The following is a 144,179-nucleotide window of genomic DNA, read 5'->3' as shown; positions in this document are numbered from 1 at the left end:
ATTGATTGAATAAGACGAATAATGGCTTAAAATGTGTGTTTACAATGTGTGTTTACAACACAACATTTATGGCCCAAGTATGTCAGTTATATGTATTTAGCAAAATGTTACCAGAATAGTGGTTAAAAATACGTAGAAAATGCTGTCTGTATTGTTGATTTTTGTATCCTTTTCAAATATATTGCATTAAAACAAAAAACTGCTAGAAACATTTACTGATGTATATTAATAAAAATGATATACAATTTGACTCTATAAATTGTGTTAACATCAAGGAATGTGATGTGAAACCTGGCCTGTACGTTGCACCCTATATGAAATCCCAAAGGAATGCATTATATGCAGCAGAGGTACAGAACCCTTTTCTCAAAAGGCCTTCATAATGAGTGTACTAAACTGTACATGAAGCTAGGAAAAGTCTAAACAATGATGCCCAGCTATTGCTGATTTAACCATAGGATACACATTTTCCAATATGTCTGTCAACAGGCTTGATTGGTTTTAAATGGATTGGTCTGACATTGCCAAAACTCTTTCAATAATAGGTGGAATATGCCTAATGGTAATTAAAAATATGTTATAGTTATGCAGATAACACACCCAATGTAGCAAGGTGAGCTAAATATCTCATATTTGTAAAACATTTCCTAAATTGTTCCAAAAATATACAAAAAACACTATTCATATAAACTGGTTTTGGTCAGTATTTGTATTGCAAATTTCTATATTTGATTTTCAATCAATTAAAAAGGTGGCCGTAATATTCCTAAAGGGATCTTTCACTGGTTTGTAGTGTTTACAATGATGTACAATATTATGCCATATTTTTTTTATACAAAATCTTTGTCTTGAATCCTGTCACATTCCCTGCATTCCAACATAACACTCTAACAAACCGCCTGATGATGAGGGCATCAACTTACATAGCTGGTGAAGCATTAAAGCCTTAGGTTTACAGCCGTTCTAGATCGTGTCTAGTTACACTATTTATGGAAAAATTGTATATAGTATATTGTATTATAGGGCCTACTGAAATATGTATTGGTTTGTGGTTGCTGAGGGTTGCTAAAAGGCTGTCATTTTTCCAATCACCAATTGCATAATTTCTATTATATTTGTGAACTAGCCACTGAACTAATCGCTACAGAATTATTAAGTAGCACATTAATAACATAAGGTTACAGAGCACAATTTTAAGTTGTTCAGGGACAGAAGAGTTTATAATCACCAAAGTTCCTTTTTAGAGGGAATTTGTGTTAAATTGCTGGGACAACTCAAGAAATTACAGAGCACACCTTTCATCTTAGCATGCTGAGTATTGCTATACAACAGACTATTACAGGTGGCAGGGGTACAACTTTCACTGGGGATGGGGGACTGGGGGATGGGAGACTTGCCTCACCCACATTCTGAAATTGCGTTTTTGTCCCCCACCCCCCAGTTTTATCATTGGAATGTGATACAAAATGAGGCAACGGTGTGCTTTAGGACCATGCGGAATGTCTCAGAATTCACCATGCACTATATTCGTTAATTCATAGACCAACAAGAAAGAGATTTCCAAATCTCTACCAATAACATCACATTTTCAGTTTTCCTCTCTCTACTCAAACCACTCCCAGACAGTGATAGCAACATTCATGCTTGAGAAATTGCTCTTTGCTAAGAAGCTGTTTTTTCTTTCTTCTTTTTGACCATTTTAATTGAAAACAACCACAGTAAGGTACTTAATTGTTACTCAGAAAAGATTTGATGTTTGGATACAAAATGGCTGCATTGGACCTTTAAGAATGATCCAGTATTAGTTTCTCTGAAGAGGTGGAAGAGTTTCTATCCATATGTCAAATCAATCAAACACGCACTGCAATAAATCTACCTCTGGGTAGTGGATATTAATAGTAGATCATTGGTACATAGTAAAATGTCTTTGTACAGAGCATCAAAAAACATTTATTCATTTCATCAAAGCTTCAGTCCACTTAGGAAAGCTGATTACTTCTCTTTTGATTATAATGAAGTAGGTCTTCACCACAGCTCAAACATTACACACTAAAACAGACCTTGTTCTTGTGTAAGATAGCTATGACCTCACATGAGCCAGGGCAGCTTTCATTCAGAGCACTTCAGCAGCTGGGTTTAACCTCTTGTACAGCATTGATCATTTCCAAAATGCCGTATTGACCACAGCATGTAGAGGAGTCGATTGCAGGGCGTTCGTTTATTTTTCATCTCCTGTGAACTATTGAAGGGAATCTGCAGTATAGCGGGATAGCAGGATTTGTGGACTGTATCAATAGCATGTTCGTATTTGAATGCTTTACAGGGATTGTTATTAAAAATAGTCTAATGTATTTTCCAGATGACACAGATCATTTTGATAAATTATCTCTTCGTTCCTTTTATCTTATCTCATGCTGTCAAGCCGTCCCAGTCCATTTTTCACTTACCCTCTGTGATGGCTCCTGTCCAAAGGGTTTCATTTTTCTTGATCTGTTGAGAGAGGGCGATCATCAATCAGGCTGAATCAGGCCTAACTATACAACCTGTTCGCAGAGCATTTCGTCTTATGATGTACGTACATCCGAGACACTCCATTTATACTGAACAAAAGTATAAACACAACATGTAAAGTGTTGGTCCCATATTTCATGAGCTGACAGAAACATGTTCTCTCAAAGTTGGTGCAAAAATGTGTTTACATCCATGATAGTGAGCATTTATTTATCCTTTGCCAAGATAATCCATCCATCCTGACATGTGTGGCTTATCAAGAAGCTGATTAAACAGCATGATCATTACACAGGTGCACCTTTTGCTGGGGACAATACAAGGCCACTCTAAAATGTGCAGTTTTGTCACACAACACAATGCCAGAGATGTCTCCAGTTTTGAGGGAGTACGTAATTGGCATGCTGACAGCAGGACTGTCCACCAGATCTGTTGCCAGAGAATTGAATGTTAATATCTCTACCATAAGTCGCCTCCTCCATCGTCTTAGAGAAGTTGGCAGTACATCCAACCGGGCTCACAACCGCTGACGACGTGTAACCACACCAGCCCAGGACCTCCTCAACCGCTGACGACGTGTAACCACGCCAGCCCAGGACCTCCTCAACAGCAGACCACGTGTAACCACGCCAGCCCAGGACCTCCTCAACAGCAGACCACGTGTAACCACGCCAGCCCAGGACCTCCTCAACAGCAGACCACGTGTAACCACGCCAGCCCAGGACCTCCTCAACAGCAGACCACGTGTAACCACGCCAGCCCAGGACCTCCTCAACAGCAGACCACGTGTAACCACGCCAGCCCAGGACCTCCACATCCAGCTTCTTCACCTGTGGGATCATCTGAGACCAGCCACCCGGACAGCTGATGAAACTGTGGAGTATTTCTGTCTATAATAACGCCCTTTTGTGGGGGATAAACTCATTCTAATTGGCTGGGCCTGGCTCCCCAGTGTGTGGGGCCAGCACCCCTGCGCAGTCATGTAAAATACATAGAATAGGGCCTAATGAATTGATTTCAATTGACTGATTTCCTTATATGAACTGTAATGTTTGGTATGGTTACATAAGACAGATTGTTACTTAAAACAAAAAACAAAAGCAGGGTGGTTGGCCGGGTGGATGGATGGATAGGCGTATAACACTAACGTCTAGCAATCCAAAGGTTGTGAGTTTGAATCTCATCACTGACAACGCTATCATTTTAACTAATTAGCAGCTTTTCAACTACTAACAACATTTGAGCTACTTTGCAACTACTTGGCATGTCAGATAACCCTAACCTTAACCCCTTTAGATAACCCTAACCTTAACCCTTTAACCTAACTCCTAACCTTAACCCTAACCCTTAACCCCACCCTAGCTAACGTTAGACCCCTAGTCACCTTGCTAGAATTCATAACATATCATACGTTTTGCAAATTTGTAACATATCATACAAATTGTAATTCGTAATATATCATACGAAATGGGTGATGGACATCCAAAAATATACATACCATACAAAAATGGAATAGCAGAGGTAATGTAATGTCCAGGGATGTGCACGGAACAAACTGTACATCCACATCAAGGATGTACAGTTTGTTCACTGCCTAAACAGTACATTAATTTACGCAATGTGCATGAGTCATCCCACCTGAATAATCAAGCCTGTTCCCATATAATGCATCTCTCCTTGAAACAAAAGTGCCACAGTGTTCTAACAATAACTGGAAAAGCAGCCCTGCGAAGAATAGACTTATTCACTGATTAACAACCTTCTGCATTGCACAACAATTTCAAATATGACATTCGAGTTTTGCTCCTGTTATTGACGGAAGCCTTGGAATTCGACCTTTGCACTACAAACCTTGCTGAAGGAAGTAGCAGCCTGCAGTACGTACAGTACATGCTGTATTGGCTGCAGCTTCTGCAACTACTGTCAAATAAAACTTTGTGTCAGATATGATCTAATTGTGTCAGGGTGGCTGCTCCGTTGTTGTTCACCTCTGGATCTTTTGCAGTGCCAATTCTGGATGCGGAGAGAGAGGGGTTCAACAATGGAGACCTTATTTTCTGGTTCAAACAAATGTGACGTATCTACACATTGTGCAGCCATTACTGGGTTTCTACAGCTGTTAAACATCACTCTGGACAGAGAGATTGCCACCAAATTTATATGAAATCCGCCTTCCATTATGAATGAGGGCCAGGTGTGCTTCATTGAAAGTGGGCCCGTTGTCAGGAGAACCTCCCACACACACACGCACACACATACACACACTATATCTGACAGACCTCCAGCCAATCGGGCTAGGTTTGGAATACGTGTGTGGTGCCCTTGAACTGCTAGTGACAGAAACTGGCAGCGAGAGGGCTCACTGGAATTCATAATGTAAAGTGTCACTGTTCTCATATTCCTTGAGAGTGAAGCAGCATTTTCAGGCAACAACAATTATTTATTGCTGTTACACTTTATGTTGCAATTTTTTATTTTTATGCTTGGAAGATATCACCATTAAATGTATTGTATGTTGACCTATATTATGTTAGCAACACGCCTGCCCCACCCACCTGAGGATCTGTCTTTTTCAGCCATCTTTTTCCTGTGTTTGAGGGGTGCAGAAAACACGTGTCACTTAAATCTTGCTGGATTGATTGCTTTCATTTTACTCCTGCGACTCTTTCCTACTCTTGCCTGTGCCTGTCGTTTCCCCCCGTTAATGTTACGACCGTTGAAATGTTTGTAATGACCTGTCAAACACCCCCCCCCCCCCAGTAATGGCTGAAATGGGCTCCGTGTAATGCACAGTTTTTCGTTTGCCTCTATAAGAACGCTAATTTAACGCATCGTCTCGACACTTACATCACAAGAAAGAGAAGAAATATACATTTATTTTGATGGGTGTTCATTTTTTTGTGAAATCAATTTTTAAAAATAATTTAGTACAGTTGAAATGTTTACAAATTGGATGCTCTGAAATCAAAGCAACTTCTGAAAATGAACACTCGGATTATAGTGATATTATGTCTGATCTCACAAACAATGTAAAGTATGTATAGATAGGTGTAATCTAGAGCCAAGCCTGTTGATTTTTAATCCGAGGATATCAAGCTATTGACACACTTGTTGAGTAATGCAACAGAACATGACCACAACAGTAATTAATGAGGCAGTCTAGACAGCGCATGTGAGTGCAGGTAGGCCTAGACCACAATCATTGGCCTAGACAGTTTTTGGTGGGTGCAGGCCTATGCCATCCCTTTATGTTAATGTATTAATATATGAAAATACACCCAGTGTATTTATGCACATTACTTGCATATTATTTTCTTTATTTGAACAAAAAATACCTGATACCATTAGGAAATGTATATATGAGTGCATTCCAAGAAAATATTTGAAATTTGACAAACGAAATACCTGAATTCCCACCAAAATACCTGAACATTAATTATCTGTCCGTGCCAGTATAATATTTAATGTGCTATAATTCAGTGATTAGCTGATGGATTTTAGATGGAAGTTTAGAGTATCCTCATCCATTGTCCAACATGTATTCTAATTGTTTATAAAAAAAAAACTTTACCAACCTTGCTAATTATATGTGGCACATGTTATCAATTCAATCCTTAAAGCAAGTGGTCATAATGGTTTTAGGATACAGATGAGTGGAATGCCACCATCACTATTTATTACTTTGCAGTGGATACAATTAAGGATATGTGAGCATGAGAAATATATAAGGCAAAAATGTTCAACTTCAAGCCTCCAACGAACTATCAAGTCTGACTATTTGCAAGCCCCTTCAATTTTTGCCGTTTCATTTTATGGCTGTCATAACTCTGTTGCATGGAGTGCAGCAGGACATATTGTAGATTGTATGTCCCTCCATCTGGAAGACCAAGTTTTGATTTCACTTCCGAGACCCGTAGAGATGGGGAGCCAGATGAGAGTGATTCAAAGCCCAGCCGGCTGACTCCACTGGAGCGATTGAGTGAGCCCCGGGAGGGTGTCTCTATAACTGTGGTCCTCCATCTGCTGTCCTGCAGGATCCACTTCACAGGACTGGCGGGTGCCCGCTGTACCTAGTCCCAGTCCGGCTGATTCTTCCTCCCTGGGCCCGTCCGAAGTTCTAACCTGACCCCTCTCTGGAGCTGTGCCAGTGGGCTCTGCTGGGAGCCGGGCTGAAAATAACCCACCAATTCATCATGGAGAATAGCAGCCGGGTGCTGCCGCCTGTGCTGCCTAGGCGCTTCTCTCAACTTCTGTAACTATTTCAGACTGACCGAGGGGACCATTCACAACTTCAATGCGTTCATTATACAAAAGCCTCTGCTTTGTCGCCTTTGTGTACCCCCATCAGATCAGTCGTCCTCCGGCGTGGTCTGTGGAAATGATCAAACATCTCACCTAAAGTTCCATCATATGATGCTTTTGGCATGCATTTAGTCAGTTACTGCTTTACACTGAGACCAAGGCATCACAGTGATTGGCTTACAGAATATCACTGGCTGTTATGCAAAGAAAGGTAATGGTCTTCCCCACTTTGACTTTGCTTTTGATTGACCGCAATGCTCCTGAGACATGTCCATGGTTAGCAATGGCTAGCAATTTTTCATATTAGCCTGTCCATCTCATCTTCATCAATCTATGAGGGTTTCACCAAGATTATCTAAACTTGTTGTTCTTACGGGGTGCAGGCAAGCTGAGTTATAGTAAGATGGTAGGATACTAAACAGCTTTCAGAAATATAATGTTTAATCTCTAACAGGAAACGAGGGAAATAGATGAATAGTAAAATAGCCACTTCCTCACCATTTTGAAAAGCAAGATATATTTTATTTACTGTATCTCAGAACTTGCATGAGGTCTATCTACAACACAGGCAGCACAATACAATCAAATACAATCAAACACAATCAAAAATGACTTTAACTTCAACTCACTCTACACAAATGACTGCACCACCAACGACGCATTCGTCAAACTACTCAAACTGCTGATGACACAACCCTGGTCTCCGACAGCGATGACTCCATGTGCCGAGGAGAGGTTGACCGACTGGTGGCTTGATGCAGTCGCAACAACCTGGAACTCAACACAGTCAAAACCATAAAGATGGTAATAGACAAATAGGAAACGTCCCCCTCGAAGTAAATGGCTTAGCTGCTAGCACAGCTGAATCATTCAAATTCCTCGGGACCATCGGCTCCAACAACCTCAAGTGAGACGACAACATAACAGCAGTCACCAAGAAGGCTTACCAGAGGTGTAGTACATACGTCAGCCGAAGAGAATCAAACTCTCTGCAACTGCCCGCTCCAAGGGAAAACTGCAATGCATTGTCCGGTCTGCAGAGAGGATCATCGGCTCTTGCCCTCCATCGAGGACTTGCACGACTCCAGGACAAGTAAGAGTTTAGGAAAGATCATCTCCAACCCCGTCCACCCTGGACACCCCACCTTCCAAAAACTCCCCTCTGGCAAACGGTTCAGGTCAATCATGACCAAAACCACCCAACACCTGAACAGTTTCTTCCCCTGTGCTGTGGCCCTCACCAACCAACCATTGGGCTCATAGGGATTATAAGACATAGCACTCTGTGCCAAACACTGCACCAGATCATCATTGACCTTTCCTGATCTTGAAAAGAACAAGTCACTCAAAGTACAGTAGCTCATATACAGAGAAGAGGTATTTGAGTCAATTGAGTGACAGCTACTTTGAGCTTATTACTGAGGCAGCAAACCAAAGGTACTGGACTAGGAAGGGCTGTGAAATCTAGAACAATCATCCATTTAGGATGAGCAGACAAACCCTGCCTGTTGCGCCACAAACACGTGTGATACAGCCTCTTGTGCCTCTTCCAAGAAAAACATGCACTAGCATGTCATACCTAAAATAATATATCCCATTTTCAGCAAGTCACAGTGAGAAAAAGAGCCATCATCATCAACATTCGCATGTCCTACTAATACAAGCAATAGGCTGGCAATTTTTCATATTAGCCTGTCCATCTCTCATCTTCATAAATCTATGAGGGTTTCACCAAGATTATCTAAACTTGTTGTTCTTACGGAGTGCAGGCAAGCTGAGTTATAGTAAGATGGTAGGATACTAAACAGCTTTCAGAAATATAATGTTTAATCTCTAACAGGAAACGGGGGAAATAGATTAATAGGAAAATAGCCACTTCCTCACCCTTTTGAAAAGCAAGATATATTTTATTTACTGTATCTCAGAACTCACATGAGGTCTATCTACAACACAGGCAGCACAATACAATCAAACACAATCAAAATGACTTTAACTTTAACTCACAAGATCATCTCCAACCCCGTCCACCCTGGACACCCCACCTTCCAAAAACTCCCCTCTGGCAAACGGTTCAGGTCAATCATGACCAAAACCACCCATCACCTGAACAGTTTCTTCCCCTGTGCTGTGGACCTCACCAACCAACCATTGGGCTCATAGGGATTATAAGACATAGCACTCTGTGCCAAACACTGCACCAGATCATCATTGACCTTTCCTGACCTTGAAAAGAACAAGTCACTCAAAGTACAGTAGCTCATATACAGAGAGAGGTATTTGAGTCAATGAGTGACAGCTACTTTGAGCTTATTACTGAGGCAGCAAACCAAAGGTACTGTATGCCTTGTTTATCCCATTTCAAGTCTAAATATGAACAACCAAGAAGTGTGATTATACCCCAAACTGAGTTATGTTTAAGTATAAAATCATATGCGAAGATTGAGCTTACCTTAAGGACCTGGATTGATTTACTTTAAAAGGATTTCTGGTTGGATCTCAAATATGTCAGGCTTCATCACTCAATCCATATCATATTTTCAAAACGACATTGCTATAGTACTTCCTAGTCCTTAGTGTTGCATATTCCATGCCCCTTTACTTCATCATTTCAACATCTCATTGATTTCCTGATATTTAAAGCTTGTGAGTGGGCCAGCCCAAACCCTTTAGCCAAGAAAGATCTTAATCAGCGAGATTGAAGATTGGAATCAGATTTTCTCTTCCCTCTCTGTCCTCTACTGTTTTTTACAAAATATGGTAGCATGGTAGTAATCTGCCTCACTATGTATTGAGTATTGTATACACCTCATACAGTGATTGGTATAATCATGAAATGTGATTGTCAAGTCACATATACAAGATGTGATGTCAAATGACTCCATCACTCTAACCCACCTTTGTGGAAATACGATACAATAATCTGTATTTAAACATAAGCTCATGTAGTCAGATGTAATAGTACACGCAATAAAGAACATGGTGCAAAGAGTATTAAAAAGCAAGAGGGTTTCTTTATGCTCCATCTTGCCTGGTCTGCCTAGTATTTTATAACATGCAAGGGGAATCGACTGCCACAATTAATCACCATCTCCTGGCCCGTAATTATGACCTTTTACTCTCACTGGGATCACTGGGATTTTCAATCTGCAATTTATCCTCATCGGGCTTTTTCAGCTGTTGTCATTCCATATAATAGACTGCTTTTGAAAGACAAGTGAACAGAACACGCAGAATGTCAGCTTAATTAGTGTGCTTTCTGCCCACATGGCTCGCTGCTAGTCTGCTGCAAATGAGTTCCAGGGAGCACAGCTCAAGGACAAAGGGCTTGACACTTTGATATGTTTACAAAACGGAGATCACTTACTGAACAGACATGCAAGCAGTCTGCTGAAATCTGTTCTGAAAGACCACAATTGTTCACCTTCTACTATGATAAGTCATAAACACACTGTGGGAAGGTAGTCAATTGTGAACTAACCCACATTGAAAAAATACTATAGTAGCCTATACTATGGGATAAATTCTATAGCATTCACTGTAGTGTTTTTGCACTCAACTGTAGCATGTACTGTAGTATACTCCAGTATTTACAGTTAACTATAGTATAAATACTGAAGTAAAAGAACTGTGGTATAGACTAAAGTATTGAATTTAGTGTTTTTGTGGATTGTAGTATTCCTTAGTATTTACTGTAGTGTTTTTGTGGACATTCTTTTTAATTATCTTTGACATGGAAGTGGAGGCTTTCTGCTTGAGGAAACCTACTGAAGAAATACTTCGTACATTTTCCATAACCTGTAGGTAGGTAGGTAGGTAGGAAGGAAGGATTGTGGTCTGAACAAATAGTTCAGAGCTTCCACTCTTTTCTGTAACCTCTAGGAAACACAATGTATGGTCTATACTTGGCATCTATTTTTCACACTTATTGGTGGCAGAAATTACGATATGGGGGAGGGGAATGGATAGGGTGTATGCAAATGGCATAGTGTAGTATTTACTACAGTCAAAAAAGTTTTATGTTTTTGCGGTCTGTAGTGTTTTTGTGGACATTACTGTAGTATTTACTATAGTATTCTACAGTATACTACAACATTCTATATTAAGTACTATACAAGATCGAGGGACACTACATTGTGTAGTATAATATTCTACAGTATACTAGTTCACTATATAATTCTATAGTAAATACTGTAGTATTATATAGTAAACCGTAGTATTTTTCATGTGGAATAATGGCTATGCAAATGTTTGTGCTATTTTGAATATGAGCAATATTCTGACTGAGTGCAATATTTGTTTGGTGTACTCTATCCATAGGCAAACAAGAGCATTCTTGTGAGTCTTTAATAATAGCAACAATGGAACTTTTTGCAGAACAAAATAAATGCAGAATGAGTGTAGTTGTAGGCCTATGTGAGGCATCTGATTGAGTGGAATTCTCTTTTTCAGTGCTTTTTCAGATAACAGACCTCCATTTTTTTCCGTTCTACTGCACTACAGTACAGTGGAGTCCTGTTGGTGCAGTTTTACCCTCAACACCTTGACTTTGACAACTGGACCTGAAAAGGCTTCAAATACTTCAAACATCAATGGGCAGCGCTGTATCTCCAGGATCCCCCACTTGTATATTCTGTTTGTGTTTCTAGAGCTGATGAATCGGGAGCAGGGAGCTGGAAACTCCTGGACTAGGAAGGGCTGTGAAATCTAGAACAATCATCCATCTAGGATGAGCAGACAAACCTTGCCTGTTGCGCCTCAAACACGTGTGATACAGCCTCTTGTGCCTCTTCCAAGAAAAACATGCACTAGCATGTCATACCTAAAATAATATATCCCATTTTCCCATTTATATCCCAATATATCCCAAGTCACTGTGAAAAAAAGAGCCATCATCTTCAAAGATTAGCATGTCCTACTAATGCAAGCAATAGCCACATGTATGAGAGCACCCTTCGAGTCTTGAATTTGATTGTTTTCAAAGAACATGGAGGTATATTCTATATTTCTGGTGTATCAGGTATTTATTTCTGTTGGACAGCGGATGCCAGGTATTGGCGTAACACAGTAGTAGTGAATGCACACTAGAGTGAATGCACACCTTATTGAATAAAACAACACACACATTTCTGGGGATAAATTCAATTTAAATGTATAGCTGTGATTCAGAATGGGGCATCTGTATTGTGAGATCAAGAGTCCTCCAGAGATGATAAGATGGGGACTTGACAGATGTGAATTTGTTGTGATGTGCAGGCGGAGGATAGAGAAGGGCAGAGAAGAGCTGTGTACAGTAGCTACTACAACCCCTCTCCATGCTAGCGGCTGATAATTGCCTTTTGCGTTACACTCACATTGCACCTGGATCCCGTTGGCGAGAGACGTGGCACTTTTATCAGGGTGCTTCTCGGGACAGAGGAGAGCTGTAAATAGTAGAATGTTTCTCCACAGGGAACCAGTGAAGCATTGTTGTATTTACACTCGCAATCTGGGGGCATCACAACACCATTGCTTACTAGACAAAATGTACGCCTGTCCAGTACTCTCTTCGTTTAACAGTATGTTTAATCTGGCGACAGGTTATTCAGTGGTGATGTGTGTTTTTTTCATGTGGAGGTGTATTCATTTGTTTTGAAGCACCAAACACTAAGGTCGTGGGGTACTGTTGGACAGTGCATATTTGTAGAGAGGTTGGCTCACGGTTGGCCTATTTTATTGAAGCCTCCAATAAACAACAAGTACACAGCAAGCTCCCACTTTCCCAATGCCCTCCTGGCCACGACTCATGAGCCAGAAATGTTATTGCTCTGTTACAATTTGCTCTCATTTTTGCTTTGCTCAGGGGTGTCACCAGGGCACCCCCTCTCCTGCCCAGCTCTGGAGTGGCAGAGAAGCCTGACAGTGTTAGGCTGTTGCTATCTGTTATGTTCAGACTCTATTCATAATCATTGGGACCCGGCTCCATGCATTGTCTACACTGCCTTTCCCAACCAACACTAACACCATTAAGCTCAATACATGACACATACTGTAAGCTCTCAGCTCATCTCCCTTGAATAACGATGTGTCACTTTTTGACAGGTGAGAAGGACACATACTGTAAAAGCACAGGAGCAGGATTGAAATCTGTATATAATAGTCAAAGGTTTCAACAAACAAGTGCTCCATCTCAGATCACACACCAAAAACTAAAGTGGAGGACGGAAAAGTACAAAAAACAATAAATAAATAAGTTAGTGTAGACATTTACTATAGGATGTTGGACTGAGGCTGTGGAGAGATAATTAATGTCAAAACAGTGCACTGGTACAAAAAGGCTCTGGGTCTCCTCCTAGGCTGATATGGCCGCAATGCACCAGCAGGCTTTACAGGCCTTCAAGTGCTTCAGTGGAGACACATTCCACCAGAATGCACTGCAAAGCCTTTGACTGCCCCTCTAATGAGGTGGAGGACTGTCCGCAGCCTGCAGTCCCCAGCCAGGCTCTCCCTAGCTCCCCCTCGCTCCCTACTCACAGCCCCTGCTCCCTCTGGGCCTGTCAGCCTCCCTCCCGCCTCTCACTGACTGACTGGGCAGATGAATAAAAACAAGCTCTTTTGCAGATCGCTTGTGCCTTTTTAAAGACCGGAACCCTGGCAAGTCGTCCTGATGGTCTCTATAATCCTGTTTGGCCCTGTTAACTGGGCTAAAGTGGGACGCCACGGCAAGCGCTCAGATGTTGCCTTGAAAGATGTGTTTGTGGGCGTCTGAGACACTGGTCATGTTTTGTCAGCACATCAAGGTCCTGGTGACTGTTGTATGTTGTGCATTTATGTCTTTGAAAAGGCTGCAACAGTGGCACTGACGTGCAACATGGTATAATTACTGCCCTCATTCCCATCACGCTCTATGTACTGTATGTAATGTATGTTGTTTTTGAAAAAACAACAAAATATGCTCTACACGGATGATGGACTCCACCCAAACCATCAAGGAGCCTGGACCCTCTCCTTTTAGGACCACGTTAAGATATTGACTCAGACAGACCAAGCCCCGCTCAGGTAATACCTCACATCCTCTCTAAGTGTTATCAGCGTAGTGTTGTCTATACCTCCAAGGGTGTTGTCAGTTGTAATCTTCTACCCATTCGTTTTAACTCTGCTCTTAGTTCTGCTATTGTTAGCTCAAGTGAGGAGCCCCCTGTGGACTGCTCACCCAGTGCATTAAGTTCAAATTTAAATTCCATAAACTTGAATACCCCCTCGGTTTTCAAATCACGTAGAGGACTTAGGCTGTTGCACGATAGCAACCAAAGCCCATGTAAGTCCGTTTAATATTCCATTATTGGTTACTCTGAGAGTTCCTCATATTGACTTTGGCTGCGGCCTCAGGCCCTATAGTTTTAACCTTGGATGAAACATTCCAATTTCTTCTCCTTCCTCTATTTCTAATAGGGATAGAGAAAACGTTGCAGTTCTACGCAATCTAATAGCCATACAAATGACATAAATATCAACCATCAGACAGGGCCTGTAACCATCTACTGAGCAGAGCTTGTTTGAGTTGGAGCTTCCATGTGACTTGGGTTGATGTATCAGAACATCAGGAGCTTACTTCCTTATCTGGATTACATAAAGATCTAGGCTATGCAGACGAATCCAAACATTCTGGTCCTGACTGAAACCTGAATCTCTGATATTAATATTGAGGGTTATCTAATGTTCAGAGCTGACAGACAGAGGTGAGGGAGTGGCCATTTTTCTTGAAAAGAAATTCTCTGTCCTTACTGAAATCCATTTCCCTTGTCCAATTTTTCTTTTAGCGACTGTCTTTCGTAACTGTTATTGTGGTCGACCGTCCTCCCTTTGATAACCTTTGTGTACTCAAGGAGTTAACTAGTTTGTTGTCTTCTTTTACTAAATCAGAAGTTGTTATCCTGGGTGACCTAAATTATGATTGGGAAATGTACGCTTCTGACGATATAAAAAAAACATGTGTAATGATCTAAGCCTAACCCAGCCGGTGACTAAGGCTGCACGGCCCAACACCTAGAGATCCTTCAAAGTCCTCTCTGATTGATCTTATTTTAACGAATACACCAGAGAAATATGTTTGTCTTCGCCCAATGCATTAGTGAACATTGCCCAGCTGTTTGTTTTAGAGATGTGAGAACACAAAAATCTAATTCTCGTGTCAACACAAAGAGTAACTTTTCAAAGCGTCAACGTTCTTAATAATGATGGCCCAATTTCATTTTTTTTTTTTTGTCTAGTTAAGATACCCCTATCCTTGCTAAAAATGTACAAGTTTTCTCTTTTTTATCTGAGAAAATGATTTTTGAATGTCCACCAATCAGAGTTTCGGCCTGGGCATAGCAGTATTACAGCAACCACTTCAGTTGTTAATGATCTTGTCATTGCTTTAGACACTAAAATGACATGTGCTGCGTTGTTTGTGGACCTGTCAAAAGATTTTGATACTGTTGATCGTAGTATTTTATTGAATATGTTGTCCTCGATAGGCCTGAGCTTTGACACCTGTTCTTGGTTTCATGACTATGTTAATGACAGAACTCAATCAATCAAATGTACTTATAAAGCCCTTCTTACATCAGCCGATGTCACAAAGTGAGCACGGTGGCAAGGAAAACTCCCTAGAAAGGCCAGAACCTAGGAAGAAACCTAGAGAGGAACCGCGCTATGAGGGGTGGCCAGTCCTCTTCTGGCTGTGCCGGGTGGAGATTATAACAGAACATGGACAAGATGTTCATAGATGACCAGCATGGTCAAATAATAATAATCACAGTGATTGTAGAGGGTGCAACAGGTCAGCACCTCAGGAGTAAATGTCAGTTGGCTTTTCATAGCCGATCATTCAGAATATCTCTACCGCTCCTGCTGTCTCTAGAGAGTTGAAAACAACAGGTCTGGGACAGGTAGCAAGTCTGGTGAACAGGTCAGTGTTCCATAGTCGCAGGCAGAAGAGTTGAAACTGGAGCAGCAGCACGGCCAGGTGGACTGGGGACAGCAAGGTAGTCCTGAGGCATGGTCCTAGGGCTCAGGTCCTCTGAGAGAGAGAGAGAAAGAATGAAAGAAAGAAAGAAAGAAAGAAAGTAACAGAGAAAAGTGAGAGAGAATTAGAGAGAGCATACTTAAATTCACACAGGACACTGGATAAGACAGGAGAAATACTCCAGATATAACAGACTGAGCCTAGCCCCCGACGCATAAACTATTGCAGAACTCAGGCCATCATGATGGATGGGGTTAAGCCAGTACATAAATGTGTACCACAAGGGTCGATTTTAGGACCTGTTCTCTTCACTATTTATATAATCACCATTGGTCAATCTGTTAAAAATGGTCCAACTTCATCTATATACGGATGATACTATTATGTGTGCTATTGCCCCGACTGTTGATCTGGCTGTGTAAAAAAAATACACGTTGGTTTTAAACTCTTGTAAGAATGTATCAGATGAACTACATGTTGTTCTCCAATCAAACGTGTTCCCGCATATACAGAACCAGTCAAACATTTGGACACACCGACTCATTCAAGGGTCATTCTTTATTTTTACTATTTTCTACATTGTAGAAAAATAGTGAAGACATCAAAACTATGAAATAACACATATGGAATCATGTAGTAACCCAAAAAGTGGTAAACAAATCAAAATAAATTTTTGATTATAGATTCTTCGAAGAAGCCACCCTCAGGAATGATAACAGCTTTGCACATTCTTGGCATTCTCTCAACCAGCGTCACCTGGAATGCTTCATCCCAAATCATCTCAATTGGGTTGAGGTCGGGTGATTGTGGAGGCCAAGTCATCTGATGCAGCACCTTCACTCTCCTTCTTGGTCAAATAGCCCTTACCCAGCCTGGAGGTGTGTTTTGGGTCATTGTCCTGATGAAAAACAAATGATAGTCCCACTGAGCGCAAACCAGATGGAATTGTGTATCTCTGCAGAATGCTGTGGTAGCTATGCTGGTTAAGTATGCCTTGAATTCTAAATAAATCACTGACAGTGTCACCAGCAAAGCAACCCCACACCATCAAACCGTCTCCTCCATGCTTCACGGTGGGAGCCACAGATGCAGAGATCATCCATTCACCTACTCTGCATCTCACAAAGACACTGATTGGAACCAAAAAAAATCTCGAATTTGAACTCATCAGACCAAAGAACAGATTTCCACCTGTCTAATGTCCATTGCTCGTGTAGTGTTTTCTTTGCAGCAATTTGACCATGAAGGCCTGATTTACGCAGTATCCTCTGAACAGTTGATGTTGAGATGTGTCTGATACTTGAACTCTGTGAAGCATTTACTTGAGCTGCAATTTCTGAGGCTGGTAACTAATGAAATTATCCTCTGCAGCAGAGTCTTCCTGGGTCTTCCTTTCCTGTGGCGGTCCTCATGAGAGCCGGTTTCATCATTGACCTTGATGTAATAACCTTGATGTCATTGACCTACATGTCATAAAGTAATGATGGACTGTCGTTTCTCTGTTCTAGCTGTTCTTGCCATAATATGGGGCTATCTTCTGTATACCAGCCATACCTTGTCACAACACAACTGCTTGGCTCAAACGCATTAAGAAGGAAAGAAATTCCACAAATGAACTTTTAACAAGGCACACCTGTTAAATTAAATGCATTCCTCATGAAGCTGGTTGAGAGAATGCCATGAGTGTGCAAAGCTGTCATCAAGGCAAAGGGTGGCTACCTTGAAAAATCTCAAATCTCAAATATATTTTGATTTGTTGAACACTTTTTTTGGTTACTACATGATTTCATATGTGTTATTTCATAGTTTTGATGTCTTCACTATTATAATACAAAATAGTAAAAATAAAGAAGGACCCTTGAATGAGTCGGTGTGTCAAAACCTTTGACTGGTACTGTATATATATATATATATATATATATATATATATATATATATATAGTGTTTTATGTGTATTTTATATTGTATTATACAGGGCACATTTGGAAAATAAACCGAGGTCTCTATATGTGTTCCCTGTCAAAATAAAAGTTAAATAAATAAAATAAAAAATATATTATGCTTTTCTTGACCTTGAAATAAATATATTTGCTTGCTTAGGATTTAAATGTCTCTAAATTCATTCCAATTGTACACATGCAGAGCAGTCTTTTTATGTGCTAGCTGTTTTCAGAGAGTCATAATGTGAGCAATGCTACCGTGTAGTGAATGCTATCAAGGCTATTGATTTAGGCCGTAAATTGTATGTATTGTTCAAAAAAGTGAAAAACAGCAAAGTTGCAGGTCTTTCTGATGATGATAACCTGCATGCACCAGTGACTTCACTAAAAGTTCTCAATATGGATGAAGGAGTGCAGTGCATGCTGGGTCCCTCCCCACAGAGCGCAGGTTGCCAAATAGGAGGGCTGTTGGCCGATGGCAGATGGTGTGGGGGGAGATTACACTGTCATTGGTGCATGGCATGAGATTGCACTGGTGTGAGTCGCTGTGGGTGAGCGTGGGATACAGTTACTCCTCCGTATGCGGATTAGCGTTAGTGTTAATACTGGCTGTACTCTCCTATATGTGTCTGCAGAGCCAGTTCACTGTATGCTACCAGACAGGGCCAGTTGCACTGTTCCCCAGCCTCAGGGAAGAATGTTAAATGCAGCATTTTGTCTCTAACGAGAATCCAAACAGTCGGCATACTGTATGGTTTATATGCTCCATTTCTCCCCCTGGACTATGTTGCGTGCTGGATATTTATTATACAAAATATGAATTACAGAGGAATCACTGAGCAAGCCTACTTTGCATAGGACTGTAGTAGAAAATGGCTGTCCTAATGATATTGCTACTATAAAACCAGGATGAGACTAGGGAACCTCATTAATTACAGTCCCAGTCCAACAACTCTTTACGATGCATGGTACATTTAAGACAGACTGTAATCCATTTGAACAACTGTATCTTTACAGGGGCAATTAAGGACAAGAACCTTGCTAGAGGGCAGAAAAACCTGAACCTCCTGGGAATCTATCTCACTGGAGTTAAATCACCAGGCCATTGGCCATCTGTGGTAACCCATGCTGACACAGGGAAACAATGCTTTGATTATACATTCAAGTGAAATTGGTAGGAATAATAATGGTAAGACCGCAAGGTCAAAGGGAGCTCAAGGTCAAGTAGAGCAAGCCATATAGACTGCCTTGGTTAGAGTGCTACGTTGCAGGGCAGAACAAAAGGCATCTTTCAATGGGGATGTTTGGTCAAATTAGTGGTGGAGTGTTTAATTATTATTTATGTGTATTTTAAATTACACATGCCATTTCCAATTAGCAGTATGTACTAAACATTAAGTAATTAATATAACGTGATAGGTTGCTATATAAGATTTTCTCATTATATTGTGCAAGCAACATTTTGTCCAGATGGGGGCACTGAAGACAACATAAAACTGAATCAGGGAGGGATGGATTCCATTCAACATAGAGATCACGAGCGATACATTATTGGAATATAGTGGAATATATATTTTTTTTAAAACATGTTTTAAATAGTTTTAATAAAGTATTTGAGGAGAAAGTGTTACTGATAGAGATGATTATTATTGAATGTCATGATTTATGACCAAATCACTAAGGAAAACTGCTACTCTGCAGCGTGAGTGCTGCTCTTGTCAGTTGTAATTTCTATCTCTACCAGGGGAGGGTAGTACAAGCCAAGTTTAGGAGAAGACTACACAAATTGTAGGCACAGGGAGGTTACATAGGGCTGTAGGACTTTCCAATAACTATTTGATCCCTTTCCATAAGCTGCCTTATTACACAATTTAAATATTTTTTACAAAGAAACTTTAAAAAATCAGCCAATACTTCCTCATCAAATTCCATAACTCCATGACCTTACATGGGGTGCAGATGCAGATATTGAAATGACTCAAATTGGATACCACTGAAATTACTCAGACACACCTACACTGGGGTCAGACATTATTGAGAATAATACATTGTGTCAAAGATCATACCCCCAAGACATGCTAACCTCCTCTGTTGTTGGTAATGGTGAGAGGTTAGCATGTCTTGGGAGTATGAACTTTGACCCTCCGTAGCTTTCTCACTTATTATTATTATTATTCACGATTTATTCAGGATTATTTATGATCATGGTAGCATCCACATTAACGAAGAAGTGTTTAGAAACATACTCTATTCTTACTTACAATAAAAGTGACACAATACATTATTTACCATTCTATTGGACACAAAATAATCTGAAACACAAGCAAAATGAACTGCAAATGTATCTAACAAGTTTGTAAAGTCACAGGCTTGATGTAGTCCTTGAGTGCTAGGAATATAGGACAAAATACTAAACTTTTGACTACTTTCTTTGTAAGAACGTTTAGGGGTGTCAACAGGGGCGGTCTGGGAACAAAAATCGTCCCTAGCATTTCTAACACACCGGCCCATTTCTTTCTTCAAGGACCCTACACCAGCCATTTTTTTCTTGAAGCCCATATTTCTTTAAGCCCACATTTACCCAAAATACCCAATGGACAGCCCGCCCCTAGGTGTCAATCATTTTGAAAAAAGTATTACTTGTTGAAGAAAAACTCTTGAACGAGCAGGTGTCCAAACTTCTGACTGCTAGTGTACTGTATATTGTATGCTACATTTAAAAAATATATATATTTCATACAACTACTATTGCTCAGGTATTAGATTTGGTTTATTTTTTTACTATTTTCTACATTGTAGAATAATATTGAAAATATCCAACCTAGTGTTAATAAACAAATCAAAATATATTTGAGATTTGAGATTTTTCAAAGTAGCCACCGTCTTCCCAAATGACACCTTTGCACACCCTTGCACACTCTTGGCATTCTCTCAACCAACTTCACCTGGAATAATTTTCCAACATTCTTGAAGGAGTTCCCACATACGCTGAGCACTTGTTGGCTGCTTTTCCTTCACTCCGTGGTCCAACTCATCCTTAACCATATCAATATAACTCTCCTTCCTGGTCAGATAGCCCTTACACAGCCTAGGTGTGTTGGGTCATTGTCCTGTTGAAAAACAAATGATAGTCCCACTAAGCGCAAACCAGATGGGATGGCGTATCGCTGCAGAATGCTGTGGTAGCCATGTTCGTTAAGTGTGCCTTGAATTCTAAATAGATCACTGACAATGTCACCAGCAAAGCACCCCTACACCAACAATGTAGAAAATCGTTTTTTTTAATAAAAAAAAAGAAAAACCCTTGAATGAATAGGTGTGTCCAAACTTTTGATTGGTACTGTGGCGCAACATTTGAATAATACATTTTATACAGTCGTTATTGTTCATTTGTCGGGCCGCCCCCCCGGTGGTGAGGGTAGGTAAGGGTAGGGTAGGTAACAACATCTCTATCCCGCTGATCCTCAACACTGGGGCCCCACAAGGGTGCGTTCTGAGCCCTCTCCTGTACTCCCTGTTCACCCTTGACTGCGTGGCCACGCACGCCTCCAACTCAATCATCAAGTTTGCGGACGACACAACAGTGGTAAGCTTGATTACCAACAACGACGAGACGGCCTACAGGGAGGAGGTGAGGGCCCTCGGAGTATGGTGTCAGGAAAATAACCTCACACTCAAATGTCAACAAAACTAAGGAGATGATTGTGGACTTCAGGAAACAGCAGAGGGAACACCCCCCTATCCACATCGATGGAACAGTAGTGGAGAGGGTAGTAAGTTTTAAGTTCCTCGGCGTACACATCACAGACAAACTGAATTGGTCCACCCACACAGACAGCATCGTGAAGAAGGCGCAGCAGCGCCTCTTCAACCTCAGGAGGCTGAAGAAATTTGGCTTGTCACCAAAAGCACTCACAAACTTCTACAGATGCACAATCGAGAGCATCCTGTCGGGCTGTATCACCGCCTGGTACGGCAACTGCTCCGCCCACAACCGTAAGGCTCTTCAGAGGGTAGTGAGGTCTGCACAACGCATCACCGGGGGCAAACTACCTGCCCTCCAGGACACCTACACCACCCGATGCCACAGGAAGGCCATAAAGATCATCAAGGACAACAACTACCCGAGCCACTGCCTGTTCACCCCGCTATCATCCAGAAGGCGAGGTCAGTACAGGTGCATTAAAGCTGGGGCCGAGAGACTGAAAAACAGCTTCTATCTCAAGGCCATCAGACTGTTAAACAGCCACCACTAACATTGAGTGGCTGCTGCCAACACACTGACTCAACTCCAGCCACTTTAATAATGGGAATTGATGGGAATTGATGTAAAATATATCACTAGCCAATTTAAACAATGCTACTTAATATAATGTTTACATACCCTACATTATTTATCTCATATGTATACGTATATACTGTACTCTATATCATCTACTGCATCTTTATGTAATACATGTATCACTAGCCACTTTAACTATGCCACTTTGTTTACATACTCATCTCATATGTATATACTGTACTCGATACCATCTACTGCATCTTGCCTATGCCGCTCTGTACCATCACTCATTCATATATCTTTATGTACATATTCTTTATCCCTTTACACTTGTGTGTATAAGGTAGTAGTTTTGGAATTGTTAGCTAGATTACTCGTTGGTTATTACTGCATTGTCGGAACTAGAAGCACAAGCATTTTGCTACACTTGCATTAACATCTGCTAACCATGTGTATGTGACAAATAAAATTTGATTTAATTTAATCTCGGACCCCACTGTAGATGGCCTCACGTTAGAATTAGGGTCTGTCTGACTGAGACACAAAGAGCCGTACGAGTGTTTGTGGAGCCAGTGTACAGCCTGTCTGCTCATCAAAACAGACCACCTGTGAAGGATGGCAACCCATCCACCATTTGACACACAATGGACAATAGCTCAGCTCGTATCGACCACAAACATGCACCGTCCTGGATCCTCCCACCATTATGGCACCAGCTAAGGAACCAGACATATATTTTGCCAGTACTCAAACTTCAGATATTGAATGTATAACTTCAACTCTAGGTTTAAATACATAATTTTTTTTAAAGATACTATCAGCAATCTTACAGCTCAGGGCTCTCTCTCACTGGTGTTAATTGCAGCGAATTTACTTATTATTCAGACTGAACGTAGACATGAGCAGAGACAGAGAGAGTAAGAGAGAAAGAGAAGAAAGAAAGAGAGAGAGAGAGACTGTGTAAGGGGGTTTCATCTAAACACAGAGGGCAGACAGAAACTCGATTACTGGGAAATGTAACTCTCCTGTCAGAGTGACAGTGACAGTGTGGGAGGCAGGCTGGGACTCTTGATGATACCATCAAAGTCCTCCTTTATTTGTCTTGATGAGGAAGCGATTCCGCTTCCCCAGATCCCCTGGGGGCATGCTGATGTCATCTGCCTGTCACCCACCACGACTGGAAGTCTCACTGCTGCCAGGCGTCAGGCACAGATGAATTAAGTCTGCTGCTCAATGCATGAGGTCTCACAGTGTGACTGGTCAAGCCCTGTAATAACAGCCATTAGCATCTTCACTGCTTCTCCTACTGTTACGTCGCTGTAATGGTTGTATCACTATGATACCACCACTCCAACCAGAGTTAGCGAAGACTTCTACTAAAATGTGTACTTCTACTGCTGCTACCACTACTTCTACTACCCCACTGGGAACACACTGGTTGAAATCAACGTTGTTTCCACATCATGTCAATGAAATTACATTGAATCAACATGGAATAGACGTTGAATTGACATCTGTGCCCAGTGGGACTAGTCCTAGTACTAGGCCTACTACATTTTGTTCTTTTCTCTTGGCTATGCCCCACCCCTATTTCTTAGAGACACAAAAGCCACTACCAGACAGAAATGTGTGTTGCAAGTTACATATAATATTGTGTGTGTGTGTGTGTGTGTGTCTTGAATGTCTGAGTCCAAGACAGCACTTTGTTGAGGAGACAGATTCATCAGCAGGCTTTTGTGAGTGTCCCTTGACTCCAGCACCTTTGGCTTCTACAGATGACTGCAGACAAACACATGTGGTCTATCGAGATTATACCTCATTTGAGATGTACAATGGTCGCATTAGAGCATTTGAAAGGACCTCTGAATCCCCTGTATTCACAATGGTGACAGGTCGCAGATGCTGATTTTTAACTGTTTATTGTCTTTGTCCATTGGTGCATATTATAGGATAAGAAATCCATGAATTGAAGTGAAGCATAAAGTGCTTCAATGTAAATGTCTGAAAATAAATCCCATAATCAGCTGCTTACCACCGCGTGCTAGACAATATATAATGATATGCAGCTAGATTGTCATTTGACTTCCTGCATTCCACCTAGCCTATATCTCCATGGCAACCCCTTGGCTCTTTTCATGGTTGTTGCGAAAGAAAAATAGTTCAAAACACTCTTATTCACTCTCACATCGTGCCAGTCTCTGAATTAAACATGAACACTTTTTTTTTAGATGAAGAAACACCCAAATATTCCAAACACTTTTTTTGTTTTTTTAACTCTATTACATTTCACCTCCACTATATTATCTACCATAGACTTTTATGTTGTCGCGGATATCATGTAAAGCAGTCTATGGCTTCTGGGAACTCGTAAAGAATGTGTCATGATGCCCCCTAATGCGCAGACATAGGGCGCTTCAGAGAGGGCAGGCGTACGAGAGCCAGGGAGAGATAGTGGGGGCTGGATGTCAGAACTGACACTAACATGGCCCTCTCTGTCCTCTGACACAGTGAGCTCATCCAGTCCAGACCTGACTCACTGCCTGGCGTCCTGCTCCTCCTTTGGGAGCCACTCTGAATCCCTCTCACTCACTAACACACTGACCCCAACAGATCATGTGTCTACGTCTGTGGAGTAACAGGATAGCTTGTCTGCTGGAACAAGCACAAGAAACAAGCTGGTGTCGCTGCGCAAGAACACAACCACCATTTGAAAACACACTCTTGATTTGTTTCCGGGTTTCGCTAATCTCTTTGTTACATAACATGCTTAATCTGCTCTTCTTTGAACAAAATCATCGGTTTAATTGTGTCCTCAGCCAATATGATGTCACGGTTACTTATGCTGGATTATCATGGCAAATATGATCACACATGCAATGTCTTCTAATTACTGAGATCATTTCAACACCCGGGGAAAATGTCACTTGTCACCTAAATGTCATCATCATCATACCACTGTTATTCTCTACAGTGTGGAGCGCTGTGTGATGGCTGTCTCTTCACTGCAGTGAATGACATCGCATAGCTGTGTGTGAGGTTTTAAACACAAGGGGTGAGAAGTGAAGGTGAGAAAGATATGAACAAACTGTTGTAGGGAAGAATGGAAATAGTTCAAACACAGTCCCAGAGTGAACGTAGCGAACACAACTCTGACAGAATAGCACCCTTAGAAACAAACATTTCCCTCTTATTTGGCCTATGAAAGGACCCCAATGAGCACTCCTCACGGCTCTTATATGTGTTCCCCACAGCCCTATAGGGAAACAGGTGGTGCTGTTCCCCCCCCCCTTCCTCTGAACCCACTTCAAATGTCAGGGGGCATGCAAGAAGACGGCAAATATGAGGGATTATTTGTATTGATTTTCCTCTTTTATTTTTAATTAGCCCAAGGGCTTAAGTCTTGATTAGATTGGGTTCTGGCTTTAACACTATTGATTTTTGGTAGACTCCTCTAAATCCACTCTCTTCCTTATTACAGATCCCTGCTTACCTCCCTCATGGGCTGTGTTTGTTGTGTTACCAAACACGTAGTCTGTTTCTAATGGGGCCAGAAACCATTTGATCGAAAGTGACAAAATAACACCCCTTCTGTCCCACGGGCCCAATTCTATTACCATGTTATGAACTTCCCTTGGGAGTAAAGAAGCGCTGTGCATTCTGGGTAAGTGTGCAGAACAGACACTCCAGCATTACTCTGATCTTTAAACCTGATCTTGGGAATTATTCAGGACATTTATAGCACAGAGCAGCTCAGCCCCTCACGCCTGGATGGGTGTTTATTATGTGTGTGAATCCTCCAGTGATAAAACTGGTGAATGACATCCTCCTACAAGAATCAGCCTTTCATATCAATTATTATGATTTTTTTTTAAATTGCGCAACCTTTCACATAATGGAGCTACAATGTACAACATCACCCGGGGTGATAGCTCTCTCTTAACATGAATTCTTTGCTGTATTCACACGCAGATCAGATATGGCCATACCTGTCCACCAATTTGGCTGAGTGGAAAGGCAATTATTTGCATGATCACACAGTCATTGTGTTGCATCCATCCACTGAGAAATGTAATTATAGTATGGTAAATTCTTTCAGAGGAGAAGGACAGAAGTGAAGACTTTGCCTGCCGTCTACATTGATGAAGACTGCAGGTTTCTCACTGTGTACACAGTGATGCACAAACCATTCAATCCAACTTCACCTTTCTGTTTAGTAATGAACTTCAGACCTCTTTCAATAATGCTGTGATAAAACCCATCAATCAATGGCTCTCTTGTTCCCCACTTACATACAGTATTTGACCCAATACCGAAGTATTTGTTTTGATTTAGAAGTTTATTTATTTTAATTGTACCTTTATTTAACTAGGCAAGTCAGTTAAGAACAAATTCTTATTTTCAATGACGGCCTAGGAACAGTGGGTTAACTGCCTTGTTCAGGGGCAGAACGACCCATTTTTACCTTGTCAACTCGGGGATTCAATCTTGCAACCTTTCGGTTACTAGTCCAATGCTCTAACCACTAGGCTACCTGCCGCCCCAGTACAGAAGTACAGTCTAGACAATATTATTTTTAACATATCAAGTGTAACAGCAGTAATATTACAAATGTGAAAGGGAAATATCATATTGTGCTTATTGTTGAGTAGGTGACAGCCTGTTGCCATCTGTTTGCTATCTCACCTCAAATGTAATTTCCTTAACATTTCAATTGCTACAGTATGGAAACAAGTATTAGCTGCCACATTTCCTGCCCCCCAACTAACCGCTGCCAGTATCTCCCAGCTTTTATTTTGTGAGAGGATGCTCCTTAGTTCCCTCATTAAGAGTAAATGATTCCATGAAGGCGGTATGATGGAGCTCTACGCCAGCACTGGTTTCTTCCCCTGGGACCTCGCCTACGCCTGCTGTAATCTGCTTCAGGAAGATGCATGCCTCTCTCTGCCTCTCCCTACCTGCTGCTAATATTAATACAAACTCAGGACAAGGTATGGCAGTGCCTCAAGGCAGCACATCCCTGTCTCTGGGGCTGGGGATGTGGGGGTGTTCATTAGAACACAGTGAAGCTACAGATGGCTTAGGAACATTCTGATGCAAGTTGGTGGCAAATATATGCACTGCACTCTATGGTGTGTTTGGCACAAAGAGGTTGTGTTCGTTAAATCACTGCGAGATTACATGTTTAGACATCTTTTTTTTATTTACAAAGCTCAAATTGTAGGGTACCTTTAGGAGATAGCAATCCTACACATTGTATTCAACAATCAAATGTCATATTATGCTGATATTTTGTGGTTTGTAAACACCCTTGAGGAACCAATTCTGCTTTTTTTGGCGCACATGTGTCAGAACGTTCTCATTGTCACGCACTGACCATAGAGAGCCTTTGTTTTTCTATGGTATAGTAGGTCAGGGTGTGACTGGGGGGTTTTCTAGTTATTATTTTCTATGTGTGGTTCTAGTTTAGTTTTTCTATGTTGGTGTTTGGTGTGATTCCCAATTAGAGGCAGCTGGCTATCGTTGTCTCTAATTGGGGATCATATTTAAGTAGCATTTTTTTCCACCTGTGTTTTATAGGATATTGTTTTGAGTTAGTGCACGTAGCACCTCTGTAGTCAGTGTTTGTTTCGCTCAATCTTTGTTGTTTTGTGCATTTTAAAATAAATATTATGTGGAAACCAAATCACGCTGCAGTTTGGTCCGATAATTATTCCAGCAAACGAGGATTTCTCCCGAGGATTCAATCTGACAGACGGGGGGACCTAATACATACTGACTATTTGTTAAAAGAAGAAAACAATTGTTTGCAGTATTCTGTCATTTGTGAGTTTTTAGTCTCCCTGTTTACGTTTACTATCAGCTCTGAATGGTTTCATCTTCAAGTGAAATGAATAAGCACTCAGCATACCTTTGATCTAGACTTCTAAATGTCACAACAATAATGCATGTATTACTAGACAATATGTTGCATTAACATGTTTTTTTTGTTGGTTGTGCTCCCCAGGGGAATATGTTCTTAGCCTGATGAGTGGTCTGCTAAGTGAGAGATTACTAGGTCCTCCTGAGAAGGGCTAGTCTTCCAGACCAGTAGCCAACTGTTCCACAAGACTGCCTTCCCTTTCCATCAAAGTTGGTCAATGGCAAAATGACACATGGTAATATAATTCCTATTGAATTAAAAGGTATATGCCAATAATCAGATTAATATGCTTCTTTTGCACCATTAAATCCAATTAAGTACAATTCCTGTTCAACTACACCAAAAAATCTATGGGTACTTCAAAACATATCAAATGTACTATATCCCTCAAAAAGGGCACTTCAGTTCCGGGTAAATAATACACCATGCAACATTGTGCTCGCCTTTTGGCAACACACTCCGTCTTAATTTTTTTATGAAAGCCTATGGACTGACTGGTAAAGGAGCAGCAGGCAGAAAACAGGCTGCATATTTACTTCCGGCTCATTTATTCTCATTATGCAGCCCTCCAGAAGTCAATGAGGGGATTTCTGCCCCACAGAGATACCCATGGTAAAAAAAAAACAGAAAGGGGAGGAGAGAGAGTGAGTGAAAGAGAGTGTGAGAGATGGTGTGTATAGATGTATCTAAAGAACAAGGGGTCAGAGTGACACAGGGACACAGAGAGGAAACGGGGCGGATGGGGGGGCTCATTCATTCATTCATGCTAGGCCCGTGAACTTTGACACATCTGACAGAGGTGCCCTTTGTTAGCAAACCCAACTCTGATGACATGAGCTCATTCATTTCATTTCGCTCAGTATCCATGGAACATTTATCATTCTCTCATAACAAGGCTATGTGGTGGCGGATGTGATGCTGGAATTACTATCTTGAAATATTGGATCAGTTGAGGACATAATCCACATTTTCATTAAACCTTCACAAACAGGCACGTACCTGTCTACCTGTGCTCGAGCACCTGCCCCTTTGCCCTCCCACTCTGCACTTTTTGTCGTTGTTTCCGAACCCACTGCCCCGCAAGTCTTTGAGATGTCAAGTTAGCCACCCGCCGCCCCACCCCATCTGTTGGTTGGTTGCGCCTGTTGGTCTGCCCTGTACGGACCTCGCACCCAGTTGCGCATATTCAAATCAAGTCAAATTGTATTGGTCACATACACATAGTTAGCAGATGTTATTGAGAGTGTAGCGAAATGCTTGTGCTTCTAGATCTGACAGTGCAGCAATATCTAACAAGTAATCTATCAATTCCACAACAACTACCTAATACACACAAATCTAAGTAAAGGGATGGAAGAAGAATATGTACATATAAATACAGTGGGGCAAAAAAGTATTTAGTCAGCCACCAATTGTGCAAGTTCTCCCCTTAAAAAGATGAGAGGCCTGTAATTTTCATCATAGGTACACTTCAACTATGACAGACAAAATGAGAAAAAAAAATGCTACCAAATACGAATTGAGTGTGTGTAAACTTCTGACCCACTGGGAATGTGTTGAAAGAAATAAAAGCTGAAATAAATCCTTCTCTCTACTATTATTCTGGCATTTCACAATCTTAAAATAAAGTGGTGATCCTAACTGACAAAAGACAGGGGATTCTTACTGGGATTAAATTCAGAAATGGTAAAAAACTGAGTTTAAATGTATTTGGCTAAGGTGTCTGTAAACTTCTGACTTCAACTGTACATATTGGATGAGTAATGCAAGATATGTAAACATCATTATTAAAGTGACTAGTGATCCATTTGTTAGAGTGGCCAATGATTTCAAGTCTGTATGTAGGCATCAGCCTCTCTGTGTTAGTGATGGCTGTTTAACAGTCTGATGGCCTTGAGATAAAAGCTATTTTTCAGTCTCTCAGTCCCAGCTTTGATGCACCTGTACTGACTTCGCCTTTTGGATGGTAGCGGGGTGAACAGGCAGTGGCTTGGGTGGTTGTTGTCCTTGGTGATCTTTTTGGCCTTCCTGTGACATCGGGTGGTGTAGGTGTGCTTGAGGGCAGGTAGTTTGCCCCTGGTCATGCGTTGTGCAGACCGCACCACCCTTTGGAGAGCCACGTGGTTGTGCGCGGTGCAGTTGCGGTGATGCAGCCCGACAGGATGCTCTCAATTGTGCATCTGTAAAAGTTTGTGAGGGTTTCAGGTGACAAGCCAAATTTCTTCAGCCTCCTGAGGTTGAAGAGGTGCTGTTATGCCTTATGCACCACACTGTCTGTGTGGGTGGACCATTTCAGTTTGTCCGTGATGTGTACGCCGAGGAACTTAAAACTTTCCACCTTCTCCGCTACTGTCCCGTTGATGTGGATAGGGGGGTGCTCCCTCTGCTGTTTCCTGAAGTCCATGATCATCTCTTTTGTTTTGTTGACGTTGAGTGAGAGGTTGTTTTCCTTCCACCACACTCCGAGTCTCCTCACCTCCTCCCTATAGGCTGTCTCGTCGTTGTTGGTGATCAAGCATACTACTGTTGTGTCGTCTGCAAACTTGATGATCGAGTAGGAGGCGTGCATTACCACACAGTCATGGGTGAACAGGGAGTACAAGAGGAGCTGAGCATGCACCCTTGTGGGGATCAGTGAAGTGGAGATGTTGTTTCCTACCTTCGCCATCTGGGGGCGGCCTGCCAGGAAGTCCAGGAACCAATTGCACAGGGCGGGGTTGAGACCCAGGGCCTCAAGTTTAATGATGAGCTTGGAGGGTACCATGGTGTTGAATGCTGAGCTGTAGTCAATGAACATTATTCTTACATAGGTATTCCTCTTGTCCAGATGGGATAGGGCAGTGTACAGTGTGATGGCGATTGCATCGTCCTTGAACCTATTGGGGCGGTATGCAAATTGCAGTGTGTCTAGGGTGATAGGCAAGGTGGAGGTGCTATAATCCTTGACTAGTCTCTCAAAGCACTTCATGATGACAGAAGTGAGTGCTATAGGGTGATAGTCATTCAGTTCAGTTACCTTTGCCTTCTTGGATACAGGAACAATGGTGGCCATCTTGAAGCATGTGGGGACAGCAGACTGGAATAGGGAGAGATTGAATATGTCCGTAAACACACCAGCCAGCTGGTCTGTGCATGCTCTGAGGACGCGGCTAGGGATGCCGTCAGGGGCGGCAGCCTTGCTAGGGTTAACACATTAAATGTCTTAATCACGTCAGCCACGGAGAAGGAGAGCCCACAGTACTTGGTAACGGGCCGCGTTGGTGGCACTGTGTTATCCTCACAGTGGGCAAAGTTGATAACACTCTGTATGCTTAGGTGGGATGGTACAGTAATTCTACTGTAGTGGTTAGATATTCTCTACCCCATGACATTGTAGAGTACTCTCTGCTCATTGAATACTGAAACAGGTGTTCTCAGTCTGACATGAAATCAAATTGTACAGTATTTGATGGAGCACTCTTTGTAATGTGGAGTGTGCCTCATATAAAGATCCTATTACACACAGTGCTCCTTGAATGCATCGTGTAATCCCGTCAATGTGATTAAAATGGCCTGAATTAGATTAGGTTGGATTCTATTCAGTCTGTTCATTCCCTCTCTCGGACGTATCAGGTTAAGCACTTGAGAGAACATGGTGAAATCTATTAAATGTGGAAAGGGATGTATAGAATAGTTTTGAAAGTATCCTGTAACATTTTACAAAAAAAAAACCCAGGTCCTAGGTCACGGGGCAGTGTTGTCATCCAATTACATCACTCTCAGCCATAAACATATATATTTTTTCCTGGAATAACTGACCCTGTCCAGACCACAGCAACAGCTACCCAGAATAACTGTATCCAACTATTGCCCTTATAACCTAGTGGACAGCATGCATTTCTAATTTGTTACAGCGTGTTACTCATCACTGAGCAGAGCTTAGATGGCAGGTGTCTCCTGAAAATTTCAAATTAGCACTCAGTAATATGGTGGAGGTTGAAAAGCTAATTTGATTGCTACCTGACCTCCCCCACCCCGCACAGCTGATCAGTGGCACAGAGATTGGGCAAGTGCTTTAATGATGTTGCTGCTGTCTGAGGTTGTGAAACAATCCCTCCCTACACGGAGTAGTATGGTGTCTCCCTCCCTAATATGACCGTTAGAGTCTCCTACATTGGGAATTAGCTGTTGACGTATCGACAGAAATTAGGTGAATGTATTAAAAAACATATATATTTGTATTGTGTGGCTCATTAATAGCCTACCTGCATTATGTGGTTCCTATACAAACCTATACCACCCATGCCCTTGGATAATCTATCTGCCATATCCTGTGAAGTTGTTTGATTACATTCACAATTCTAATTCCCCTTTCCTCTGATTTACACTCACAATTTCAATTCAATTTTCCTCCCATTCAATATACTGTATGTCTTCATTTGAGTTGGCTGTCAACCCCCTCCTCCCCGAAACCTGCCTGCCCATTTTGCTAGCGCAATAACGTTGCTGTCATTGAGGGTGTTTTTAACCCGGTCACACCGTTGAGAAGTTGTGGAGGGTTTTCTCGGTTGCCATGGATTTCTAAAAGCTATTGACAGCGATAGGGTCCCTTTCTCTGAATGTCTTTGTAAGAGACAACCTATACTTTAGCTTTTTTCATTTTTTTTCAGGGGGAGCGATAGCGTCCACGGTGAGGAAAGCGTTCTCGTGTCATTCTAGTTCCGTCTGAGCGCACGTTTTGAGATTCAGTAGCGATAAGTATCTCAGGCGGCTGTAAACAAAATTCAACCTCCGCAAACTGCTTGAACGATAGGACCTGCTCTTTAAAAAAAGTAAGTGTATTTACTTTCGCAAATCTATCTTTGTATATATTTACGGTAAATGCATAAATGTTTTTCTCCCTAATCTGTTCTTGTTCATTAGTTCGTCATTTTGTGATACTTTGCTCCAAAGTTGGCAAGCATAAATAATCAAAGCCGGTGTATCAAGTAGGCTACTAAGATAGGCAATTCGCTATAGGCTAATCATACAAGAATGACTTGTAAAATAAAAAAAAATTGTCAGAGTGAACATAAAATTCACTCATACGCTAATGCAACTAGCTGTAGCCTAGAATGGATGTCTCTATTGCCATTGTAATGCCATTGTAAACAATGTTGGTTTACATGCGTTCATCTCATTGATTTCACTTCCATCTAAATGGATTTCTTAAAACAATATCCATTGATCACACGGCATGCATAGTGTTTTATGTTGCGTAGCAATACTATTGTTGGCAGGGATGCTGAGTCAATAGTGCAGAATTTCAAGTTTTTTTTTTTCACAACATGGAATGGTAGCCCAGACAACAAACCCTATGGCCACCTTATACCTAATTTGTTATTGGGGGCACGGGGAGAAACTGACCCCCGCCCCTATTGTTATCTGCCACTGTGAGCTACTTTTCTCCATCAAGGAAATTCATCTCCATCATATGTATTGCTGTGGATTATGAGGTAAGTGTTGTTTGTGGAGAGCACATGGCCTCACAATATGATGAGTGATTTTGTCTTTAATGAGTCAAATGTGAGTCACATTTGAAGCAGCAGATTGCTATTATTGGAGCCTCTACGTTCCATAATTGATTTTGAGCAAGATTGAGCCCGGTGATGATGATTCGTTTTTTGTGCGGAGTCTAAAGATACCAGTGTGTACAGCATAATGAAGCACGCTTTGTTTTGCCTCAGTGATTCCTCTCAGAATGTGCTTTTAGTCATTAAAGCGACTAAGTAGTAAACATTTTGGTCGGTTGTTTCCCAACACACAGTACAGTGCCTCTTGGGGATTAGGAGAACCTAAGAGGAAAACACATCACAGCTTCTGCTCAATTTGGTCCTGTTTTTGATATGCTTCCATTCTTCTTCGCCTTGTGCTTGTGTGCAGCAACACTTGCCAAGCCACATCAATTAGAGGGACCTTGTGAAGGTCACACTTCCATTTCTGGAAATATCAGCCTGTCCCTAAGTTATTTTTTACCCCTTTACCCAGGTAAAGGTGCCAGGCACATCCAATGTGGATTGATGGGCCTGTACCTAGATCCTGCAGTATGTTTGTACAAAGAGTTTATATACCACCAGGTAGCTCAATATTACTCCATGCTAAAGATGGAGCCTCTCATGGTACCCGGGGATCACTCGTCGTCCCAAGCCTCTCAGTATTCAGGCCACTGGTGCTTTGTGCCTAAAAGTAGGTCGAATACTTCTCACCAAACAACTTGAATGAAGTCCAGTGTAATTGGACAAGGAAGGGCTCCACCACCAACTCCCTACAGGTCCAGGTCAGCCATGGCAACATCTCTCACCACTTAACATGCGAATCCGACCGGACAGATTTCATGCCTATTTTGTTTTCAGGTCAAGAAAGTGCATGAAAAATACCAGATTGTGTCAGGGTAGTAAAGCTACTGGCATGGACATTCAACATAGTTTGAAGACTGAACAGTAGACTCCGATAATATCCATTTCATTCCCTTACTCTCTCCCTTACTCTCTCTTCCATTCACATACCAGAATACAGTCAGTCATACAAACACACACCTGTGCCTGTAACTACATTTGCTGCATTGCCTTTTCATTTACATGCAATCCCTAATACAAATAAGCAATGCCTCCTGAGACAGCATGACTTTTGAAGCTGTGAGAGACTGTGAGTGTGAGAGAGAGAGAAGTGGGAGGAAGAGAGAGAGACAGGGATATGGAAGGAGAGGGAAGAAGCAGGAGGGAGAGAGAGAGAGACACTCCATTATTCTACCGGCACCCTCCTGACTGATGGAATCCGTATTAGACACACAGGCTACTATTAGAGATTAGAGATGAGCTTGACAACAGGAAGCAGAGATGAATTGCTGTACAGATGTAATTGCCCATTGATGATGCCCCTTTATCCCTTCATCTCTAAAACACTGGCGATAGATAACACAGATTAGCCTTTCTTGACCCTCCTTGGACTGTGACAGAGAGAGCAATTATACTGACCCAGGAACAGATACCGATATCATAAACACTGATTATATGAAACATTGTGACACGCCTAGCTGTACTCCAGACAGCAGACTCTGTATCGCATCAGCAGCATGTTGGAAGGTGTGGTGGAGCCTAGCAAGTACCCAGGCCTAATTGAACTTCCGTCGGTACAAGCTATTACAGTGGCAACTCCTGCTCCCTTTAGTGCAGGCAGTGTTCACAGTGCTGCAGCTCTGCCCTGAGCCCTCCTCTTTCATGTTTACTGCTGGTGACAGGAGGAAGAAGCAATCTGCACTGTATGTTCTGGAAATATGTTTGGTTGCATGAAATATTCATTTATCGTTAATCCCTGCCTGCTTTTCTGGAAATGTGCATACGGTATCCGTTCTTGTTATGCTACCTTTTTAAGAGATTTCTGTCCGTTCAGCCTTGGAGGGGTTGGGTGGGGGATGATGAAGATGCAATGATAAGAGTTGGCGATCACCTTTAACAGGCTGCTGTATTGTTGGGGACACTGGGTGAACATGATCAATGGCAGTCTGCTCTGCACGGACAATTCATCTTCAAACCTAACACTGAAGGACAAACCTGCAATGAGGTCAATGTTATCGCACATGTTCAGGGGTTCCTTTCCCGGAACAACCCAGTGGGAGGGAGATAGGAGGCTTGTCTCTCTCGCTGGCAGGGTCCCCTGTACACTTCCGTGCTTAAGGCATTGGCTGGGGCTATCATTCTCCATGTGACATGACTAAAGGATATGCCATTGCAGAGAGTGAAGCCCTGTCCCATTCAGTGCACTTGGTTTATTGCAGTCTGGATTATCATTTGCTCGTGGCTATAGGCTTACAAGCTTGTCATATCTCAGATGTTGTCATGTGTTCTTTCAGAAAGAGGCAGTTTGTGGTTATTGTTATGTCCTGGCAGAGGCATTCACAGCTCCATATTAGACATGTCTCCCCTTTATGGTGCCTTAGGCTATTTGTGAAAGGCTTTTCCATGAGAAATAAATCGTCTTTCCCTTTTCTCAATGAAACAGGCAGCATCTTACTTGTTCTGCCTTAGTACATGGTGAAAATGGCAGCTTCAAATACAATTTTGTACAGTTTTATGAAAAACAAATCCACAAAATCATGTTTGCATTTTTCATCCTTCAATGTTTTCATAGGAATGAGAACCACAACCAATAGGATTAGGTTTTATTGGATGCCGTTTGAGCCAACTGTACATTGCCTTTCTGAAAGAACAGGATTTACAATGTAGCCCTGAGCCACTCTAGCCCCACACGCCTATTATCATTCAGATTTATAGTGCTTTTTGTTTTGTGGTGGTCTGAATTTTCACAAGTGAATCTAATACAGTATATGTAAAAAATAAATAAATAAAAAAACACAATGAAAAGGCCAGCGTATCCACAAGGTCCTCAAATGTACAACAAAACCCGACAGCCTTAGCATAAAGAGTAAGTAGTTACAGCGGTAGGATCTTCATTTGATCACTCTTTTGTTGCTGAGAATTAGGAAATGCAAACTTGTAGTGTATTCAAGGTTTCAAAAGGCTTTTAAAGTGTGGAACTCCCACTTGAAAATGTCAGACTTGGTTTGCATGAACTACAAGAAACCTCCATAAATTATGATCCACGTAATAATTCACATTCCCTGTTGCTGCAGGGTTATTTTCCTGCTGTAGCAAACTAGCTCAAATGAAGATCCTACATCTGTATGATCCCGAATGAAAGTCAGCAGAATATCACCATTATTCCCAGTTTAATCTCTTTCCAGATAACCCGTGAATATTGAAAAATACTGAACAAAGAGCAAAGACATAAATGTGACAAATGTCCTAAATGGAATAGAGGGGGGATCACAGTCTCCTTTGCTGTGTTCCCGCAGAGGGTATTGTGGTGGTTGCATGGGCAAGGTTACAAGGCACCCCCTAGGGACGAGCTGTAGAAGAGCAGACAGGACGGAGGAAGACGGTACAGATGTGACAGACCGGCTCGGGGACAGGCAGATCTGGACAAGGAAAAGTGCCGTTGTCTCAAGTAGCATGATACGATGAGGTAGCAGAAAGTTCCCCCTTCCTTCCCTCTCAGCTGATGGGTGAATGTCATGTAAACCACTAAGGACAATGGGGAGTGTAATTTAGGAGAATATTGACTACACAAAGGATACACGAGGCTCATGTTTAACATCTACTACATGCGCTGCTATGTAATAGAGTACAACTTTCCTCGTACCAACTGTATTTTATGGGCAATGAAAATAGGTGCATGTTGTGCACACAACCATATGGCGTTGTTGTTGAATGAATCTGGTGGGTAGACAGACGCAAATACACATCAACCGTATGCACAGTGACCCCATACATCCAAGTGTACACAAGCACCAGGTGCTCCACCATAATTGTCTAAGCCGCGTGTGCTCACCATTTTGCGGCTTCCCATAATATTAAAATGTAACTCCTGTTTTGTTTGGAATGAGATATGTCCCTAATAAAAGCCCCAGCCAGCGTCTGTAGGGGGAAACGTTGTAATGTCTGTCCCTAAGACCGAGCCTGGTGTGAGGGCAGCGGTCCTCTGGGACCTCATTACACAGCGTGGAGCTCTACTGGGGGCTGCAAGCAGAGCAGACGCCTGGCTGCCTGGGACTCTCAGCTTATGATGGAGATACATGCTAGATGTAGGATCACTGGGTGTGATAAGCTATACACCAGCATCCCGACGTGTACTGCTCTGCATAGCAAGAGCCTGTTTACTGGCTCAGCCATGCCTAGAGTCAGGGCTCTCCCCTAACGGGGGATCAGAGCACGTATCAACCATAATTAGAATAATGAATCGAGGTGGGCATGCTTAATAGTTGGATGGGTTGCCATGTGTAAAATCTTAATCTTCTCTGTTGGAAGGTGCAGTGATTGCTGTGTGCTATTGTTCCAATGACTGTATATGAATGGACAAATCCATCGATTACGTGAAAACATTAATTCCTATGGGAAGACCCGTGAAGGCTGCTGAGGAGAGGACGGTTCATAATAATATCTGGAAGGGAGTAAATGGAATGGTATCAAACACATGGAAACCATGTGTTAGATGTATTTGATACCATTCCACTGATTCCACCCCAGCCATTACCATGAGCCACCAACCTCCTGGGGTGAAGAATCAATAGCGCATTGGAAGTTGGTTTTATCTTGCTAAGATGGCGTCTCATGAAGACATAACATGCGCAGTTTGAGCTAGTCCAGGAAGTGACGTTTGCAGCCTAGCTCAGTGCTGCCCCCACTCATTATGTATCTCCAAGTTGAAGGCTGGCATCCCGAGTGGTGAAGCAGTCTAAGGCACTGCATCGCAGTTTTGCGGTGTCACTACAGCCTGGGGTTCGATCCCCGGCTGTGTCACAACTGGCCGTGATCGGGAGTCCCATAGGGTGGCGCACAATTGACCCAGCTTCGTCTGGGTTAGGGGAGTGGTTGGCCAGTCGTCAGTTGATCGGTGTTTCCGCCGACACATTGGTGCAGCTTCCGGTTTAAGCGAGCGGGTGTTAAAAAGCAGCGCGGTTTGGCGGGTCATATTTCGGAGGACGCATGACGCGACCTTTTCCTCTCCCGAGCCCGTTGGGGAGTTGCAACTAAATGATCCTTATAACTCCTTCTGTGTGAGCTTTTAAAATAATCGGTTCAAGGACATACATGTGGTGTAATAGATGCAATTATTGGTGCCATGACTGTCTTCACATTTCTTTATTTATTTTTTATTTACTCAGAGATTGACCACAAAGATAGTCATTTTCCCATTCACTATAATGGGGGATCATGTTTTCTGAAAACAGTGCCTGCAGTACCACGGTCGGCCTTGAACACCGGGGCTTCAATGAGGGGGGGGAGTCGTTCTCCCCTGTATTAACTAATGTTGGTTAGAGTTGGTTAATGTTACTGAAGCACAGCAGCTGGAAACAAATGACTTCATCATTTCAATTGAATGAGTGCTTTCAGGGATTCTCATTTGTCATAGCAAAATTGGAGTTGCTTTACATAGTTGATTTCCCCAGCTCAATTCACAATTATATGACACCCTAAGATTCTTCAGCAATCAGCTGAATGTTTTGGTGCAGTTTTTCAAATGATAAAATACATTTAACATGTCTACAATATTAAACTTGACTGCTTGGCCATGAACTTCCATTTTGGAGATTTGTCAGAATATTTATTGGGTTTCTGGACATCTTTATGTCGGTCCTTGGCATACTGGTAGACAGCCAGAACACAGCAATAGTCTTTCTGAATGTTCTCTTCCCCCAGACATGGAAAATGTTGAGGACAAGCCTTGCCAAACTGGTCAAGACCCAGCACCATTTGTCAGCTTGGAGGTAACTTCTGCCCATTTCTACTGATCTAACTCTGAGACCACCTGCAGAGCAGTGGAGACCCTTTGACCTCATTATTTTTCCAACTCCAGATTCTTGGGTAAATAACAAAACTCCTGGCAGGAGCCATTTATTTTTATGGCGCTACATTGGATTGTAAAGTTAGCCTGCCACCTATCACTTTCCAGTGTTTACTGCTAGGTTTTGCTAGTGCCAGGGAAGTGGTTTTGTGTGAATTGACTGCAGGTGTGTCTAAGTAAGTGAGTGAGGCTGAGTTTTTATCTCTGTCAGTGGTTTAGGGGGCCCAGTCTTGATAAAACCACATGGTGTCTTTCCTCCTAATCAGTATCTCATATATCCCTAATTTAGATAGAAACCTCTCTCTGCACACAGCATTAACTATGTTTTCATAAACTTCTTTTTGTCGACATTTAGAAAGTTCACATAGAAAATAGATGTGACAATTGCTTGCTACGGTGTGTTTCCATTGAACTGTCTTGTGTCGTTAAATACAGCTGGACATAATGACGTCACCCCCCTCCCTCCAAATAAATGGTGTATCAATAAATTGGCAACAGCCTGTATGCCCTCCCACCCTGTTTCATGTCCCAAGTAAGCATTATTCTCATGTGCCAACATATCGCCACGGTCTTGCAGAGAAACTTGCACTCCTCTACTCCTGTAGATCTGAAATAATTGGATCGTGAAATTTGCATCCAGCCAACCAGGAAAAACAAGGTGTGAAATTCAGTCGGGACAATCCTTGCCCTGCAAAGAAACATTATTTTTGTTGCAACGTTACTTTTGTGTAAATTAACCTGGGTCAATGGAAACCTGCCTAACAAGGCTTTGGGATAGTATGAACAGTAAATGCCATCTGTTGCTATTGTTTAACACTTTACAATTTAAAATGTCTTCATCATGTCTTGCTATGGACTTCTCATTAATACTCATTAATACCTCATTAATACTTAAACAGGCAAAGGCTTTGACATCCACTAGAATGGTGTTGTGTGCTTGTTATTTGAGGAAAGAGCTTGAGTATATGGGGAAACATGTTTTTTCCTGTGTTTTCTATTTTATTGTACTGCTGATGAAACTAACACTGTGAAAGTGTGAAACAATTTGATTGGTGTTACTTCTGATAGTTGCAGGTTTGCATGGGCATGTTTTGGCTTTCCATGGTGACATCACCATGCGGTCAATTGCTTATTAGACCAATAACAAAAAGTGTTCCAATAACAGCTAGTATTCCGTTTTCCCCTCCCCAATTAGACCACTCCAGACAGTCCTAGCTAAGTTATTGCTTGAGAAATTGTATTTTGCTAAAAAGCTACTTTTCCCATTTTAATGGAAATCTATTATAGTAAGCTATTTAATTGTTACCCAGAAAATATTTGATGTAAAAAAAAAAACAGTTGCATTGGGCCTTTAAAAGTACTCTGAAAACAAATTGTGTTATACCTTTTTTGGAGGATGATGAAAGAGTAAACGGACCCTAAATATTTTATTTATGTTGTCGGTTGCCATTATATTTAGGAAATCCCGTACACGTGCCCTTAGGAAAACTTATTTTCAAAGTAAACCATCTCTAAGTAGAATCTGTGCCATATTTCTCTCTCAGAAATATAACAATACTATATAATACTACAGTACTTACTATAGAATTATATTGTAAACTGTAGTATACTGTAGAATACTATACTTCAAACTGTAGTTTCCTGCGATCATGTGTAGTACTTACCAGAGGTGGGACCAAGTCATTGTTTTACAAGTCACAAGTAAGTCTCAAGTCTTAGCACTCAAGTCCCAAGTCAAGACAGGCAAGTCCGAATCAAGTCTCAAGACAAGACCATCAAGTCAAGTTTCAAGTCTTTAACCTTGAGTTTCAAGTCCTAAACAAGTCATTTTCACCTTTTATTTAACCAGGTAGGTTCGTTGAGAACAAGTTCTCATTTACAACTGCGACCTGGCCAAGATAAAGCAAAGCAGTTCGACACGTACAACAACACAGAGTTACACATGGAATAAAACAAGCATACAGTCAATAATACAGTAGAAAATATATGTATACAGTGTGTGCAAATGGGCTAAGATAAGGGAGGTAAGGCAATAAATAGGCCATGGTGGCGAAGTAATTACAATATACCAATAAAACACTGGAATGATAGATGTGCAGGATATGAATGTGCTACGCGTGCTCTTCACCAAATGTAATACCATCTCATATTCTTAACAAGAGTAATAGTTAGTATATTACATTTACGCAAATCATGAATGCTTAAAAAAAAAAAATCTATATATTAATTACTTTCCAAATAAACGTTATATTTCCATGGAAATACATGGGTAGCCATGAGAAAGACCTCCCCCCAATAGTGATCGAGGATCGCTATGGGGCGCAATCGGGCGAGGCTTGTACACAGGTACATAGGCTTGTACACAGGTACATAGGCTTGTACACAGGTACATAGGCTTGTACACAATTGCCCAACCTTGTTTTGGGAATGTCAGGCAGGATTTAGGCTACCAACTGCCTAGCCAGGTGTAGCTCAATCTTGGGTGCAATGATCACGTTCCCGCACTGACTGCCTGTGTGGAGGCTCATTGATTTAACTTTACGCTAGCCATACACTAGGAAAGTGATAAAATATATAGCTGTCGTCTATATTAGACACGACTTACCGTTCTTTGTGCAGCTTCAAATGTCAAGCAAAGTTGTAAATTGTTGCGCCTCCGTCTCTAATTTTCTTCCCGCATGTTTTGCAAGTTGCAATCCGTTTTTTGTTGATACAGCGTCGTCTTTATATCCGAACATAATAATCCTGGGTATCATCTTTCCAAGGGTTCCATCTGAATTCACCCGCCTACTTTCCTCTGCACTGCCACGCACAACTTTTTCTCAGCTGGTACAATTTGATTGGCTGCTGTCTGATACAATCTGTAATCCGTTAAATGAAGAGTTGATGCGCTGCACACTTTTTTTTTAATAGCATCATTTTATATATTTGGGCTTGGGGAGGGTATGAAGTCAGTTTGAGTCAAAAGACTCAAGTCCAAGTTAAGTCACGACTCATTGGTGTTAAAGTCAAAGTCGAGTCCAAGTCATCATATTTGTGACTTAAGTCTGACTCAAGTCCAAGTCGTGACTCGAGTCTACACCTCTGGTACTTACCATATAATGATGTAGTATACTGTAGAATACTACAGTAAATACAAAATAAATGTGTAGTAAATACTACAGTAATGTTTGCAAAAACACTACACATTTTTAACTATAGTAAAAACTAAAGTCTGGGGCCTCCCGGGTGGTGCAGTGGTCTAATGCACTGCATCTCAGTGCTAGCTGTGCCACCAGAGATTCTAGGTTCGAGCCCAGGCTCTGTCGCAGCCGGCCGCAACCACAATTGGCCCAGCGTCGTCTGGGTTAGGGAGGGTTTGGCCGGCAGGGATATTCTTGTCTCATCGTGCACTCCTGTGGTGGGCTGGGCACAGTGCACACTGACCAGGTTGCCAGGTGTTTCCTCCGACACATCGGTGCGGGCTGGCTTCCGGGTTGGATGTGCATTGTGTCAAGAAGCAGTGCAGGCTTTGGTTGGGTTGTGTTTCAGAGGATGCATGGCTCTCGACGTTTGCCTCTCCTTAGTCCGTACCGGAGTTGCAGTGATGAGACAAGACTGCTACTACCAATTGGGGAGAAAAAAGGGGTAAAACATTTTAAAATTAAAAACACTACAGTGAATATCATAGTTTTTATACCATAGTATTTCTTCATGTGGGAGTGATTGCGTGTGGGGGCTCTTTTAATCTCCCTCAGAGATACCAGTGAGTTGTTGCAGATATTTTTCATACAAATTTTCTTAAAGACAGTTTGCAAAAGTTCTAGTCGTTTTGAGGAGTGATCCAACAGCATGCAAAACCTAAGAAGGAAATCTCCTGAAGGGGAGGGGTACAAAATAGAACTATAGAATAGTAATGCCATGGAAACAATGATGCCAACATTCAAATAGATGAATCAGTAGAGATATAAAGATGGAAAATATGTGCTTGGTTTCGTTTACTCTACAGGGACTTGAGAGAACCGTTTGAATTCCAAATCCATTAAATAACAGACTTTTTACTTCCATTTTTCAATAGTCAGCACATAGATAGACCTCCCACAAGCTGGTGTAATCTCAGTGCATAGAGGATTTGAAATGGCTGTGAGGCTCCAGGCGATGGCTTTGAAACAAAAACAGATCAATAGAGGTGATCTAAGAAAAATCCTGCTTTGATATCTGGGGCTACAGGCCAGGAAATGTTCCCATCAATCTTTGGTGACAGAGACTCTCCTGATTGGATGGACAGCCTGCGCTCTATGTCGTTCTATTGACCCTTCCAGTTTCCTGTGGCGTCTCTCAGAGTGGGACTGTGCGTCATTTTTCCGGTGTGAGCGGCAGGGAGGCCTTGTTGCATGGCAAACCTCAAAGACTACAGCTAATTGGGATGCGGCCTCAGTTTTGTAGGCATTTCTTGTCTCCTCGCAAATGACAACACTCCATGGAACAGATTTTTCACTGCTCGGATTCGTTAATGTCATTCAGATGTGTCAAAAGCACACTATTTCAAGCTAGAGAGAAGCAGAGAGAGCGAGAAAGAGAGGGACTGCTGTGCAAGCACGTCTACATGTGTAATTGTCATCAACAAAAGGATTAGGATTGAGCTATCATTGTATCCAATGCTGTCATCTTCAGATGTCTATTGTTTTCAGATCAAACTGCGTTCTACAGGCAATCATACTGTCTCCCCAATTATTGTCTGAATACGGAGCTTTATATCTATTCAGTGTCACGCACAATGGCTTTTCTCATGAATGAATTGAACACAAGCTTTTGTGTGAAGGAACAGAATATGTCTGAGACAAGAGGCGTTATAAGGATCTGCCTGCAGCTCTCGTTACCAGTTGACAATTATTTCCTCTGTTCCAGAATCTCCTCAATGTAGTAAACAACGCAGGGGTTAAAGATCCCAGACTGGGGGTCATGATAATTGGGAGACCATGTTGCTCTTACAATAGGATGACAGGGTCTACAGAGGATGAGCTCTGGTTTATCACCAGAAAGCAGGTATGATTGACAACCTGAGCCTTGGGGACTTACCAATTCCCTCAGGCACTAGTCTCTTCTGTGCTATAGCCTAAATAAATCTTCCAGGCTTCCTGTTTTTAAAGTATTTTACACCTCAGTAATTCCTTCTAACTGCTATTGGCTGCAGCTGAGACAGTTTCCATTGGCAACCTGTGCCATTAGGGACACGTGATGAAACTATTGAGTGTGAGGCGCCTGTGGCTCTGGCCCACATGTTCTCACACAGCAATATGTTCTCACACAACAAACCTGTCCACAAGTGTTTTTCTGTGTTTGCCCCTAGGGGGCCTGAGTCTTCTTGCTGAACACACACTTTTATGGCCCCCATGTCACCACCCCTGGGTTAACTCACCCCTGGGTTAACTCACCTGCAGTTGAGATGTTAGGAGCGTGTCTAAATACTCCATGTTGTCCCCTCGTAGCAGCAGGGGACCTGTGTTCAAGATGCCCCTGTTTACTGTTGGGGTCACCACCAGCAGTGGTAGAGGCAGAGAGAGTTTGGGGGTCAGGCAGACCCCCCCCCCCCCGCTAGTCCGTATCTAATGTCATTACTGACACGGAGGCTCCCTCAGCACCCTCCCTCTGTCGGAGTAAAACAACAATCCTTGCTCACTCCACCCTGCTCACCCCTACCACCCGTGGAGTGAGTAGAGCTAGGTCTTCTGATTCGAAGTGTGCCAGCACACCCATTATCCCGTTGCATTATCCTATCTCTTTATGCCAGTGTATGAAGGGCACTCAGGCAAGCTCTTCTCCATTCATTAGAGAGTGGACTGCATTCCTTCCAGTGAACATGGACATGGTGTGCTGGCCCTTGAAAAGCTTTCATTCCGATTGTGCTTCTGAACAGTAGCACCACTGTTCCCCCATATACAGTGCTGTCAGAAAGTATTCACACCCCTTGACATTCTCCACAATTAGTTGTGTTACAAAGTGGGATTAAAATGGATTTCATTTTCATTTTTTTTGTCAACAATCTACACAAAATGCTCTAATGTCAAAGTGGAGGGGAATTATTTTTAAATATATAATAACGAATGGAAAATAGGTTAGATAAGTATTCATCCCCCTGAGTTAATACATGTTAAAATACATGTTAGAATCAAATTTGGGAGTGATTACATACCTATTACAGCTGTGAGTATTTCTGGGTAAGTCTCTAAGAGCTTTTCAAAGCTGGATTGTACAATATTTGCTCATGATATTTTTTTTAATTCTTCAAGCTCTGTCAAGTTGGTTGTTGATCATTACAAGACAGCCAATTTCAAGTCTTGCCATCGATTTTCATGAAAATTTCAATCAAAAATGTAACTAGGCCACTCATGAACATTCAATGTTGTCTTGGTGAGCAACTTCAGTGTTTATTTGGCCTTGTATTTTAGGTTATTGTCCTGCTGAAAAGTGGATTTTTCTCCCATTGTCTGTTTGGAAAGCAGACTGAACCAAGCATACCCACAACAAGATGCAGCAACCATCATGCTTGAAAATATGAAGAGTGGTATTTAGTGATGTGTTGAGTTGGATTTGCCCCAAACATAATGCTTTGTATTCAGGACAAAAAGAGCATTTCTTTGCCACATGTATTTTCAGTATTACTTTAGTTCCTTATTGCAAACTGGATTTATGTTTTGGAATATTTTTATTCTGTACAAGCTTCCTTCTTTTTACTCCATCATTTACATTAGTATTGTGGAGTACTACAATGTTGTTGATGCATCCTCAGTTTTCTCCTATTACAGCCATTTAACAGTGTAACTGGTTTAAAAAAAAAACATTAGCCTCATGGTGCAGTCCCTGAGCGGTTTCTTTCCTCTCCATCAACTAAGTAAGGAAGGACACCTGTATATTTGTAGTGACTGGGTGTATAGAAACAGCATCCAAAGTGTAATTAATAACTTCACCATGCTCAAAGGGATATTCAATGTCTGCTTTTCTTTACCCATCTACCAATCGGTGTCCTTTGCAAGGCATTGGAAGGTATTTGTCATTAAATCTGTGCTTGAAATTCACTGCTCGACTGAGGGACCTCACAGATAATTGTATTTATGGGGTAGAGAGATGGGGTAGTCATTCAAAAATCACGTTAAACACGATTATTGCACACAGAGTGAGTCCGTGCAACTTATTATATGACTTGTTAAGCAAATACTCCTGAAGTATTTAGGCGTGCCATAACAAAGGGGTTGAATCCCTTTTAATTAATAAAAACGTCAGTCCACTTTGACATTCTGGGGAGGTATTGTGTGTAGATCAGTGACACAAAATCTAAATGTAATCAGTTTTAAAAGTCAACGGGTATGAATACTTTCTGAAGGCACTGTACGTAACCCTCAGGAAACAACTTAAGGAAATGTCCCGTTCATCAGAGTTTGTTCAGACAGACCCTTACCCAATTTCCGGCATTTGAGTGCCTGCTTAACATATTGCGTTACATATTCAGGCAAGTGAGCATCAAAGTCAAGGCACTCAATGGGTCAAAATGAGTTATGGCAGATTTTCATTCAGTTAACACCCTATGAAATCAGTGAATAAGAACGTCAACAAACAGAGTCTCTCTCTGTCGTAACATCTGACCTCTGTGTGCCTACGTAATCATACTAGAGGATGAGCCAAAACAGTGTTCCGAGATGATTCTGTGACTGTCTTAGCATTGTAAGTGAAGTCACGTCTACCTGTCTGTGAGCTATGAGGCTGTGAAGTGGGGCTAGGACAGTGCGAGCCAACACAGCGAGTGCTAGTACTAGCGCTGCATGCTAAGGGGGAATTCCACTACCTCTGCGTTCAGCTCAGACAGGAACCAAGGGGGATTTGTTTTCCTCAACAAGAGCTGCAAATAATATCAAATGGTTTCTCCCCCCACAGTTCCTGATACATGGGCCTGTGTTTCTCCAGCTTCCTGCTGCAAAGAGAGAAAATGTCTGATTTAAGGAGCCGTGCTTCTCGGTCTCTATCAATGCACGATAGATTTGATGATGAGAGAGGTTGGCAACTTCAGTTTGATGCTTTGATTTGTTCCATTTGTGGAATCCAGATGCTAGAGATTACGAATGACACATGACTGCATTTTCCCCCTTCATATTTCACCTTGGTTTGAGGTTTTCATGAATGAGTGCAAATGTATTGGTGTGGTCAATTTCCTTCCCCTAAAAGGCTTTCCTCTGCATACATGTTAATAGTGTTCTGCTATGTTGCATCCCACTGGGCACACACTGGTTGAATCCACGTGGTTTCCATGTCATTTGAATGAAATTACGTTGAATTGACGTCTGTGCCCATGTAACCGGTGTGAAAAGGCTAGCTAGTTAGCTGTGTGCGCGCTAATAACGTTTCAATCGGTGACGTCACTCACTCTGAGGCCTTGAAGTAGTTGTTTCCCTTGCTCTGCAAGAGCCGCGGTTTTTGTAGAGCGATGGCTAATGATGCTTTGTGGGTGTCAGTTGTTGATGTGTGCAGAGGGTCCCTGGTTCGAGCCCAGGTATGGGCGAGGAGAGGGATGGAAGCAAAACTGTTACACCCAGTGGGATATTACAATAGCAGAAATCCACTATATCAAATGGGTTGGATCAGACAAAAAAAACATTTGGTCAATACTGTCAACTAAGCTCCAGTGCTTTATTCGCCAGAGTGATAATATTGTTGCCCGACCGGTTCCTGCCTATTGGGCCGGTGAATGAGGAGATACAGACCCGTCACAGGAGATCCCACTGTCAGGACAGAGCCTTAGGGCTCTGGGCTCAGCATGTCTAGCATATGCAGAGCACAGCATTCGAGAACTCCACCAGCCATCATCGTTAGAGCTCTACTTCTCCAGAACGTAATGGCCATCCCTGCTCTGTTGTGTTCTGCCACCTAGGCATTTTCTGAGTGCTCATTGGAGACCGGCCGGTGTGAAGCCATGAATTAATGGTGGTGGGATGAATCCTACGTGCTGTCAACCCTTTTAAGAGGATGCATTGAGCAGCTCCTTTGAGGAATCAACCACGGTGAGTCGATCAGAGGTAACGTCCTCTCTCAACCAAGGCCACATCCTCAAAGGCGGCTAATTTGGGCTTTAAGTCCTCGTTTATCTTCATATAAAGGCTGAAAAGAAGATGGCGTTGTTTACTGGTTTCAGTATTGAGTGAGGCAGCGGGCTGGGAAGGAGGAGGGGAAGACAGTTGAGGCAGTGTTTGGCTTGGGGGAAGGGGAGCTGGTTGGTGCTGGTGAGCTAATGGAAGTGCTATCCCTAGACTCCTAATTACATTGAAGAGATTCCAGATACCCGTACGACGTACATCTTAAAACACGGAAAGCATTTCACTTTTTAAGAGGATGATTATTTAAACGACTTCCATATTTCCATAGAATCGTCTTCATTAATCATGGTTCTGTGAAGTGCCATATTTTACAATCAATATAACGCCATGACAAGACACATTAATCAACTGTGTTTACTGTTAATCATATTAAAAGGCTTTAAATGCTTGTAGTCTTTTTCCAATTACGTGCTCCCCCCTTTGTCATCTTTGTGGAGTAGGTATAGATTTTTTTTTGCCGGCCAAATGAACTGTTTGCTAAGAGCCTGCAGTCATCCCCTTCTCCAAATGTACACTTTGCAAATCAATAACCCCAGAGAGGTTGAGGTTAATTCACTCCACCGTCTCCGAGGTACTCGTTGAGTCAATTTGGTTTAATGTCGTCCAGCCTGCTGTTGTTGCTATTGAACAGGCTTGTTTGACATAGTCGCAGAAAGCAACACATTTTCAATCGGCGCCACGTTTTTCTCATGTATTTTGAACATCGTATTCATTTCATGTGGAGGCAGCCATGAGAGAAACACATGGGTGTTCTTCTTCCTGATTTGGCTCTCCATCAACTTGTGACTCCCCTCTGACAGTGTATGAATCATCGCTGGATGTGTCTTGATGTGATTCATATCTGTCACATGGGGCATCATTAATAATGATTAGCCTGTGGCTGTACTGTGGCATACCTAATGCTGATCAATACTTATATTCCATCAGATCAATGTCCAGTGTCGTCATGCAGAACAAGGGGTTCTGATCTCTGGCTCTCGTTGGCGTATTTGTTTTTAATTGAATTCCTAATCTTATTAAAAGGGTTTGGTCTGTCCTCTGTGGTAAAACCCTTGTGTGCGCTGACAGGAGGCAACCTACATTTGTCTGTCTGTCCAACTGTAGCTCCCCGCCTCTCTCAACCTCCTCTACTCGTTGCCAATGATGGATCCCCTACCTCTGCTTTCTCTGCCTACTCTGATTATTCAGAACATCAGGCACAGTGCAGCACCTCAGGTATAGATGAAGGACTCATTTCAATATCTTTGTGTGGGTGTGCATCAGTAATTCAATTACACATTCACCAGGAGGTTTGAAGTTCGAGAGGGATACAATTTAATGTTATTAATGAGAATGGATTAAAGGACCGGTGGGATGCTATTGTAATCTGCACTGTGTCAATGGTTAGCACATTGTTATGGGGATGCTTTCCCCTAATTTCAGCAATCGACTGATTGGGGTCCTCCCCTGTATCACAGTTTAATCTGCTTAAAGTTGGAGATAACCATGCCAGTGAAACCCCTGCCAACATAAAAAATGGAACACGTCCAAAACCTAATGGATCAAGCCACTTGTACAGGCTCTCACATGAAAGAAATATAGTTCACTTTCTGTTTGTATCATTTCTGTTTTTCAATAACCTAGCTTTTGCATACTGTAGAGCATTAGAGCTGATACTGGCTGAAACCCACCCACTGTGAGTTGGACATATATGCACAGTGCTATGGCACACCTTGTCTGCCATTATTAACAACCAGACACACGGTATCTAAAGGATGCATTATGCATGATAATCCCAAATCATAGTTTTCCACCGTTGACACTTTCAGCGTTACCAGGATGAAAGCTTGAAGGATAACCAGCTAAGGTACGGCCCTGGACTGACCAGATGTCCCGCTGGGTCCACAGCGTGAACCCTAACAAGAGATCAATGGAGCTTTCATTAGTGCAGAAAACAGTGTGGAATTCTGCTCCATCTATTACCGACCTCTTTAAAAGCATTAAGATTAAAATCAATTAAATACAGCTGTGTGACATTTCACATCCTTTGGTGTGTGTGTGTGTGTGAAAGCGAGATTATGCGTGTCGGATTGAGGTGTAAATATGTCATGAAGGCAAATGTAGTTACTGTCTGGCATGTCTTTGCAGATAGTCTATTTTGTTCTCTGTGGCACACCAGAAAAGGTCACAATTGAAGCTTACTCCACTTTTATTGATTTATTTGACCTCTCGGTCCCCACATAACCTTATGTCTGTTGAAGATCAATGGACTATTAGCGGTAACGTGTTTGACAATATTAGAAAATGCATTGTTTGAATCTAAAAACGTCATATTGCACATACAGTATACTGAACAAAAATATAAAAACAACTTGCAACAAAGATATAATAACAACTTTCAACAATTTCTAAGATTTTCCTAAGTTACAGTTCATATAAGGAAATCAGTCAATTGAAATAAATACATTTTGGTGCAGTCAGAATTAGTTTTCCCCACAAAATGGCTTTATTACAGACATAAAATATTTTACTCATCAATCTACACACAATACCCCATAATGACAAAACCAAAACAGGTTTTTAGAAATTGTTGCTAGTTTAAAAAATATATAATAATAACTGAAAAATAACATTTACATAAGTATTCAGACCGTTTACTCAGTACTTTGTTGAAGCACCTTTGGCAGTGATTACAGTCTCGAGTCTTCTTGGGTATAGCTTGGCAAACCTGTATTTGGGGAGTTTCTCCCATTCTTCTCTGCAGATCCTCTCAAGCTCTGTCAGGTTGGATGGGGAGCTTCGCTGCACAGTTTTTTTCAGGTCTCTCTAGAGCTGTTAGATCGGGTCGTTGTTCTGTTGGAAGAAGAACCTGTGCCCCAGTCTGAGGTTCTGAGTGCTCTGGAGCAGGTTTTCATCAAGGATCTCTCTGTACTTTGCTCCGTTCATCTTTGCCTCAATGCTGACTTGTCTCCCAGTCCCTGCCGCTGAAAAACATCCCCACAGCATGATGCTGCCACCACCATGCTTCACCGTAGGGATGGTGCCAGGTTTCCTCCAGACGTGACACTTGGCATTCAGGACAAAGAGTTCAATATTGGTTGTATCAGACCAGAGAATCTAATTTCTCATGGTCTGAGAGTCTTTAGGTGCCTTTGGCAAACTCCAAGCGGGCTGTCATGTGCCTTTTACTGAGGAGTGGCTTCCATTTGGTCACTCTACCATAAAGGCCTGATTGGTGGCGCTGCAGAGATGGTTGTCCTTCAAGAAGGTTCTCCCAACTCCACAGATGAACTCTAGAGCTCTGTCAGAGTGACCATCAGGTTCTTGGGTCACCTCCCTGAACAAGGCCCTTCTCCCCCGATTGCTCAGTTTGGCCGGGCGGCCAGCTCTATGCAGAATTTAGTTGGTTCCAAACTTCTTCTATTTAAGAATGATGGAGGCCACTGTGTCCTTGGGGATCTTCAATGCTGCAGAAATTTTTTGGTACCCTTCTGCAGATCTGTGCCTCGACACAATCCTGTCTCTGAGCTTTGCGGACAAATCCTTCGACCTCATGGCTTGATTTTTGCTCTGACATGCACTGTCAACTGTGGGACATTATATAGACTGGTGTGTGGCTTTCCAAATCGTGTCCAATCAATTGAATTTACTACAGGTTTCAACAACTCGATTGGAGTCCACATCTCAAGGATGATCAATGGAAACAGGATGCACCTGAGCTCAATTTTGAGTCTCATAGCAAAGGGTCTGAATACTTATGTAAATAAGGTATTTCAGTTTTTTAATTTTATACATTTGCAAAAATGTATAAAAAACAGTTTTTGGTTTGTTTTTATGGGGTATTATGTGTAGATTGCTGAGGATTTTTTATTTAATACATGTTTTAATACGTCTGTAACGTAACAAAATGTGTAAAAAGTCACGATCTGAATACTTTCTGAAGGCTGTGTGTGTGTGTGTGTGTGTGTGTGTGTGTGTGTGTGTGTGTGTGTGTGCTCAAAAAAATAAAAGGAACACTAAAATAACACATCCTAGATCTGAATGAATTAAGGTCTGGATTTTGAGTCACACTCAAAATTACAGTGGAAAACCACACTACAGGCTGATCCAAATTTGATGTAATGTCCTTAAAACAAGTCAAAATGAGGCTCAGTGGCCTGCTGGAGGTCATTTTGCAGGACTCTGGCAATGCTCCTCCTGCTCCTCCTTGCACAAAGGCGGAGGTAGCGGTCCTGCTGCTGGGTTGTTGCCCTCCTACGGCCTCCTCCACGTCTCCTGATGTACTGGCCTGTCTCCTGGTAGGGCCTCCATGCTCTGGACACTACGCTGACAGACACAGCAAACCTTCTTGCCACAGCTCGCATTGATGTGCCATCCTGGATAAGCTGCACTACCTGAGCCACTTGTGTGGGTTGTAGACTCCGTCTCATGCTACCACTAGAGTGAAAGCATCGCCAGCATTCAAAAGTGACCAAAGCATCAACCAGGAAGCATAGGAACTGAAAAGTGGTCTGTGGTTGCCACCTGCAGAACCACTCCTTTATTGGGGGTGTCTTGCTAATTGTCTAGAATTTCCACCTGTTGTCTATTCCATTTGCACTACAGAATGTGAAATTTATTGTCAATCAGTGTTGCTTCCTAAGTGGACAGTTTGATTTCACAGAAGTGTGATTGACTTGGAGTTACATTATGTTGTTTTATGTTTTCCCTTTTATTTTTTTGAGCAGTGTGTGTATATATATATATATATATATATATATATATATATATATATATATATATATATATATATAGTACCAGTCAAAAGTTTGGAAACACCTACTCATTCTAGGGTTTTTCTAGATTTGTACTATTTTCTACATTGTAGAATGAGAGTGGATACATCAAAACTATGAATAAGACACGTGGAATCATGTAGTAACCAAAAAGTGTTAAACAAATCAAAATATATTTTGTATTTGAGGTTCTTCAAAGTAGCCACCCTTTGTCTTGATGACAGCTTTGCACACTCTTGTCATTCTCTCAACCAGGTTCATGAGGAAATCACCTGGAATGCATTTCAATCAACAGGTGTACTTTGTCAAAAGTCAATTTGTGTAATTTCTTTCTTATTGCATTTGAGCCAATCAGTTGTGTTGTGACAAGGTAGGGTTGGAATACAGAAGATAGCCCTATTTGGTAAAAGACCAAGTCCATATTATGGCAAGAACCGCTCAAATAAGCAAAGAGAAACGACAGTCCATCATTATTTTAAGACATGAAGGGCAGTCAATCTGGAAAATTTCAAGAACTTTTAAAGTTTCTTCAAATGCAGTCGCAGAAACCATCAAGCGCTATGATGAAACTGGCTTGAGGACCACCACAGGAAGGAAGACCCAGAGTGACCTCTGTTGCAGATGATACGTTCATTAGAGTTAACTGCACCTCAGATTGCATCCCAAATATATGTTTCAAAAAGTTAAAGTAACAGACACATCCCAACAGCAACTGTTCAGAGGAGACTTCATGAATCGGGCCTTCATGGTCAAATTGCTGCAAAGAAACCACTACTAAAGGACACCAATAATAAGAAGAGACTTGCTTGGGCCAAGAAACACGAGCAATGCACCGGTGGAAATCTGTCCTTTGGTCTGCTGAGTCCAAATTTGAGATTTTTGGTTCCAACCTCCCTGTCTTTGTGAGACGCAGAGTAGGTGAACGGATGATCTCCACGTGTGGTTCCCACTGTGAAGCATGGAGGAGGAGGTTTGATGGTGTGGGGATGCTTTGCTGGTGACATTGTCTGTGATTTATTTAGAATTCACAGCACACTTGACCAGCATGGCTACCACAGCATTCTGCAGCGATACGCCATCCCATCTGGGTTGAGCTTAGTGAGACTATCATTTGTGTTTCAACAGGACAAAGTCCCAAAACACACCTCCAGGCTGTGTAAGGGCTATTTGACCATGAAGGAGAGTGATGGAGTGCTTGGAATTAATGCATTGGACTGCAGAGTGAAGGAAAAGCAGACAACAAGTGCTCAGCGTATGCGGGAACTCCTTCAAGACTGTTGGAAAAGCATTCCTCGTCAAGCTGGTTGACAGAATGCCAAGACTGTACAAAGTTGTCATCAGGGCACAAGGTGGCTACTTTGAAGAATCTATTTGTTTAACACTTTTTTTGGTTACTACGTGATTCCATGTGTTGTTTCATAGTTTTGTCTTCACTATTATTCTAGAATTTAGAAAATAAGAAAAAATTATTAAATACCCTGAGCAGCTGTGTCCAAACTTTTGACTGGTACTGCATATATGGTGTAAATAGACATTTAAGTCATTTAGCAGACTCTCTTATCCAGAGCGACTTACAAATTGGTGCTTTCACCTTATGACATCCAGTGGAACAGCCACTTTACAATAGTGCATCTAAGTCTTTTAAGGGGGGGGTGAGAAGGATTAGTTTATCCTATCCTAGGTATTCCTTAAAGACACTATGGACTGTATATTAATGCAATATGTATGTACAGCAGTAGTTATATAGGATGAGCCTTGAGTAGAATACAGTATATACATATGAAGTGGGTAAAACAGTATGTAAACATTATTATTGTGACCAATGATCAATGTCTCGATCTACGGTACATGAGGCAGCAGGATTCAGCCAACAAGCTGGATTCATTATTTCCAGTAAACATACTCTTTTTTTCCCAGTCCTATTATGGGAAAGCATGGTGGGTAAGTCAGTAAAGCGAAAGCCCTAATGACAAGCATTGAGCATCTCAGGCCTTTTAAGGAGTGGCCTGCCTGCCTGCCTGCCGTCTGTCCACACAGACAGACAGTATGGAGGGCCAGAGCACAGAGACAGATGAGCCGGTCTGTCGTGGTACACTGCTAATCCTCCTGTGGAAAATGTCTCTGGGATCCGTCTCACATGAATGAGCAGCTCGAGATGAGGCAGTCCAATATTTGGGGGGGGGGGGGGGGATTAATGGTGTGTGTGTGTGTGTGTGTGTGAGAGGGAGTAGGCGTGTGTCTGTGTATCTACCGTACATTGACATTCAGGTCACTAAAAGCCGCGCTGTTCCATAACCCTTCAAGCTGTACCATTTATTGTAATTTGACGAGCAAAAAATGATCTATAAAGCCTTCATGTGTTTTATTGTATTACTGGCAAAAACATGCTTTGTTACTCTGGATGTTTTTCTTCTTTGCCTGCATAAATCCTCTGTAGAACTACATATTATATTAAATGTATGGACATGTTAATGGAGGCCATTTCTAATTCATTGGGTAGCGTACATTTTTTAGAGCATACCGTGAAACTGGCAGTCCACAGTGGTGGGAAAGACATGGTTTTATTGTTCTCAGTTTTAGGCCGTTCTACCTTTCCCATAGCCAATTAGCCGCTGTCAGGTAGAGGCCGCAGGCACAATTCTATAAAAGTTCACCAGGAAACTGTATTACCATGCAAATAACGTCCCTTCTGGCTTCCTGTTTACCTGATGGATTGTACTAATCAATTGCTTGTTTGGGTAAGAGGGCTCGTTGTTATTATACTTCAATACAAGCTTGTTCTTAAGGAAATTATGTCAAAAATGGCTAACTTGGACTCTCAAAGTATAGCCTTATTCTTTATCAACTTTAAACCAACAACAATAAGGCTTTTGATATTTGTGTCCTAAAGGGTCTTGTCAAGAAAACAGGCGGACAGTGCTGTGAATTCACAAGTTTGACATTACTCTACAAACCCGAGAGCTTGGGATGATAAAGTTCTATCCGCGACAAGATGATTCTAAGATAACTGGCTTTAAAAAGCACCGAACCCTCATTGGTTAACAACATGAATTTGGTTACTTGAACAAAACAAGGCAACGTCAACAACAACAACAACAACATTTTGACGAAAATGCAGATAGAACCTTATAGTCCCAAGCTCTCGCCATGTCGAATAGTCAAAACCAAAAGACCACCAAAGAAATTGATTAGGGTGTATAAACCCACACCTGCAGGCCACATCTGGTCTTTCTGAACCCTGTGGAACAGTATAGTAGTGTACATTTCCTGAAAAATGATTTTAAGGGTCTGATATCAGATAACCGACTGATACTCAGCCATGTGAAAGGGTGCAGGCCTACTTTTCACGAACTGTTTTACCTCACAAATGAATAGTAGTAAGGAGAAGCAAAGGACATGAACTACACCTATTATCCTGTTTGACTAGAAGGTCCACATCTTAGTCTGTGGGCTATATGGGCTAAGGAAACAGAAGTTCCAAGTCTCTTATATTCCCACTTTTCAAACAATTACCATTAAAAATATATATATATATCTGGGACCCATACATATGATTTTTTTGACCAGCTACGCTGTATAACATGTGGGGTATCTCTGAATATCAAGTGATAAGACACTGAAAGGCTTTTCAAAGCCTCTGACAGCCTGTGCCACTTGAAAGCATTCTTGCGCAGATGAAATGAAACACCTGCTTCATTGAAACACTACGTAACACCCGGAAAGTTATCTTTCTGAAACTTGAAAGGACAGATGGAGCATTTAGGAATCGAGTCAAAAAGGGGACCCTTTAGAGTGCTGCCTTTGTCAAGCTCACATCAAACGCCCCGCCTGGAAAGAGAATAGAATTGCTCTGTGTTGTCTGTCCGCGTGCAGGGGAAAGTTTGTTGTTTGCTACAGTTAAAGTCACACAGAGTAAAATGAAGTACTTTACCCACGGTGGTGTATTGTTGATATGTCGGCAATTTGTACGAATATTTACTCCTCGTGTACAGTATTTCAGATGTTAACAAACAAAAATCTGTTTGAGTCTATAAATCGGTCATACAAAAATAGTACCGAAGAGTACGTGAAGAACAGATACTGTGAATACTTCATTGGTTCCAGTGCACTAGCCATTTAGAAAGCGATTCCTAACACAAAATAATATATTCTGGTCTGTCTGTTTTTGCCAGGTGCTGTGCAGACAAAGTGGAAAGGACATTATTTATTAGTGCTGCCCATGGACAATTGTATAATGATATCCACTTTTGGGCCCTTCTAGTTGTATCCTTGCTCCAGCAATCATGGCTGTGGTCGGGTTAAACATTTTTGTGCCAGAACACAGGGTGTTTTGTACCAGATTTACATTCAATATTCATACAAAGAATTTAAGGATTCAAGTGATATGTTGAATATATTCATTTCCATAAAAGCGGTGTATGATACAGGTTGTGTTGAATGTGCTACTCTTTCCATCTGTCTAAGGGCCAGTGAAAGGGTTAAGGGGGACACGGAAAGGTAAGTGGAATGTTAAGGGTCTGCCGTTCATATGAGCAAAGTGAGAGTTAATTGAGGTCTATAGAGGTTTGGAGTTGTTGGGCAAAAGGACACCGATGTCCTTGGTCTCAGTGTAAATGTTACCATGACAGACAGTGCAAAAGCATTTAGCTGTTTTGTGGAATATAATCTTGTTTTGGAAACATTTAGCTTAATCCTAAAATCTAAACCAGAACATGTTATGGTGGGCCAGGGGTGGGTGTGGATGTCATCATATGCCATCTGTAGAGAGAGCTCTGCCATGAAAAAAGTGGATAGTGGAATAAGTCATAGTTGTTGCAGGATACACAGACATTGTTAATGCAGTAAAAAAAAAAAAAAGATTTGTTGTGAAATACAGCATTCAGTATCGTAACTGCCTGAGGTCAAATACTACAGAGCGGAGGAGAGGGTGGGCTAAAGTTGAGGTTGGCCAGCGTTGAAGCCAGCCATTCCAGTTACCTCTCTGTAGCAATCATGTATTTACTGGGAGCAGCTGGGTCATCATGTTAGCTAGTTATTGAACAGAAAGCATTGTGAACTCCACGATACGTCATCCAAAAGCAAAAAACAAACAAACAAAGAAAACGGTGATTTAGAAGGGATTTCCGGCAGGGCACTTCAAAGCCTGCACACTCACACATAAAAAAAGATGCCATATAGAACCTAAAAGGGTTCTTCGCCTGTCCCTGTAGGAGAACCCTTTTGGGTTCCATGTAGAACCCTTTTCCACAGAGGGTTCTACATGGAACCCAGAAGGATTATACCTGAAACCCTAAGGGTTCTCCCACGGGGGACAGCTGAAGAACCCGTTTTTGAAGCCTTTATTCTAAGAGTACCTTATGTCTAAATCAAACAAGGTAGATGATGTATTGTGTGTTTGTAAGGGAGTGAAGTAACAGAATTAAGCAACAATAATGACAAAAGAGGGTAATAAAGGTGAAATGTAAAGGAAGGTTTTCTCTACAATAGATCGAGGTCTGGGCAGAAGCCACAATCATTGCTGTGATCCACAGAGTGTTTGATCATCATGGCACCATCAAATATTTGACTGGGCCACTCCTTTTAGAGGTTACTGATGCGTCTGAACAGCAGCCTTTAAACAGTGTGTGGGAATGAATGCATTGCGCACACACTCCCAATAGCACAGGTTTTGAGTGAAACCCAGAATAACATATTTAAATATCGTTCAGGGAACTGAAAATAGTTTTACTCGCAGTTGAGCTTTTGAAACTTGCTTGGTAAAATATATATTAAGGCAAAAAAAAAAAAATAGGTTAGGTCCCCTGACACTATTCATAAAAATTCATATATGTTAATCGTGAGGGCTTTGAACCCTTTCTATTCATTGAATGACAAAATTCCAGATACAATCTGAGAATGCTTTATATAATATACTTTATTATATAAAAGCACTGGTGGATTGACAATGTAATTGAACCATCTGTTTTTTAAGATGGAAACATTATATCGCTGAGGATCGGGATTTGGGGGAGTTTGTCGGTTAGATCAGGGAAAATGAGGGGAAATCCACTCCCTCAGCTGGCATTGATGTCAGGTTTTCACTCTGTTGCTGTAGAGAAAACATTCCATGTACACAAATGTTGAGTGTGCATTACAGGGGATCAATCAAGGGGTCAGTACTGTTGTCAGTCCCCTGGACCTGTAAGCTTCTTCAATATTCTGACTCCACCATCAGCTCAATCAACTGCCAATTCAGCACCAAATATACGAATAAGGACTGCCATGCAAGCGTATCAAAATACAGGGTAAAAGTGATGATATGTCTTTGCACAAAAACAGAAAACTCTTAGAATAAAAGGTGCTATATGGAACCTAAAAGGGTTTTTCGGCTGTCTCCATAGGATAACCATTTTTGGTTCCAGGCTGAACTATTTTGGGTTCCAGGAAGAACCCTCTGGGGACAGGGTTCTACATAGAACCCAATATGGTTCTACCTGGAACCAAAAAGGGTTCTTCAAAGGGATATCCTATGGAGACAGCCGAAAAACCCTTTTAGGTTCCATAGCACCTTTTTTTCTAAGAGTGTAGCTTCAGAGAGAGGAAAGATGACAGATAATTTGTGTGAAGGCCACGTTGTGAAGGACATCTTGGACACAGGTTGAGTGTCTCTCTGCTTGCTTCTGACTAACAAAGCACAGCATCCCAATCTTGCTGCCTTGCGTCACCCACATTGATAAGGAAATAATTACTTTCCCTTCTTCCCCTGCAATGACTGTCCCCTGCATCTTCTTCATTAACTTCCTCAGTGTTCCTCCTCAAGTCTGAACTGCTACTGCTCTCATTAAAGACAAAGAGAATACAGAATTGCTGGAATTATAGTTCATCCTCTACCTCAGCACCTGTTCTGTTGGCCCTGATATGCATTTTGCTATCCCTCTAACCAGCACACAAGGTCCCACAGCACCAGGAAATATGTGGATGTTGTTATAGCGACAAGTTGCCCACAATGCCAATAACTTCCACAAAGAGATTTTAAATGTCTAGGACCAATGCAATCTTTATATTCTTCCACATACCATAAAGGTTCAGAAAATCACTATAGAGGCTCACTTTTGTGAGCTTGTGTGTGACTACGTATGCTTGATAATAGAGATCGAGATAATAAGGCCCCCGCAATTCCACAGGAAACCAGTTTTGTTGTTGTCAAACACTTCTGTTGAAAGTATGTCTGTGTTTTCCGCGATGCAGAGACCCCACCAGCAACCACTATTAGGGCAAACTGTGCCATGTCGTGACATGGGAACACCAATAAAAAGTGTTAAGAGCCGGAGGCATTAGCATTTTGGAAGCAGCTGAATGGTTGCGTTTGTTCCTGTTCCTGCGCCTCCCAGAAAGACTATTAAAGGGAGGTTTAGAGATTGCTTTGCTTTGCTCATATTACAGTTGGGATTGCAAGGGGAGAAAGTTTGACAGTAAAAGTACGATTTCCTTTGAGAGTTATGCACTCTTCTTCTTTCAACCGTCAGTTTCCCTTGGTGATATTTTGAGGTCCCTCAGAAATGTAGAGTTTTGTATTTAAATGAGGTGGAACAATAATTGCTTTAAACAGGAAATCATGAATGAAGCATTTACATTTACATTTTACATTTAAGTCATTTAGCAGACGCTCTTATCCAGAGCGACTTACAAATTGGTGCATTCACCTTATGACCTCCAGTGGAACAGTAGTGCATCTAAATCTTTTCAGGGGGGGGGGTGAGAGGGATTACTTTATCCTATCCTAGGTATTCCTTAAAGAGGTGGGGTTTCAGGTGTCTCCGGAAGGTGGTGATTGACTCCGCTGTCCTGGCGTCGTGAGGGAGTTTGTTCCACCATTGGGGGGCCAGAGCAGCGAACAGTTTTGACTGGGCTGAGCGGGAACTGTACTTCCTCAGTGGTAGGGAGGCGAGCAGGCCAGAGGTGGATGAACGCAGTGCCCTTGTTTGGGTGTAGGGCCTGATCAGAGCCTGGAGGTACTGAGGTGCCGTTCCCCTCACAGCTCCGTAGGCAAGCACCATGGTCTTGTAGCGGATGCGAGCTTCAACTGGAAGCCAGTGGAGGGAGCGGAGGAGCGGGGTGACGTGAGAGAACTTGGGAAGGTTGAACACCAGACGGGCTGCGGCGTTCTGGATGAGTTGTAGGGGTTTAATGGCACAGGCAGGAGCCCAGCCAACAGCGAGTTGCAGTAATCCAGACGGGAGATGACAAGTGCCTGGATTAGGACCTGCGCCGCTTCCTGTGTGAGGCAGGGTCGTACTCTGCGGATGTTGTAGAGCATGAACCTACAGGAACGGGCCACCGCCTTGATGTTAGTTGAGAACGACAGGGTGTTGTCCAGGATCACGCCAAGGTTCTTAGCGCTCTGGGAGGAGGACACAATGGAGTTGTCAACCGTGATGGCGAGATCATGGAACGGGCAGTCCTTCCCGGGAGGAAGAGCAGCTCCGTCTTGCCGAGGTTCAGCTTGAGGTGGTGATCCGTCATCCACACGGATATGTCTGCCAGACATGCAGAGATGCGATTCGCCACCTGGTCATCAGAAGGGGGAAAGGAGAAGATTAATTGTGTGTCGTCTGCATAGCAATGATAGGAGAGACCATGTGAGGTTATGACAGAGCCAAGTGACTTGGTGTATAGCGAGAATAGGAGAGGGCCTAGAACAGAGCCCTGGGGGACACCGGTGGTGAGAGCACGTGGTGTGGAGACGGATTCTCGCCACGCCACCTGGTAGGAGCGACCTGTCAGGTAGGACGCAATCCAAGCGTGGGCCGCGCCGGAGATGCCCAACTCGGAGAGGGTGGAGAGGAGGATCTGATGGTTCACAGTATCGAAGGCAGCCGATAGGTCTAGAAGGATGAGAGCAGAGGAGAGAGAGTTAGCTTTAGCAGTGCGGAGCGCCTCCGTGATACAGAGAAGAGCAGTCTCAGTTGAATGACTAGTCTTGAAACCTGACTGATTTGGATCAAGAAGGTCATTCTGAGAGAGATAGCGGGAGAGCTGGCCAAGGACGGCATGTTCAAGAGTTTTGGAGAGAAAAGAAAGAAGGGATACTGGTCTGTAGTTGTTGACATCGGAGGGATCGAGTGTAGGTTTTTTCAGAAGGGGTGCAACTCTCGCTCTCTTGAAGACGGAAGGGGCGTAGCCAGCGGTCAGGGATGAGTTGATGAGCGAGGTGAGGTAAGGGAGGAGGTCTCCAGAAATGGTCTGGAGAAGAGAGGAGGGGATAGGGTCAAGCGGGCAGGTTGTAGGGCGGCCGGCCGTCACAAGACGCGAGATTTCATCTGGAGAGAGAGGGGAGAAAGAGGTCAGAGCACAGGGTAGGGCAGTGTGAGCAGAACCAGCGGTGTCGTTTGACTTAGCAAACGAGGATCGGATGTCGTCGACCTTCTTTTCAAAATGGTTGACGAAGTCATCTGCAGAGAGGGAGGAGGGGGGGAGGGGAGGAGGATTCAGGAGGGAGGAGAAGGTTGCAAAGAGCTTCCTAGGGTTAGAGGCAGATGCTTGGAATTTAGAGTGGTAGAAAGTGGCTTTAGCAGCAGAGAGAGAGAAGGAAAATGTAGAGAGGAGGGAGTGAAAGGATGTCAGGTCCGCAGGGAGGCGAAGTTTTCCTCCATTTCCGCTCGGCTGCCCGGAGCCCTGTTCTGTGAGCTCGCAATGAGTCGTCGAGCCACGGAGCGGGAGGGGAGGACCGAGCCGGCCTGGAGGATAGGGGACATAGAGAGTCAAAGGATGCAGAAAGGGAGGAGAGGAGGGTTGAGGAGGCAGAATCAGGAGATAGGTTGGAGAAGGTTTGAGCAGAGGGAAGAGATGATAGGATGGAAGAGGAGAGAGTAGCGGGGAGAGAGAGCGAAGGTTGGGACGGCGCGATACCATCCGAGTAGGGGCAGTGTGGGAAGTGTTGGATGAGAGCGAGAGGGAAAAGGATACAAGGTAGTGGTCGGAGACTTGGAGGGGAGTTGCAACGAGGTTAGTGGAAGAACAGCATCTAGTAAAGATGAGGTCGAGCGTATTTCCTGCCTTGTGAGTAGGGGGGAAGGTGAGAGGGTGAGGTCAAAAGAGGAGAGGAGTGGAAAGAAGGAGGCAGAGAGGAATGAGTCAAAGGTAGGCGTGGGGAGGTTAAAGTCGCCCAGAACTGTGAGAGGTGAGCCGTCCTCAGGAAAGGAGCTTATCAAGGCATCAAGCTCATTGATGAACTCTCCGAGGGAACCTGGAGGGCGATAAATGATAAGGATGTTAAGCTTGAAAGGGCTGGTAACTGTGACAGCATGGAATTCAAAGGAGGCGATAGACAGATGGGTAAGGGGAGAAAGAGAGAATGACCACTTGGGAGAGATGAGGATCCGGTGCCACCACCCCGCTGACCAGAAGCTCTCGGGGTGTGCGAGAACACGTGGGCAGACGAAGAGAGAGCAGTAGGAGTAGCAGTGTTGTCTGTGGTGATCCATGTTTCCGTCAGTGCCAAGAAGTCGAGGGACTGGAGGGAGACATAGGCGGAGATGAACTCTGCCTTGTTGGCCGCAGATCGGCAGTTCCAGAGGCTACCGGAGACCTGGAACTCCACGTGGGTCGTGCGCGCTGGGACCACCAGATTAGGGTGGCCGCGGCCACGCGGTGTGGAGCGTTTGTATGGTCTGTGCAGAGAGGAGAGAACAGGGATAGACAGACACATAGTTGACAGGCTACACAAGAGGCTACGCTAATGCAAAGGAGATTGGAATGACAAGTGGACTACACGTCACGAGTGTTCAGAGAGTTAAGCTTACGTAGCAAGAATCTTATTGACTAAAATGATTAAAATGATACAGTACTGCTGAAGTAGGCTAGCTGGCAGAGGCTGCGTTGTTGACTAAGTAGGCTAGTTGGCATTGGCTGCGTTGTTGACACTATGATATCTTCAGGAACGTGTCTCTCAATGTACAGTATATATAAAGTACCAGTCAAACATTTGGCCACAGCTACTCATTCAAGGTTTTTTTTATTATTATTATTTTTTAAACTATTTTCTACATCAGGATAATAGTGAATACATCAATACTATGAAATAACACTTATGGAATTATGTAGTAACCAAAAAAGTGTTAAACAAATTAAAATATATTTTAGATTTTAGATTCTTAAAAGTAGCCACCCTTTGCCTTGATGACAGCTTTGCACACTCTTGGCATTCTCTCAAACAGCTTCACCTGGAATGATTTTCCAACAGTCTTGAAGGAGTTTCCACATATGCTGAGCACTTGTTGGCTGCTTTTCCTTACCTCTGAGGTCCAACTCATCCCAAACCAATTAGGTTGAGGTCGGGTGATTGTGGAGGCCAGGTCATCTGATGCAGCACTCCATCAAATCAAATGTATTTATATAGCCCTTCGTACATCAGCTGATATCTCAAAGTGCTGTACAGAAACCCAGCCTAAAACCCCAAACAGCAAGCAATGCAGGTGTAGAAGCACGGAGGCTAGGAAAAACTCACTCTCAGCACTCTCCATCACTCTCTTTCTTGGTCAAAAAGCCCTTACACAGCCTGGAGGTGTGTTGGGTCATTGTCCTGTTGAAAAAAACAAATGATAGTCCCAGCAGGCGCAAACCAGATGGGATGGCGTATCGCTGCAGAATGCTGTGGTAACCATGCTGGTTAAGTGTGCCTTGAATTTGACAGTGTCACCAGCAAAGCACCCCCACACCCTCACACCTCCTCCATGCTTCACGGTGGGAACCACACATGCAGAGATCATCTGTTCACCCACAGTACACTGTGTCTCACAAAGACACCGCTGTTGAAACCAAACATGTCAAATTTGGACTCACCAGACCAAAGGACAAATGTCCATTGCTTGTGTTTCTTGGCCCAAGCAAGTCTCTTCTTATTATTGGTGTCCTTTAGTAGTGGTTTCTTTTCTTTGTAGAAATTCAACAATGACTGCCTGATTCATGCAGTCTCCTCTGAACAGTTAATGTTGATGTGTCTGTTACTTGAACTCTGTGAAGCATTTATTTGGGCTGCAATCTGAGGTGCAGTTAATTGCCGATTTCTGAGTCTGGTAACTCTAATGAACTTATCATCTGCAGCAGAGGTAACTCTGCATCCTCCTTTCCTGTGGCGGACCTCATGAGAGCCATTTTCATCATAGCGCTTGGATGATTTTTGAGACTGCACTTGAAACTTTCAAAGTTCTTGACATTTTCCGCATTGACTGACCTTCATGTCTTAAGGAAAGAAATTCCACAAATGAACTTTTAACAAGGCACAGCTGTTAACTGAAATTTGTTCCAGCTGATGCTGGTTGAGAGAATGTCAAGAGTGTGCAAAGGGTGGCTACTTTGAAGAATCTCAAATATAAAATATATTTGTTTAACATTTTTTTTGGTTACTACATGATACCATATGTGTTATTTTATAGTTTTGATGTATTCACTATTTTTCTACAATGTAGAAAATAGTACAAATAAAGAAAAATCCTTGAATGAGTAGGTGTGTCCAAACTTTTGACTGGTACTGTATATATATATATATATATATATATTGATTTATATTCCGGACTCTGACATTGCGCGTTCTGATATTTTGTTACTTTTTGGTTTATGTGTGCATTGTTATTTTATTGCTAGGGATTACTGCGCTGTTGAAGCCACGAACATAAGCATTTTACTGCACCTGTGATAACATCTGCAAATCTGTGACCAATAATGTATGATTTGATTGAATTTTGAATCAGATAGAAGAGAACCATAGTGGAGGGTTCTGCCTGGAGTGGTTTATGAGAAACTTGCCTATCTTACAGACAACAGGTGGGCTGCTGATGCTGCTGATGATGCTGCTGCTGCTGCTGCTGCTGCTCTGTAGATAGTGATGAGGATCTGATCTGCACTGCTCCCTGCCTTCAGGATCTAACCATTCAATTACAATTGAACTGCTCCATTTGGAGGAGGGCTGAGTCAATGTAGGAGGGCTGATTATATGCAGTCTGCAGTGTGTGATCGAGTGTATTGCCGAGCCCTCCAACCATTTGGAATGCTGAATGCTGTGTGTTCTGGGGGCTGTGTGTGTGTTCTCTCTCCAGGTTGAGGGAAGCTCTGAAGCACGGTTGCCATGCCTACACGTTTGACTGAAGACAGCGCGGTTATTTTAATGAATTTTGTCTTTTCAGACTTCTCTTTGCAAAGTATTCTCAATCTGCTGTGTACACCCTTAAAATATCTCAGCGCTGGGGACCCTTTCATTTGTTTACAGTGACCTTTGGGGAAATAGCTTATTGATTCCTGGGGTAACATGATTAAAATGGGTTCTAAGTGGACACTTCATCTGAACTTGTCCACAAGACTACTGTGAGGGTAGATAAGACGTGCAGGAGACATTCTCTCTTTCCGCCCTGGTGGTCCACTCTTTTCATTTTTTAAACTTTCCTTCACTTGTTTTTCATGGTTCTCTATTTTTGAAAAGGACTGTAAAGAAGTAATCCACAGCCAGAAACATGAGGTTGAAATAGAAATACCAAGCACACGCTCACAAACAATTTCGAGTTACCCAATTGCTCTCTCTCAACCAGTGATGAATGTGCACCAGACGCTAGCATGCACACAGCTTTTAGTAGGTGTGCTAATCACGAGGAGTTCTGCCATGATCACTGAGCGCACCATCTGTGCGGCTCCGCCGGTCTCTCCACCGGCCTGGTGTCTCACTGAGAGAGCTGGATGCATCTCGGGCCCTCCTGGCCCACTCCCTCCTGTCCTCCTGTCTGTCTTTCCAAGGCTGCAGTCAGTCAGTCAAGGCTCATCCCTGCCGTACGGCTGTAGAGACTCACCTACTGCCGAACTCACAGTCACACACAGTACCTTACAACCTGCTGGAACCACTTAACATGTTCCGAGCAGCTTAAGCTGTGACAATATATTTTAAGTGTACGGAAATTTCAGAAAGATGTGGGATTTATAATAGGCACATGTGTTATACAATCTGGACCATTTTGATAAGGTATCCTTCCTTGGTTGCTCCCTGATTTATCTGGTGTTAGCTTTATGTCTTTGGTCTGATCGGACTCCCTCTTTGGAGTGTTGCGCTGGATAAATCACCTATAAACCTGGACCTGGAAACAATTGTAGAGGCCATTAAAGTGTCCGGGGTAATGGTGAATTGCATATAAACATGGGCAATTAAATAGGTGGAATGTCATCTGGTTTTCATTAGCAGTTGGAGGTCACGTACGGTACCCATCAGATATCCTGCAATTAAGGGATTTCTCTAGGTTTGAACAGAGGTGGGTGTTGTTTGTGATGGGATACTCCAACCATAAACACAAGCATCCTCAAAACAACAGGTTTCAAGATGTGCGCCACAGCTAGTTTTCCATACGCATCAGTTGTGGAGTGCATTTATCAAGGCGATCTGCATGGTGAACTGTAGTAATGTCACCGTAACAAAATACACCGGAAAAAAATACCCAGTTCCATTTTTTTTGTTAGCCACTTTCAGGAATGCATACCAGTAATGAAAAATATGCCACGGCTCTGCAGATGTCAGCTTCTAGTATTAACATCGGGTTTTCTGACACATTGACTGGAAGACGAGTTTGAGGGTGAAGACAACAAAATGGCGCTATCTGCCCACAGTTCAATTAAACAACCTCGTACTGTGTACAGTCTGCATATCTGCCAAGCCTCTGAGCTAAATTAGCTTTTGTGCCGCCTCATCAGTGATCCCTCTTGTCCCAGTTGGGATGGCCTTCATTGACCCCAGCGTACTTGACTTTTAATCTAAGGCTTTGAAGCGATGCTTAATGCCTGAGCATAGATCTCCTTGACGGGACAGACGGAGCTACTCAAGACCCACCTGAGCATATAAAGAGCCGACTGTCTAATGTCTAGGAGTATAGGGGTTAAACAAGGGCTAGACACAGCTGGTGAACACACCAGACGGCTCTCCTCTCTCTTGGTCTCTTCTCTGCTCTCAGGGCAGAGTGAGAACAACGTGTGCACTGTGATGTGTGCGGCTGATGTTGTTGATGCAGGCTATGCTCCTCTCTGTGTCCTCCTCTCTTGCTTCATTCCAAGTCGCCTGAGGGAACTCTGGTCTGGACCATGTTTCTAATTCCATTACATTGACTTGATAGGATAGATAGACCTCTATCTCACACTGGCCAGATGGATAGTAGTTGTTGATCGCTGCCTGAAGGAGATAAGAGATGTGTTGTAAATAAAATGGAATTGTAAACATCTTCTCTCACAAAAAGATCATTGGAGGATATCTCCATTTTATTTTCTGATTTCCCCTTTGTCGTGTGCGTGTCTACTATGAATTAGCTGTATCACATAGAGACCCTCAAGCAAATATCCCAACAATGTCACATTATGAAATATGTTGGATGACACAGAGCTATCTGTGTATTACAGCTTCCATTTTATGTATCTCCAGCTCCGACTTTAGTCGATCTTCATGTACTCTGAGAGTCTCCCACAGCCTGCTCCATGGCATTTTAACAAATGGCGTTAAGTGTGAATAAATGTTTGGTTTTGCGCCCCTACAAGTCATGTCCCATTCATGTAATCTGTGGGGACAGAGGTGTGAATGGGTTGGAGCGGCCGAGAGCAGAGGAAGAAGAGGGGAGTAGGCAGTCCCCGGGGCAGTACCCAGGACAATGTCAGGTTTGTCTGGCCTGAGTGAGTGAACACTAAGCTTTTCGGAACTGGCAGCTTGCCCCGGGACCTTCCCTCCCATCGCCCTCGCTTCCAGAGCTGTCTAGCTCCAAGCAGTAAGCGTTTGTGCAAAGTTCATAAGGCTTCCCTCTGTTTGTGTGGCCATAATGGCGGCTTCATCCTGCTGCTGCTCAAAGAGAGTGCTGAGTGCCTTGGAGGGCCTGGCTGGCACTGGGTCTCTCTGGCTCTGCAGAGGAGAGGCGTGTCAGTGTTCTCAGTGTCTGGAGCTGGCAATCTGCTGCTCACATTATCAAGAGGCCAATGTCCTCCGACTGTCCAGTACTTCAGCTCTAAATCCCTGTTTATACCTGGTGCTAACATGCATAATTTGTCCTTATCATGTCCACGTTCTGATTGTGCCCACATTTTTAGACAGGTGTAGAAGATTAAAGGACACATTGTGCTCTGATTGTGATCAGATCTTGCTGACCACCTTCGCAGGTGGTCAAGCACGCATTGTGTCTGGATATCTTACAAGTGTAGATGGATCTGGACAGTGAAACCATTGAAATCATCATTATGCTGCCTTCTAAAATCATTGACAAGTGGCACCATTGACTTAAGGATTCAATATGTAAATATTATTTTGAAATAATAGCTGTCAAATAATTTGCATACAGGAAAGGACCAGGAAATGTCGTCACAATGCAGGCACAGTAGACGGATAAGGTAGACATATTTCTGAAAATTAGTGCACAATCATAATGTGGGCAAGATCAGGACAAAGGTCGCATGTTAGAGCCAGGTATAAACAAGGCTTAAATGGTGACTTTTTTAAGGTCGCATCCATCATCTTTGTCTTCTGGAAGTCATAACAATCAATCATTTTATTTAACTAGGCAAGTCCGTTAAGAACATATTCTTATTTTCATTAACGGACTAGGAACAGTGGGTTAACTGCCTTGTTCGGGGAAGAACGACAGATTTTTTCCTTGTCAGTTCGGGGATTCGATCTAGCAACCTTTCAGTTACGAGTCCAACGCTCTAACCATTAGGCTACCTGCTGCCCCATTGATATGTGAACTGGTCTTTTAAAAAGTATATTACTTCATATACACTGCTCAAAAAAATAAAGGGAACACTTAAACAACACAATGTAACTCCAAGTCAATCTCACTTCTATGAAATCAACCTGTCCACTTAGGAAGCAACACTGATTGACAATACATTTCACATGCTGCTGTGCAAATGGAATAGACAACAGGTGGAAATGATAGGCAATTAGCAAGACACCCCCAATAAAGGAGTGGTTCTGCAGGTGATAACCACAGTCCACTTCTCAGTTCCTATGCTTCCTGGCTGATGTTTTGGTCACTTTTGAATGCTGGCGGTGCTTTCACTCTAGTGGTAGCATGAGACGGAGTCTACAACCCACCCAAGTGGCTCAGGTAGTGCAGCTCATTCAGGATGAGACATCAATGCGAGCTGTGGCAAGAAGGTTTGCTGTCAGCGTAGTGTCCAGAGCATGGAGGCGCTACCAGAAGACAGGCCAGTACATCAGGAGACGTGGAAGAGGCCGTAGGAGGACAACAACCCAGCAGCAGGACCGCTACCTCCGCCTTTGTGCAAGGAGGAGCAGGAGGAGTACTGCCAGAGCCCTGCAAAATGACCTCCAGCAGGCCACAAATGTGCATGTGTCTGCTCAAACGGTCAGAAACAGACTCCATGAGGGTGGTATGAGGGCCCGACGTCCACAGGTGGGGGTTGTGCTTACAGCCCAACACCGTGCAGGACGTTTGGCATTTGCCAGAGAACACCAAGATTGGCAAATTCGTCACTGGCGCCCTGTGCTCTTCACAGATGAAAGCAGGTTCACACTGAGCACATGTGACAGTCTGGAGACGCCGTGGAGAACGTTCTGCTCCCTGCAACATCCTCCAGCATGACCGGTTTGGCGGTGGATCAGTCATGGTGTGGGGTGGCATTTCTTTGGGGGGGGTGCACCGCCCTCCATGTGCTCACCAGAGGTAGCCTGACTGCCATTAGGTACCGAGATGTGATCCTCAGACCCCTTGTGAGACCATATGCTGGTGCGGTTGGCCCTGGGTTCCTCCTAATGCAAGACAATGCTAGACCTCGTGTGGCTGGAGTGTGTCAGCAGTTCCTGCAAGAGGAAGGCATTGATGCTATGGACTGGCCCGCCCGTTCCCCAGACCTGAATCCAATTGAGCACATCTGGGACATCATGTCTCGCTCCATCCACCAACGCCACTTTGCACTACAGACTGTCCAGGAGTTGGCGGATGCTTTAGTCCAGGTCTGGGAGGAGATCCCTCAGGAGACCATCCGCCACCTCATCAGGAGCATGCCCAGGCGTTGTTGGGAGGTCATACAGGCACGTGGAGGCTACACACACTACTGAGCCTCATTTTGACTTGTTTTAAGGACATTACATCAAAGTTTGATCAGCCTGTAGTGTGGTTTTCCACTTTAATTTTGAGTGTGACTCCAAATCCAGACCTACATGGGTTGATAAATTTGATTTCCATTGATAATTTTTGTGTGATTTTGTTGTCAGCACATTCAACTATGTAAAGAAAAAAGTATTTAACTTCTTGCGTTTAGCCATGCCGGATCCGGTAGCGTAATCATAGCCTCAAGCTCAATACCATAACGCAACGTTAACTATTCATGAAAATCACAAATGAAATTAAATTAAAATGCTAGCTCTCAAGCTTAGCCTTTTGTTAACAACACTGTCATCTCAGATTTTCAAAAATATGCTTCTCTACCATAGCAAACTAGCATTTAGCATTTACCGTTGCATTTAGCATTAGCATTTAGCGTTAGCATTAGCAGGCCACATTTTCGCAAAAACATTCAATAAATCATTTACCTTTGAAGAACTTCGGATGTTTTCAATGAGGAGACTCAGTTAGATAGCAAATGTTCAGTTTTTCCTGAAAGATTTTTTGTGCAGGAGAAATCGGTCCGTTTGGTGCATCACGTTTGGCTACCAAAAAAAAACGGAAATTCAGTTATCCAAACGCCAAACTTTTTTCCAAATTAACTCCATAATATCGACTGAAACATGGCAAACGTTGTTTTAGAACCAATCCTCAAGGTGTTTTTCCACATATCTCTTCAATGATGTATCGTTCCTGGAAGTATGAGTCTCCTTCTGTAACGCAAGGTACAATGGTTGCCACTGGGAATTACGCACCGACTTAGACAAAGGCCACCGGACGGCCCCCTGGCAAATGTAGTCTCTTATGGCCAATCTTCCAATGATATGCCTACAAATACGCCACAATGCTGCAGACATCTTGGATGAACGGCAGAGCTCATAAGCTCGTTCACAGCATATTCACAGCCATATAAGGAGACGTTAGTAAAACACAGCGTCAAAAATCCTGTTCATTTCCTGTTTGAAGTTTCATCTTGGTTTCGCCTGTAAGATCAGTTCTGGAGTACTCACAGATAATATCTTTGCAGTTTTGAAAACGTCAGAGTGTTTTCTTTCCAACGCTGGCAATTATATGCATAGTCGAGCATCTTTTCGTGACAAAATATTGCGCTTAAAACGGGCACGTTTTTTTTATCCAATAATGACATAGCGCCCCCATAGGTTGAAGAGGTTAAAATAAGAATATTTAATTCATTCAGATCTAGGATGTGTTATTTTAGTGTTCCCTTTATTTTTTTGAGCAGTGTATTACTTTATTGATTTCAACAATGTTGTTAGAGTAAAGTTTAAATTGCACATTAAAACCAGTGGTATAAAGTACTTCAGTAAAAATACCTTAAAGTACTACATAACTATTTTTGGGGGGTATCTGTACTTTACGACACTGAACAAAAATATAAATGCAACGTGCAACAATTTAAAAGATTTTACTGAGTTACAGTTCATTTAAGGAAATTAGTCAATTAAAATAAACTCATTATTCCCTAATGTATGGATTGCACATGACTGGGAATACAGATATGCATCTGTTGGTCACAGAAACCTTTCAAAGAAGGTAGAGGCATGGATCAGAAAACCAGTCAGTATCTGGTGTGACCACCATTTGCCTCATGCAGCACGACACATATCCTTCACATCGAGTTGATCAGGCTGTTGATTGTGGCCTGCGGAATGTTGTCCCACTCCTCTTGGCCTGTGCGAAATTGCTGGATATTGGAACACGCTGTCATACACATCGATCCAGAGCAAGTCAAATATTCTCAATGGGTGACATGTCTGGTGAGTATGCAGGCCATGGAAGAACTGGGACATTTTCAGCTTCAAGGAATTGTGTATAGATCCTTGTGACATGGGGCCGTGCATTATCATGCTGAAACATGAGGTGATGGCGGCGGATGAATGGCACGACAATGGGTCTCAGGATCTCGTCACGGTATTGATTGCCATTGATAAAATGCAGTTGTGTTCATTATCCGTAGCTTATGCCTGCCCATACCATAACACCACCACCACCATGGGGCACTCTGTTCACAACGTTGACATCGCTCGCCCACACGACACCATACATACTGTCTGCCATCTACACGCTGTCTGCCATCTGCCCAGTACAGTTAAAACCGGGATTCATCCGTGAAGAGCACACTTCTCCAGCATGCCAGTGGCCACTGAAGGTGAGTATTTGCCCACTGAAGTCATTCACAACGCCAAACTGCAGTCATGTCAAGACCCTGGTGAGGACGATGAGCGCGAAGATGAGCTTCCCTGAGATTGTTTCTGACAGTTTGTACAGAAATTCGTTGGTTGTGCATACCCACAGTTTCATCAGCTGTCCAGGTGGCTGGTCTCAGCCGCATGTGGAGGCCGGATGCACAACCGGGTGGCCGGTTCAACGTACTGCCAAATTCTCTAAAACTACGTTGGAGGTGGCTTATGGTTAGAGAAATTAACATTCAATTATCTGGCAACAACTCTGGTTGACATTCCTGCAGTCAGCATTCCAATTGCACACTCCCTCAAAACCTGAGACATCTGTGGCATTGTGTTGTATGAGAAATCTGCACATTTTGTGTCCTTTTAATTGTCCCCAGCACAGGGTGCACCTGTGTAATGATCATGCTTTTTAATAGGCTTCTTGATATGCCACACCTGTCAGGTGGAAGGATTGTAATAGTGCCGTCTGGTTTGCTTAATATAAGCATTTGACTAATAATACTTAAGTATATATTGGCAATTACATTTACTTTTGATACTTAAGTATATTTAAAACCAAATACTTTTAGACTTTTACTCAAGTAGTATTTTACTGGGTGTCTCACTTGAGTCAATTTCTATTAAGGTATCTTTACTTTTACTCAAATATGAAAATTGGGTATTTTTTTCAATACTGATTTAGACTACCTTCAAGTTATTAGATTATTATTTTTTAATTCTAATGCAAAGTGAAAAAAATGACATTTCCATAAAACATTTCATATTACAGTGTTAATGTAATTAGTTCAAAGGTTGAAATTAATATTACCTCAGAATGGAATGCACTTATATGAATGAATCACAATTGAATTTCTGGTGGAAAATAATATCGCCTCCATGTACGGTACCTTCAGAAAGTATTCAGACCCCTTGGCTTTTTCCACATTTTGTTACGTCAATTCTAAAATTGATTAAATACATTTGTTTCTCATCAATCTACACACAATACCCCATAATGATGAAGTGAAAACAGGTTTTTAGAATTTTTTACAAATGAAAAAACAAGAACTGAAATATACATTTACATAAGTATGAAGACACTTCACTATGAGACTCGAAATTGAGCTCAGGTGCATCCTGTTTCCATTGATCATCCTTGAGATGTTTCTACAACTTGATTGGAGTCCACCTGTGGTAAATTCAATTGATTGAACATGATTTGGAAAGGCACACACCTGTCCATATAAAGTCCCATAGTTGACAGTGCTTGTCAGAGCAAAAACCAAGCCATGAGGTTGAAGGAATTGTCCGTAGATCTCCGAGACAGGATTGTGTCAAGGAACAGATCTGGGGAAGGGTACCAAACAATTTCTGCAGCATTGAAAGTCCCCAAGAACACAGTGGCCTCCATCATTCTTAAATGGAAGAAGTTTGGAACCTCCAAGACTCTTCCTAGAGCTGGCCAAACTGAGCAATCTGGGGAGAAGGGCCTTGGGTAAGTGAGGTGACCAAGAACCTGATGGTCCCTCTGACAGAGCTCCAGAGTTCCTCTATGGAGATGGTAGAACCTTCCAGAAGGACAACCATCTCTGCAGCACTCCACCAATCAGGCCTTTATGGTAGAGTGACCCGACGGAAGACACTCCTCAGTAAAAGGCACATGACAGTCCGCTTGGAGTTTTTTTTAGAAGGTACCTAAAGGACTCTGACCATGAGAAACAAGAATATCTGGTCTGATGAAAACAAGATCGAACTCTCTGGCCTGAATGCCAAGCGTCACATCTGGCGGAAACCTGGCATCATCCCTACGGTGAAGCATGGTGGTGGCAGCATACTGTGGGGATGTTTTCCAGTGGCAGGGACTCAGAGACTAGTAAGAATCAAGGGAAAGATGAACGGAGCAAAGTACCGAGAGATCCTTGATGAAAACCTGCTCCAGAGTGCTCAGGACCTCAGACTGGGGCGAAAGGTCACCTTCCAACAGGACAACTATCCTAAGCACACACAGCCAAGACAACGCAGAGGTGGCTTCAGGACAAATCTCTGAATGTCCTTGAGTGGCCCAGCCAGAGCCCGGACTTGGAACCCCATCTAACATCTCTGGAGAGACTTGAAAATAACTGTGCAGCGACGCTCCCCATCCTACCTGACAGCGCTTCATACCCAAGAAGACTCAAGGCTCAAAGTACTGAGTGAAAGGGTCTGAATACTTATGTAAATGTAATATTGAACTTTTTTATTTTTAATAAATTAGCCAACATTTCTTAAAACCTGTTTTTGCTTTGTCGTTATGGGGTATTGTTTTTCGATTGAGGACCTTTTAAAAATACATTTTTAAAAATATTTTAGAATAAGGCTGTAATGTAACAAAATGCAGAAAAAGTAAACGGGTCTGAATACTTTCCTAATACACTGTATTTGGTCGCTTAATGTATTTATAGTGCATTGATCACATATCAAAGCATACATTTATCTAATGTCTCCATTCAAAGGTATACAATCTAATTTCCACCATTTCCCAACTGTCAGCAAATATGAAGCACAAGTGATAATAACCTTGCATGGGCCTTCACAAATAGCGCTCCGACCTAAAAAGGCCCATTTTTTTTTTGCAGTTTTCAGCAAATTCAAGCATGACCCTCTGCCCCTCCCCCTTTTAATATTCTCCCTTTCTCCTTGTTAAAGCCCAAGTCTCAGACCTGGATCCACACCATACATCATCCAGACTGTGCCGCTACCTTCCCCCCGTGTCATGGGAGACAGGCTGTGCTGTTGTTGGGCTATGGAGGGCTCTTATCGGCAGTCTCAGCACTCTCTCTCTGCTCTGCTCTCTGCTTCCCATCTGTGGAGTCTTGGAATGATGTCTGTGCTCACCAATCTGTCAATCAAGGTCTCTAAACCAGTCGCTCAAACAAATCTCAGTTTTCATTCCACAGGTTCATTGGTTCTTCTGGTCAAACAAACAAAACATAATCTTCAAACAGATTATTATGCTTCCTTTGACCGGGTGGGTAAAGTTAAGAGCAGACCTGGACACAGATGTACTGTAGGCATACTGTAGCCTCGTGTTCTGTAATACCGAGAGACAATTGCCACCAGCATTATAAGAAATAAGTAGATTGTCCCTGCCTACAAAGAGGATTGGTCCCTGAGATCTAACACTCAAAGGCTGATCTCTACCCTGCTGCTCCCACCTGTGCTCTTGCATGCATTCTGTAAAACATGTCTGCTTAACTCTTGAAAACCACACTTTAAGCAAAGTTTCAGGTGAAGAAAATATATTGCTGGTCAGGACGCTAAGGGAGGGGTGGGGGGTGATGGAAGATGCATTCCTCCCCTTTTCCTCCTCCGTCTTTTGTACACAGCCAGTGAATGGCCTTTAGATCGTGCTTTGTGAGAATGATTGTCAGTGGCTTAATGAGCTTCTTTGCCAAGCTAGAGGCTTTGGTAACATATGCGTCCACAGTGCCTCTCTCACTCCGTCCCCAGCTTGTGTGACAGGATCTGGTGCGGGTGGGACGCCTCTAGAGCAGTCCCCGGGATTTTGACGGATCATTTACTGTCGTGTGCTCTGTTTTTCCCCTTTTGGATTGGATTGCCTGCAGAGGGAACGGTTGTTCTTATGTATCTCGCGGGGGACCAGCGCAGAGAATGAAGTTAAGTCTTGTAAGTGATGTCTTGTCTTGGGATGTTTCTGTAGCTGCCTGTTAAATGTTTTGGTTTTTGCATGTGTGGTGAGGTGCACCGGGACGATCTCTACCTCAAAGAGAGGAGAGACGCAACCTTGTCGATGTTCATGTATTGAACTGAGCTGTCTCAGTAGTTCCTTGTGGGTATCTCTTGTTGTCATACAATGAATATGGTAATATTGAGGTTATTCTGTTTTGAAAAAAGGAGAAATGTCTGGGCAAAAGAATACTGTAACTAAATTTGGCATAATTTTGATTCTCTGGATATATACAATTTTAGGACAGCCTGATAGGATTGTGAACTGTGTACGTCAGTACAAGAGGCTGTGTGATAACATTATACCAAGTTTGAACGAACATGTCTAGCCAGGAGTATCATACTGCCCTTAAAATATCTCCATATAGTGGGGGAATCTGTAGCATTATCTAAGTCTTTTAATCTTTCATCTCTGACACTGAACCCCCCCCCACACACACACACACACACACACTCACACACCACACACACACCATAACACCACAAATTGATCGAAATGCTCAGGACTCATTTCCGACTGCTGTGTCAAACAGTTCGCCCTGCGAACGCTGTCCAGATGTCCTGCTGTAGAGCGCAGGAAATACAAAATAGATTGCATACAGCATTTTACTGGTAAATCACAGATCGGAGCCAGGAATTTCAATGTGTAGAAAAGGGACCTTAAGGGATAGGAAAAAGGGTAACAACCAGCCTGTGGGAATTCAACATGCTATTCTGTATCTGCGTTGGGGGAATCAGACTTTCCTGGTGTTGGACGGAAGTAAATTGCTTTGGGGTTTGATGGAAGAGTGGATTTGGGATATAAGGCCCATCCATCATGTCCGGCTGTGGCACAGTTTCATCCACAGTTTCATCCTGGGAAATAGCCATCATCAGTCAGATGGAGTGAATGAACGGGACGAGGACCTCGCTGCGTTAGTTCACACAAAATAATGTCCCTGTCCCCGCAGTCCAGGCTGTGAATCCATAACGCTCCTCTCCTGGCGACTCAGTGAGGATCACAGACTAATGTGATGATCGTCCTGGGCATGGGGCGCCCATCTGTGACTCGGGACTTCAAAGAGACTAGAGCTGAGAGGAAAAAAAGTTGAAGCGCTTGGCTTCTCACCATTCTGCAGCCAGTTAGACACAGGAGCAATTTACAGTACCTTTTTGTGTCACTTGTACTTGAAACGTGACACATTGAGTTATTCTGTCTGGCATTACTCTGCTGCCTTGACGCTGTGACAGCTTCACCATGATTTCGCTCAACCCTTGAACTCTCAGATTTGCACTTCATTTATAAACCAGTTATAGTAAGCCATTGTGTGACACGGCCCCGTTGCTCACTTCCCAGTCGCATTTGCTTCCAATTACAGTGATGTGTTTTTCAACAAAGAAATGATACACAAGCGGCTAGCCCGTACATGTAGTTTAAAATTTCACCATATCTTTAAATGAAGAATAATGGTGAAATGATTGGGAGAGATTGCAGCAATATTTGCACTGAAACCGTTTTTGTTCCTGCTGTGCCTTAATGTGCTCAGCAGGCCTCCATATTTCGCTGAGACAAACAGAGCTTTCAGCAGCGAGCAGAATGGAGTTTCACGATGGAACAACTCATTAGAGGAAGATAAAAACCTTCACCTCTCTTTTACTCATGCAAGACACTGTAATCGCTCAGCAAAGATTAAGTAGACAGGTCAGGAAATGCAGAGACAAAAAGGAACCTTGAAGTGATAGCCAAACATCAGCTTTGTTTTATATCCTTTTCCTTAATATGTATGATCAGATAGCCCATATTTTGCCAATGGAAGATGCTACAGACACAACGTGTACAGTACACCAGTATTTTACTCCAAGATTTTCATTGCTGGTTTAAAAAGCGATGCCTGTGCCCTGGAGGTCATAGGTCGTATGGTGTCAACCGGGGATGTGTCCCACTCTGTCCCTGGTCACGACAGTTTATATGGAGTCAGTAAGGTCATTTGTCATTTCTCCACTTGGGACAGAGGTCAGCGACCCTGCAGTACATCTCAGAAAGCACTCCATATCCACATTGGTCGAAATCCCTATAGCCTCGTTCCCTCCACCCCTCTATGCTTCATGAGTGGACAGACTCCTGCAATATTAATGGTGTGGTAATTGAACTGTTCACTCTCTTGCATGCATGGTAAAGCAGAGTGAAATTGAGCCAAATCTCAATTAGGCAAGGTTATTATTTAATATTGGTCTGACTTCTTAATCTCATTAAGGGCCTTGTTTATGTTTTCCTCCTGCTGCTGAAGATGTATCAATGAATGAACTCCTCTGACCCACAAGCATGGAGAGGAATCTGAATCTTGTCTCTGCCTCTGTTCACCAGAAGTCAGAATGGAACCCATTGCAAATTAACAGCAAATATGATTACGTTACAGTAAGTAAGTTATGGCATCCAAATAAAAGTGCTTTTTACGAAATTCCAGTGGGTCTACTTCCACTGTAGTAGTTAATTATATAAAATAAAAATTGTAGAGTTTTAACAAGATGTGTGTATGTCTAGGGCAATTCTTCACACATAACATAATTGTTCAATGTACCCCTAGTTCATCAGTAAAGAACTGTATCCTTATGTTGTTTTTTTTGGTCTAGAACCAGTCTCAAGTAATTTGTAAACTAAATAAGAAATTGACTTTGCGAAAACAGAAAGGAAAGAAAATGGAAAATAAATCATTACCGGCAACAGAAATGCAGGCTAATTGCTGTTTTAATGTTCATCGATTCTCCCAATGTTGTAATTGGACTTCGGTGATTAACTGGTATTCAGTGCTGAGGCATTACCAGGAGTGTGTGTGGAGTGTGGTGGTACTGTCTTCCTGCACTGAAGCTCTTTAGCGAGGAGAGTATTTTAATCCAGTTTGACAAGACGAGGATCTGCTTAATTCCATTATAGGCTTTGCATCACATCAAACTACAGTAGGCCTGTAGACACAGACACTCTCCTGCCTGTCTTACCTGTCGTACTGCAGAGCCTGTAGATACTCTCCTGTCTGTCGTACAGCAGAGTTTTGCATGTGAAGGAGGCAGACAGAGCGGCAAGAGGTTAAACAACATGGCATATTAAGGACACCTCACAGTCCTTCAAAAGAGCTTCACCATTTTCCTTTAGCCCAAATGCTTTGTCTATATCTTGATAATAATCTATATTAATGTATCTTGATAATGCCTCATCTAGAAAACCGTTGTTATAAAGCCATTGAGGAAATAGTGAATTATACAGTATATCAACAGACCCTTGACTTTGGCGTGTAAGTCAAGGTTAGGATTCCATGCCAGCCCAGATGGAGGAACTAGGAGACTGAAGGGATAGAAAGCATGCCAACCAGAACACTGTGCCAGTAACATCTCCTTATGAAGAGAGACATGGGTGTCTTTGATTCAGCCTGGAGCCTGAATGATGAGGATGGGGCTTCTCAATCAAATGAACCAGCAGGTAGAGCGAGCATGGAGCAGGCGCGACATCACTCTCTGCCTGCCTCTTACATTTCCTCTGTTATCAGTCTTGTGCCTGGTGCTCGTTTTGAATGAGAAATGGTTTTTGCACGTCTTGGCCGGTAGCCCACTGTAAATGATGGAGAGCGGCGTGAGAGCAGCACTCTACAGTATCAGTCAATCCGAGTTGAGTTTAAGGCACTGCTGTAGATTGTCCCCTGTCCCTCTCCCTCCACCCCAGCACAGCTTCTGTGTCCTCTGAGCCTCGGCTAAGAGAGGTCAGAGTTCATTTTGGCCTTCCCACTGTGAGTAGCTTTTAACCACCCGCCAGCTTCGTCAGTCTCAGACTCCCATCTATTTCTGCCGGAGGAGAGGATTAAGAACAGCCGGCGGTCTTCGAGCAGGCTCGCCTCGGGCCCACTCAATGGATTCATCTAGCCTGTAGCTTATACTGTATGCTGGGTTAGAGCAAGACATCTCCGTCTCCCACCAGTTTCGCCTGTATGTTTTATGGACCTCCCTCAACCAGATGGACGAGTTGGATCAGGCTAAATGCTCAACGAGGGGGGAGAACAAAATCAGATGGCAAGTGATAAAGCACAGTTTGAACGGAACGTAATCCATCTAAGTTGTGTTAGGTTGATGAAGGCCCTGAGAGGAACACATTGTCTTGGAGGGATTATAAAAAAGCTCCCCCTTAAACTCACCAAACCTACGGTGAAAGCACTGGCCAATTAGCACAGCACAGCATCCTACTTTCTGATTATAATCTGTAATTTGCAGCATAAATCAGTGTGTGGGAAAAGAGTGAAATGGGTGCAGCAAATCAAGCCTGAGGCATTTTTCCAGTCCCGACTCATGGATCATAACAAAGCCATGTCAATCTGAGGTTGGAGGAAAAGTCAATGGCCTAGTATTGTGATTAAGAGGGGTGGGTGTATTGCACACTGTTGTCCGTGGCTCTGCCGGTGACTTCAGTCACTTCACTGGGTCAGAATAACCAGGATGGAGTCAGAGGCCACAGACAGAGTTAATACCATTAGCATGAGGCATGGGGAGGAGAGGTCAGGGTTCGTATCCATCTGAAAACAGAGCCTCACAAAGAAATTAATGAAATCGACTCTTTCACTCTTTGGTCAATTATTCAATTTCTTCTCATGAACTGCCATTTGACCTCTGTGTTTCCTATTGAACTTGGTAATTGAGGGAAAATACTTTTTTTTAAGGAAAATGAAGAGCAGTGTTTTCAGTCAGTATGATTTGAAAAGACACCAGTAAAAAGCCAGCTGTTTGTGAAAACTGCCAGGCCTGTTGGAGCGTGGCTGTCTCTTAGGCCTGGTTCTCTCCATCCTGCTCAAAGAAAGAGCTTAACACACACAGATTCCCTCTCCCAATACAAATCCCTTTTTTGGCATTAACTGGAAGCTCCATCATCAACACGAGAAGAGACACCAGTTCCAACCAGTTGTAATTACTGGATTTGTATGCTTGTGATGAGAAGTGTTCAGCTAGTTTCATTGTGGGGACTCCCCGAAGACCCATGAGCATTATCGTTTGGCAATTTTCGTTGTAGTGGGTGATTTATTGCTTATTTTATTAATGTGGTCTGGTCTATGCTACCCTGCATTGAACTAATTGGAGTCCTGACTAGAATGACCCAATGAGCTGGGTCACTGCCAACATGAGGGAGGCAAATGAACGGACACCCCAGAGATTCTACTACAGAACAGAGGCTGGTGGGCAACAATGCCGCCGAGGTGGACATTCCTGCAGAGAGCTCTTCCCCCACAATCCTTTGCTCTAGTCATACCGTATAGAGCGCCTTATGATCCAAGCCACTGGCCTGTCAGGTGGAGGATGACCTGTGCCCTCTGACCGTGTGACCAACTGCTTATCAGAACATGTTATTCAGTGTGTAGAGTGGTAAATGTGTGTAGAAAAATACTGTTGCTGTTCTTTGGAAGAGGACTATTGCTATGTCTGAGGACCACGTGTGCAGCGTTCCTAGATCGACAGTGTTGTCGTTGTATCTTTTTGAATATTCAGGGAGGAGCCCAGAGACACTGAACAGGAACGCTGCAGCAGAGTTTTTTTTCTTAATGATGGAAATCTTTCGCTCCATTGTGGAATGAATTCATAATTTTCACTTTGAAATGTGGAAACATCTGCCGTGTATTAATATAACCACAGGCAGCCACAAATATATATATATATATATATATTTAAATTCTTGTTCTATTGCGCATGAAATTGTCCTGCCTGTTGTACTGCCAAGCCAACACACTCCAACAGACAATAAACAAGAAAACAATTTATGTCTCAAGGGAACAGGGTGATATAGAGCTTTCATATGTAGATTTTTGTTTAAGCCCAGAATGTGGTCCCTGCTGATGCGAGTGACTGCTGTGCCGGAAACGTATGTTGTGCCTGGCTAAGCATCTCTCTCAGTTACCGGGGGTTCTCTCCCTGCGTTGTGTGGGATTGCCTGACTGTCTGCTGTGCCTGACGCGTGGGTGGATCTGGATTCATGGGAGGCCTCTCTTATTCCTTCTCTCTCTGTTGTTGTCTGTGTTGTTCTTGAAGGCCCTTCGTCTTCGGCAGGACATAGTTGTGAACTGAGAGTGGGAAGAGTGCAACTTCTGTCACTTCCTCTGCGATGAACTCCGAGATGGTTGTCTGCTGTGGCGCGATGAGGATGAGGTCATCGATGTGGAGCCCAGGATTGGCTCTCCTGACGGGCGTGGTCGTCAGTGTCTGTGCCTTTCACCTCACCACTGCCATTGACATCCCACTGGAGGGTAAGTGCTCACTCTTCCCACAATGTGCTTTTGGTGCAGAATATCATAAACCTTTTGTAAAGTACAGTATATTGATTTTGTTTTCCAATGTCTGTAATGGTCAAAGCAGTCCACAGGTATTCTTTGAAATATAGCACTTTCTGTAAATCTATATCATGCCAAAATCAGTTCAATTATATTCATGGGTCAAACTCATCCTTAACTGGGGTTTGGTTTCTAGTTTCAGCTTGTTTAAATCAGGTTTCTTCATTCTCTTGTATTGGGGGCTGTGTATCTTGCAGTTTCCTTGGAAACGAGTATCAAGTTTTCTCTTCTAAATTATTCAGAAACATCTCTTAAGGGCCCGCTTACAAAGAGCAGTTGAAACAGGTTTTGAAAATGCAACACACACTTGCTGTTGATGCAGAGTAATTCATTTCACGCCACCTCCTTAAATGCAATTCACAATCCTCTGTTTTGTTGTACCTAGAGTACTAATGTTTCTAAAGGCCTATAACCAATCAAAAAAAAGCAGTATTATGCTTAAACCTCTGCCTGTGTTTCTGTTGTCTTCCTGCCGCCATGGATATTTTAGTTTTAGGTCATGTAAACAGTAAGTTTGCTCTGGTGTGACCTGTCCCATCCAGCATTAGTGACCGCCTGTCTGTCCTCACTTAATCTCTTGGCTCAGTGTTCAGCACCACAGCAGCTGTACCAATGTGGTCATCTTGCGTACGATCTGCATCTCATGTGCCATCCTCCGTTTATTTACACAATCATCATCTTGGAATTGGATTGTCTTGGACGACTGTCATCCATGTAGTGGCATGTAGTTTTAACCTGCACCGTTGGCCATACTGGCCTGACCTCATGCCGCTAGTTTTACTGTTGTTGACCCCTGTAGTTTTGTAGTGAGTCTCTTAAGTCAAATCACTTAAACGAGAAAACATTGACAAAGCAGGGCAAGTTCAAACAGTGCTGTATGTCACTGGGCACTGACATCATTTGAAATGACGTGAAAGCAACATTGATTCAACCAGTGTGTGCCCAGTGGGAAATACCATCATCATTGAAAAGAACCATACCTTAACACCTTATAGAGTGTGAGAGATTATATTATCAGAATCCTGCAGGGGGTCTATGGGACTTTTCATAAAGTGTTGTCCTTGTTGTCTGTTTTCCAGTTGAGCAGCTGCCCACCATCACAGAGGCCTCCCCCAGCTCTCTGATCGCCTTCCCCTTTGATGAGAGCTTCCCCATGACGTGTGAAGCCAAAGGGAACCCCAAGCCAGAGTGAGTTCTGAGTATCCTACTCTACCATTCCATACCCAGCAGATGGGAGAGGGACAGCCCAGGCGAGCTCGTTAGCAGCCGACAGACAGTCTTATCACCGGCCATCGATTTGGCATGTCACATTTGGCTAGTCGATTTGGCGAGTTTGAGGGTTTGATTTTCAAGTATTGGACAGACTGTGAGGACCAACCTTGGACACTAAACACACTGTACATTTGGCTGAAACACACAAGATATTTTCAAGATTTACGTTGAATTATATCAGTGACTGATTGAACTGTTGATTTTGTAGATACCGGTGGACAAAAAATGGGGAAGAGTTTGACCCCTACCAGGACCCGAGGCTGATCAAGGAGGACAACTCTGGGACGTTTGTGATCCCCAACACTGGGAATCTCACAGAGTACCAGGGAACGTACCGCTGTTACGCCGAGAACGAATTAGGGACGGCCATAACGGAGGAGATTGAGTTTGTTGTGCCCCGTGAGTAGTATACTGTACATCCATACATCTCTGATCTCTGTGGCGCTCCATTACAGCTCTTTGAAAGTGATTCAGGGCCTGGAATTCAATTCAACGACTGTCGCTCCATTGTGAGCTGTTTGTTGTATTGGCCATGGCAGAAAGTCATTGAAGCTCCAGAGCATTCCACCCCCAGTTGCCTCTCGTCTATACCCATATAGACTGTGTGGCAGAAGGGAGACTGATCTATCCTTCATCATTTCCCTTGATACATTTTTCATTTTGTTTCAAAGCATAGTACATAAATCTTCTAAGAAATCCAGACCGAGGGGAACTATGACAAAATTTGGCCGTTCTCCAACCATTCAGTGCGACTGAAACGCAGCACAACAGTACTAATGACGTGTATTTCTTCCCGCAAGTCAACATCTGAAGAATGTGCTGTAAAATCCAATTCACTGGAACACAAACACCTCCATACACAACCAGCACAAAACACTAGTATCATAGGACTGCCACCTGCTGGAGAGAAAGGCAACCCTTTTGCCCTCAGAACAGTCTCAATTCGTTGGGGCATAGACTTGATAAGGTGTCGAAAGTGTTCCACAGGGATGCTGGCCCATGTTGACTCCAATGCTTCCCACAGTGTCAAGTTGGCTGCATGTCATTTGGGCGGTGGACCATTGTTGATACACACAGGAAACGGTTGAGTGTGAAAACGCAAAAGCGTTGCCGTTTTTGACACAAGCCTGTGCACCTGGCACCTACACATACACAATCCATGTCTCAGTTGTCTCAAGGCTTCAAAATCCTTCTTTAACCTGTCTCCTCCCCTTCATCTACACTGATTGAAGTGAATTCAACAAGTGACGTCAATATGGGATCATAGCTTTCACCTGGATTCACCTGGTCAGCCTATGTCATGGAAAGAGCAAGTGTTCCTAATGTTTTGTACACTCAGTGTATATTATGTGTTGTTTTATCAGACGTTCCTAAGTTTCCCAAGGAGAAGATTGATCCCATCAAGGTGGAGGAGGGTCAGCCTGTCATTTTGGAGTGTAACCCTCCTAAAGGAATCCCTCCTTTACAGATCTACTGGATGACCATCGGTGAGTCACTAACGGCCTGCCAGACCTAACACAGTGTCTGAGTCATGTCCCATGCTTTGTGTTGACACCTGCCGTTTTATTGAAGCACGATAGATCAAACGAAAGCAACCAACATTTGTATGGAATATCCACCTCTTTTCCCCTTTTCAGACCTTCAGCACATAGAGCAGGATGAGAGGGTGTCCATGGGTCTGAACGGTGACCTGTTCTTCTCTAATGCTCTGGAGAAGGACAGCCGCAGAGACTACTGTTGCTTCGCTGCCTTCCCCAGGATACGCACCATCGTCCAGAAGAATGCCATGTCTGTCATAGTCAAGAGCAGTAGGTGTCAATCTAAGAAGGCATGTCTGTGATTTAGGTGTGTTTTATTATTACAGCATTAGAGCTTGACCAAATGGCTTTGATTTGATCACCATAATGACTTCAACCTCTGATCCAATGCATTCGTCGCTATGATCGTGTACGCGATCAAGAACATTCCCAATGTCCAACAGCATCTCCAAAAGTTGTATTTTTCCCTGCTCTTGATGGCACTGGTGTTTTCATGAATCTACCCCACCCCCATTGTCTGTCATGATTGTTTTAGTTTTTATGAATGCTTTGCACATTTTCATATGTTTACCCACCTTCATTTCAGAAAATTCAAACAGTGACTCAAGTAGCAGTCCTGGTCGTGGTAAGTTACATGCCGTACCATATCATTGTCTAGAACACACCATGTGCAATTTATTTTTTTCATATCAGAGTGTGATATGTGGATCCAAACATTGCATTGTAGGTTAGCAGTCCAAGAGTTAGACCCATGCATTGCCTTGTTTGAAAGACGAATCTTAAAAACAATGTTTCTACTCCATTCTCAAAAGCCAATTCAATCCTGGAGAGAAAACCAAGCCTTCTGATGCCCTCTGGTGTCAAGTCGGAGACACAGCTGGTGAAAGGTGACGAGCTACTACTGGAGTGCATTGCCGAGGGCTTGTAAGTAAACCGTCCTCTCTTCTTTTATTTTCTTTTTTTTAATCTTTTTTTTTTTTTTTACAAAGGACTGCATGATATCTTCTAGACACTTCATTCTATTTGAAGCAACTACATCAAAACGTCAGTCATTTTACTGCCCCTTTCAGTCCAACACCCAAGATTGAATGGGTAAGGATGGGCCACAGGCTGCCCGACAGAGCGACAATAGAGAACCATGGGAAACTCCTGAGCATTGACCGGGTCAATGAGGACGACAGTGGGAAATACATGTGTAAGGCTAAGAACATCCACGGAGAGGCCAACCACTCCTTTGATGTATCAGTGGAAGGTAAGTGAGAAAAATGTACAAAGGTTGAAATAATAGGTTCTTAGTTTGATTATGTGTGTCTGGGAAAACAGCTGTTTAGCTTAAACCACATTTACAGGTTCTACTGTAGGAAAACTCGATAAAGTCTGATATGACAAGTACTTCATAATAGTAACACATTTTCATGAGAAAGAGTGCCACCTACTGTACATTGAGTGAACTGCTGTCCAAGAGGGATTCAAAAAAGTCACCATTTGAGAATTGGCTGCAGGTTGATAGAAAACACAAACATCATTCTGGGAGAGAGTTGTAAACTGTGCTCTGGTTCGCTCACTGCTTCCTGATGTTATGTCTGTCTTTGATGTTGCACTTTCCAGAGCCTCCTAAGTGGGTATCTGAGCCTGAGAGCCAGCTTAGTACGATTGGCTCAGACGTGCATATCAAGTGCTCTGCCACTGGCACTCCTCAGCCCACCATCCAATGGAGGGTGAATGGAAAACCTCTTAAGGGTATGTTCTCAGTCTACCTCAACAAGGCATGAGTGTCCTATTTCTAGCACTGCAAATTGGTGTACAGCTAATGGATTTCATTGTTGATTGCAGAGGTCCCAGCATCTAACAGAAAAGTGTCGGACGACACCATTGTCTTGTACAACGCCAAATCGATTGACAGTGCCGTCTATCAATGTGAGGCTTCCAACAGACATGGAACCCTACTGGCCAATGCCAATATCATGATCATGAGTAAGTTTATGGTGCTTCGTTGGCTTTACTCTCTACCTCTGAAAATAGCCTCTACTTTCCTCTGAGGCTTGAAGTCCTAATGGTCACAAATAAATAGTTCCTACACCTCAGCCTTCATCATTGTTTTTACCGGTCGTGCTCATCCATTCTGTTACCCACTAAGTATGGAATTGTATGATGATGAAAGGGCACTAAAGAATCCCAACCAGTTGCTTGACATTGTCATGAGGCAGTGGAAGACTGTCTGTGAGTGGTGGTGTTTCTGGTCTGAAATCCGGCTCTGGCGCCAGAGCCCCTCGGGCCATGGTGAAGGAAGGGTTGTCTGAGCGCCACAGTCCTCCAGCCAGACTACCCACCCACATCCCCTGTCCCTGTTGATCAGCCCGCATGCTCCCAGGCATTTATTTCTATGCTAGCACGTTTCTCTACTCCATTCAGAATGCAATGCCACAACACTAAAATGTGCTCCTTTTATAAGAGCAGATTAAAAATAAGTGCTCTCTTTGGCTTCTCAGAAATGTCTGGAGTTTGTCGCTGGTGACAAACTAGGAAGTTTATTAAGCGGACTGTTTCTGGATTCAAAGTCACAGCTTTTTATTTTGGTTAACAATGGAATGAGACAGACAGGATGTTTTGGTTAGAAATGATAAGACCCATTTATTTTAAATGTGGCACTCATTGTTCCACTTGTTTTCATTTTTTGTTCTTTTTTTAAATTTTATTTTCAAATTGTATGACAATCATCGTGACAGTCCAGCCTTTCTTTCAAAAGAAATGGAAGACAGTGACATTTTCACATCACTTGGTCTGCTTGATCAGTCTCCTTTAGTTTGAATCTTAGCTATACATTTTAATGGACCTTCTTAGTGTATCTTTGTAACCAAATACTGCAGTACAGTCGGAGGGCCATTCCTCAATCCCTCCATATCTGTATGGAAGTTCGAAAATAAATCTATATCTCTCTCGTTCATGTCCCAAACCCTTATTCATTAACTGGGATGTCTCTCCCCACAGATCTGCCTCCTATGGTCCTGACAGAGGAAGGTCTGGAGTATTCAACTGTGGAGGGAAAGAGTGTAGTCATGCACTGCAAGGTGTTCAGCTCTCCACCCTCTATTGTAACCTGGTGAGTAGGCTCTCCCTAACCATAACCTGGTCCCAGACCAGAATGTGTTTCAGCCAACTCATCCTACTCTTCTTGTCATGTCATCAATCATTGGCTCAAGCCCATACAAATGCTGGACTAGGATTCTCCAGCTCAAACCAGTCCTCTCAGAGGCCAGTAGAGAGCAGTAGATATCAATGTGTCATTACTAGATAACAATGTGTCAAAGTGTCATTAGGTAGTTATAAAAATAGATCCGTTTCTCTGTTGGTGCACCACTGTTTGCTGTGGAAATGTGCAGAAAGAAAAAACATCTTACACCTACTGCAATAATGCCCCTTAAAGTATTTGTGTATCTTCTTTAGTGCTCAGCAAGGTTCCTCTGTAATTGAATTAAATTGCAGTAAGTGGAGACTTTAATTGATTGCTTTACATGTTTTACAGGAACAAGGATGACTCAACAGGGTCTGTGGAGGGACCAAGGTTTACAGTTCACCAGAATGGATCTTTGGAGATCCATAATGTGGAGAAAGAGGACATGGGCCAATACACATGTTACACCAAGAATACTGAAGGGAAGTCTGCTATAACTACCTTACTGGATGTTAAAGGTATGAAGTCGCTCTGGATAAGAGCGTCTGCTAAATGACTTAAATGTAAATGATGTTAAACGAAATACAAGACTGCATGTGTTTAACACAACTAGGGCCATGTGTTTTTCTAAATACAGTATGTGACCTGACGAGGAGCAACTGCCTCATATAGTGTTACCTGCTAAAGTCACATGGTTAGAAAAAAGAGGGGTCCTAAACACAACTCTTCACATGTAACTTATACAGTTGTGTGTTTCATCTATCCAAGATCCCACAAAGATATTCCAGGCCCCAGAGGACTTGCAGGTCCTAATAGGAACCACAGCCCAGCTCTCCTGCCTGGCGGTGTACGACAACTCCTTCAGTGGCGACTTTGAGATCGTGTGGGAGAAAGACGATATGGAGATAGCACTAAACCACACTGAGAATTCTGGGTAAGACGACACCTTTCTTACGGTGTCACAGATCCAAGCCTAGCCCAGGAAAGTTCACTTGTTTTTTTTAGATTGCACAGATCAATAGGTTGTCTCTCTCTTTTTTCTGCCGATAGATATTTCTTAGAGGATGGCATACTGCAGATCGTCAACGTCAGCCACAGAGACCATGGCATGTACAAGTGTGTGGCCAGAACTCCAGTGGACCAGGACACTGCCTCTGCACTACTCATAGTGCTGGGTGAGAAAATATGTCAAAAACTGTACATCAAAACCTGGTCTGACCCCAACGGGTCAATGACCCCCAGCACAACAGAAGTGCATAGTATGTCACAATATGGATCCATATGCCGAAGCCAAGCATTCCATGGCGTGGTACACAGAGCAGAACATGATTACACCGTGTGTCTTCAGACCTCGGCTCTGCATTTACAGAACAACGCCTTTACATTTAGCTTTCTTTCCCATTGGTCAGTCTCTGACTGTTTCATGGTGCTTTTCCAGAGGATAAATCAAATCGTATTGTATTGGTCACATACACATGGTTAGCTGATGTTATTGCGAGTGTAGCCAAATGCTTGTGCTTCTTGTTCTGACACTGCAGCAATATCTAACAAGTAATCTAACAATTCCACAACAACTACCCAATACACTCAAATCTAAGTAAAGGGATGGAATAAGAATATGTACATATAAATATATGGATGAGCAATGGCCGAGCGGCATAGGCAAGATGCAATAGGTGGTATAACAGTATATACATATGGGATGAGTAAATGCAAGATATGTAAATGTCATTATTAAAGTGGCATTGATAAAGTGACTAGTGATCCATTTGTTAGTGTCCAATGATTTCAAGTCTGTGTTAGTGATGGCTGTTTAACAGTCTGATGGATACAATGTCTTTGTGTGTTATCAAAGTAATGTCGTTGTGGTGGTGGTGTTTTACAGATGTCCCCGATGCACCTGAGAACTTGGTGCTGTCTGAACACAAGGGCAGAAGTGTGAAGCTCAAATGGATCCCTGGGGATGACCACAACAGCTCAACCACTGGTAATAGTCTGGCTCTGCAAACAAAGTTCAGCTGCTTTGCGTGATTTAGGGAACAGCATGCCTGTAGTATATACAATGATAATAACATGGCACATATTTACTAAGAAAATGGAATTAGTACTTTATTATTGTGTAAGTCTCCTGTCAACATTCCAACACAAATGTGTCGTATTTGTTTGGGGGGGGGGACAAGTTTCCTGCTTAGTGCAGGGTCTGAAGAGTTTTCTACACAGGTGGCTGTTAGATAAGCAGCCCCTTTGGCAAAGGGCTTGGGCAGATTGGGGTCTGGTCTGTGTGTCTCGCCCTGTGAACAGACTTCATTATTGAGTATGAGGAGAGCCAGTGGGAGCCAGGGAACTGGAACGAGCTTCAGAGAGTTCCAGGAAATCACGGTTCGGCAGTCCTCAAACTTTATGGACACGTTGACTATCGCTTTCGAGTGTCTGGAGTCAACGCGGTGGGTAGGGGGCGTCCCAGTGAGCCCACAGAAAGATACAAGACCCCTCCTGCAGGTAGGAAGTCCAGTTATGTTTTATCCTCTGACCGGCCTCTACCGCCCGTTGAACTTTGAAACACTCTGAGATAATTGATTTCACTCTTAGGTCTCTCATGTGCACATTTCACAGGAGGTTTATTTAACTAACAATTTCAATTTTGGCGAAATCCATATTTCTTCTCTGCCACCAGCCCCTGACAAGAACCCTGAAAATATTAAAATCGAAGGTCATTTGGCACATGAAATGGATATCAACTGGGAGGTAAGAAACAGAATGGGGCTCCTTTAATGTTCCTTCCCTGCGTACGTACGCACCCCTCCGAGTATTGACTATTTCACAGCACTTACATTTTGGGGAAATCAAAGAATCTCTCTTTATTCATAGAGAAAATAAGCTTTAGTGTTATCCCTCAGAAATAAATCAAATATCCCTGCTTTTGATGTGTCGTATTGTGATGTATAACTTTAGAAAACCTATTTTTGATGGGTCATAGTGAATGGGATAACTATCAAAGCAGTACATTGTGAACCTTTTATTAGAAAGTGAAAAGGAATGGAGGAGTACAGTAATACAGTAATAAATTCTGCTTTATTGTAAAAAGATTAATCTCACCCCCACAAATGATCTTCCTGTCCTAGCAGAGTAATGCAACCTGAACTTCTGAATGTATGAGCTCCCTCATTGTTAATGATTTGCTTTTGTGGATAATAGTGTCTTATTCTATTTCCCATCATGGTCAGGCCATTGTGAGGGAAGCGCTAGATCGCTCTATAATCTCTACAGTCTGTGAAGTCCTAGACTGCTCCTTATATCAGAGGGGTGCCTCGCAGCTCCCTGGAGCCAGCACCCAGCCAATTGTCTTATTGTTTTTCTGATTTTATATGATCAAATATTAGGATCCATGTGTATGGGCTTGGCCATGATAACCTCAAAATAGCCAGGGATGTAGAAGGAAATATAAAGAGCTCCCTGCTCGATTGTTCAAGTTCCTATTAAATTGTAATAATCTGTGTGTTACTGCTATTCTTACATTCCTCGCCCTTGCAGCCATTGTCCCCCATTGAACACAATGGGCCAGGCCTTGAATATAAGGTGAGCTATAAACGGCAGGATGTGGAGGAGGACTGGCACGAGCATGTGGTGAAAAGACACTCGTTTGTGGTGAAGGGCACTCCCACGTTTGTGCCATATGAGGTCAGGATCCAGGCGAGGAACTACCAGGGATGGGGACCTGAACCCAAAGTGATGACTGGCTACTCTGGAGAGGACTGTGAGTGACTACTGTTGTTTTTAAATTAAAAAATCTTACAGCCTAGTAAATACAAAGAATGTATGTGAATTTCACAATAATAATACAATTCAGATGTATAAGGCCAGTACCGTATGTACCATTCAGCTTTGTGTGTGGTTGGCTCCAGTCCTTAAAATCTGGACTCTTTCTTCTTTAAAAGTGCTATAGATTTGTGAGCAGAATCCTAACCCACCAGCCAGAGTAGTTGATGAAATCCAATGTTTGCTTTGTGATATAGGCGCGTAGCTTGGTTGAGCGTCACTTTTATAGGGCCTATGTACAATTTCACTCATGCCAAAGTGAAAACTCTCTTTTAGAACCATTTCATTCCATGCACTTTCTTATTTCTATCTTTATCTTTTATAGCGCTCTTTTGGATTTGCCCTCAGGATGTAACCTCAGGTCACATGTACCATCTCAACCTTGTTAACAACATGTTTTCCTCCTTTAGAAGCTTTGTACTCCTTTGTTGTCATACTGCCTGGTAGCATCGCTTAGGAAATAGCAGTGAGCCCAACACTAGTTCCCCCCCTTGGTATATCACGTTATTTAGATTGCAGTCACTGATCTATAGATTATTATTTGATAGAGGTAAAGCTTTGAAGCACCTAAATACTCAACCCTGCCAATACTACACACATGATCTGGTGGATCATACACTGTAAAGCTGAGCTCATCCTTCACATGTTGGGCTGATCTTTACAGTACTCAGTGTGACATACGGGCTGAATGGACTGTGACGTGAGTGTGTTTGGCCCTGCAGTCCCCTCCGCGGCCCCTGATGATGTGGCGGTGGAGGTGATGAACAACTCGCTGGTCAAGGTCAACTGGACGCGCGTTCACAAGGAAAAGCTGCATGGACATCTGGGAGGCTACAGGGTAATTCCTCAAAACAGCCCTGTAGCTTTAAAGACACTGTTTAAAAGGAGAGACCCTGACCTCGCTGGGTCTTCTGGCCCCCTCACCCAACTCTGTCTCCCTACTGCTGGCAGCCTCACTGTTCCCTTACACTCGCGGGAAAAAACACTATAACCAAGACCGCAGCATTTTTCTATGTATGAGCTGTCGTCTTTTTCTCACGTAATTATGATATGTTAGACCTATAACACTGTCTCCCCTCTGTCATGGCGGTGTCAGATAAACTGGTGGCGGCTGCGTAGTCTGCTGGACTCAAAGAAGACTCACGGGAACAAACACACGCTGACATTCCCGGGGGACAGGAACCATGCCATGGTACCAGGGCTCGCGCCCTTCTCTGAGTACAGCCTCATCGTCATGACCTTCAACGGGCGAGGCAACGGGCCAGGCAGCCACGCCGTCAACTTCAAAACTCCCGAGGGAGGTAAGACATGAGGGGAGAGGTCTGGGGTGCCGTGGAACATATTGATTCAGTACTGTCCAATGGATGAAGAAAATAACTATCTAGAGACACGATTATTGTGCTACACTGTCAAACTGCTTTACTACCCGTATATTCTTTTGTTTCCCAGTTCCAGAGGAAAACCCTGTTTTCAGGGTCACAGATGTTCAGAAGCACACCGTCGCTCTCACCTGGGCACCTCCTCTGGTTGCCAATGGAGTCGTCACAGGATACCGGCTAGAGTATCAGCTAAGTGTGTACAACTCTTTCCTCTTCCCCGTTGAACTGCAGTCTCTTACATGCACCAGCCTACCTTCATTCAAAGTGACTAGCGATTACTTGATCTTACCACTAGGAGATAATGTTGTGCTTTTGAATGGTGCTACAGCTCATTGCTGAGCGCGTTGTTAATGAGGTTTTAGAGTTTAGCTCCTACAGCTGGTGTTCAACTTTAGCCCTATTATAGAAATGTGAGAAAATGCATGCAGAGCTGTGATCCACAGGTTTAAGTCTCACAGTGGTTGCATGAGTATATGATCCAATGTGGGGAAACTCAGATTAAAGGAATGAGGCTTGAATACAACTAAATGTTAAATGTATTTTATTGGATGGCATCAGAAAGCATGGAAGTGGATATCCAGTATGATTTATTGATAGTATAACCCGGGATTGACCCCCTTTGGTGGAAAGAGGGGTCAGTGTCGGGTTGGGGTGTGACACACTGGCCTTGTGTGGTGTGTCATGGTCCGGCCCCAGCAGCGCTGACCAAGGCCAGCGTGTCACAGCCTTTTAAGGTCTTTGTTAGTGACCCGATACCATCCACTGGGGCCTTCACCACAACCAACGACCCGGATTAATCCCAAAGGAAACAGTCACTGGACATGACGTGCGTGTGTATGTGCCCCACTCTTCAGCCCCTGGCCTGAAACAATAATGACGATGAGGCTAATTACAACGTTTTAAAGACAGCATTGCACAGCAACTCTCACTAAAGGTTTGGGATTTTGCCGCTGCACGAGAGGGCCAAACGTGTCATGCTGTATTTCAGAGGAAGGGACGTTTACATTGTGCAAGTGTGATGAAGCTGATGGACTCTTTTGAAGTGAGGGGTCTTTGAAGTCCCCGTGAAGGAACTCATGTGTGAAATGTTGAGGATAATGCACACAGCTGTCAGCATGGCACCGGGAGGAAGCACCAGAGGAATTTAAAGGCTGCTGCACAGCTGTTCCAGGGCTGAGCCCAGCTTCTTAGAGGGCCTTGCTAACTACATTTTTCACAGGTTTCACAGAAACCTACACTGTTACACTGAGGGCCAGTTCCACCGCTAGGGAGGGCTGAACCAACTCACAATGCAGATCACATCATGTACATTCTTACATCAAATCAAATGTATTTATATAGCCCTTCGTACATCAGCTGATATCTCAAAGTGCTGTACAGAAACCCAGCCTAAAACCCCAAACAGCAAGCAATGCAGGTGTAGAAGCACGGTGGTTAGGAAAAACTCCCTAGAAAGGCCAAAACCTAGGAAGAAACCTAGAGAGGAACCAGGCTATGTGGGGTGGCCAGTCCTCTTCTGGCTGTGGCCGGGTGGAGATTATAACAGAACATGGCCAAGATGTTCAAATGTTCATAAATGACCAGCATGGTCCAATAATAATAAGGCAGAACAGTTGAAACTGGAGCAGCAGCACGGCCAGGTGGACTGGGGACAGCAAGGAGTCATCATGTCAGGTAGTCCTGAGGCATGGTCCTAGGGCTCAGGTCCTCCGAGAGAGAGAGAAAGAGTGAATTAGAGAGAGCACACTTACATTCACACAGGACACCGAATAGGACAGGAGAAGTACTCCAGATATAACAAACTGACCCTAGCCCCCCGACACATAAACTACTGCAGCATAAATACTGGAGGCTGAGACGGGAGGGGTCAGGAGACACTGTGGCCCCATCTGAGGACACCCCCGGACAGGGCCAAACAGGAAGGATATACATAGCGTGGTCATGTTTTCATCAAACCCCCAAGATATCATGTGTCCTTTTCAAATGATCTATTATGGGTTTCTTTTCTCCTTGGTGTTTCAGAGAGACACCTCTGTGTCCATTTATATAGCAACACAATGTTTAATCCAGTCTATGTGTGTGTTTAGTCAACGACACAGAGGAGGTGGGTGTCCTGCAGTCGATGGACATCAGCAGCCCGGACACCACCTCGTGTGTCCTGCGGAACCTCGAGGCCGTCAGCAGGTACAAGTTCTACCTGCGCTCCTGCACCAGGGTGGGCTGTGGGCCCCAGGTCAGCGAGGAGAGCACCACCACACCTGTAGCGCGTAAGTCACAAAGGCCAGGGTGTTGCCTGTGCAGATGGGGGATGCTGGAGGAAGTTTTATAGGGAGAGAAAGGGGGCATGGATTTAGGGTTGGGGGTAATGGCGAGATGTGATAGCCAGACTTTGGGATGAGGTACTCTGTAGATGTCCAAGCCGTTTCAGTAATGTATTAGCTCGGGGAATATGATATTGGCTCCATCTGCCAGGCTTTTCATATCTCTATCTAAGTAATTTTTGTGGTTAAACAATATCATAAGGGTGTGAGAAGGGGTTTCATTCATCATTGTCATAAAAGAGCAAGTGTTTATTGATTTAAAGGGGAAAGCAAGCTATGAAACAACCAGCTGGAGAAGAGATTTGCCTTCAGCAAGTGAAACTGTATATTTTCTATATAATATTGTATTATTATATAGGAATTGGTAAGGTAAGTCAATTGCCCGCCATTGCAGTATGTTTGGTTCATGCACATGATACATCATTTTCATTTTTTAAAACGCAGTATATGTCATTTCTACTTCACACAAGTAATATGTACCCTTCTGAGTCTGTGGGAGTGTAGATAAGGGGGTGGCACCAGTCAAATATAATTAGAATCTAATGAAAATAAGCAAGTGCACTTGAATTTGTAATGGAGAGTCTGTACTGTACTCTGAGGTGCCACAACACACACAGCCTCTGTCCAACAATAGTAATAATTCATTTGGGTCCTCTCTAATAGCACATTTTAGTAATTTAGCAGACGCTCTTATCCAGAGCATCTTACAGGAGCAATTAGGGTTAAGTGCCTTTCTCAAGGTTACATCGACAGATTTTTCAGCAAGTCCGCTCAGGGATGCGAACCAGCGACCTTTGTGTTACTGGCCCAACGCTCATAACTGATAGGCCACCTGCAAGTAAGGGCTTTCACATTGAAATAAATGTACAGTATAACAAAACATGGCATCCTATTCAATCTCAGTAAGCAGGTTTCTGGGATGAGTTAAAAACATCAAATTTGGTGTGCTGCGAGAATGCATGTTTAGATTTGGTTACTTATTTTTTATTGAACCTTTATTTAACCTTTATTTAACCTTTATTTAACTAGGCAAGGCAGTTAAGAACAAATTATTATTTACAATGACGGCCTACCCCGGCCAAACCCGGGCCAATTGTACACCGCCCTATGGGACTCCCAATCACGGGCCGGTTGTGATACAGCCTGAAATCAAACCAGGGTCTGTAGTGACACCTCTAGCACTGAGATGCAGTGCTTTACACCGTTACACCAATCAGGAGCCCAAACAAAACTTAACAAAATGTTGTTATGGTGTGAAAACAAAATAAACATACTTTTGTGTGGGAGTAATGTTATATTGCTTTGGATGTATATCCTGTAAAAGTTTCTTCGTCTGTCCCCATAAGAGAACCCTACTTCATTTACACACATTTATGTAGGGTAACATTTAGCATCTTTTTCATGCTTATGTTGCGGTTGGTGTCTGCGTATGCTTTCCCTATGCCATGCAAATGTACACTGAACAAAAATATAAACGCAAAGTGTTGATCCCATGTTTCATGAGCTGAAATAAAAGATTGCAAAAATGTTCCATAATCACAAAAAGCTTATTTCGCTCAAATTTTCGGGAACAAATTTGCTTACATCCCTGTTAGTATTTGTCATTTGCCAAGATAAACCATCCACCTGACAGGTGTGGAATATCAATAAGCTGATTAAACAGCATGACCATTACACAGGTGCACCTTGTGCTGGTGACAATAAAAGACCACTCTAAAATGTGCAGTTTTGTCACAAAACACAATGCCACAGATGTCTCCAGTTTTGAGGGAGCATGCAATTGGCATGCTGACTGCAGGAATGTCCACCAGAGCTATTGCCAGATAATTGAATCTTAATTTCTCTACCATAAGACTCCACGTCCAACTGGCCTCACAACCGCAGACCAAGTGTATGCCGTCGTGTGGGCAAGCGGTTTGCTAATGTCAACGTTGTGAACAAAGTGAAACAAATGCATTTTATTGATGGCAATTTGAATGCACAGAGATACAGAGATCCTGAGGCCCATTGTTGTGCCATTCATCCGCCGCCATCACCTCATGTTTCAGCATGATAATGCACGGCCCCATGTTGCAAGGATCTGTACACAATTCCTGGAAGATGAATATGTCCCAGTTCTTCCATGGCCTGCATACTCACCAGGCATGTCACACATTGAGCATGTTTGTGATGCTCTGGATCGATGTGTGCGACAGTGTGTTCCATTTCCCGCCAATATCCAGCAACTTCGCACAGCCATTGAAGAGGAGTGGGACAACATTCCACAGGCCACAGTCAACAGCCTGATCAACTCTGCGATGGAGATGTGTCGCGCTGCATGAGACAAATGGTAGTCACACAAGCTACTGACTGGTTTTCTGATCCACGCACCAACCTTTTTTTTTAAAAGGTATCTGTGACCAACAGATGCATATCTGTATTCCCAATCATGTGAAAACCATAGATTAGGGCCTAATGAATTTATTTCAATTGACTGATTTCTTTATTTGAACTGTTACTCAGAAAGATCTTAGAAATTGTTGCATGTTACAGTTGTGTTTTTGTTCAGTATATTTAAGGCGTTTAACTTATGCTATTGAAAATGTCAACAACTTTCAATACATGTTCCTGCTTGGCAATGCTTTCCTTTTTTTCTTTTTCCTCTCTTCAACAGCGGTATCCACTGTCAACTTCAGTATGTAGATTTCTGTTCATGTGCAGTAAAAAACAACCACTGTAGTCTAACGCTGTCGCAAGTCACGCCCTCGGGTATATTAACTATGTTGACGTATTACTGTATGAGTCGGCAGTGCATTAGTTGTATCACATCCTTGGTGGATAGTTGAGTAGAACTGTAGCTCTCTCTCTCTCTTTCCATTTCTGAGAAAGACTTGTGCTATTCTTTTCATATAGCTGTTAGCATGATTTCTGTCAGCTATAGTTTCTTTAACATAGACTAGCTGTGAGAGCATGAATATGGATAAAGGGCTGATAAACGGGTGGGAGGTGACAGCTCCTGGCCCTGCCTGGCTCCATGGTTGAATGGGTCAAGCAGGCATTTAGCAAAAGTTACTGAATCTGATGTCGGCAACAATTAAGACCTTTTTAATATTTCACACAAATACGAAACTAAAATGATGCAGATACTCCTCTCATCTGTGAATAATTGCCCTTGTCTGTTGCGTGCCCTTGCCATCAGCGCTGAGCACTCTGATGCCTCCTTTCATTAGTAGACCAATACAGACTCCCCTGTTTTCAGACAAAGTTTGTGGTTTTCTCTGCAATAACAAATGGTAATGAGTATCCTGATTATAAATTCATATGAATCCGATCTCATTAGTGAATCTCTAAATGAATATTGACTTGTATTCTAACAACGGCAGGATCAATGCCACCTGTATTACAAAAGCAACGGGATCAAATTAAGCGTTAAGTGCAACATACAGGAAGGATATCAGACGGGCATCTCTATTGTAGTGTCATTCAGCGTTCAAATGATGGCGTCTTTGCCTCAAACTGAACAGTGGAATAGTCACTTCCTGTAGTACAAATTATTACCAATGATCATATCTAGCCAGAAATGACACCTTGTTTCCTAGTTCTTTGATGGTATGCATTGCTCTGTAGTAGTAACCACCCTGACTAGTCATTATAGTAGACATATCTGTAGACTAGAAACTAATGTCAGTTCACTTTACCCATAGTTGTAGTGTACTAAAAAGTCTACTAGTAGTCAGTAGACAGTAGCTCCCCATCCTTCACTCCAAAAAATAGCCAATAATCTCAAGATCTGTCTTTCTTTTCAGGCCAGTCTGCCTCCCCCTCACCTCCAAGCACTGCAGTCTCCCACGTGTCCAATGCCACCCATTCCAACATAGGTATTCATGTCACCAATTGTGCTCCGTATGGTCATGATAGTCATAGGTGGAAAAACTGTCAACTCTAGTGATCGCTATGACACAAATCCTCTATTTTGAGCTTAACTTCAATCAATGAAAAACTAGCCTCAGCATCGATGTTGAGTTAAAGTCCAGCAAACGGCTCAACAAGCTCATCAACAGACAGTCACGTTATTGAATCTATTCCATACCCGGAGGTGTGAGTGTAGTGTGTTGTAGTTCAAACAGGGCAAATATGTCTAATTGTCAAGGATTGATTTTTTTTGGGGGGGGGGGGGGGGCAGTCCTCTTACACGGCAGAATATTGACCAAACAGTCACCTGAACATTTCCATGTAACCTTCAACTGGGTAACCAACAATAGTGCTGTGGGGCAAGCAAATGTCCGTAGCACCATTTGAGCTGAGGAAAGTGTCGGCTTAGCCAGGCAGAGTGAGGAGGAGGTGTGAGCTCTTAAAGAGACGGTAATATTTAGGGGACTGAGATAAGTGGATCAATTGAAAGCTGTTGAAAGCTGTAGATCAGAATATTTCTGTGTACTGGGGCACTCCTTTTATAGAACTCCCTGACTTTGAAGAGCCATCTTTCAGGCATTGTGGCAGGGGCCAGGGCTGCGCTCCCTGCTGTGACAGCAGATGCTTTCTGCAGCCTTTAATACCAGGCTGAGCAGCGCGGTGACAAACACGCCAAGCCCTGGGATATTTTTAGTCAGGCCCCGTGTCACTTAGTCATCATACTAAGCGAATGATGGGAATTACCATAGTTACGAAGTCATACATCAGCATTACCCACGGTGTGTCATTTGTGCTCACAGGGATGGGCAGCACAGACACAGGTGTCCTTGTGTACTGAATTATCACCTGAGAAAATAATGACACCTGAGCAGGAGACAGTCACAGATTTGCATGTATGCCTGAGGGAAATGAAGGGGATTGGTTGCTGTTGACCGGGTCAAACCGTAGCTTTCTTTTACCAACTTTAGCAATATGGAGTGATGCATGATTCTCACCATCACTCCAGGTGCAGTGGTTCTTTGATTTATTCTTGGAGTATCGGAGTCTTCAGAGTCTTTATTAGTCTGTTGTTGTCTAATGTATTCACCACAGTGTACCTGAGTACAGTGTACCTGCAGTGAGGCAAAGGGACTTACTAACCTCTGCTATTTAACATTCCCATTGAAGTGTTTACTGTTGTAGAAGAAAAGCTCAATTTTGTGCTTGGACCCTTCTACATGAACCCCTCCACATCTTAAGCATGTTTTCTATAGGGGTCTGTAGACTGATTGTACAAGACATTATAATATTGTGTATTTTTTGCCCTGAGAACAGCCTCAATTTGTCCTTTGGGGGGTGGACCATTCTTGACACACACGGGAAACCCCACAGCATTGCAGTTCTTGACACACTCAAACCTACTACCATACCCGTTCAAAGGCACTTCAATCATTATATTGCTCTGAATGGCACACACACACAACCCATGTCTCAATTGTCTCGAGGCTTAAACATGCTTCTTTAACCTGTCTCCTCCCCTTCACCTACACTGCTTGAAGTGGATTTAACAAGTGACATCAATAAGGGATCATATCTTTCACCTGGATGCACCTGGTCCGTCTGTCATGGAAGGAGCAGGTGTTCTTAATGTTTAGTACACTCAGTGTACAGTAGCTGTATTGCAGCAGGGTAAATCTATCTGATTTGAAAAGGGAGAGCAGTCAGTGGTATTGCTTAAGAAAATGAACACGCGGAGTCAATAAGCAGGGTTTTGCTTTGTTCTTTCGTCTGCAGGTTTCAGTGGATGCGTGCTATCTATAGATTTCCATTCAGCTCTGCGGACTTTCCTTGTCAAAACATTTCCATATCATTGTAGTTTTCCTTTGGCAATTCCATTACAATTGATTCATGAAATGCTGTTGATAAGCCTTCACTCTGTGTCCTACAGTAATATTAGGAATGAAACACATAAGCAAATGGATTGACTTAATCAACAACTCTCTGGCCAGCTTCCGATCCAATGTTGTTGTTTTTTTGGTGTGGATGTAAACTGTCTTCTCGTTACTATCCTTTACTAACCCTGTTCTGCTGTTTCTCCCCCCCTCATCTGTCTGTCAGTCCCAGCCCTGTTGAATATTAGTTCCTCAGTTAGTGACAACTTTGCAAATATCAGCTGGATTCCGGGAAGCGAACAAACCGATTCAGAGTTTTATGTTGCATATGTGAACAACCGTAAGCACATATTACTTCTCTGTCCAGTTGTAGTCTATTTTATAGTGATACATGTTTAAGGTGATTTTGAATGTATTGGTAACATCTGAGAAATCTGTATTCCATAATACCGTTTAACGTTACATGCTAGAAATGTTGTTCTGTGTTATTTCATCGAACTCTCTGTAAGTAACCTTTAACCCTTGAACCTTCGCCCCTCATGAGTACTAACCCTCCCTGATTGTGCACCTTATAGGTAAAGGTAACTGGAAGATCTCTGAGGCAGTAAACACCTCTAAGACTTTCCACATCATTGAGGGGCTGGAGCCTGGGACTGCGTACACTGTGCGCCTTATGACTAACAACTGGGTTGATAATTCTAGTATTTTTGAAGATGTAATCAGGACCAGGGATAAAGGTGAGCAGGGATGCCACAGGAAAAGAAGCAACCCCACCCCCCCTCCCCTGATCCAACCCCCCACCTACATCAGCACCACAGCCAATTGATGTCTTATTGAGTACTAGGTCTATGCAGGTGCACCATTGTCCTTGAACGTGTCTCAAGGTGTCATGCATGGTTTTCTCAGTGTCAATAGGATCCCCCCCCCCCCCCCAAAAAAAAATAATATTCTGTGTGACTTGGTGAATGAATTTCTGTTTGAACAGCCTCTTCAGTTGATTAATTAGACAAGGGGATTAGCTGTTTAATATTAATACGGGTACATTTCCATTTCAGCGTAACCTGCTGCCTCTCTGCCTCTGCATCAGATAGACTTTGTCGATGTAAACATTCAATTAAGTGTCCTCGGGAAAGGCAGGGTCAAGTCAATGTCAAAGAGGCGTGTTGTTGTTCTCCTCAGGTCTGGCAAGCATCCATGGAGGAATCTCCACCCAGGGCTGGTTCATCGGGCTGATGTGTGCCGTGGCTGTCCTCACACTCATTGTGTTAATCGCCTGCTTTGTCAACAGAAATAAAGGAGGGAAATATGCTGGTAGGTGCTCACTCTCACACACACACACACACACACACACACTGCACCTTATGAATGTTAACTAATCATTACACAAGGCATCATTATATTTCCATTTAGAGTCCTCGTTACAAGAGAAATGATACATCACTCTGGACACCGTTATAGATATACTTAAGCTGATGTGTTATTATTTGTAGAAATATACATCACACCACTGCTCAAAATGTCAACGCTGATATATTTAGAGTATAATGGGAACTTGAATTAATGGGAGCATATGCATTTGTATTCATAACATTTAAATACAGCATATCATATTTGGAATATGCCGAATTTGAATAACAAAGCATACAATGCACAAAATACACAGAAGATATGCAAATGTTATGGTCACATGCCAGTGGTGGGGTGATGCCATAAGGACCAGCCAGGGTATCTTAATGCCAGTCCTGTCTGTGGGGGATGGGGGGGATTTTACAGTACCTTTCATCTTTATACACTTATTGGTCTCAGCTAATCGCCTATCATGTCAGAAAGACAGTCTAAATCACAGGGCTTTGTTCTGTGATGCATTTATTAAGCACTACCTCCTGCACTTTCACTGATAGTAAGCTTCCCACTTTGAAATGAGGATTTAGTTGTTACTCATATTGTAAATGTTACTGACATCAAGCACTGAGTATGTTATTACTTCAGAATGTGAGAGAACTAGTAAGGCGTTTTAACAGAACATTATTGTGTCTTCATCAAGCATTACAATCAAAAATCAAATAAACACTTGTGCGAAAAAAACAAATTACAGCAATTTTTTTTACCACATGAGTCAGACACGTGGTTTTCGGACACTGCATGGATTTTTGACGTTTATTTTTCATGTGACACGTTTCATTAGAACCCGTGTCTCCAACAGGAGAAGCCAACGTCATGACCATTAAACCAAGCGAGTCGACACTTTTTCTCTTCCAATGTATATTTATTATACATTTCTCACAAGCTCTGAATATTGACTGTTCAATTCAGAATAGGGCAGTCAAAAATGTAACATTTTTGTCAAGTTGCTGTAATTTAAGATGTTTTCATAAAAAGCATTGACGTCTTGATTTTGTCCAAAGTAACAGTTAGCAAAATCAGCTAAATTGATAAAGCACACTTTCTTTAACCTCAATTTCAACTTGTTTTGACTTAGCATGGTTGTTTTTAGCTGTATCGAGGATGTATTTTGGATGATTCAGTGTATTTTGATTAATGCAATTAATCACGATTTTAACTTCGAGATAACTGATTAACTCTGACAGCCCTAATTCTAAATCAAAAGTATCCGTTTACATTCATTCCAAAAGCAAACAAACACACACTTTCAAATACATTAAAATCCCCTTTAGGCCTGTTTATTAAATGTAACAAAAACCAATGGACAGTTAACAATAACAGAAGCGAAAAATAGCTAAATAGGACAACATCGAAGGCTAGCTATCACCTATCACTAAGCTAGCTAGCGTTTTTTTAGTTAGCATACAACCATTGGATACAAATTTCATAAAACCTTCTAAAATACAAATCATTAGAGTGATTAATATGTAGACATGTAAATACTCTCAATATGAGCCCTTGTTTATAAAGATAACAACAATATCCTCTGAAATGCCATGTTGTTCTCGTTGACTTGCACACAAAAGTGAACTAGCTAGCTAGTTACTTAGCTTGGCTACACTCATGTGAATGGGAAAATCTTACTCGTTTAAACAAGGGCTCATATTGAGTGTATTTACATGTGTACATATTAATCACGCTAATGATTTGTATTTTAGGTTACGATTTATTCAATTTGAATCCATTGATCACATGCTAACTACACAAGTGTGGTGGCAGGTAGCCTAGTGGTGAGTGCGTTGGGCCAGTACCCGAAAGGTTGCTAGATCGAATCCCTGAGCTGACAAGGTAAAAATCTGTTTTTCTGCCCCTGAACAAGGCAGTTATCCCACTGTTCCTAGGATGTAATTGCAAATAAGAATTTGTTCTTAACTGACTTGCCAAGTTAAATAAAGGTTAAAACAATATATATAACCAGGATAAATAATTATGAGACACAGAGAGTGGTCTTCTCTGTTCTTGTTTTCACTGGGCTTCTTCCAATGGTCATGGACCAACACTCTTGCGGCAGTAACACTCTGAATGCCTCTCCCTAGTGGTAGCGCTAAGTATACATGTATATCAATGCAACACAATGGAGGACTAATAATGGAGTGGATGGCTCAGAAAACAGAAATAATTGTTTTTAACTGGAATTATTATACTCAGATAGGCATGTGGAGTTTTCTTAGATGTGAAATTGCAAATGCGATTTTCATGGGATTGTTTTTAACATGTGAACTTGCAATTCCACATGTGAAGGTGAGATTTACACATGGAGTTTTCTTACATGTAAAACTGCAAATGTGTATTTCACACGTTAAAGGTCCAATGCAGCCGTTTTTATCTCAATAGCAATAATTTATGGTTAACAATTAAATACTTTACTGTGATTGTTTTCAATACAAATAGGCAAAAAGAAAAATGAGCAAAGAGCAAAGAGCAATTTCTCAAGCAAGAATTTTGCTAGGACTGTCTGGAAGTGGTCTGAGTGGAAAGGGGAAAACTGGAAACTAGCAGTTATTGGCAGAGAGGTTTGGAAATCTCTTTCTCATTGGTCTAATAACTAATTTACCACCTGGTGATGTCACCCGGCAGGCCAAAAAATCCATCCCACCATAACAGACTGATATTTCAGGCTGTCTTTTCAAACAGCTCTTACATTAAAATGGCATCGTTACCATTTTCACAATTTCAAAGTAGCATTCCAACCTGTGTACAAAACATTATGACCAGGCCTTTTCTATGGCATAGACTGGTGAAAGCTATGATCCCTTATTGATGTCACTTGTTAAATCCCCTTCAATCACTGTAGATGAAGGGGAGGAGACAGGTTAAAGAAGGATTTTTAAGCCTTGAGGCAATTAAGACATGGTGTGTGTGTGTGTGCGTGTGCGTGCGCGTGTGCGTGCGTGTGTGTGTGTGTGTGCGTGTGTGTGCCATTCAGAGGGTAAATGGGCAAGACAAAATATATTGTGAAATTTAAACTCAACATGTGAAAGCAGCCATTTCACCTGTTTTTTTTTTTGTTGTAAGGGAATGTAAAAAAAAACTGTTATAGAATGTTATACATGGTACCCTAAATAATGATCTTTCTCTCTGAGCAGTAAAGGAGAAAGAGGACCTCCACCCAGACCTTGAATCCCAGGGTATGCATGATGACACCTTCTGTGAATACAGGTAAATCACACCTCCAACCACCATTGCATCGAGAATTCATTGTACCCAATGTTTTGAATTGTATCACATCACATAATTAATCATCATATAATCATATAATTCTATCTGTGCATTTCTCCTGATTTAAAAGAAAACCCCACATGCATGAGCTATACACGGACCCTCACAGACATCCCTGTTCGAGACATGCGATGGGCTGAGTAGCATGTATGCTTTAACATTTATGTGGTAAACAGCAACTGTTGTTGTTGACGAATTTGTGATGTCGATGTGGTATCACCCTATATGGTGCATTGTGATTAGGTAGACGTGTGGTGGTAGAGCTCAGCTCATTAGCAGTAACAGCCTCATTGTTCAGATGTTACTAATTGTTTCTGAATGGAGCTCAATGAAGGATGGCTGCCTGGCCGCAACACAACCTAGCAGGAGGCTAAAAACCAATCTGTGTAATTGAATGCAGCTCATCTCCGGGGCAATAATATCTGTGCTCAATTCATTAATCCTCCACTGGTCCGATTCAGAACACACTCAAAGAATGCAACTCAGAGACCCGCACACCACTCCAATCAGTAGTCTCACACTCAGAACCTAAATTGAATCAGAAGTAGCCTAGACATCTTTCGCCATATGGTCACAGTAAAGTTGAGAACTAGAGTGGTGTGTGTGGTCCTTAAAATATGTGGCCCCCAACGTCAGACCAGGGGAAAGCACATTTATTGTATGTTTGCTCCAAAATCTGAAGCACACTATAATTGTACACTACAACAGCCCGACATCCACATCAATACCCTGTCTTCTTTAAATCATCCCATTCATTGTCACTTACAGTACATGGATATACTGTACATGTAGAGTTGAAGTACTCTTGACATATTTGATCATTTTTCCTCTGTCCATCAGTCAGAGGTAGACATTGCTGCCAGAATCACCGAAGCTCTTCATTGAAGCTTTATGGGTTCAAACCTGCCTGTGTCTCTGTCCTCACCAGTAAAGCCTATTGAGTTAAGCCATGAGTGAAATTAGGTGGATTTTAAATCCCCTGTTTTTGTGCCATCGACACAGTGACAACGATGAGAAGCCACTGAAGGGCAGCCAGCACTCTCTGAGCGGACAGATCAAAGCAGAGGACAGTGGGGACAGCCTGGTGGACTATGGGGATGAGGACGCCCAGTTCAACGAGGATGGCTCCTTTATCGGCGAGTACGCTGGACGCAAGGAAAAAAGGGTGTCCATGGAAGTCAAAGGAACCACCAATCAGAGCAAAGCGTAAGAGAAAGGAAAAGGGGCCATCATCCATCCTTAGGACAACACTTTCATCAGACTGGTCGAGGGGTGGGGGGTGGGGGGACTTAATAAAGGAAGTACATGACATCCATACCAAGCAGAATCTCATGTGAAATGTAATTTGTCATTGTCAGCTACACTGCCATCTTCATTTTATAAAGCTTGTCCTTTTATCAAACTGTAACAGAATGCATCATTTCGAAATGTATATATTATTGTATGTGTGGAGGTGTTTTATATTACCGCAAATCAGTGAAAACCTTTTGAGGCTTTTGCATTTTTTTGTCAAATGCAACAACTGTTTGTAATCCACTCAAATATAAAAGGAAGAAAATAAGAAGTCCAGTCCACATTGCTCCTTGTGTTATACTGCCAGGTCTTTTAGCAAACAACACGTGTATGTGAGCATATGGTGTCTGTCTTGTTCAGTTGAAGCAAATATTATTGACATTTTATATTTGAAATGCATTCATTAAATATGATTTTAATATGTGTACAAAAGCTGTTTATTAACTTATTTCCTGGTTTTATACATGACAAAATAATACAAAATGGATGCCTCAGTTTTATCACATGATGAAATACACAGAAGACCCAAGGCAGGTGGGTCGTTCCACTTATTAGGTGCCTTTTGAGTAGTGTAATTTGGTAAACATATATTTTTTTTACCTCATTTTAATATTCTGTCATAAAGACCAAATGTTCAACTTAATAAAAAAACAATTTTCCTTTCTCAATGTTAAAAAAAAAAAAAACTATAGTAAGTGCCTATTAAATGCAAAATAAAGTAACAGGGTTGACCGTAACAGGGTTAATCTTAAAACGTCATCTTAAATCAGTCATGAATCCCCTTGTGACTGGGGGGAAATAAGCTTGTTGTGTGCAACAGGGAGCGGCAATTGAATGCAAGCTTCACAAAGAAAATGTAATTATAAAAAAATGGCTCGCCTGTTGATCTATGTGCTACAGGGTTAATGTGTTATGCTCGACTCGCTCAGTTTCCTCCACAAAAGACCAGAAAATGGCCAAAAAGAGTAGAAACGGCTCACCTGCATTTACACTGTAATTTGACTATTAGATGTTCACTGTTTCTTTTGAAAAACATATTTGAAAAGGAATAGTTTCACTATATTTAAACAAAGAGTTCAGTTCACATAACAGGGTTGACATTAAAATGACCGTTTTTTTTTTTGTTAAGTGATGAATTACTAATCATATGAAATAAATAATCATCATCAGAAATGAGTGTCAAAGCAACAAAATAACTAGGGCTTTACAATGATGGTGAAAACTTGGAGAATGTTGGGGTTAAGTGGATTAAAGTCACAGAGGATGCACAGAGCGACATGAATTTTATGTCTATTCATATAAAAAAATCTGATTTATTGAATTTCCCTTGTGGTCTATATTGAAGGCTACTTCATTTACTATAACAGGCAATTCAATATTTGTGCATAATTTCTACTTAATATATCAAAGGGACACAAAAGGCACTCATTTCATGGAACGACCCAGGTGCTCTGAGAACTCCTCTCCGTTGATAACAGGAAAGTACTTATACTGTTGTTGTGGACATTTCTGATACAATTTCCACTGCGAGGCTGTGATTCAGTGGTTTTATGCGACAGCTTGTTACAACATGCAGACAATTATCAACCGTGTTACCGCTTGATCTATTCTAGTTCATCAAAATACCAATTAAAGCATGGCTTAATGTTGTCCCAATGTCCATAGAACAACCTTGCTCATTACAACTTGCATGCCATTTTAGACAATGCCATTCAACTCCAAAAAACCAATCACAGTCGTAAGCCTGTTTTTAAAGCCAACCTAAACGTTAACACGACAATCTCCTTCTATTGCATCTTTGTACAAAAAAAAAAACATGTACAGCTATTGCAAGTGTTTCAGAACGTTTGTGGATGTTTTTGATGTTATTAAATTGTTTCACTTTTCATAACCGTTGGCCATGGACTGACTGTCCGTCTTTAAACTGTACACGTAAAGAACACTTCCACTTTAATATAAACTATTTGTGCTTTGGGGTTTGTGATACACTGAACCACCTGCAGAAAGCTTTGCAATGCCGTTATAACATCTACTGGTAGGGATGCAGTGCATGACTATGTTACAACTGTGGTAAGTGTTCTGTCTGTTGTAAATAAGGCATAACACTATTGGGACATGAATGTGTATACTTTGTGTGGGGTTAGTTCTGTTACTGAAATTTACTGCATATCTACAGTGATCACTCAATTACATGTTTACCTCAAATTGTGCCAAATTGTCTCGGAGCGTCTCTAATTCATAGATTCTGGAATGCATATGTTTCTTCAGCTTTGAGTTTAGAACATGTATTGACTTCATCAGGTGTTGATTAGCGAGAGAATTTCCTGATGAAGCAATATCACATGCAGAAACGGATCACACGCCAATCATTACAGACTTCAAGTCAGAAATCTGAGAACAGTGGGGGGGCGGGAAACGTTTATCTGAAAATAAATCACTTCAATGTCAGGCCTGTCTCCAAGGTTGTTAATGGGTTGTTTAAAACAACTTGTGCCTCAGGAGACTAACATGGGAAATCAAAGGGGTGGGTTCAGTCAGTGGATAAAGGAGCAGGGCTATAATCACATGGATAAGCAGAGAGTAGAGTATCACACTGCTCAGGTCATGATGGTTTACCCAGTTCCATTTGACTGAACTTTACAAGTCACACTTCCTCCAGTGTGAGGGACCACATTTGTTCTTTAGGACTCAGCAGACAAAATAAATATATTAAAGAAAACTGCTATATACAGTGCCTTCGGAAAGTATTCAGACCCCTTGACTTTTTCCACATTGGGATAGGTTACAGCCTTATTCAAAAATAGATTAAATTGTCCCCCCCCCACATCGATCTACAGACAATACCCCATAATGACAAAGCAAAAACAGGTTTAGACATTTTTGCACATTTATTAAAAATGAAAAAAGTTTTCAGACCCTTTACTCAGTACCTGTTTGCAGCACCTTCGGCAGCGATTACAGCCTTGAGTCTTCGTGAGTATGAAGCTACAAGCTTGGCACCCCTGAATTTGGGGAGTTTCTCCCATTCTTCTCTGCAGATCCTCGCAAGCTCTGTCAGATTGAATAGGGAGTGTCGCTGCACAGCTATTTTCTCTCTCTGGAGATGTTCAGTCGGGTTCAAGTTTGGGCTCTGGCTGGGCCACTCAAGGACATTCAGAGACTTGTTCCGAAGCCACTTCTGTGTTGTCTTGGCTGTGTACTTAGGGTGATTGTCCTGTTGGAAGGTGAACCTTCACCCCAGTCTGAGGTCCTGAGCACTCTGGAGCAGGTGTTTATCAAGGAGCTCTCTGTACTTTTCTCTGTTCATCTTTCCCTCGATCCTGACTAGTCTCCCAGGACCTGTCGCTAAAAAAACATCCCCACAGCATGATGCTGCCACCACCATGCTTCACCATAGAGATGGTGCCAGGTTTCATCCAGACGTGACACTTGGTTTCATCAGACCAGATAATCTTGTTTCTCATGGTCTGAGAGTCCTTTAGATGCCTTTTGCAAACTCCAAGGGGGCTGTCATCTGCCTTTTACCGAGGAGTGGCTTCCGTCTGGCCACTCTACCATAATGGTGCTTGGTGGAGCGCTGCAGAGATGGTTGTCCTTGTCCTCTATCTCCACAGAGGAACTCTGGAGCTCTGTCAGAGTGACCATCGGGTTCTTGGTCACTTCCCTGGCCAAGGCCTTTCTCCCACGATAGCTCAGTTTGGCCGGGCGGCCAGCTCTGAAATGCGTTGTCAACTTTGGGACCTTATATAGACAGGTGTGTGCTTTTCCAAATCATGTCCAATCAATTTAATTTACCACAGGTGGACTCCAATCAAGTTGTAGATACATCTCAAGGATGATCAATAGAAATGGGATGTACCTGAGCTCAATTTCGAGTGTTGAGTATCATAGCAAAGGGTCTGAATGCTTATGTAAATAAAATCTAAAAACCTGTTTTCACTTTGTCATTATAGTGTATTATGTGTAGATTGTTGAGGAAAAAAATATTTGTATCCATTTTAGAATACGTTTTTACATGAGGAACAGCTATATTGATCAATTATATGGTCCCTTGGATGTTCTGTGTACGTTAAAATGTTTTTAGCTGTGAATAATCCACTACATTGTTCTACCTTACCTCTAGTGTAGTGTAATTGACTGTAGGAACAAGGACTGAGCCCCTGTGCTCGTGTTACTGAGGCTGCTGAGGAATGAATGCAGGAGAGGAGAGGTCAATGACTCAGAGCACAATATGAACCTATAAGAGCCCCAGTGACGCCAGAGAATTTTCAGACAAAGCACTCCCACAGCGTTTCATCTAAATCACTAGGAAAGTTATAAATAATGTACAACTTGGGTCAACGTCAGCATTTGCATAGACGGCCCAGAGCAGGAACAAATGGCTGGATTAAGTAGAGGAAAAATGGTCTCTCCCACACTATATATTATTTCCTGTGTCACCAGTTCTAGTTTGTTTCAGATATCCAGGTCGCAGCCACTGGAGGAGCCAAATATCCAACCTGGTCTCAGAGCATTTCGTATTATTCTGTACATAAATCCATTACACTCCTGTAACGGCTTTCTTCCGTCGAAGGAGAGTCGGACCAAAATGCAGCGTGGTTAGTTCGATACATCTTTAATAAGGAAAAACACGAACAATACAAAAACAACAAACAGGCTGTATAGGTTTTCACATTCCATCTGGTGAATAACTAACACAGAGACAGGAACAATCACCCACAAAACACACAGTGAAACCCAGGCTATCTAAATATGGTTCCCAATCAGAGACAACAAGAATCACCTGACTCTGATTGAGAACCGCCTCAGGCAGCCATAGCCTATGCTAGACACCCCTACTCAGCCACAATCCCAATGCCTACTAAAACCCCAATACGAAAACACAACACAAAATAAACCCATGTCACACCCTGGCCTGACCAAATAAATATATAAACACAAAATACTAAGACCAGGGTGTGACAACTCCATTTAGTATATGTTACGTTTTGTATGGTATCTACCCATTTGAGGATATCCATCACCCATTTCAGATGATATGTTACGAATTAAAATGTGTATGATACAGTTGAAGTCGGACGTTTACATACACCTTAGCCAAATACATTTAAACTCAGTTTTTCACAATTCCTGACATTTAATCCTAGTAACAATTCCCTGTATTAGGTCAGTTAGGATCACCACTTTATTTTAAGAAATGTCAGAATAATAGTAGAGAGAATTATTATTTCAGCTTTTATTATCACATTCCCACTGGGTCAGAAGTGTACATACACTTAATTAGTATTTGATAGCATTGCCTTCAAATTGTTTAACATTTAACAAATTGTCAAACTTTTCGGGTAGCCTTCCACAAGCTTCCCACAATAAGTTGGGTGAATTTTGGCCCATTCTTCCTGACAGAGCTGGTGTAACTGAGTCAGGTTTTTCAGTTTTTTCAGCTTTTTCAGTTCTGCCCACACATTTCTATGGGATTGAGGTTATGGCTTTGTGATGGCCACTCGTATACCTTGACTTTGTTGTCCTTAAGCCATTTTGCCACAACTGTGGAAGTGTGCTTGGGGTTATTGGCCATTTGGAAGACCCATTTGCAACCAAGCTTTAACTTCCTGACTGATGTCTTGAAACGTTGCTTCAATATATCCACATAATTTTCCTACCTCATGATGCCATCTATTTTGTGAAGTGCACCTGTCCCTCCTGCAGTAAAGCACCCTCACAACATCATGCTGCCACCCCCGTGCTGCCACCCTTTTTTATGCCGTTTTTGGAGCAGGGGCTCCTGAGACACTGAGCGGCCTTTCAGGTTATGTTAATATAGGACTCGTTTTACTGTGGATATAGATACTTTTTTACCGGTTTCCTGCAGCATCTTCACAAGGTCCTTTGCTGTTGTTCTGGGATTGATTTGTACTTTTTGCACCAAAATACGTTCATCTCTAGGAGACAGAACACGTCTCCTTCCTGAGCGGTATGATGGCTGCGTTGTCCCATGGTGTTTATACTTGCATACAATTGTTTGTACAGATGAACGTGGTACCTTCAGGCGTTTGGAAATGACTCCCAAGGATGAACCAGATTTGTGGAGGTTTACAATTTTTTTTCTGTGGTCTTGGCTGATTTCTTTTGATTTTCCCATGATGTCAAGCAAAGAGGCACTGAGTTTGAAGGTAGGCCTTGAAATACATCCACAGGTACACCTTCAATTGACTCAAATTATGTCAATTAGCCTATCAGAATCTTCTAAAGCCCTGACATAATTTTCTGGAATTTTCCAAGCTGTTTCAAGTCACAGCCAACTTAGTGCATGTGAACTTCTGACCCACTGGAATTGTGATACAGTTATTTTTTGTGAAATAGTATGTCTGTAAACAATTGTTGAAAAAAATTACTTGTGTCATGCACAAAGTAGATGTCCTAACCGACTTGCCAAAACTATTGTTTGTTAACAATAAATGTGTGGAGTGGTTGAAAAATGAGTTTTAATGACTCCAACCTGAGTGTATGTAAACTTCAACTGTATGTTACGAATTTGCAAAATGTACAATAAGTTATGAATTTGTAAAATGTATGATATGTTACGAATTCTAGCTAGGTGGCTAATGTTAGCTAGCTGGCTAGCGTTAGCTAGGCTAGTGGTTAAGGTTAGGGCTAGACTTAGCTAAAAGAGTTAAGGTTAAGGGAATGGTTAGCTAAAATGGTTAGGGTTAGGGGACGGGTTTGCTAACATGCTAAATAGTTGAAAAGTTGCTAAGTAGCTTAAATTTTCCGTGATGAAATTAAAATTTGTAACCTTTGGGTTGCTGGACGTTTGAATTATACATCCCTCCAACCTCCCTACTTTCGTTTTTGCCTTAAGTATCCATCTGTCTTATGTAACCATACCAAACATATCATACTAATTTGAGTGTGTCTCTAGTCTATGAGACAAGGCTGGAATACAACAGGTGTAGACTTTACAGTGAATACTTGCTTATTATAGCCCTTCCCGAGTTAAAAATAATAATACGAAAAATACAAATAATATGAAAAATAAAAATAGTAACACAAGAGTACGAATACCATATTACTGTGGAGCTATATACATGGAGTACCAGTACCAGATCAATGTGGAGCTATATACAGGGAGTATCAGATCAATGTGGAGCTATATACAGGGAGTACCAGATCAATGTGGAGCTATATACAGGGAGTACCAGATCAATGTGGAGCTATATACAGGGAGTACCAGATCAATGTGGAGCTATGTACAGGGAGTACCAGATCAATGTGGAGCTATATACAGGGAGTACCAGATCAATGTGGAGCTATATACAGGGAGTACCAGATCAATGTGGAGCTATATACAGGGAGTACCAGATCAATTTGGAGCTATGTACAGGGAGTACCAGATCAATGTGGAGCTATATACAGGGAGTAACAGATCAATGTGGAGCTATATACAGGGAGTACCAGATCAATGTGGAGCTATATACAGGGAGTACCAGTACCAGATCACTGTGGATCTATATACAGGGAGTACCAGTACCAGATCAATGTGGAGCTATATACATGGAGTACCAGATCAATGTGGAGCTATATACATGGAGTACCAGTACCAGATCAATGTGAAGTTATATACAGGGAGTACCAGTACCAGATCAATGTGGAGCTATATACAGGGAGTACCAGTACCAGATCAGTGTGCAGGGGTATGATATATTTGAAGTATATATGTACATCAAGGCAGAGCAAAGTGACTAGGCATCAGGATAGATAATAATAAGAGTAAAGAGTATCAGCAGTGTGTGTGTGTGTGTGTGTGTGTGTGTGTGTGTGTGTGTGTGCGCGAGTGCGTGCGTGCGTGCGTGTGTGTGGCATCGGTATGCGTGTGTCCTTAATGTTGGACGTGATTCATGTTTTTGCTGATGTACTGGCATTCTCATCATGAGGCCAATTAGTGAAATAATCAAGAACATTATGTAACTTTTTATACCTTGTTTCATTTTAATTAAATCTCTTCAAGCACACTGGAACAATTTGGGACAGTAGAAACTGTCAATGTCTTTGGGAAGGTGTAATCTTTTTCGTCAAGTTTGCACAGTCATGGTTTAATTTGTCTTTGGGACTTGAAAGGAAATAATTTCATTGTTAAATTAAATTACACATATTTTGTTGACTTAAATATAACGTGTTATTTTTAATTAAAGACCGAAACATCTTTGCCTAACAGGTGGATTTCCAAAGTAAGTTTCCAATTTGTCCCTTGCTTGGATACTTTCTGTATTTTCTGCATGAAAATAAACTCTTTCTGCCCTTCTTATTGTCTTAGCAAGAGTTAGTTACAGACCATATTCATATTAAAGTAAGGAAGTCCTGCATTACAAGTGAACTGAACTCTATGTGAAGGGTGATTCATTTAGAGAGTGGCAAAAAATGGTAATGCCTGTGCAGGCCTGTGACTCTCTCAAAGCCCTGATGCAGCTGGGACATCTAAGGGATTGATCTCAACACATCGTTCTTACGCTGCAAATGAATTGATCCCCAGGACTCTTGGAGCTGTCAGCAACTCACGTTGTATGAGACCTTCATTCATCAACACATTTTTCCGTGTGAGCAGCAACTTTTGGGGGGAGAAAAATAGAGCAAAACTTATCTGCATAATTCCTGCTGCCAGCACTACTGGACATTTCAGGAAATAAACGATGGTCAGGAGGCGGTTAGAGCTTTCTGAGTGTCCCAGATGATCTGAAAAGCATTTGGCCTGGCCTCTTAAAACGCTATTTCTGTTATTCTGCTCTTCTGAGGGATATATAAAGCATAATTATTATATATGGTCCTGCACGGCTCAATTGGTAGAGCATGGTGCTTGCAACGTCGGGGTTGTGGGTTTGATTCCCACCATACCAAAATGTGTACGCACACTACAATAAGTGGCTTTGGATAAACTCTTCTGCTAAGTGGTTTAATTATGCTTTAATCATACTTACGTACTGCAAAACCATAAATCAACCTTTTTGGCCTAAGACTGGATTTAATCTTTATTATGAGAAGAAAGAAACTATCTATGTAACGCAGGGGATGTCAGACTCATTCCGTGGAGGGCCTAGTGTTTGCTGGTTTTTGGTTTTGCATTTCAATTAAGACCTAGACAACTAGGTATGGGGAGTTCCTTACTAATCAGTGAACTTAATTCATCAATCAAGTACAAGGGAGGAGTGAAATCCCGCAGTCGCTCGGCCCTCCATGGAATGAGTTTGACACGTGACGTAATGACTCAGGTCGCTGAGGAGCAAAGTGTCTGCATTGCTGTCCAATTATCCACAGACCGGATGCATGCACTCTCACCTACAGACTTGGCATGAGAATTTGTGATGCTTCAGCCTTGACTTTCTAGTGGCCCTACAGTCTAACAGTAATTCTGAGGTTAATGATGATTACAGAGACATCTCAAATGTCTGGTACTGGCTCTTGATGGTGTGCAATCCAAACTGTTGCAGAACGGAGTGGCTTTCTCAGTAAAACAGTTATTTGCATTCGTAACATTAGAGTATTTCCCCGAAGCTTTGAATGATAGGACTAGGACATCTTCACAGCATTTCTGGAGAAGCCATGAAATGACCAACCCCAGATTGACATATCTGGCACAGACAGAAGCTGTACTGTGACTCTGGTAGCACTTATTTAGGAATGTTGGCTATGGATGAACACATGGCAGGGCAAAGGTAAACAGGTCCCCTTGTGAGGCGGACAGATGGGGATATTTCACACAACTAAGATGGCTCTTGGCCTGCTCTGGAAACGGCCCAATACAGCAGCAGAGGTTCCTGCAGTTCAGACTGGGGAGACTCCTTGTTTGACCTGGAATCTCCATTCATCTCCGGCCAAGTCCCCACACGTCACCGTCCACTGTATGTGGATCAGCCTGTCTGTCTGTGTGGTGAGATGAGCAGCACAGTGTCTGTCCTCTAGGCAGTGCTACAGTATGGCCTTCTGTACTAGAGAACAGGTCCCCCCTAGCTTGTATAATCCATGGTTTTCATGAATGATAAAAAGTGTGGAATAAATAAATAAACAGGAGCATTACCATTCTACAGAGACCTGCCCTTATCACAAATGCACAAGTGGACTCGTGCTTCGAAGTGTATTTGCATATTTTACTCTCTTTGTCATTAATACGCAATGCCATCGAAAACATTTTTCCAAACCCATTTACACTCCTTCCTTTATGTCTCTATGCAAGGCTTATATAGACTATCACCTGGAATAATGATGGACTTGCAGAAGTCAAACGTTCAGATATACACCCAATCAGGAATATGAATGACAAATACATCCCCCTGTACATTAACATACTATTTGTGGAAATTATATGCAGGAACGGGGTAATATAAGAAATGCCCAAAGCTTAAATCTAATAAAAGAAATGCAATGTATTATTTATTGATATGCTGGGGGCATTAAACAACTTCTCGTTATTGCCCTAATGGTGTTCTGCAAATCCCTGCCCTTGGTCTTCAGGATTAGGATTATTAATTTTGCCAGGGTGCCTTACAGATGGGGAAATTCCCATAAGTTTTTAAATGCAGAAATATTTTCTGTACTTTCAAGTATATCATGTCCACCTAATTTTATGAGCAATAACAATGTTAAGTGGTTGCTGTGCTGAATACTGCCAGTGCATTTCAACTGCTCAGTGTAATGCAGCACCAATGAATGTGTTTGACAAATGTGTTATCAAAAATGAATCCAAATTGTTTCATTACATTGCAGTCAGAAGTAATAGTGATAATGTATGGTCTAATAATTCAGTTGTCCAGGATTTGTTTTCATCTGTTTGATTTATAACAGGAATGGATTGGAATAAGAAGTCAAGCTTCAAGGAAACATGTAGTACAGCTCCAACATACAACAAAGTGGGCTGGCCAGATAAAGTGAAAATACTATTATTCAGATAAATAGAGCTACAGTAATTGGGCAAAACAGGTCCCTGGTTTATTGAGCCATAAATCAATTTGGTCTGCTCTCAGTGCACCAAGTGCAACATATCCCTAAAAGGGAATACCCCAAATGCTTATGTTATTTTTTGAAGAGATTTCAATTATGTTGATCAAATCGAAAAGCATTGACTGGTCCTACAAATACTTCAAAGTATAATGATGTTAACACATGCCAATATAATGTCTTGAGAAACAAACAACCTCATTTTAGATTTGTGGAAAAAGTCATATACTGTAGGTCTCAATTGTATGATCTAGTTCTTTCTCTGGAAGGGGCCTAATCTAAGATGTTTTGTATTGCTATATCTTGTGTGAGGAGAGATGCAGCACTGCCCCTGGCATTTCAGAAGACCTACAGTATATAAAGTATGTCTAACAACTTAATGACTTGAGTGGACAGCGCCTCCAGCTCGTCCTAGCGTCTGGCTTCTAGCTTCTGGCTCACAGCTGGCGAGGAGACCGCAAGAGGAGTGGTTCTCTGTGATCCAATCAGGTGAGGGGGCTATTATCTGCTGTGTGCTGGGCTGTTCAGCCAGCCACCTGCACAGGGCTCCCCACCAGGGGCTGTCAACCACGCCGGAGGCTCTTACACATTCTGACCACATTTTTTTATACCAGTTACTCCATGATAAACTGAGCCAAAGTCCTACTATGCTACTTTAAAAAGCCCTCACACTAGAGAGGATCAGCTTCAGAGCACTACAATCAAGGCATTCCGGCTCAATCACTTTGACCTTCACGGGTTAAAACATATTTAAAAAACAGTCTGTAAATTGCTATGAAATGAGGGCTGGCACAGTAATCATATTATTGAGTAATCAACAATTATGGACATTAACCGTGAATTAAAAATAATTATCATAATCATGATAATGTACATACATTTTAGGGTGGGGGGGGGATTTTAATGTAATTTTCAAGTAACGATAGTTTACCCGATAGCAGTTTTTCATTTTTACAAGAAGAAGGTATGGTTTGTAATTTCTCAACAAGGGCAGCAATCATTTTACAAGCAGTATGGCACGGTCAAGAAGAAAAGCTTCATTTCCTGAAGTTCTAAACGGTCAAAACCATTTGTTTTTGAGACCAAAGCAGTGTTGTATTCATTACAATTATGACAATAACCATGGTCATGTGCATGACAATTAAATTAACATTTCATGAATCTAGCACAATGTATCGTTAAATAATTTCAATTACCAGCTTTTCTCTGACGATTATCGCAGATCCATTCTTTCACGAATCTCTGAAAAATGGATAGGCCTATATAACATAATTTTATAGCATGATGCAGAGATCAGCTCTGCACTGGCCTGGTACATTCTACTACCAGAAGAACCAGACTGAAATACACCTACCTGGTTAAAAGTTATTTACCACAATCACCCCCTCAATGACATTGATCTTCTCTTCATGGAAGCTGGCTGCTGAGGCTTATCTGATTTTAAGAGCAGATTATCAGTTGTTTTGTCTGTATAATTGACCTGGATCCTACTGTTTATGTTTTTCTACCCCAGAGCTGGAGTCTTGGATCTCACTGCTTGACATCCACCCCTGCAATTTTTTTGTCAGACTTGAATAACTTTGAGTGGCTTGTGGGCTATTAGTAATACCAACACTTCACACTGTGGGGTATTAGTTATACCAACACTTTGCACTACCTACAACTACATGGAGTGACTTCAGACATTTTGGAATAGTCCACATGGTATTTAGTCATGTACACTACCAGTCAAAGGTTTAGACACACCTACTCATTCAAGGGTTTTTCTTTATACTATTTTCTACATTGTAGAATAATAGTGAAAACATCAAAACTATGAAATAACACATAAGCAATCATGTAGTAACCAAAAAAGTGTTAAACAAATCTAAATATATTTAGGTTCTTCAAAGTAGCCACCCTTTGCCTTGATGACAGCTTTGCACATTCTTGGAATTCTCTTAACCAGCTTCATTTGGGAATGCTTTTCGAACAGTCTTGAAGGAGTTCCCACATATGCTGAGCACTTGTTGGCTGCTTTTCCTTCACTCTGCAGTCAACTGATCCCAAACCACCTCAATTGGGTTGAGGTTGGGTGATTGTGGAGGCCAGGTCATCTGATGCAACACCATCACTCTCCTTCTTGGTCAAATAGCCCTTATGCAGCCTGGAGGTGTGTTTTGGGTAATTGTCATGTTGAAAAACAAGTGATTGTCCCATTAAGTGGAAACCAGATGGGATGGCGTATCACTGCAGAAAGCTGTGGTAGCCATACTGGTTAAGTGTGCCTTGAATTCTAAATTAGTCACAGAGAGTGTGACTAGTAAAGCACCCCCACACCATCACACCTCCTCCTCCATGCTTCACAGTGGGAACCAAAAAAATCTAATTTGGACTCATCAGACCAAAGGACAGATTTCCACCGGTCTAATGTCCATTGCTCGTGTTTCTTGCTCCAATTAAGTCTCTTCTTCTTATTGGTGTCCTTTAGTGTTTTCTTTGCAGCAACTTGACCATGAAGGCCTGATTCACACAGTCTCCTCTGAACAGTTGATGTTGAGATGTGTCTGTTACATAAACTCTGTGAAGCATTTATCTGGGCTGCAATCTGAGATGCTCCAACTCCAATGAATGTGTCCTCTACAGCAGATGTAACTTGGGGGTCTTCTTTCCTGTGGCAGTCCTTATGAGAGCCAGTTTCATCATAGCGCTTGGTGGTTTTTGCAATTTGAGAAACTTAAAAAGTTATTGAATTGTTCTGCATTGACTGACCTTCAAAATAATAATGTCTTAAAATAATGATGGACTGTCATTGCTCTTTGCTTATTTGAGCTGTTCCTGCCATTATAGGGGACTTGGACGTTCACCAAATAGGGCTATCTTCTGTATACAGCCCCTACCTTGTCACAACACTGCTGATTGACTCAAATGCATTAAGAAGGAAAGAAATTCCACAAATTAACTTTTAACAAGGCACACCTGTTAATTAAAATGCATTCCAGGTGACTACCTCATGAAGCTGGTTGAGAGAATGCCAAGAGTGTGCAAAGCTGTCATCAAAGCAAAGGTTGGCTACTTTGAAGAATCTCAAATCTCAAATATTTTTATTTGTTTAACAATGTTTTGGTTACTACATGATTCCATGTGTGTTATTTCATAGTTATGATGTCTTCACTATTATTCCACAATGTAGAACATAGTATAAAGAAAAACCCTTGAATTAGTAGGTGTGTCCAAACCTTTGACTGGTACTGTACATACTTTTACAAGTCATACACACTGCCCTACTAAGCAAAAGAGCAGTATCTGCTCAATGAGTGTAACAAGGAAAAATTACTTTGAAGTGTTTTAATTGGCCATCCAAATGAGTTGAAGGCAGATCTCTGGAAATGTGGTTAGCTGAAATGTGGTTAGCTGCTTGCTATAACCTTATGACCCTATTCATATTTTTCATATTGACATGACCTTTGACCCTAGATGGAAGTTACTGCCATCTTGGTTGGTACACCCACTGGAATACTATGCCATTACCATTTTTTTTAACACAAACTTGTGTTCATAGATCTACATAGATCTACTATATGCTATGTGTTTCAAAACAGTTGAAGTCAGAAGTTTACATACACTTTAGCCAAATACATTTAAACTTAGTTTTTCACAATTCCTGACATTTAATCCTAGTAAAAATTCCCTGTCTATGGTCAGTTAGGATCACCACTTTATTTTAAGATTGTGAAATGCCAGAATAACTCATGGCTTTGTGATGTCCACTCCAATACCTTGACTTTATTGTCCTTAAGCCATTTTGCCACAACTTTGAAAGTATGTTTGGGGTCATTGTCCATGTGGAAGACACATTTGGAACCAAGCTTTAACTTCCTGACTGATGTCTTGAGATGTTGCTTCAATATATCCACATAATTTTTCAACCTCATGATGCAATCTATTTTGTGAAGTGCACCAGTCCCTCCTGCAGCAAAGCACCCCCACAACATGATGCTGTCACCCCCGTGCTTCACGGTTGGGATGGTGTTCTTCGGCTTGCAAGCCTCCCCCTTTTTCCTCCAAACATAACGATGGTCATTGTGGCCAAACATTTCTATTTTGTTTCATCAGACCAGAGGACATTTCTCCAAGAAGTACGATCTTTGTTCCCTTGTGCAGTTGCAAACCGTAGTCTGGCTTTTTTATGGCGGTTTTGGAGCAGTGGCTTCTTCCTTGCTGAGCGGCCTTCAGGTTATGTCGACATAGGACTCTTTTTTACTGTGGATATACACACTTTTGTACCTGTTTCCTCTAGCATCTTCACAAGGTCCTTTGCTGTTGTTCTGGGATTGATTTGCACTTTTCGCACCAAAATACGTTCATCTCTAGGAGACAGAACGCGTGTCCTTCCTGAGCGGTATGATGGCTGCGTGGTCCCATGGTGTTTAAACTTGCATACTATTGTTTATACAGATGAATGTGGTACCTTCAGACATTTGGAAATTGCTCCCAAGGATGAACCAGACTTGTCGAGGTCGACAATTATTTTTCTGAGATCTTGGCTGATTTCTTTTGATTTTCCCATGATGTCAAGCAAAGAGGCACTGCGTTTGAAGGTAGGCCTTGAAATACATCCATAGGTACACCTCCAATTGACTCAAATGATGTCAATTAGCCCATCAGAATCTTCTAAAGCCATGACATCATTTTCTGGAATTTTCCAAGCTGTTTAAAGGCACAGCCAACTTACTGTATGTAAACTTCTGACACACTGGAATTGTGATACAGTGAAATAATGTAAATAGTTATTGGAAAAATTACTTGTGTCATGCACAAAATTATATGTCCTAACCAACTTGCAAAAACTATAGTTTGTTAACAATACATTTGTGGAGTGGTTGAAAAATGAGTTTTAATGTCTCCAACCTAAGTGTATGTAAACTTCCGACTTCAACTGTAGCTTGATACTTGTATCAGCAAAGAACAATCAAGGTGAACTGCAGACACTGCAGCCCGAAGCTCGGTGAAACCAAGGTAAAAGTCAGTAACTGATGTGAATGACGGTAGTTACTGCTTTTTACCTTGCTTTCACCATAACTATTTCCAGACTGCAAATATGAACACCCCCCCCCCCCCCCCCCCGTTTTCTCAAGAACACAACACCGTGGAGGCAGGATATTTGTCCATGTTTGACCAAATGTGCAGTTACTACTCTTTCGCTTGGTTGGGCAGGGTGTAACATTCTCTGTTCTCTGACACGGCATTGAAAACTGATTTAAGTAGACGACCATTATGCATAATTATGTACCACTATTCAATAGCCTAAATCGCCCATGACTCATACAGTATCACACAGACATAGAAATATAATAGTAAAAACTGATCCACTCAGTATAGTGAGTGTGTCAAAAAGAAATCAAATGAAAGATGAATTTGTCTGTTTTGTTATTGTTGTTTTTCTCTCCACACACTGCGGCACTCGAGCAAAGTGCACTAAGTCACATAACTTAGTGAAGAAAAGAGAGCCATCTGGTGCTTAAACCATAGTTCATAATGAAAAATAATGCAAATCAAACAAGATTTTTAAAGGTCTCCGTTGTTGTGAAAGTAAAATATTTTCATTCAAGAGCGTTGGCGTTACAACTCATTGATGAGGTAATGATGTATGCCACAGGTCAGGCAAGGAATGGAGGTAATGATGACAGTCATTTAACATATTTACTGGCGTATACTGGACCACCATCTGCAATTTTATGGTTGATTTAGAATCGCTTTATCCTCTCTTTATAGCCGGGACTTCACAATCAAATGTGCATCAGGCATCTTTTTTATCATCACATGTCTGCTGAGCCAGCAGGGCTCATTTGATTGCCATAGCGAAATGCTTTTCTACCCTGCAGTACAAATGTCCTCCATTTGAATCTATTTTTCAAAGGAAAAATCCCTTCTTTTTTTTATTGGTCTGGCCAAAACTCAACAACATTATTCTTCATTACACGGTCATAAGGCATTGACCCTTTTATTTTGTCTTTTTGTTTGTTTGTTGCACTGACTCCATGCACACTCACAGGACTCTACACACTCACTCACACAAACTCATACTGACACTCCAACACACACTCACATCACTTAATTTGCTAACACGCACATAGACGCTCATACATTCATACTGACTCTAAGCACACGCACACACAATTCACCTACAATCATCATCAAATACCTGCTGCTGCTCCTGATGCCTAGTCACCTTACCCTCATACATGTCTACCCTTATCACTCCAGTATCCCTGCACATTATAAATATGGTATTGGAACTGACTCTGGAACTGACACTTTATACAGCTTACTTACTTTCTCATGTTATTTCTATTTCTCATGCGTTTTTTTTCTGCTTTACTGAATTTTTACTGAATTTTTTCCTACTATACAGTATATTGGGTAACACTGCATTTTAAGGGTTTCTTATTACAGTGTAATTACATGTGTAATTACACTGTAACACGTATTGTAGTTAACTGTAACATCCAATAACTACACTGTAATAGCAACATTGCGGCGTTACCATGTGTGTTACCATGCTTGTTACAAATGGACAGGTTTCCACTAAATTCACAAACTTAGTGTCGTGTTTCTTCTCAGCTGCCATCTCGTTGAGTAACAACTGTCACAAAGGTTGTGACCCCTCGTGGATGCACTGGGTGTCCGAGAGATTATGCCCAATAGGCTCTAATTACTTACCCACGAATATGCACTGTTGAAAGTAACTCAACGTTATTGCCAGCAATAAAGTGCACCATCTGGGTTCATTTGGTCATCCCAGCTGAGGAAAAATATTATTTCAAAGCATCGTACATGTAATGTTTGCCTAAGCAAAATGTAATTACTAGGTGTTACACAGGATTTAAATTAAGTGTGTTTTGAGGGGTACTTACTTGTAATTAATGTGTACAGTACACTACCCATCCTGACAACCTGGCCCTCATTTTAAAGCTGCTGGAAGTGAGATCCAAGTGGGAAGATATACACACTAGTACACTACAGAGTACACGCAAGTTCTGAATAAGTACAGTGTAATCACTATCTGTTACACAGGATTTAGCTAGTTAAAGTGAAATGTGTCTTGAGGGGTACTTACTTGTAATTAATGTGTACTTATACAGTACATTACCCATCCTGACAACCTCATCCTCATTTTAAAGCTTCTGGAAGTTTCACTTCATTCCTGTACCTTCTTGTAAAATAAGAGCCAGGTTGTCAATATGGGTAATGTACTGTATAAGTACCCCTCAACATACACTTCATTCAAATGAGCAAAATCCTGTGTAACAACTAGTAATTACATTGTAAGTAGGCAAACATTGCATGTACTGAAATAGTGTATTTCGGGGGGGGGAGTGCTACTGTATCAACAACACTGAATGGAGATATAGTCCGAACAGTGCACGTTCAAGGGTAAGTACATAGAGCCTATTGAGCATACTGTAGGCTATCATTCCTCAGACACCCAGACACCCACAAGGGACCACAACCTGTGTGACCATTGTTACTGTATGCAGCTGAGAAGAAGTGAGTCGCTGGATTTAGTAGAAACCTGCCCATTTGTCACAAGCATGGTAAGAAGCCTTCATTTTTACACCTTGGTAATTACATTATGATAAGGACCGCTTAAAATGAAGTGTTACGCATATCGATATTCATTACTGCGTTGTTGGGAAATGAGCTTGCAAAAAAAGCATTTCACTGTACTCGTGCACATGACAATACAACTTGAAACTCTAAACTAAATGACCAGCCTGGCCCATGGTAAGCAGAAAGGTATTGCCTTCCTTTCTCTGTTTTGATTTGCTTGCTACATGCCCAACATGGAATATCAGGGACATACTGTATAAACCCGGAGTAGGAACTCATGAACTCAATCCCAAGATGACCTCTCAGTCTCCCGAATACAGATATCTAGCCTACAGGTGAGAAGCCATCTCATGTGTTATTCATTGTGATGCCTCTCAGTCTCCCGAATACAGATATCTAGCCTACAGGTGAGAAGCCATCTCATGTGTTATTCATTGTGATGCCTCTCAGGCTCCTGAATACAGATATCTAGCCTACAGGTGAGAAGCCATCTCATGTGTTATTCATTGTGATGCCTCTCAGGCTCCTGAATACAGATATCTAGCCTACAGGTGAGAAGCCATCTCATGTGTTATTCATTGTGATGCCTCTCAGTCTCCTGAATACAGATATCTAGCCTACAGGTGAGAAGCCATCTCATGTGTTATTCATTGTGATGCCTCTCAGGCTCCTGAATACAGATATCTAGCCTACAGGTGAGAAGCCATCTCATGTGTTATTCATTGTGATGCCTCTCAGGCTCCCGAATACAGATATCTAGCCTACAGGTGAGAAGCCATCTCATGTGTTATTCATTGTGATGCCTCTCAGGCTCCCGAATACAGATATCTAGCCTACAGGTGAGAAGCCATCTCATGTGTTATTCATTGTGATGCCTCTCAGTCTCCCGAATACAGATATCTAGCCTACAGGTGAGAAGCCATCTCATGTGTTTGTCACGACTTCTACCGAAGTCGTTGCCTCGCATTGTTCGGGCAATGCCGTCACCGGTCTTCTAGCCATCATAGATCCATTTTTCATTTTCCATTGGTTTTGTCTTGTCTTCCCACACACCTGTTTTCAACTCAACTCATTACCTGTTGTGTATTTAACCCTCTGTTTCCCCTCATGTCTTTGTCAGAGATTGTTTTGTCAGTGTAGGTTTATGTTGTATAGGTGCGCGTCGGGTCCTCGTACCCATGTTTGTTTATGTCTGTACCTTTTTAGTGTTATGGAGCATGTTACGTGGTCAATTATTAAAAGACTCCAATTACACTCCATTTTGACTCTCCTGCGCCTGACTTCCCTGCCACCTATACACACGACGTTGACAGTGTTATTCATTGTGATGCCTCTCAAACATCTAACATCTAACACCATGTTGAAAATGTATTGTTTTTTGGGAGGTTTTACACAGCTCATTTGAGTCATATTTTGATGATTCTAGATAACTCTGAAACTGTAATTGTTTCCAATGAATCATACATACAGTGGGGCAAAAAAGTATTTAGTCAGCCACCAATTGTGCAAGTTCTCCCACTTAAAAATATGAGAGGCCTGTAATTTTCATCATATGTACACTTCAACTATGACAGACAAAATGAGGAAAAAAAATCCAGAAAATCACATTGTAGGATTTTTTATGAATTTATTTGCAAATTATGGTGGCGAGAATAGGAAAACTGATTGGCAGCTTGTGAATAGCTTAGCATATGTATACGTTTTGCTTGCATATGCAGACTGCAGTATATTTCTCTTTGTTGATGATATTTAGCATGTGTTATTTTAACAAATGTTTTATGATTCAAAACTGCAATGAAACTCACGCAACAATTTCCTGACATTCATTTACATTTGCACGACTTATAACATCTGAAATGGTCCAATAAGTCCATAAACCACCAGAAGCAGCATGTTGTGGCACCTTGCCATTCTCACACCCTTCACACCCACTGAGCAACTGAGTGCTCCAGGAGATTAGGCACAGGAGTAGTATGTATGCAGACAATAAGGCAGATTGAGAAAACAATTCCAAGGTGGTTATCAAAAACATGTCGCAGTTCTAAACATACTGTACAACGTTTCTCTCTGTCTTCCTTCACTGCAGCCGTTCTCCTTAAAGGTGACTAAGAAGTCACAGATCTGAGACAAATGATCAATAGTTCATATAACACTTCTCGAATCCAAGTTCCTTTTCCCTTTTTATAGTTGATGTCTAACAGCCGCCAGTAATTCACACAGAATTAGCAAGACAATAAATGTGTTGGAGCAAAAGAGATTGAAATGTTTATGGATTTGAAATTGCTTAGTTTATGACAACACGTTTCATTCCATATGAATTTAATATAAAAAATGAGCTAGAACTTCACCAAGTCTTCAAACACAATACGAAAGTCAGCAGCAAAGTCAGTCACCAGAGAACGAGGTTGAGATCCTTCAGCATCTACCAAAAAGGCATTTGATGACTGGAGAGGTTTTCAAACTATTTTGGACGATGGAGGACTTCAGTTCCAATATTGTGACAGAGGGCTTGAGACCTGAAACCAAGGCTACTGAGCATTATATTATATTGGTGCCATAAAAGACCTTTAGCAAGTGAGTGGGATTGTAACACCCCTTGAGTCGTTGAGATTGTAGAGCTAGCTTCAAGGCCTATTTGGAGTAGTCCTGTCTGTTACATTCTTACAGTCAAACCGTCATACAATTCTTTGAAATGTGTATCTTTTTAAAACAGACCCTTTCTCTTCTTAAGAAAGAAAAGGACAGGTTATGTTGTGCCTGAGTATTTAAGGTATAGCCAGACACATGACCATGGAAGAGTGCTCTTCTGACTGAGAGGTCTGCTGTCTGTCTGCTTACCTTGGAGGCAAATCTCTTTGACTGATGTCCTTTGGACAATTTGCCTTCCCCAACAAATATTATCCTTTTCTCTTGAGATTCTCTGTCTTCTCATATTTTACAGTAGCTCCAACTTCACATCCTTGATCCTTCTCACGGATGTTTTTTTTTGTTTTAGCAGGTAATTCATATAATAGGCAAGTTGAATAATCATTATGACTAAATGGTGAATTTACATCAGTGGAGGCAGTGGAGGCTCCTCAGAGGAATAAAAGGGAGGAACCATTCTCCTCAGTGAATTTCATGAAAATAGTGAAACATTTAAAATGTCTTCCTTTTTAGATAAAACTATACTAAATATATTCACGTCACCAAATAATTTATTAAAACACACAATTTTGCAATGATGGTCTACCGTAGCCTCAACAGCACTCTGTAGGGTAGCACCATGGTGTAGCCAGAGGACAGCTAGCTTCCTCTGTGTACATTGACTTCAATATAAAACCTAGGAACCTCATGGTTCTCACCCCCTTCCATAGACTTACACAGTAATTATGACAACTGGGGGAAAAAATAAGTAGTTATGACAACTTCCGGATGACGTCCTCCAACCTATCAGAGCTCTTGCAGCATGAACTGACATGTTGTCCACCCAAAGAATCAGAGAATTAATCTAATACTGAAAGCGTAAGCTACAGCTAGCTAGCACTGCAGTGCATAACGTGTGGTGAGTAGCTGACTCAAAGAGAGAAAGACAATAGGTGAACAGTTTTGAACAAATGAATTGATAAAAAAATTAAGTAGAAGCAAAAAATATTTCATTTTTTTCACTTTCACTTTCCTTTACTTAGCTGGTAAATGCAGCTAGCTAATTTAGCCTACTCAAACACCCGGCTATGACTATCCAACACAACACTGGAACTTTTCCAAGTCTAGGTAATCTTTTGGTTTGACTAATTTCTTGCCACTGGGACCCGCCGGTTTAACTGCTAAACTGCTTACTGACTGTACTGCGTGATTGTAGCGGGTTTATAAACATGTTGGTTCTATTGGCTATGTTGACTATGACGTTACTTTAGCTAATATGGTGACAATGATGCATAGGCTGTGTGTAGAGGTTATGATGTGATTCGGCTTAGAATTTATTTTTCACCTGGTCACATACAGCGGATGTGCTGTGCATTGAAGTTCAAGAGCCAAGGGTAAAGATGAGAGGAGGAGAGCAATGTAGATGCGAGAAGGAATATAACGTGGCTACTATGAAAGTGTTTTTAAACAGTTTTTACCTGTGATCAGGGGTGTATTCATTGCACCAATTCTGTTGAAAAACATTTCTTAAACGGAAGCAAAAAGAATGAAACAGGTATAAACATATCAGATTTTGTCAAATAGAAGCTCTCGTTTGCAACTGTTGAACTAATGAGCACACCCTTGATCAGCTAGATGCAGGCATGCGTGTGCAAGGCAATATTGAATGTGACACTGTCTGTCAACTCAAATTTTTCTCTCGACCTGCGTGCACCTACGTTGTAAACTTTCATTCAAGCATACCCCATAACATGATGCAGCCACCACTATGACCAACTCCAGCCACCCTGGTCATAGAATGTTCTCTCTGCTACCGCACGGTAAGTGGTACCGGAGCGCCAAGTCTAGGTCCATGAGGTTTCTTATTAACAACTTCTACCCCCAAGCCATAAGACTCCTGAACAGCTAATCAAATGACAATTTCAATTTGAACTTTTTTATTTGAACTTTTTATTTATTTTTTACTTCAGTTTATTTCAGTAAATACTTTAACACTTATTTTTCTTAAAACGGTATTGTTGGTTAAGGGCTTGCACGTAAGCATTTCACTGATGAATTCGGCACATGTGACAAATACAATTGGATTTGATTTGACTATGGAAAGTGGTATGGAGAGCGGTACTCAGTAATGTGTTGTATTGGATTTTCCGCAAACACAACACTTTGTATTCATTATAAAGAGGGAATTTCTTTTCCAATTGTTTTGCAGTATTACTTTAGTGCCTTTTTGCAAACAGGATGCATATTTTGGAATATTTTTATTCTGTACAAGCTTCCTTCTTTTCACTCTGTCATTTAGGTTAGTATTGTGGAGTAACTAAAGTACAATGTTGTTGAGCTATCCTCAGTTTTCTCCTATCACAGCCATTAAACTCTGTAACTATTTTAAAGTCTCATGGTGAAATCTCTGAGCGGTATCTTTCCTCTCCGGCAAACTTACAGATAATTACAGTGCCTTGCAAAAGTATTCATCTCCCTTGGCGTTTTTCATATTTCGTTGCATTTCAACCTGTAATTTAAATGGATTTTTATTTGGACTTCATGTAATTGACATACACAGAATAGTCCAAAATGGTGAAGTGAAATGAAAAAAATAACCTATTAAAAATGTTTTAAAAAAATGTAAACCTGGAAAATAGTTAATAATTAGTTAAATAAAGTCCTTCTGTGTGCAATCTAAGTGTCACATGATCTGTCTTATGATCTCAGTATATATACACCTGTTCTGAAAGGCCTCAGAATCTGCAACACCACTAAACAAGGGGCACCACCAATCAAGCGGCACCATGAAGACCAAGGAGTTCTCCAAACAGGTCAGGGACAAAGTTGTGGAGAAGTACAGATCAGGGTTGGGTTATAAAAAATATCCAAAACTTTGAATATCCCACAGAGCACCATTAAATCCATGATAAAAAAATTGGAAAGATTATAGCACCACAACAAACCTGCCAAGAGAGGGCCGCCCACCAAAACTCACGGACCAGGCAAGGAGGGCATTAATCAGGGAGGCAACAAAGAAACCAAAGATAACCCTGAAGGAGCTGCAAAGCTCCACAGCGGAGATTGGTGTATCTGTCCATAGGACCACTTTAAGCCATACACTCCACAGAGCTAGGCTTTACGGAAGAGTGGCCAGAAAAAAATAAGTGCACATTTGGTGTTCGCCAAAAGGCATGTAGGAGACTCCCCAAACATATGGAAGAAGGTATTCTGGTCAGATGAGATTAAAATTGAGCTTTTTGGCCGTCAAGGAAAACGCTATGTCTGGCGCAAACCTAACACCTCTCATCACCCCGAGAATACCATACCATCCACAGTGAAGCAAGGTGGTGGCAGCATCATGCTGTGGGGATGTTTTTCATTGGCAGGGGCTGGGAAACTGGTCAGAATTGAAGGAATGATGGATGGCGCTAAATACAGGGAAATTCTTGAGGGAAACCTGTTTCAGTCTTCCAGAGATTTGAGACTGGGACTGAGGTTCACCTTCCAGCAGGACAATGGCCCTAGGTATACTGCTAACGCAAAACTTGAGTGGTTTAAGGGGAAACAGTTCAATGTCTTGGAATGGCCTTGTCAAAGACCTCAATCCAATTGAGAATCTGTGGTATGACTTAAAGATTGCTGTACAGCAGCGGAACCCTTCCAACTTGAAGGAGCTGGAGCAGTTTTGCCTTGAAGAATGGGCAAAAATCCCAGTGGCTAGATGTGCCAAGCTTATAGAGACATACCCCAAGAGACTTACAGCTGTAATTGCTGCAAAAGGTTGCTCTACAAAGTATTGGGGGGGGGGGTGAATAGTTATGCACGCTCAAGTTTTCCGTCTTTTTGTGTTACTTCTTGTTTGTTTCACACCCAAAAAAATATTTTGCATCTTCAAAGTGGTAGGCATGTTGTGTAAATGAAACGATACAAAATAGGAAAATTGCCAAGGGGTGTGAATACTTTCGCAAGCCACTGTAAATGTATGTGTGGGGTACAGAGAGGAGGTAGTCATTCAAAAATCATGTTAATCACTGTTGTTGCACACAGGGTGAGTCCATGTAAGTTATTATGTGAGTTGTTAAGCACATTTCTACTCCGGAATTTATTTAGGCTTGCCATAACAAAGGGGTTGAATACTTATTGACTCAAGGCATTTCAGCTTCTTATGTTTTATTAATTAGTTAAAACATATATATTATAATAAAAATAAAAACATACACTTTGACATGATGAGGTATTGTGTGTAGGCCAGTGACAAAATATTAGAGGATGACAAATTGAAACAATTTGTTGCAGCTACTTATGAGGATAATGGTTAATGTAAGACAGCATATTTGCTTTTATTTTGATGGTTTGCTGAGTGGTGATTGATTAATGTTGGATTAGTGCTGTTTTTTTAACTTCCTGAATCTGTGATTAGTGTGAAGTTTGAACAGAAGTGACAGGTATCTCTACCCTGGCAAAAAAAATGCTAAACATAAAAAAAATATTTAGGCATTGGGTGTTTTTGGCATCCTAAAAACATCCCTTCAGTTGATAAAGCTTAATACGATTAAGACAGTACTGTCTACCTAAAACAGTTAGGTCTACTTGACTGTCTTCTTGACTTATACCTTTCAGCTCCTGGTGGAGGAAAGGGCCTCAGCTGTGCATCTACAGCGAACTCTGTTCTGGGTGGTTTTCTTGACCACATTCCAGGTGGTTCCTTGCCTTCTTACTTTCTGTAAGATAGTTACAGGTGTGAGAAATTACAATTTGAATGATGAAATGACTTGCATTAGTTCATTAATTAGTGGATGATTGGCACAATTATTGTCAGATTATGTGGTGATTGTGAATGTCTCTGCTGCCCACAGAACGTGATCCATTCCATGGGTGTGGTGGGTTGCTTTTGCTCAGAGTCATGTCTGGCGTTGTTTAGATGTGGTTTTAAGAGCCAGACACCCCGAATACCTGCTTTTTACTGCATGGATGTAAACCAAAAACAGCAATAAAACAGGGTTTACACAATAGGTCTTTCTGGTCATTATTTCATCAATAAAACATATCTGATATCATGTTGACCTGGCAACCAATCGTAGGATTTGCTCCTTTGTCTGCCCTGTCTCGATTTATTTCTATTGGCTTCAAGAGTTTACTATTAGTAATCATTCATGTAAGATGCCAAATTGCAAAGAACCCCATTGCATAATAAGAGACAGGAACACAACACTATCAGCATTTGTGAAACGATTCAGGATCATGGCTGTTTGATGCTAATTTGTCATCCATAATAGGGCAGTAATTCTATTTATATTTTGTGCAGAAATGTATTGTGGAACATATGAACGTTCATATGCCTTAATTACAAACGTGTATAGGATCCATAAATACGAATAAAACATTTAAATGATGAGCCTAGTTTAGCCAAGGAGAAAGCTCTGAGCTATATTGAGAGAAACAAGGCAGAAACAAGGCAGGATTCATGATCACTACACTCGCATTAACATCTGCTAACCATGTGTATGTGACCAATACAATTTGATTTGATTGAATGGAGGAGTTGGAAGGTAGAGACTACGTTCTGGAGAACGACGCCATGTTGACTCATGCCTTTATATGTCAGCTCTTAAAGCGATGGGCGGGGCTAAGGCTTAAGAGGGTGTGAACAAAGAAGAACTCTCTAGAAAGTGTGAAAATCTTTCAAGTGCATTTTGCTCATACTTTTCTCCAACGTGCGATAAAAAGTTTATCAAATTTCAAAGAAGCATAACTTTCACATTGAACAACTGCAATGTATGATATACCATATACCCAGCTCTGAGTCTTGAAAATTGTACATATGAGCTCACCTTCCTGAATTCAGTAACATTTACTCAAATTACAAACAAGGCCAGGCATCTTATCCCAACCTGCCAATTGAAAACTCTATTGCTGTGCTGATTGTTCAGAAGCTCACGCCAAACAAACACAAAAGAAGTGTCATCACTGGTGTCATGCATTTCTTTTGTATAATTGTTTGGGATTTTGCAAATATATGCTTGTTAAATTTGAGGATTGAGGCAGATTGAGGCAATATTAATAAACGCTACATCTGAATGCTAATTATGTATTTTGTCTTTGGAGAGATGGTGGGAATGTGGGTCATTGTTAATGTAGGATTTTAATGACAAAGAAACACTATTTATCTTATTGGGACATCTCAACATGTCCATTCTTGTTCTAAATTTAGCAAACAGTAAGTTAGCAGCTTTAGGTTTGATGAATGAGAGCACAGGTTGGCTTGTAGATGTTGGTGCATCGAAACAGTGACAAATGGCTATGGGCCATGCCACTGCCTCAAACAGAAAGGCTTCCAATGTACGTACTACTCACTTCCACATCATTCATCTTATTCATGAGCTGATGAAACTGTCGGAAGCATCCAGCAAGGAAGACATGATGGTGTACTCGTAGGTAGGCCTACTGGAGCTCATTGCAGCCTGCTAGGACCTCATGTGTCACAAAGGGAACAAGATGTTCAGTCTGCACCAGTCTGACATTGCAACCACTACTACACAATGCCAAGCAAGGACAATATAATACTTAATGAAGTTTCAATTATAGTTTAGTATAATTATCCATAGTGTAGCAGAAATGATCATCCTGGATGGGGTGAGCTATAGCAAAGGAGGCTATGTGGAGTGTTCACGCACACTGAATACAATAATGAGACAAACTACAATAATAGACACACTATCACTACGAAGAACACGTAATTGTGAAGATAATTGCACCATTGCCTCAAGATAAGGACTAAAACAAAACATTGTTTTTATAAAGCCATGTTAATGAAGAGTGTATTCACCAGATAATCATTGCCTGCAGGTTGTGTGCAATGAGGTTAATTAGAATCCTACTTTAGACTGAAATATAATGATAAACTACATCTGCAATGGAAAGAACATATCCATGTGTTAAACTCCATACAAAAAGATCACTGCTAGCACACATTTCCAGACGTTTTCCTGTAGCAGTTGCATAAACAATATTTGGTAAAAGGTGACCTTAGGTTTGGTTCACATGTAAACTTTCGTGGTCAATTGTCCTTCAAACAATCTTTATTCAACATTTTCACAACGTGGGAGTGTCATGTCATAAATCCATAGCATCTGTGTTGATTCTTAAGGAATGGGAAAAATAGGCACAGGTAATTCTAGCGCAGTTGTTCTGACAAAAAAAAACGATCCGTTAGCAACTGATTTTGACCGTTATTCACCCACTCAAAAAGACAGCCAGAAGTTTTTGGAATTCCCAATGTGTTATCGTTATGCTTTCGACCATCTAGAAGCACAACCAAATGTCAATGGAAAAACAACGTCGGGTTTTGGTCGAAATGTGTTATCACTGTGCTTTCAACCATTCAAAAGCACAACAGAGTTCAAATGGGAATACAATGCCATATATTTTGTATTTATACAACAACATAATGTGTTATTGCTGTGCTCCATCTAATAGCACAACCAAATGACCTGGATTGCAGTTGAGATTACATTAAAAGTGCACAGTGCACGTAGTCAATGCTGCTCGAGATTCGTGTCAGATTATTACAGCATTTGTGAAGATCTTCAAACCTGTGACCTTTGCACGCTATCTTGAACATGCATTCTTTCTGTGATTACATAATACCTTCATAGATACTGGAACCTCAAAATGTGGCCATTTTAAGGTTGAATAAATACTGTTATATTAGTTTGTGGGATATCCTTAATGTTATGCTATTTATTGTATTATAAAAGTAATATTGAATTGTGTTTGGTTGTAGATGACTAGCCTGGCTTTAATTTGTCTGAATTATTCTGGCCTTAATTCCAGTTTGTCTACAAATGAAAGTAACTGTCCAGTGCTTCCAGCTGTATATTAAATACTACCTATAATTAATTATATGAGTGAAAAAGCTTTCCTTCCTCCAAAAATTGTAATAAAGTATGTTTAAAAAATGAGGGCACAAGCCAGACCCAGATGCAGACACGGGAGGCAGATTGTTTGAGTCTTTGATATTTATGATATTCCAAAAGGAGTAGGCAAGAGAATGGTTTGTGGACAGGCAAAAGGTCAAAACCAGATCAGAGTCCAGGAGGTACAGTGTGGCAGGCAGGCTCGAGGTCAGGGGAGGCAGAATGGTCAGGTAGGCGGGTGCAGAGTCCAGAAACAGGCAAGGGTCAAAACCGGGAGGAATAGCAAAAGAGAATAGAAAAAGCAGGCGCATGGGAAAAACACGCTGGTTAACTTGAACAGACAAGATGAACTGGCACAGAGAGACAGGAAACACAGGGATAAATACACTGGGGAAAATAAGCGACACCTGGAGGAGGACAGGTGGAACAGATCAGGGCGTGACATTTTTAAATGGTCTGTTTGAGACCCCAAGTTTGAATTGGGGTTTTTGAAGTGGTTTTTTTTCTTCCAAATTATACTTTGGCCACAAATACGAGTATAGGACGAGTCAACAACATTATTTCAACGTGAGTTAACAGAATATTAACTTTAGATTTGCACTGGACAGTTACTTGAATAATTTATATGTTGGATTCAGGTCTCCATCTCAACCAAAAGTTCAAGAATATGACTAAATCAAATCAAACTTTATTTAAAGTGCATTTTGAGTTTGATTTGATTTGGTCCTATTCTTTCACTTACATGTTTTGTTCAGATGGAGACGTGAATCCTACATATTAATTATTAACTTGAAGATTACATTGGAAATCAACCAAAGCTTGAAAGCCTAGGCCTATATATATTGTTCATTTTTATTTGAACCCTGTATTGAATTTAAACAATAGCTGTCGATGACTTTGCAAATGCAATATAATAATAATAGATGCATTTTATAATGAACTTTCATTACAAGTAGAATCTCAAAGTCGCTTTAAAAACAAAACATACGCAAAATAATTGTACAAAAAATATGTAGTGATCTGGGATATAGGCCAAAATAGTAATTTATGATATATATCTTAGACTTGAAATCATTGTTCACTTTAATAATTTAACTTTAATAATGTTTACTTGCATTACTCGTCTCATATGTACACAGCGGCTTGCGAAAGTATTCACAACCCTTGGCATTTTTCCTATTTTGTTGCCTTACAAACTGGAATTAAAATGGATTTTTGGGGGGGTTTGTATCATTTGATTTACACGACATGCCTACCACTTTCAAGATGCAACATATTCTTTTTGTGAAACAAACAAGAAATAAGACAAGAAAACTGAAAACGTGAGCGTGCATAACTATTCACCCAATAGTGTGAATAGTTTTGAATAGATACTCCAATCTCCGCTGTGGAGCTTTGCAGCTCCTTCAGGGTTATCTTTGGTCTCTTTGTTGCCTCTCTGATTAATGCCCTCCTTGCCTGGTCCATGAGTTTTGGTGGGTGGCCCTCTCTTGGCAGGTTTGTTGTGGTGCCATAATCTTTCCATTTTTTAATCATGGATTTAATGGTGCTCCGTGGGATGTTAAAGTTTCTGATCTTTTTTTAGAACCCAACCCTGATCTGTACTTCTCCACAACTTTGTCCCTGACCTGTTTGGAGAACTCCTTGGTCTTCATGGTGCCGCTTGAATGGTGGTGCCCCTTGCTTAGTGGTGTTGCAGATTCTGGGTACTTTCAGAACAGGTGTATATATACTGAGATCGTGTGACAGATCATGTGACACTTAGATTGCACACAGAATAACTTTATTTAACTAATTATGTAACTTCTGAAGGTAATTGGTTGCACCAGATCTTATTTAGGGGCTTCATAGCAAAGGGGGTGAATACATATGCATGCAACAATTTTCCGTTTTTTATTTTTAGGATTTTTTAAAAACAAGTTAGTTTTTTCATTTCACTTATTTTGCGGGCCGGGTGCAGTGCACGCTAACCAAGTCTCCAGGTGCACGGTGTTTCCTCCGACACATTGGTGCGGCTGGCTTCCGGGTTGGATGCGCACTGTGTTAAGAAGCAGTGCGGCTGTGTTTCGGAGGATGCATGGCTTTCGACATTCGTCCCTCCCGAGCCAGTACAGGAGTTGTAGCGATGAGACAAGATAGTAACAATTGGATACCACGAAAAGGGGGTAAAAAGCCTTTTGAGCCTAGACTTGGCGCTGATTTGACGGCTTGTTACTTAAAATGGCGGATGCAAAAGAGAGGGAAATGGAGAGACAAAGGAATTCCACTATCGTACAGACAGCTGATAACTATGGTCATGGAAATGTGAATACTTTGCACATAAACGGCCACTCATTCGAAAGAATTGCAATGTACATATTTACGTGTATGTCTTTGCTGTCTCTCTGTTGAAAACACTTGATTCATCTACGGGGAGTAATTCAACAGAAAATCTTATTCAACCTTTTTATGTTGTCGTTTTGGCGGGAGGAATCTCCTTGTAACAAAAGAGAGAGAGAGAGAGCGCTGTAGAGCGGACTCACTGTAACCTGACCCATCGCATCACAGGAGAGTCATGACACCTTGGAGTTCTTGGGTACAGGGACTATGGTGGTCTGCTTGAAACATGTTGTTATTACCGACTCGGACAGGGACAGGTTGAAATAGTCAGTGAAGACACTTGCCAGTTGGTCAGAGCATGCTTGGAGTACACGTCCTGGTAATCCGTCTGGCCCTGCGGCCTTGTGAATGTTGACCTGTTCAAAGGTCTTACTCACATTGGCTATGAAGAGCGTGATCACACAGTCATCCAGAACAGCTGGGGCTCTCATGCATGCTTCAGTGTTGCTTGCTTCGAAGTGCACATAGAAGTAATTTAGCTCATCTGGTAGGCTAGTGTCACTGGGCAGCTCGTGGCTGTGATTCCCTTTGTAGTCCGTAATGGTTTGCAAGCCCTGCCACATCTGACGAGCATTAGTGCCGGTGTAGTAGGATTCAGTCTTAGTCCTATATTGAGCCTTTGCCTGGTTGATAGTCCGTCGGATGGCATAGCGGAATTTCTTATAATCGTCCGGGTTAGATTCCCGCTCCCTGAAAGTGGTAACTCAACCCTTTATTTCAGAGCGGATGTTGCCTGTAATCCATGGCTTCTGGTTGGGGTACATCGCTGTGGGGACGATGTCATTGATGCACTTATTGATGAAGCCAGTGACTGATGTGGTGTAATCCTCAATGCCATCAGAATAATCCAGGAACATATTCCAGGCTATGGTAGCAAAACAATCCTGTATTTTAGCATCTGCGTCATCTGATCTCTTTCGTATTGAGCGAGTCCTCCCTGCTTTAGTTTTTGCTTGCTTTTAAACAGGAATCAGGAGGATATAGTTATGGTCATATTTGCCAAATGGAGGGTGAGTGAGAGTTTTGTACCCATCTCTGTGTGTGGAGTAAAGGTGGTCTAGAGTTTTTATTCCTCTGGTTGCACATGTAACATGTTGGTAGAAATGAGGTAAAACTGATTTAAGGTTCCCTGCATTAAAGTTCCCGGCCACTAGGAGCGCCACCTCTGGATGAACATTTTCTTGTTTTCTTATGGTCTTATACAGCTTGTTGAGTCTTAGTGCCAGCATTGGTTTGTGGTGATAAATAGACAGCTACGAAAAATATATATGAAAACTCTCTTGATAAATAGTGTGGTATTCAGCTTATCATGAGATATCACTACCTAAGGTGAGCAAAACCTTGAGACTTTATTCATTCTAGATTTCATGCACCAGCTGTTATTAACAAATAGACACAGACTGCCACCACTTATCTTACCAGCTGTATGTTATCCAAGTCATCATAAATCCACAAATCAGTGAAACATAAGATATTACAGTTTTCAATGTCCCGTTGGTAGGATAGTCTTGATCGGAGGTCATACAGTTTATTATCCAATGATTGCACGTTGGCTAATAGGACTGATGATAGAGGAGGGTTATCCACTCGCCGTCAGATTCTTACAAGGTACCAAGACTTATGACCTCTATATCTCTGTCTCTTCTTCATGAGATTCATGTGGATTTGGGCCTTATCCGGTGTCTACTCGTTAAAGAAAAACTCCAACTTGTTAAAGAAATAATTCTTTGTCCAGTCCGAGGTGAGTAATCGCTGTTCTGATGTCCAGAAGCTCTTTTCGGTCATAAGAGACGGTGGCCGGAATAGTATGTACAAAATAAGTTACAAATAACGCGAAAAAACACACACAATAGCACAACTGGTAAGGAGCCCGTAAAACGGCAGCCAGCCCTCCGGCGACATTGTAACAAAAGAATTGGCTATATTGTAAAAATTATGAAAACAAAAATGTGCTTTTTTATCTTAATATAAGGTTAGGGTTAGGCATTAGGGTTAGCAGCGTGGTTAAGGTTAGGGTTAATGATTTTATGACTTTGTGGCTGTACCAGCTACTGACCAATCTGCAGAGCTGTCTTCAGAACAAGATTTATGACAAAAACAACTTACATGAGTAGTCTGAGCAGTCTCAGTCACAAGATATTATTTAAATAAGACACCGCTCAACAAGTATGCTGTTTGATATACAGTACAATACAACAACAAAAAATCTGGCTCTTTAGTGTGATTATCAATATGGCGTGTGCAAATGACAGAAAATATTATAATATAATAATGTAATTGTTTTAAAGTTTTGTTCATGCAATTTCATGTTTATCAATGAGCTATTACTGTATGAAGAGCTCATTATTTCTCTCTTAGTTTAGTCATGATTACAGACTAATAGATTCTTTACAAGGAACTTAATTGGCAGTTTACAGCGAGAGTTTAAAAAAGAGACTTGAATCAATTGCACAATGTTCAACGATAGCGTCATTACCATAACTGACATAACTATTGAACGAAGTCCCATGAAAAGAAAACTAAACAAACAATGCCTTAAAAAAACCACAATACTTCATTTTCAAAATAGTATCCATGTTCCCAAAGGTGGCATATTTCATTTTTCATATCTATGCACTTTGAAGGCTGTCACTGGAGAACAGCCTCGCTCTCAAGGATGGATTTGGGATTCACTCAGTCTCCTGAGGTGAAATCCTTGCTTATTGAACAATCCAGTAACCACAACTTCGAGTTGTGTCTGAGGCCATCCTCTAATTTAAAATGCTTTCTATTGTAAGGTTTCTCTTTAGATGAGCTATAGCAGTTTCCCCCAACATCTCTATGGATATAAATGCAACTCTCTTTCAGTAGTAAGTGTCAGTTCTTTGTGGTGCACAAGAATTGCTTTACCAAAGTCGTCTGAAAATTGAATCTCTCTGGGGACCTTTGGATGGGGGGGGGGGGGTTACGAAGAAAAGGGAAGAACAAGGCTGTGTTCGTTGATGCTTTCATGCAACTGAAAAAGGAGAGAAAGGAAACTAGAAACTCGTATCCATGCAGTTATCTTCACCTGCTAACAATCACATAAATGTTGCCCCGCTCCCGATTCCCTCAGCTTTCATAAGTTGCACATTAAGTGCTATTTCACATTAAGTGTATGTCATGGCTTGGAGCACTGTTATTGTCATCAGCAAAGTGAAAAATAGCCTAATGTTTTTTTTATCATCAACTAACATCAACAACAAAGAACCCCCCCCCCCCCATCAAAAAAGTGTGATCTTTAAAGCCTCAAGCTGTTCTGAGGCTCTTTAAAATGTCCCTCTCTGAAGGGCTGATTTCTGTCAGGAAAATGTACTTACACAAGGTGGCACAAAGCTTTCGTCATTCTGTTAGATTTTTGGTACAATGTGACCCCAGGAGCAGTGAGGAAAAGAGTGTCATTTTACTCACCTGCTAGTCAAAGAGTAGCAACAACAGTGTCGCTCTTAGCTATCTATTGAACTACTAGTAAAGGGTCTACTGCTAGGCCTAGGCATATACTATATCCAGCTTACTACATTATCTTGAAATGTATTTGAGTTTTGACAACTTCTTAGCCGAGACTTTCGTAAATGTGAAGGCTAACGGTTGAATATGGGTCTTTTTTGTTTGAGAGAAGGGGAAGTAAGGAACTCCATGACCGGTAATGATTTCCCACAGCGATGCACTTTATCTGCATGTGACAGGTTTTGATTTGACTGTTTCAAGAACAACCTCGACAATGTAATACATCATTTGATTTGTCAGATGATGTGCATCAACACACTTTATCCAGTGAGCAGCAACAACATTATTTTTCAAACTGTACCCTAACCCTTACCCTGGCCTAAACTAGCATGCCTAATCTTAATAACCTTTTACTGCAGTGGGCTAAATCAG

At 41.9% G+C, this 144,179-nt stretch overlaps 1 protein-coding gene across 8 annotated transcripts; it reads left to right on the top strand.

Annotated features, from left to right (window-relative positions):
- The first annotated feature begins 32,422 nt into the window (after nt 1-32,422).
- On the top strand, nt 32,423-109,236 carry LOC115136983 (neural cell adhesion molecule L1-like protein). Of its 8 annotated transcripts, XM_065027536.1 has the most exons (31): nt 32,423-32,749; nt 83,291-83,505; nt 84,669-84,777; nt 85,070-85,260; nt 86,226-86,348; nt 86,499-86,669; nt 86,986-87,024; nt 87,212-87,323; nt 87,470-87,651; nt 88,008-88,139; nt 88,233-88,373; nt 89,388-89,499; nt 89,923-90,089; nt 90,340-90,505; nt 90,622-90,746; nt 91,457-91,558; nt 91,873-92,070; nt 92,246-92,316; nt 93,103-93,325; nt 94,110-94,225; nt 94,484-94,688; nt 94,837-94,959; nt 96,854-97,033; nt 99,741-99,761; nt 100,873-100,944; nt 103,076-103,189; nt 103,425-103,586; nt 104,029-104,160; nt 107,379-107,451; nt 107,582-107,658; nt 108,514-108,603. In XM_065027536.1, exons 2-30 carry the CDS (start codon nt 83,364-83,366, stop codon nt 107,649-107,651), a joined length of 3,774 nt encoding a protein of 1,257 aa, XP_064883608.1. In that variant the 5' UTR covers nt 32,423-32,749; nt 83,291-83,363; the 3' UTR covers nt 107,652-107,658; nt 108,514-108,603. The 8 variants fall into 8 exon arrangements, 7 of the variants coding, with proteins under 7 accessions (XP_064883608.1, XP_064883581.1, XP_064883600.1 ...); XM_065027509.1 differs by lacking the exon at nt 107,582-107,658 and having other exon boundaries at nt 32,425-32,749; nt 108,514-109,236; XM_029672955.2 differs by lacking the exons at nt 32,423-32,749; nt 107,582-107,658 and adding an exon at nt 76,935-77,197 and having other exon boundaries at nt 108,514-109,236.
- The last annotated feature ends 34,943 nt before the right edge of the window (nt 109,237-144,179 follow it).

This window comes from Oncorhynchus nerka, linkage group LG2 (assembly GCF_034236695.1).
Source record: "Oncorhynchus nerka isolate Pitt River linkage group LG2, Oner_Uvic_2.0, whole genome shotgun sequence".
Taxonomy (NCBI): domain Eukaryota; kingdom Metazoa; phylum Chordata; class Actinopteri; order Salmoniformes; family Salmonidae; genus Oncorhynchus; species Oncorhynchus nerka.
The sequence above is the reverse complement of the archived record's forward strand: the minus strand, read 5'-3'. Positions and strand labels throughout refer to the sequence as shown.

Bases quoted from the DNA above. Each gene is read 5' to 3' on its own strand.
- LOC115136983 (XM_065027509.1), top strand. From the start codon at position 83,364: ATGAACTCCGAGATGGTTGTCTGCTGTGGCGCGATGAGGATGAGGTCA. The intron at 83,506-84,668 runs GTAAGTGCTCAC...TCTGTTTTCCAG, and splicing joins CATTGACATCCCACTGGAGG to TTGAGCAGCTGCCCACCATC. The intron at 88,140-88,232 runs GTATGTTCTCAG...TGTTGATTGCAG, and splicing joins GAATGGAAAACCTCTTAAGG to AGGTCCCAGCATCTAACAGA.